The sequence below is a fragment of the Protopterus annectens genome, chromosome 13.part0 (genome assembly GCF_019279795.1).
Source record: "Protopterus annectens isolate FY-2018-M chromosome 13.part0, PAN1.0, whole genome shotgun sequence".
NCBI classification, from domain to species: domain Eukaryota; kingdom Metazoa; phylum Chordata; order Ceratodontiformes; family Protopteridae; genus Protopterus; species Protopterus annectens.
Genome location: NC_056747.1, coordinates 1350831513 through 1350975691, shown reverse-complemented (window position 1 = coordinate 1350975691; position 144179 = coordinate 1350831513). Strand labels below are relative to the sequence as shown.

At 43.5% G+C, this 144179-nt stretch overlaps 1 protein-coding gene and 1 non-coding gene across 2 annotated transcripts; both read right to left on the bottom strand.

The window, feature by feature from the left end:
• Nucleotides 1-72949: 72949 nt before the first annotated feature.
• On the bottom strand, nucleotides 72950-119247 carry RPL19 (ribosomal protein L19). The gene is made up of 6 exons (XM_044055379.1): nucleotides 119104-119247; nucleotides 105651-105757; nucleotides 81783-81905; nucleotides 81242-81362; nucleotides 78771-78881; nucleotides 72950-73134 (listed from the first exon to the last, which is right to left on the bottom strand). Exons 1-6 carry the CDS (start codon nucleotides 119106-119108, stop codon nucleotides 73011-73013), a joined length of 591 nt encoding a protein of 196 aa, XP_043911314.1. The 5' UTR covers nucleotides 119109-119247; the 3' UTR covers nucleotides 72950-73010.
• On the bottom strand, nucleotides 80897-81027 carry LOC122788492. The gene has a single exon (XR_006362693.1). It is a non-coding gene; the product is annotated as a small nucleolar RNA SNORA68 (small nucleolar RNA).
• Nucleotides 119248-144179: the final 24932 nt, after the last annotated feature.

Below are 144179 nucleotides of genomic sequence, written 5' to 3'. Positions count from 1 at the left end.
TTGCAAAAGCATGTGAGTGCGATATTTACAGTGAATTTAAAACTTACGGACATAAAATTTTAATTTAACTAAGAATGAACAAATTTTGGTGAACCAATTTAGAAATGATAATTCAGTTTGAATTATGAAGCCCGACAAAGGTGGGGGGTTGTTCTCTTCAACAGTAGGGATTATGTCAACCAACTTACTATGGCATTTTCTGATACTGATAAATATCAGGTTTCCTCAAAGAATGAGCTGTTTTTAGCACAAAGAAAGGAACAACTGCTCGTGGATGATTCCCTTTTTCAGAAAGTGATATCAGAGGAACTATATAATTTTTTTTAAAACAGAATGCCCTCTAATACCCAAAGGTTTTGAGATCCAAAAGTGCACAAATATATTCAGCAGCCCCCATTTAGAGTCATAATATCAGCATGTAACAGTTCGACCTACTCTTTATGCACTTTTGTGGACAGAATCTTGAAAGATTCAGTGGATTCTTTTGACCACCTGTTGAATGATTCTTGGGATGTTTTGCCTAAGATTAGTGAAAGGTGGTACACTGACAGCTGTATTTGACCACCTGTTAAATGATTCTTGGGACTTTTTGCCTAAGATTAGTGAAAGGTGGTACACTGACGGCTGTATTTCACCACCTGTTGAATGATTCTTGGGACTTTTTGCCTAAGATTAGTGAAAGGTGGTACACTGACAGCTGTATTTGACCACCTGTTAAATGATTCTTGGGACTTTTTGCCTAAGATTAGTGAAAGGTGGTACACTGACAGCTGTATTTGACCACCTGTTAAATGCTTCTTGGGACTTTTTGCCTAAGATTAGTGAAAGGTGGTACACTGACAGTTGTATTTGACCACCTGTTGAATGATTCTTGGGACTTTTTGCCTAAGATTAGTGAAAGGTGGTAAACTGACAGCTGTATTTGACCACCTGTTAAATGATTCTTGGGACTTTTTGCCTAAGATTAGTGAAAGGTGGTACACTGACAGCTGTATTTGACCACCTGTTGAATGATTCTTGGGACTTTTTGCCTAAGGTTAGTGAAAGGTGGTACACTGACAGCTGTATTTGACCACCTGTTAAATGATTCTTGGGACTTTTTGCCTAAGATTAGTGAAGGGTGGTACACTGACAGCTGTATTTGACCACCTGTTAAATGATTCTTGGGACTTTTTGCCTAAGATTAGTGAAAGGTAGTACACTGACAGCTGTATTTGACCACCTGTTAAATGATTCTTGGGACTTTTTGCCTAAGATTAGTGAAAGGTGGTACACTGACAGCTGTATTTGACCACCTGTTGAATGATTCTTGGGACTTTTTGCCTAAGATTAGTGAAAGGTGGTACACTTGACAGCTGTATTTGACCACCTGTTGAATGATTCTTGGGACTTTTTGCCTAAGATTAGTGAAAGGTGGTACACTGACAGCTGTATTTGACCACCTGTTGAATGATTCTTGGGACTTTTTGCCTAAGATTAGTGAAAGGTGGTACACTGACAGCTGTATTTGACCACCTGTTGAATGATTCTTGGGACTTTTTGCCTAAGATTAGTGAAAGGTGGTACACTTGACAGCTGTATTTGACCACCTGTTGAATGATTCTTGGGACTTTTTGCCTAAGATTAGTGAAAAGTGGTACACTGACAGCTGTATTTGACCACCTGTTGAATGATTCTTGGGACTTTTTGCCTAAGATTAGTGAAAGGTGGTACACTGACAGCTGTATTTGACCACCTGTTAAATGATTCTTGGGACTTTTTGCCTAAGATTAGTGAAAGGTGGTACACTGACAGCTGTATTTGACCACCTGTTGAATGATTCTTGGGACTTTTTGCCTAAGATTAGTGAAAGGTGGTACAATTGACAGCTGTATTTGACCACCTGTTGAATGATTCTTGGGACTTTTTGCCTAAGATTAGTGAAAGGTGGTACACTGACAGCTGTATTTGACCACCTGTTGAATGATTCTTGGGACTTTTTGCCTAAGATTAGTGAAAGGTGGTACACTGACAGCTGTATTTGACCACCTGTTGAATGATTCTTGGGACTTTTTGCCTAAGATTAGTGAAAGGTGGTACACTGACAGCTGTATTTGACCACCTGTTGAATGATTCTTGGGACGTTCTGCCTAAGATTAGTGAAAGGTGGTACACTGACAGCTGTATTTGACCACCTGTTAAATGATTCTTGGGACTTTTTGCCTAAGATTAGTGAAAGGTGGTACACTGACAGCTGTATTTGACCACCTGTTGAATGATTCTTGGGACTTTTTGCCTAAGATTAATGAAGGGTGGTACACTGACAGCTGTATTTGACCACCTGTTGAATGATTCTTGGGACTTTTTGCCTAAGATTAGTGAAAGGTGGTACACTGACAGCTGTATTTGACCACCTGTTAAATGATTCTTGGGACTTTTTGCCTAAGATTAGTGAAAGGTGGCACACTGACATCTGTATTTGACCACCTGTTGAATGATTCTTGGGACTTTTTGCCTAAGATTAGTGAAAGGTGGTACACTGACAGCTGTATTTGACCACCTGTTGAATGATTCTTGGGACGTTCTGCCTAAGATTAGTGAAAGGTGGTACACTGACAGCTGTATTTGACCACCTGTTAAATGATTCTTGGGACTTTTTGCCTAAGATTAGTGAAAGGTGGTACACTGACAGCTGTATTTGACCACCTGTTAAATGATTCTTGGGACTTTTTGCCTAAGATTAGTGAAAGGTGGTACACTGACAGCTGTATTTGACCACCTGTTAAATGATTCTTGGGACTTTTTGCCTAAGATTAGTGAAAGGTGGTACACTGACAGCTGTATTTGACCACCTGTTAAATGATTCTTGGGACTTTTTGCCTAAGATTAGTGAAAGGTGGTACACTGACAGCTGTTTTTGACCACCTGTTGAATGATTCTTGGGACTTTTTGCCTAAGATTAGTGAAAGGTGGTAAACTGACAGCTGTATTTGACCACCTGTTAAATGATTCTTGGGACTTTTTGCCTAAGATTAGTGAAAGGTGGTACACTGACAGCTGTATTTGACTACCTGTTGAATGATTCTTGGGACTTTTTGCCTAAGATTAGTGAAAGGTTGTACACTGACAGCTGTATTTGACCACCTGTTAAATGATTCTTGGGACTTTTTGCCTAAGATTAGTGAAAGGTGGTACACTGACAGCTGTATTTGACCACCTGTTAAATGATTCTTGGGACTTTTTGCCTAAGATTAGTGAAAGGTGGTAAACTGACAGCTGTATTTGACCACCTGTTAAATGATTCTTGGGACTTTTTGCCTAAGATTAGTGAAAGGTGGTACACTGACAGCTGTATTTGACCACCTGTTAAATGATTCTTGGGACTTTTTGCCTAAGATTAGTGAAAGGTGGTACACTGACAGCTGTATTTGACCACCTGTTGAATGATTCTTGGGACTTTTTGCCTAAGATTAGTGAAAGGTGGTACACTGACAGCTGTATTTGACCACCTGTTGAATGATTCTTGGGACTTTTTGCCTAAGATTAGTGAAAGGTGGCACACTGACAGCTGTATTTGACCACCTGTTAAATGATTCTTGGGACTTTTTGCCTAAGATTAGTGAAAGGTGGTACACTGACAGCTGTATTTGACCACCTGTTGAATGATTCTTGGGACTTTTTGCCTAAGATTAGTGAAAGGTGGTACACTGACAGCTGTATTTGACCACCTGTTGAATGATTCTTGGGACTTTTTGCCTAAGATTAGTGAAAGGTGGTACACTGACAGCTGTATTTGACCACCTGTTGAATGATTCTTGGGACTTTTTGCCTAAGATTAGTGAAAGGTGGTACACTGACTGCTGTATTTGACCACCAGCTGAATGATTCTTGGGACTTTTTGCCTAAGATTAGTGAAAGGTGGCACACTGACAGCTGTATTTGACCACCTGTTGAATGATTCTTGGGACTTTTTGCCTAAGATTAGTGAAAGGTGGTACACTGACAGCTGTATTTGACCACCTGTTAAATGATTCTTGGGACTTTTTGCCTAAGATTAGTGAAGGGTGGTACACTGACAGCTGTATTTGACCACCTGTTAAATGATTCTTGGGACTTTTTGCCTAAGATTAGTGAAAGGTGGTACACTGACAGCTGTATTTGACCACCTGTTGAATGATTCTTGGGACTTTATGCCTAAGATTAGTGAAAGGTGGTACACTGACAGCTGTATTTGACCACCTGTTAAATGATTCTTGGGACTTTTTGCCTAAGATTAGTGAAAGGTGGTACACTGACAGCTGTATTTGACCACCTGTTGAATGATTCTTGGGACTTTTTGCCTAAGATTAGTGAAAGGTGGTACACTGACAGCTGTATTTGACCACCTGTTAAATGATTCTTGGGACTTTTTGCCTAAGATTAGTGAAAGGTGGTACACTGACAGCTGTATTTGACCACCTGTTGAATGATTCTTGGGACTTTTTGCCTAAGATTAGTGAAAGGTGGTACACTGACAGCTGTATTTGACCACCTGTTGAATGATTCTTGGGACTTTTTGCCTAAGATTAGTGAAAGGTGGTACACTGACAGCTGTATTTGACCACCTGTTGAATGATTCTTGGGACTTTTTGCCTAAGATTAGTGAAAGGTGGTACACTTGACAGCTGTATTTGACCACCTGTTGAATGATTCTTGGGACTTTTTGCCTAAGATTAGTGAAAGGTGGTACACTGACAGCTGTATTTGACCACCTGTTGAATGATTCTTGGGACTTTTTGCCTAAGATTAGTGAAAGGTGGTACACTGACAGCTGTATTTGACCACCTGTTAAATGATTCTTGGGACTTTTTGCCTAAGATTAGTGAAAGGTGGTACACTGACAGCTGTATTTGACCACCTGTTGAATGATTCTTGGGACTTTTTGCCTAAGATTAGTGAAAGGTGGTACACTGACAGCTGTATTTGACCACCTGTTGAATGATTCTTGGGACTTTTTGCCTAAGATTCGTGAAAGGTGGTACACTGGCAGCTGTATTTGACCACCTGTTAAATGATTCTTGGGACTTTTTGCCTAAGATTAGTGAAAGGTGGTACACTGACAGCTGTATTTGACCACCTGTTAAATGATTCTTGGGACTTTTTGCCTAAGATTAGTGAAAGGTGGTACACTGACAGCTGCATTTGACCACCTGTTGAATGATTCTTGGGACTTTTTGCCTAAGATTCGTGAAAGGTGGTACACTGACAGCTGTATTTGACCACCTGTTGAATGATTCTTGGAACTTTTTGCCTAAGATTCGTGAAAGGTGGTACACTGACAGCTGTATTTGACCACCTGTTAAATGATTCTTGGGACTTTTTGCCTAAGATTAGTGAAAGGTGGTACACTGACAGCTGTATTTGACCACCTGTTGAATGATTCTTGGGACTTTTTGCCTAAGATTAGTGAAAGGTGGTACACTGACAGCTGTATTTGACCACCTGTTGAATGATTCTTGGGACTTTTTGCCTAAGATTAGTGAAAGGTGGTACACTGACTGATGTATTTTTTCCACCATCGATGAAGTGGATCTTTTCACCTCTATCCCCCACAACGAAGGGTTAGATCTATTTTTTAAGTTATCAGAGAATTAACTAGATTTAGTGATTCTATGATCAATTTCCTCATGGCAGTTATGGAGCACATTCTCACAAACAATCACTTTACATTCGAAGACGAATATTACAGGCAGGTTCAAGAAATGGCAATGGGGGCAACATGTGACCCCATTTATGCAAACATGGTCCTTTACTCCTGGGAAAAGAAGTATATTTTCACCAGTGTTTACAAACAACACTGGTTTACATATGGTCATTTTTTGTATGACATTTTCATTCTTTGGAAGGATGACCAGGTGGACCTTGAGAGGTTTTCAGAAAATATTAACCAATTTTGCACATATTTCAAATTTACATCTCAGCACTCTGGTGAATTTATTAACTATCTAGATGTGACTATTTCTAAGGACAGAATTACTAAAAAAATAAGTTATGTCTTACCATAACGCTCCACCTGCGTTGATGTTCATTCATTCCTTACTGATGGGTTATTGGTTCCGTCCTTGGAACTGAGCCAGCCTTATATCAAGCTCGCGTCAGACAAAAACTCTCCAGCCAAGATCCTACCCAGAATGCTCTGCTCCCTGTTACCTCAGATCGAGTTTGCAAGTTGATAAACAAAAGTAGAAGCCATCTCTGGTCATAACAGACCTACAATAAAGGAGTATATGAGATCAACCAGGAACCTCCGAAGGGTGATAGAGGGTGGGGAGTAATGAATGAATGAAGATCAACAACACAGATGGAACGTTATGGTATGACATAACTTCTTTATCTGATTTTGTTAATCTTCGTTCATTCCTTACTGATGGGACAGAGTCCCCAGCTACCATTGTCCCTGGGTGGCCCTCATGGAAGGACATTCCTGAGCACCATGGAGCCAAAAGAAACTCTACCTCTGGAGGCCAAATCCAATTTGTAATGAAGAATAAAAGTATGAGGTTTGGCCCAAGTCGCAGCTGAACAAATATCATTGAGGGAAGCCCTAGCATGGAAAGCTGCTGAAGTTGCCATAGACCTTGTAGAATGTGCTTTCACTCTGTGAGGCAAGGTGATGTTGTTCTTGTTGTAGATAAAGGTGATACAATTTCTCAACTGTGAAGCCAATGTAACTTCTGAGACAGGATGACCTAGGCTTGGTTCAGAAAGGGCCAGAAATAGTTGGTCTAATTTACGGGTAGATTTTGTTCTGTCCAGATAGAATCGTATTTGCCTATGAACATCCAGGGAGTGCAGGCAATACTCTCCCTTGTTAGAATGTTTAGGAAAAAAATACTGGAAGGTCAACAGACTGGTTGATACACTGCTCTGACACCACTTTTGGTAAAAAAGGAAGAATTAGTTCTTAGTGATACTCTAGCCTTATGGAAGATAAGGTAGGGACGTTTGATGCACAAGGCTTGAAGTTCTGATAAATGTATGGTCGATGTGATTGCAACCAGAAACAAAGTTTTCCAAGAGAGGCACTTTAAATCATATGAAGACGCAGGTTCAAAGGGGGGAGCTGTTAAGGCTTCTGGTTGATTGTACCCAGAAACAAAGTTTTCCAAGAGAGGCACTTTAAATCACGTGAAGACGCAGGTTCAAAGGGGGGAGCTGTTAAGGCTTGTAAGACCAAGGCCAAATCCCAAGGTTGTACTGGTTCTCTAAAGGGAGGTTTTAGGTGAAGAACCCCCTTCAAGAAAGTTTTACAGAATCTATGTGACATGAGTGAAGAATCCTGAAAACCAATGTGGAAATTTGAAATGGGAGCTAAATGAACACAAATAGTTTCCCAGAGTGGAAAAGATGTGATAAGTAATCCAGAACCACTGAAACTGGGGCTGACAAGGGGTCTAATTGTTTATTCACTGCACATAAAGAAAACCTTTTCCGTTTACTGAGATAGATTAGTCTGGTAGATGATTTATGAGATGTGATAAGAATATTGCGCACAGGGGATAAGAGGTTATCTTGCCTGGCAATCATTGGAAGTGGAGAAACCAAGCTGCCAGCTTCAGGGTTGTTAGATTGGAGTGAGTCAGACCCTGCGGATGGGAGATTAATGTTGGGGATGGACTGAGGATCCATGGTCGATCTAGCAGGTGAGGCCAGAAGAAGGGGGAACCAGACTTGTCGAGGCCAGTATGGAGCAATGAGGATCACTTTGCTTTTCAACTGCCATGCTTTCTTCAGAAAGTGGGAGATGAGGGGGAGAGAAGGATAAGCATAAAGTAGACCCGAGAATGAAGCGTGGACTACAGCATCTCTCAGGGACTGTCCCCAAGAGGGGATCAGGGCAAAATAGTTGCTGCACTTGTAGTTGCTTTGGGAGGCAAATAGGTTGCAGCAAGGCTGGCCCCAGCGGTTGAAAATTTTTGCCACTATCACAGGGTTGAGGGACCACTCGTGAGGTTGTAGAATGCACCTGCTCAACTTGTCCGCTATCATGTTGGAGCTTCCAGGAATGTGCATTGCAATTAGAAAGCGGTTGGAAGCTATCACCCATTGCCATATTCTCAAGGCCTCTTGGCATAACGGATAAGATCTAGTGCCCCCTTGCTTGTTGATGTACCAGACCACTGACATGTCTGGATCACAATAGTCCCTGATGGAAGGATAGAATGGAATGTTTGCAATGCTAGTAGCACTGCCCTCAGTTCCAGGACACTGATATGCAAAAGGGCCTCTGTCTCTGACCAGGTGCCTTGGACTGAGTTTCCCTGACATAGCCCCCCCACCCCATTAGGGAGGCATCCGTGGTCACTGTGGCTTTTGGTTGATGGGGGCTGAAGGGGTGAGATCATTGTTGGGAGTTTCGAGATGTCCACCAGAGCAAATCTTGCTTGCATCTCTGAGTTACACTTATCTGAAAAGACAAAGGGTGTTTTAGAGAGTACCACTGAGGAGCAACCATTGGAGAAGTCTCATGTGGAATCTGTCCAGAGGAACAATGGTGATCGAGGCTGCCATTGACCGCAAGAGTTGGAGTATGGACTGAACGGATAATTTGTGCTGACAGAGCAGTGGCTGAACCTGTTGTCTTCTGTGATCCGGAAGAGATGCTGTGCAAGTCCTCATGTCCAACAGTACCCTGATAAATTCTGAAGACTGTGCTGGGGTTGTGTTGGACTTCTCCCAGTTTATAGTAATTCCCAGATGTTGTGCTGTGAAGAGAGTGTAGTCCAGGACTTCTTCCAGTAGGTGCTTGGTGGGGGTGGTGAGGAGTCAGTCATCTAGACATGGAAATACCTGGAATCCTTGAAGTCGCAACTGAGCGATGACCACTGCCATGCATTTGGTGAACACTCTGGGGGCTGTAGAGAGACCGAAGAGCAGTGCTCGAAATTGGTAGTGACTGGCACCTATGTGGAAGCGGAGGTATCTTCTTGAGCACGTGTCCATTTTTATATGGTAATACACATCTTGAAGATCTACAGAGCACATCCAATCGTGCTCTTCCAGAAGAGGAAGGATAGACTGAACCGTGACCATCCGGAATTTCTCTGTTTTACAAATTTGTTTAATGTACTGAGATCCAGAATTGGTCTCCAGTCCCCTGTCTTTTTTGGCACCAAAAAGAACCTTGAGTAAAAACCGGATCCTATCTGGTCTGGGGGGACTGTTTGGATGACTCTTTTTTTTGTAGCAGCTTTCGGATTTTGTGTGCTGCTGCTTCCCTTTGACTGGGTGGAACATTGGGTAAGTCTCTGGATGAGGTTGGAGAGAGATGAAAGAGGATGCAATAGCCTCTGGATATTATCGATTGTATCCAAGAGTCAGTGGTTATACTTTGCCAGGCAGTGGGGTACAAGGAAAAACGACCCCCGACCGCTTCCAGAGGTGAGCAGTTGGGCAATGCTTCAGGAGTGCTGATACTGTTGGCCAGAGAATCTCTGGAACCCCAGTTTCACGGACCTCCTCTGCCCCAAAAGGGGCGTCTTCCATTGGAGTTTCCCCCTCTGCCTCTAGGGGAGAACCCGGCATGTGTGTCATGGAAAGGGCCCTGTGATTTCCTGTGCCACATCTTCTGCTACTCTGATTTCTGGAGTAGAATCTTTGAGGAGTGGAGTGTCTGACACCAATGGCAGATAGGGTCTTGCCATCTTGTTCGCACCTTGCCAGCATATCTTTAACTTTAGGGCCAAACAAAGAAGCGGCCTCGATGGGAGCATTCATAAAGGAAGTCTTAAAGGAGTCTGCAAAGTCACAAAAGCACATCCAGGCATGTCGTCCCGTGACTATATCTGCACCTGCTGCTCTAGCCACTTCTTCCATTGCGTGTGAAATAAGATGCTTGGAAGAACTGGATATGGATTCTAGGGTTGCTATCTGAGAAACTATGTTGTCACAGACCTCATCAGAAACAGGTCCTTCCAAAGTATCAGAGAGTTGGTTGATAAGATCCCTTTGGAACCTTGTAAAGTGTGCCAAATAGTTCAAGGACCTTACGGCGAAGGTCAATGAAGCAAATGCACACTTCCCGAGTCTATCGCCCGGGACTCCTTGTTGGGCGGATGGACAGTCTGGCTCTCTTCTGCCAAGTCTTTCTTGGTTGAAGCCGCCACCACCATGGCATCTACTGGAAGACCCGTTGACCAATGGAGATGTTCAGCTGGGGGAGATAAGATTTTGTCAGGGCTCTGCGGTATAGCTTCCAGGGTGTCAGGAGCCTTTCATGCACGGTGGACGATGAGCTGGACAAGCTCATTGGCTGGCGGGGTAACCCAGGAGATAGGGGGCCAGGCATGAAAGGCCTGCAGGAGTACGGATTCCTTTGAGGAAGGACTGGAGGACTTCCAGTCACACCTCTGTCTTAGGATCTCGAGGATGTCACCAAAGGACCCCTCATCAGTGGGTGACCGTGGGGACCTTTCCCCATCATCAAAGTCCGTATCTTCGGTCAAAGACTCCTCAGTGGAGTCCATGTGCTTCCTCTTGCACGAAACCTTGCAAAATACTTCCTCAGTGGGGAGTTTTGGGGAAGACTGCAAAGAGGGGGTCTCCTGAGGGGGAGAAATCTGAGGCCCTTGTGCCCGGTGATTGTGGCTTGTGACAGTTGCGGCACAAAGGGGGAGATGAATCTGACATGGGAGGTTTGTCAGCAGAGGCAAGCGCTTTCTCCATGGCCTGGAAGGCCAAACAGCCCAAAGAGGGATGGGAGCCTGGAACCAAGCACGACAACCTCAGAACAGGGGTCACACCCTGCTCCAATGAGCTGACCCCCCAGACCAGGAGTCTCAAAAAGGCTGTGGAGCATGAGGGAGGGAGGATTCCTGTAGGGTTCCATAGAAAAAATTGGCATGGAACCAAGAATGCCCTCACCCACAGCACAGCCACTAGCCTGAGAAGAGCCCGATGTCCAGTGCACCGAGGGCCACAAGGACGACTCCGGCTCCAATGTGAGGTCCACTATTGGGATTGGTGGGAGGGAAGCTGCTTTCGGGGTAAGGGGCTTTGATGCTTGTGTGGACGTCGAAGTAGGAGTGTACATTAGAGTCTGAGGAGAAATACATTCACCTGAAAGAGGGAACATAGCTTTAGACAGTTGAGAGAGACCCCTGGCCACAAGCAACTGGTCAACAAGCCGCAACACATCTTGTTCAGAGAGGCTCCTGGTCGACCTCATAGAGAAATCTGAAGGTGATTCTGGCCTTTCTAGAAAAGGGCTACATTGGCTACCAACGAATGGACCCAAAGAAGGAGAGTACTTGGTCCTTGCTAGTTCGAGGGGTGCAGAGCCCAGAACCGAGGGTGTCTGCACTGAGAATGGTATCGAGGTAGTCTGCGCCAACAAAGGCAGTGCCATAGAAGTCAAAGGTGTCTGCACCACAGAGGCAACTATCTGCACCAATGAGTACGGTGCCATCGAGGAAGGTGTCTGCACCAGTAATAATGACAGTGCCAAAAAGGACTGCACCGAAGAGCATGCTGGTGCCAAAGGTGTCTGCACTGTACAGGACAGTATTGTCAAACCCGGGCCGAAGGAGACTGTACCTGCAGAGATGGTGCCAGTAAAGGCTACGACAAAACTGTCGTAGCTGTAAGTGTCTGCACTGGGAACTCCAGAGCCAATGGTGCTAAAGATGTAGCTGGAGCAAGAATCAATGGGGCAATGCCGAGCCTGGAGCTGAAAGGGTCACAGGTGGCAGCACCAGACTAGAAATTATTACCTTCTTATGAGTCGACTCCCTGCGATCTCCAGAGGGAGATGAAGTGAGCAACCTTGAGGAGGAAAAACTCCTCTTACAGGGTTTAGCAGGAGGGGGTGAGCCCTCCGACCCAGAGATAGCCTCACAGAAAGAAGTTTTGAGGAGAACTTTCAGGATTAACTTATTTCTTTCATTGAGAGTCCTGGACGAAAAATTTCTACAAATCCCACACGGGGAATCCACTGTAAGGTTGGAGACATACAAGCAATAGACACATAAATCATGGCCATCAGAAAATGGTAACTTACGGCTGCAATCCTTACACTGTTTGAAACCAACACTACATTTCTTGTCCGACATAATGATGTGGAGAAGAACAACAGTACCAAAGAGTTAAGAAGGGTACCCAGAAGGGTAAGAAGAGAGAAAGGAAGGATTACCAACGATGGTACTGAAGAATTACCTCAAAGGTAAGAAAACGAGTAATAAAGGGAAACAAACTATAGGAAGAGACTTTTAAAGATACGATAGGGTAGGGGTATAGTAATAGCAACTGACTGAAAACTTTTAAAGTACTAACAATATAGAAACTTTCAAAAAAATTATTCACTTAGCTGAGAGAGAGAGTGGCTTGACACGGCTGTACAGTAACGTGGCAAACGAGATCTGGGGTAACAGGGAGCAGAGCATTCTGGATAGGATCTTGGCTCGAGAGTTTTTTGCTGATGCGAGCTTGATATAAGGCCGGCTCGGTTCTGAGGACGGAACCGATAACCCATCATTGAGGAATGAATGAAGATTAACAACATCAGATCTTTCCTTTCAAAAATACATAGGAAGGAAACCTTTTCCAATAGTTACCTCGACTTCCAAAGTTGTCACTTCCTACACACTAAGAGAAATATTTTTAAAGGCAGCTCGTGAGAGCTGCAAGAATGTGTTCCAATAGAGAGGCATTCTTGAGTGAAGTTGAAGGTATTACAATACAAACCACTGCTCTACAGTGGGGAGACAATTTCTAACAAACAAATAGGAAGGGTAGGATACAACATGAGCATGGTTATTCCATTCAGAGAAGGGGAAAGAACGCTTAAGGGCATTATTAAGAAAAATTGGAATATTTTTCAGGGCAATTTGGACATATTTAATGTCTTAGGACAAGCACCAAGTTTTGTATACAAATCAGGCAGGAACATTAAATATCTTATGGAGCACGTAATTTCACCAAGATCAATGACAGTTAAGGGTACCACTAAATGTGGTCGTCGTAATCAATGTCCCCTCATTCTTGATAGGGATGTGGTACATTTGAAAGGAAGTAGGCACAACGTTAGCCTACAAAGAGGTAATTGTAATACAAAAGGTGTTATTTACATTTCCATCTGTCAAACATGCAAAAATGTTTACGTTGGCAAAACAGAGATGAAATTTAGATCCAGAGTATACGAACACCTGTATGCCATAGCTAAAGGCAACACCAACAATGCCTTATATCGACACACTTACTTGCCAAGGGGGAAACAAAATTTAAATCTGGAATATTGAAAGTGATCTCGCACAGTACAAGGGTTGGTTGGTGGGAACTCCAAATTAATTTAAGAGAGTTTTATTGGATTACAAGACTTAATGTAGTTGTTGAACCAGAACTAAATTATTATGTATCCTTGTTACCAGTGTTAAAAGAGGAATGCCCTGGATTTTTAACCAATATTTCTTAATGTTCTAAATACACAATAATGTTCTTTTAAGGTTTTAAGATTGCGTTTCATATGTTTTCATGCATTTAATTGTAGAAATTTTAATGCCTTTTTTTCTAAGAAAGATTTTTATGTACGTCTGAGTTTAATGGATTTTATGGAGTTTTTTTAGATGTCCATTAAACATTTAAGTATTTAACTGCCGATTAATTGTATTTCATATATATAAAGGAGGTCACTTCATTGCTATAATTAGTTCTGAATAAGTTGTGTTATACATGGGATGAAAGTGCTTAACCTTTTTTAGAGGATAAAATTTGGCCTTAAGGAATAAAGATTTTGCAATGTGGAAGAATTGTGGGAGCTTATGGTGTTCTTGCCAATCAGGCACTATTTCTTTGGATTATGGGTTTTTCCTAGTGCTCTCAACAAACAGTGCTTTGTATATTCATTAATGTTTTTATACTGATGTAAAAGCTTTTTATAAAATGTATGATAACATGGCTTTTAAATGCGTTGAAAAGGGCTTTTGCAATGCTCACTAGAATACTTTAGTTTGGTGCTGGATTTGATGAGGAAAGAATGGATGCACTACTTGTAAGGGTTGATATGGTAATTAACAAGTTTAGTGTTTTAATTGGTTTAATTATTAGTGTATTTAAACATTGGAAAGTTGCAAGTTTAGTATCTGAAGAAGTTCACACAGTTTGAACGAAAGCACTAATCTTTCTCATTTTAATAAATGATTTTGGACTATTTACTGCACAGTGCCTTTCTGGTCATTTTGTGGTCTAACTATTTTGCATTGTCTTTTTTGGGTGCTTTAACAACAGACTAGGGCACAGGGGGCAGGAGGGAGCGAACACTGCAAAAGTGAAGTGAAGGACATATGGTTATATTACACAACCGTACTACGTACTTCCATATCACTGTTGAGAGTATTCATAACCTACGGGAGAGTATAAAAGCTCACAAGGAAGCCTGGGAGAAGGATGACATGGACGAGTCCTCCAGAAATACATGTACGACAGCCCTGGCACAGCCAACTCTGGCCATGGAAATAACATCCAACTTGTAATGGTTAGTGAAAGGATGAACAGAGGACCAAGTAGCAGCCTCAGAGATGGAACTGGCACCCAGCCCTTTGAACAAAGCACCAGAGGTGGCAACAGCCCTGGTGGAATGAGCCTTCATTGATGAGGAAAGACATTTTCCATGAAAACAGCCTTAGAAATACAGGAAGAGATGTTTTTCTTAGAAACAGCCAAACCCAACAACCTAGGATGAAAGCTCAGATTTGCAAATAGTGTTATCCAAATATCTGATCTGTCTATGCAAATCTAAGGTGTGAAGAACCTTCTCACTGGCAGACTACATAGAAGGAAAAAAGGAAGGGAAATGAATAGCCTAATTAATGGACAATTCACTGAACACCTTGGGCATAAAAGTTAGCAGACAAGCAGAAATTGCTGAAATGTGAACTGCATATGCTAACCCAGCATGGAACAGATCATGGTGAACCAGAGGAACTTCCACAGACAGAGGATCTTGACAGTGAAAGGCAAGAGACAGAAAATCCTTTCCATCTGGACATATACGACTTCCTGGTAGTGAGTTTCCTGGCCTCTTGTATGGCAGAAAGCAAGTCCTCAGAAAGAGGTGCCTAAAAGGGATCAAAACCCTATCACCACAGAGTAAGTTGGACTGTACAAGAGATCCCTTATTTTGAGACGATCCAACTAGTGAGGTAACCTGTAGTGACTGCCCATGGCCAAGTGAGAAAGGGGAGGGAACCGATGCTGTCTGGGCCAAATGGGAACCATTAGCAAGATTCTGGTAGAGTCCTTGATGGAAGCCATACAGAAACATCCCCTTCCAAGGAAAGAGATAGGGTGTTCACTTTCCAAGACACAGAACTTGGGATTCTGGAACAGAATAGTGGAAGTTGTATGGTCAGAGGGGAGGCAAAAAGATCTACCTGAGAAATACCACACCAGTGGACAATGTCCAGAAACATCTCTGTGAAGCATCCAGTCGTGAGCATGTGTACTGGACCTGCTCAAAGAGTCTACCACTACATTACAGTGACAGGGAATGTAAACTACCTGAAGTGTTACTTGATACTGGACAATCAAACAGCCAGTCTGCAAAGAAGCTAGTACCTTGTACCCCCTTGCTTGTTGACATACTGCATCACTGTGACGTCTGTGAAAACTAAGTGTTCCAGCATGAACAAGGGAATGAAAAACCTGAAGAGCTAGCACAGCCCTCAAACCCTTTATACTGATGAAGAGGCCAGAGACCTTAAGCATTGATGGAGCCAAAAGAAGCCACCCCCCCAATCCCTTGTCTAAGGCATGTGAATAGCTCTTGAGTTGGGAATGGAGACAAGAAAGGAAGTCCTAGGTTGAGAGAAAGTTGATGAATCCACCACTGAATGAGTCAGGGAAGAAAGGTACCATGAAGTTCAGAGGGTGGCAATGTTGGAGCTACACTGACTTTGGGTACCACTGAAACTTTCTCATGTGCAGCCTGGTCAGAGGGAGCACAGGAATAGTTGTCAGTGACATCATGACCCCATGTGCAAAATGGGAAAAGAAGTTGTGGATGGCTGGACTGACGCCAGAGGAAGAGACTGGAAAAAGGCAGTGAGATGCCAACACGGTGATGGTCTTAACAAGCCTGCAAGAGAAAAATATGATCAAGAAGGCGTCACAGAAGATTTCTGGAAGTTCATGGTGAACCTCAGACTAACTGTAAAATAGTAAGCTTGAGATCCTGAAGCAGTGTGTCAGGGGAAGAAGCCTGACTGAGCAGATCATCCAGACAGGGAAAGATCTAAACATCCCGCAAAAGGCAATGACAGGAGGGAAGCATTTGGTGAATACCCCTGCGGCAGCAAAGAGGCCAAAGGGCAAAGCACATGTCTGAAAATGCAAGGAAGAAAACAAAAATTTCCTGAAAAGGGGAATGCTGGGGATATGAAGGTAGGAATCCTTGAAAAACAGACCAAAGGCCTGGGGTAGAAGTGAGAAAGTCACATTCGAAAGGAAAGAATCTTGTAAAAAGTGCTGAGCTAAGAAAGGTCCAAAAATGGTCTCCAAGTGCCATCTTTTCTGGGAACCAAAAGCATTCTTGAATAAATCCTCCCTACTTGGGCAGGAGGCACAGCCTGGATGGTGCCCAGGACCAAGAGAGAATAAAGCACCTCTGGGAAGACAAAGTTGCTCCCAAGGAGGTGGAGGGATGCCCAAAAATGGAGGAAGGGATTCCTAAAGCATAAAATATTCCTGGCAGAAAACTGACAGAACCCAAGTGTTGTGATCTTTCCCAGTCTCTTATAAATTAAAGATGGAGGAATAAGGGGAACCTGGCTAAGGGAAAGGGTAAGCAAGCTGTCAAATAGAACCCAGGCTTATCCAGAAAAGCAGCTTTCTGGGAGGTAGGGTTGAGTAGACTAGAACCCCTTTTCTTCTCTTATGTGGAGGGTGAGACCACCTGCAAACAAAGAGGGATAATTCCTCTGAAACTTGGGAATAGAAAAAAAAATATATGTAACAACTCCTGCAATGCTTTACCCTTATCATGCAGACTTAAGTTCACCAGCAGCAAAAAGATTTTTATTACCCAAAGGAGCATAAAACAGTCTGGCCTCCATCTACATTCTTTGTTTGACATTAAGCCAAGAGGAACACCAACAAAATAAAACCACAGGCAACAACCCTGGGGAAGGCATCAGCAGCATTGTAGCTGCATTTGATGAGTGGTGAGCAACTTGAGGTACAGCCCAACAGGGAAAAGGGCAGAAGTTTTCCCCTCCGTCACAACGGTCAGAAACCACTTTGGAAACCAGAGAAAGGAGGGCCAAAACGTACTTGGTCATATGAATCTGGTAGTTGATGGCCCAAAAGGTTAAGTGGCAGCAGTAGAAACCTTTTTCCTCAGCATCTCCATGGCCCCAATAACCTTATTTGAAAAAAACAACTTGGAAGAGTAGCAGCAGATTGGAGGACTCATCAGAAGAGACAGAAAGTATAGTTGTGTACACTTACCATAAATGTAGATGCTCGAGTGTATTCACTGTTGCAGTCATTACATTTGGGTAATCTGCTGGCAGGTTGCCCTCAGTCGGCCTGAATATCAAATTCTTGGGTCCTGTGTCAGTTGCTGTCTCCTCTTCCATGAAGTCAGGTTGTCGGGGGTATAAAACATGCAGCCGACGCCATTTTCTTTCGTTTTTCTTGCCCCCAATGTCAGGTGCCCCCAAAAAGGTAGCAATATTCTAAATATATATATATATATATATATATATATATATATACACGGGTTCCTATGACTTCATCGAACGATGAAATCACCGACACTCACCTCTTCGACACCAATCCATCGCCGTCCATTTCATCGACAATTCCGGTAAGCGATCTTCCCCCTCACAGGACCCATGGTAGCGCTTTCAAGGTAAAGTACGTAAACCCTGATCGTTGTAACACAGGAAGAAGTGCTACCATGGGTCCTGTGAGGGGGAAGATCGCTTACCGGAATTGTCGATGATATGGACGTCGATGGATTGGTGTCGAGGAGGTGAGTGTCGGTGATTTCATCGTTCGATGAAGTCATAGGAACCCATATACACACATACATGCATCAATATAAACTTTACCTTCATCTACAAGCAAATACACCACATAGGTTGTAGAAGATAGAGAAGGAAAGATAGACTGTAGAATGACAGGGGGACGGCGGGAGGGTAATCTGGACTGCAACAGTGAATACACTCGAACATCTACATTTATGGTAAGTGTACACAACTGTACTATGTTCTTCATGTTTCACTGTTGCAATCATTACATTTGGGTAGAATCCCAAGGCTATGGTTGGGAGGCTGGAGCTAAACAGAATTAGGTGAGGCTATAAGGCCCTGCAGCACTGCAGTGGCAAAGCCTACCCTGTACTTAGAGAAGAGAGGCAAATGGTAATGCTTTGTAAAGGTGTGAACAGAACTCCAAGTAGCAGCCTCTAGAATGTCCTTGGTTGGTACTCCTCTGAGAAAGGCTGCTGAAGTAGCTGCAGCCCTGGTGGAGTGAGACCTAATGCCCTTGGGCACAGGTTTGCCATGGTGTAAGTAGCAGAAATGGATGCAATAGCTTATCCACTTTGAAATTGTTTGCTTTGAAATAACCTTTCCTTCTTATCCTGCAGCATATGACACTAGTAATTGCTCGTTTTTTCTTAGAGCCTTAGACCTGCTCAAGTAGAATCTTAGCTGTCTGTGTACGTCCAAGGAATGCAGAATTCTCTCCCCTTTGTTCTGCGAATTTGGATAAAAAGTTGGCAGATGAATTGCTTGGTTAAGAGCCACACTGGAAATGACCTTAGGCATAAGAGTAGGATTTGTCTTCAGAGACACCCTGTCTGGGTAAAATATGATAAAAGGCTCTACAGCCATGAGAGCCTGTAGCTCTGAAACTCTACTTGCTGAAGTAATTGCTAGTAGCAGAGCTGTCTTCCATGACAAGAACTTTATATCAGCGGTAGTAGCTGGTTCAAATGGAGGCAGGGTGAGCTTTTCCAACACATAATTGAGGTCCCATGCAGGTAATGGTGATGATCTAGGAGGCCTTAGGTTTTTGGCTCCTCTAAGATACTGCTTTAGTAAAGGATGAGAAAAGATTGGTGGCTCTGTATTGTAATGAGCCGAAATGGCAGAGGCATGGATTTGATTGATGAGAAAGATAGGCCATTGTCAAGCATCTCAGTTAAGTATTGTAATATCTGAGGAATATGCGGTTCTGCTGTATCAGTTCCTTGTGCTTGATTCCAAGCACAGAATCTCTTCCATTTGTCAGCATAAGATTTTCTAGTACTAGGCCTTCTAGCTTCCAAAATGACATCCATCACAGCTTTACTGAGAGGTGTCATCTGTATGATTACAGGATTAGCCATGCTGCCAGGTTCAGAGTCTGTAGTTGATTGTGCAGGATCTGATTGTTTTGCTGGGACAGTAGTTGTGGTTTTTGAGGCAAGGTCCAAGCTGGGTATTGAGACAAGTTCCTTAGGATTGGGTACCAGTATTGGCGGGGTCAGTCCGGGGCAATTAATATCATCTTTGGCTTCTCTTGTCTGACTTTTAGGAGGACCTTGGGTAGAACAGGCAGAGGAGGAAAGGCGTAAACTGATAGCTTTTTCCAACTGAAGGATAGGGCGTCCACTTTCCATGCTTGCCTGTGATAAGTCCTTGTGCAGAATCTTTTCAGTTGATAATTTTGAAGAGAGGCAAATAGGTCTATGTCTGGGCTCCCCCATTTCTCTGTTATCATGCTGAAGACTTGTGGATTTAGTTTCCGCTCGTGAGGATCCATAAGATTTCTGCTTAAATCATCTGCCAGAGTGTTTTGTTTTCCTGGCAGGAATTGAGCTTGAAGATTTATTTGGCAGGTCAAAGCTGTGTCCCACAGTGTCATGGCTAATCTGCAAAGGGGGTATGAGTGTGTGCCCCCTTGCTTGTTTATATACCACGACGGTGGTGTTGTCCTGGATGAAGTAAGTCCTTGAAGGCTGTTAGGGCATTTTGAACAGCTAGCATCTCTTTCTGGTTGATATGTAGATGCATTTGATTTGGTGCCCATATGCCTTGAATGCATCTTCCTGCCATGTGGGCCCCCCAGGCATAATCTGATGCATCTGTTAAGGTTTGGCTGGCAGGGGGTAGAGTGAAGGGCCATCCCATGTTTTTGTGACAGGCCTTTGCCCACCATAGAAACTCCTGTTGCAGGCAGGGGATGAGAGGAATCATTGTTTCCAGACTGTGTGAATGTTGACTCCATAAACGTTTTAGGTACCATTGAAGTGTCCTCATATGCATCTTGCATATGGAATTAGTAGGATGCAGGATGCCATGAAGCCCAGAGCCTATAGAATTTTCTTGCAGAAGATTGGGTTTTTGTTGCCATCAGGTTGAAGTAAGTAGTCAGTTGCCTTTGTTTGTCTGGCATGAGGTAAGCCATCTGGGCAGCTGTATTCAAGCTTGCACCCAGGAATGTTACATTTTGAGAAGGTACCAGTTATGATTTGTTTTCGTTTATTGTGTACCCTAGGCATGTTAGAAGCCTTTTCACAAACGCCAGGTGTCGTACAAAAGTGTCCTTGTTCTCTGCTTAAATGAGACAGTCATCCAAGTAAGGATATATTTGAATACGTCTTTGTCTGCAAAATGCAGTTACTGGTGCCAGGCACTTTCTAAAGGCCTTGGGTGCAGTAGATAAACCAAAGGGCAGTGCAGAGAATTGGTAATGCATTAAGCCAGCCTTGAATCTGAGGTATCTTCTGCACTACTGTCTTATTGGGACATGCAGGTATGCCTCTTTTAGTTCTAAAGTCTCCAGCCAAGCATTCTTGCCCAGCATGGGCAGAAGCTGTTGCAAGGTGAGCATTTTGAATTTTGGAATGTCCAGGTATGTGTTCAAAATAGATAAATCCGGTATTGGCCGCCAGGTCTTGTCCTTTCCGGGTACCAAGAACAGTCTTGAGTAAAAACCTTGTCCTTTTTCCTGTTTTGATACTGTCTGAATGGCCCCCATATCTATGAGGGACGTAACCTGTTTCTGTGCCTCTGACCATTGTTTTTTTGGCAGATCTGGCCAACCATTTGCCATTGGTAGAGTGTGGAAATGGAATCTGTATCCTTGTGATACTATGTTTAGTACCCGTTTGTCCTGGGTTATTAACTGCCAATTTTGAGCAAAAAGTGCTAATTTTCCCTCGATGGGTGCTGCCAAAAGATAAGTGCTTGGTGTAGGCAGAGGGAAGTCATTGGGATTGCTTTCTGTAGGTTTGCGCTTTATCTCCTCCAGATTTGGAGATGGATGCGCCCCATTGCTTTGACCTGTATGAGTCTTGAGCCTGGTACCTGGAACCCTTAGGGCATCTGGATTTGCCCCTTTGAGCTCTGTCTGACACAGGAAAGGACCAATTTTTTGTAGGCCAGTGTCTACTGAATCTAGGTGGATGCACTTGTAAGAAATCTTTAACAGTTTGCATAGACTTAGCTGTGTCTTCCATTTTATTTAAAACCTCTTCTGCCATACCAAACAGAGAATCATGCTGTAAAGGTGCGTCTAGCAATTTAGCTTTAACATGATCAGGCAAATTTTGTTCCTTTAACCAGGCATGCCTCCTAATCACAGATCCAGTAACTGCGGCCCTGCAGGAGGTCTCTAAAGAATCAAAACCACATTGCAAAGTGTGCTTTCCAACTTGTTCAGCTGCATGCAATAATTCCTGCAATTCCTTACTTTCTGCACATTCTGAAATCAACATCATTTTTTATTTCAGCAGTCCCATAACATGTTGTTGGTACTTAAGCATATGAAATTGACAGTTTAAGGCCCTGCTCGCCAAAGTTGCCGATGTATAAACCTTTTTTCCCCATCTGTCCAGTGCCCTTGAATCTCTGTCGGGGGGAGGGGTAGGGTTTTTTTGCTGTTGAGGCCTTAACTCCCTTTGGACCCTGTGAAATAGTTCCAGCATCAGCAGCAGGGTTTCTAAATAAAAATTTATGAGTCAGGGACCCTGTAATACCTGTCAGGCTTACTGGGAGCCAGAGGTAAGGAGTCAGGGGTCAGGCTTGACTCTGAAAACACATTATCCATAATGTCTAAAACAGGGGGAATGGCTAAAGGCTTGTGCTGAGGGAGAAGGAGGAAATCCCTGAGCCTCTTTTTTGATTCTGAGAAGTCTTGACTCTCCCAGTGAAAATGCTCCCTCAAAGTATGCAAGGTTTCTCCAAATGAAAAATCCTCAGGAGGAGATGCAGATGGAATAGACTCCTCAGCATCAGAATCCTCATAGGGAGGTAAAGATAATTCCTGATCAGAAGAGGAATCAGAAGAAATAAAAACCTGATCTGAAGATCCATAGTCAGTGTCTTGCCTAGGCCTCTTATCTGGAGGGGGATGGGTAGCCCTGATCAAGGTAATAAGGTCTTCAGCCATTTTGATCATCTGTTTTTTAGGCATAGAGGCCTGTGCACGTGGCTCAGACGTCTTTTTAGTTTTAGAAGGTGTCTTTGCCTTAGGTTTTGCAGCTTTCGTTGGTTTGATATAAAAATGTTGAGGTCTGAATACACCCTCAGAAGCCGGTGCCTGCTCAGCGGCTCCGGACCCAAACGAGGGAGATACATCCGTCGGTCCAATACCCTGAGTATCTTGTGGCATGCCGGACTCCGCATGGGTGTCGGTAGAGGCCTGCGACTCGAAGGTAGTGGGTATCAGGGGCTGCGAAAGTGCCTCACTGAGTACCGGCGAACCGGCGACTGGCTTAGGAGAAGCTTTGTCGTCAGTTTTGGATCTCGACTGCCTTCCTCTGTCCTTTTCTTTGCGTTTTTTATGTACTCCGGTAGTCGGATTGCTATCAGATGACATTTCTGGATAGTTAAATCTGTTTCCAAAATAATTAGATGCAAAAATATACCGATGCTTAATAGTGCGTTGATTAAATCTAGCACAAAACCAACAGCCAGGCACGTTGTGATCAGGGCCTAGGCAAGGAATACAGTATAAATGGAAATCCTTATGAGGAATTTGCTTCCCACAAGTAATACAATTATTAACTTTTTCTGACATCAGTAAAAAGTTTCCCCAATGGGGTACTGAGCTTTAGTGAAGACTTTGGTTCTGAAACTCAAACTCGAATATTTCAGTAGTCGGCCGACCGGCACTTGCGAAATGCTTCTGCTTTGGGCACCGCGTGGCAAGAAAGACTAAAGAAAATGCCGTCGGCTGCATGTTTTATACCCCTGACAACCTGACGTCATGGAAGAGAAGACAGCAATCAACGCAGGACCCAAGACTTTGGAATTCAGGCCAACTGAGGGTAACCTGCCAGCAGATTACCCAAATGTAATGACTGCAACAGTAAAACACGAAGAACATCATCATTTATAAAGAAATTCTACATTTGTCAATCAGGTTTCTTGGGAGCAGGGACTGAGAAACAGGGGCCACAAAATCTGCTGAAAGGTATCCAGGAGTAAAGTCAAAAAAGGGTAATAGCCAATGGCTTAGGAAACTTCATCTGGAGCAGCTCGCACCACCTTTTATAGAGACTTGAGAACAATCCCACTTAAATTCCATTATGCACGTAACAGTATTCCCCCCAAAGGGGAATCTGGACTAACAGAATCCTTGTCCTCTGAACCATAGTCCAAAGGGGAAGGGATACAAGAAGAGTGAGCCAGGTACTGTTCCCTATAATTCAGATCCTCGTCTGAAGAGTACAATTCCCTGGGTCTTTTAAGACAAGTGGAAGACCAGGCAGGGGCAGGTACACACACCCCCTCCCAGGAGGCTTTAATGTCATTAAAACATTAAATAACCCCAGTAAAATCCCACCATGCATGTTGGGGATCCTTAATTACAGGGAAAGTATGTTTTTTTCCTGTGGGACATCTGCTAAAAAGGAGCTGCACCTGTCTTACAGGGCAGTTTCTGACCCATCCCTGGTTGAAATGCTACACATTCGTAAATCACACTGCAAGTTATAAATACTGCCAACAGTGAGATGGACAAAATATTTAACCTTATTGCTGAAATTAAGGGGGGGGGGCAAGTGAATAAGTTGGTTCCAAGTCGCTCTACCTTTGGCAAGGAAGGGCAGAAATCAGTCCTAAGAATAACTCTATCCTTGTGAAAAAAATCAAAGGAGGTACAGAGGTTAAAGCCGACAGTTCTGAAACTCACCTAGCCAAAAGCAACAGCCACAAAGAAAGTGCTCTGCCAGGAACTTCAAGGGAATAGTGTCTGAAAAGTAAAAAGGAGGGCTTGTTAACATGCAGCATGAAAGGATGAATGGGATCCTGAATGGAATGACTCAATATACACCCCTCAAGAAAGCCTTGGAGATCTTCACAGCAGCTACTGGGATGCTCTCCACCAATGTGAAAATTCAAAACAAGCAGGCAGCTCAACTTTGAGAGTGGAACAGCTCAACCCAGACTGAAGGACAGCAAGGAAATTCAGAAGAGCATTGAGGGGTACTGAAAAAGGATTTAAACTCTTGGAAATGTTTTGCAATTTGGGCTTTGTCTAATTTACCAGTGGAAATCTTCTGTTAGAGGATTTCTGGAAGATGATAAAACACTGACACTGCCCCAGAACTTGGTACCCCCTAGTCATCGTGGGAACTGGAGAAAAGTACAGTTGTGTACACTTACCATACATGTAGATGTTCGAGTGTATTCACTGTTGCAGTCATTACATTTGGGTTATCTGCTTGCAGGTAGCCCTCAGTTGGCCTGATTAACAAAGTCTTGGGTCTTGCATCGGTTGCTGTCCCTTCTTCCATGACGTCAGGTCATCAGGGGTATAAAACATGCAGCCAACACCATTACATCAGTTTTTCTTGCCCCAGATGTCAGATGGCCCCCTAATGGGAAGCACTTAAATCTATAAATACAAGGATATACCTCCAACAGAAAAGCAAATACACCAAAAAGCTTTTAGAGCATAGTAAGTGAGAGTAGAGGTATAGCTAAAGGAAGAACAGGGGGCTGGAGGGAGGGTAACCAGGACTGCAACAGTGAACACACTCGAACATCTACATTTATGGCAAGCGTACACAACTGTACTATGTTCTTCATGTTTCACTGTTGCAGTCATTACATTTCGGTAGATTCCCAAAGATAAGGTTGGGAGGAGGAATTTAAATAGAATTAGGACCAGCTATAAGGCCCTGCAAGACTGCAGTGACAAAACCAGCCCTGGATTTAGAGAAAATTGGCAAATGACAATGCTTGGTGAATGTATAGAACTCCAGGTAGCAGCTTCTAAGATGTCCCTAGTAGGGACTCCCCTGAGAAAGGCTGTAGAGGTGGATGCAGCCCTGGTTGAATGGGGTCTGATGCCCTGTGGGATAGGTTTTCCATGGTGCTTATAGCAGAAATGAATGCAGTGGCCTATCCATTTTGAAATGGTTTGTTTTGAAATAGCTTTCCCCTCTGTCCCTGCAGCAAATGCCACCAGTAGTAGTTTAGATTTCCTTTGAGGTTTAGTCCTGTCCAAGTAGAATCTAAGCTGTCTGTGCACATCTAAAGAGTGCAGTATCCATTCCTCTTTGTTCTGTGGATTAGGAAAAAAGGTAGGCAAATGAACTGATTAAGAGTCACACTGGATACCACCTTGGGCATGAAGGAGGGATTGGTTCTGAGGGACACCCTGTCCGCATGAAAGATGATGAAAGGTTCAACTGCCATAAGAGCCTGTAATTCAGATACCCTTCTTGCAAAAATGATTTCCAAAAGGAAAGCTGTTTTCCAGGAAAGAAACTTTAAATCTGCAGTAGTAGCTGGCTCGAAGGGAGGAAGAGTGAGTTTCTCCAAGACAAAGTTAAGATCCCAGGTTGGAGTTGGAGCTCTCCTGGGTGGCCTTAGATTTTTGGCCCCTCTGAGGAATTGCTTGAGCAGTGGGCGAGAGAAAAGGAGAGGATCTGTGCTATAATGAGCTGAAATGGCTGAGGCATGAATTTTGATGGAGGAAAAAGACAAGCCCTTATGAAGCATCTCAGTTAAGTATTGTAGAATCTGAGGTAAATTGGGTACTGCTGCATTCATTCCTCGAGACTGGTTCCAAGCACAGAATCTTTTCCATTTTGCAGCATAAGATTTTCTAGTACTAGGCCTCCTTGCTTCGAAAATGATATCCATCACTGATTTACTGAGGGATGGTAAAAGAGAGATTAGGTAATTAGCCAGGCTGCTAGGTTCAGGGGTTGCAGCTGAGGGTGCAGAATCATGTTCTCCTGCTGAGACAACAGGGAAGGAGTCTGAGGCAGGTGCCATGGAGCCAAGTGTGACGCACTGTGCAAGAGTGGGTACCAGTGTTGGCGAGGCCAGTCTGGTGCAATTAAAATCATCCTTGGCTTGTCCTGTTTGATCTTTAGTAGTAACTTGGAGAGCAGAGGCACAGGAGGAAAGGCATAAACGGGCATGTTTTTCCAGCTGAAGGATAGAGCATCCACTTTCCAAGCTTGCTTGTGGGGAATCCTTGTGCAAAATTTGTCCAGTTGATGGATCTGGGGGGAGGCAAACAGGACTATATCTGGACTCCCTCATTTGCTTGTCAACCTGTTGAAAATCCTTGGTTCCAGTTTCCATTCGTGTGGGTCCATGAGGTTTCTGCTTAGTCTGTCTACCAGTGTATTTAGTTTTCCTGGCAGGAATTGAGCGTAGATTCACTTGGTAGCTCAAGGCTGTGTTCCACAATGCCATGGCTAGTCTGCAGAGGGGGGTAAGAATGTGTACCTCCCTGCTTGTTTATGTACCACATGACAATGGTGTTGTCTGTCTTTACCATTTGATTTATGTGCAGGTGCATTTGATTTGGGTTCCATTTGCCCTGAATGCACTTCCCTGCCAGGTGAGCCACCCATGTATAGTCTAATGCGTCTGTTATTAAGATATGTTTGTCAGGGGGTAATGTGAATGGTAGTCCCCTGTTTTGGTGGCAGGCCTCTGCCCACCAAAGGAACTCTAGGCATAGGCAAGGTATTATAGGAATCCTTGCTTCCAGATCCTGTGAATGTTGACAGCATAAGCTTTTGATACCATTGTACTTTCCTCATATGCAGCCTTGCATATGGAATTAGAAGAATGCATGAGGCCATGAACCCCAAGGCTTGCAGTATTTGCCTTGCAGATAGCTGGGTTTTTGTGGCCACTTATTTGAAGTTGTCAGATGTATCCATTTCTCTGGCATGAGGAAAGCCATCTGGGAAGTTGTATTCAAGCCTGCTCCCAGGAATATAATTTGTTGACAGGGTACCAAGTGGGATTTCCTTTTGTTTATGGTGAACCCCAGACAAGTCAGTACTCTTTGAACAAAGGTCAGATGATTGAAAAGAATTTCCTTGCTTTCTGCCTGAATTAGACAATCGTCCAGGTATGGGTATATATGAATATTTCTTTGCCTGCAAAATGCAATGACTGGAGCTAGGCATTTTGTGAATACCCTGGGTGCAGTAGAGAAGCCAAAGGACAGTGCAGAGAACTGATAGTGCATGTAGCCTGACAGTGTAGAGAACTGACAGTGCATGTAGCCTGCTTTGAAGCATAGGTATCTTCTGCAAGACTCCCTGATAAAAGAAGCATATCTGCACATCCCTAAGTCCAGTGTTGCCAACCATGCATCCTTGGCCTAGCATAGGAAGCAGCTGATGAAGAGTCAGCATTTAGAATTTTGGAATAACCAGAAATGTGTTTAGAATGGAAAGGTCCAGGATAAGACGCCATTTGTTGCCTTTTCTGGGTACCAGGAAAAGTCTCGAATAGAAAACTTGTCCCTTTTCCTCTTCTGGCACCAACTGAATAGCCCCCATGTTTAAGAGAGAGAGTACCTGATTTTGGGCCTCTGACCACTGATTTGGGGATAGATCTGGCCTGAGAAGACCTGGAAGGGGCTGGAAAGGACCAATGTTTAGAGGGCCAGTGCCTACTAAATCTAAGAGGCTGAATCTGCAAGAAATCTTTAACAGTTTGCATAGATTTAGCTTTATCTTTCATCTTTTTAAGAATTTCCTCAGCCTTGTTGCCAAACAGGCGGTCCTGATTTAAGGGAGCATCCAGCAATTTAGCTTTAACATGATCTGGCAAAGATTGCTCCTTAAGCCAAGCATGCCTTCTAAGCACAGACTCAGTAACAGCAGTCCTGCAAGAGGCCTCCAATGAATCAAATCCACATTGCAAAGTATGTTTTCCAAACTGTTCAGCAGAATGCCTTAAATCCTGTAATTATTTTCAGCACAGTCAGGCATTAACATAATTTTCTGTTTAAGCAATCCAATAACATGTTGTTGATATTTTAATATATGAAACTGGCAGTTTAAAGCCCTAATGGCCAAAGTTGCAGAAGTGTAAACTTTCTTACCCCATCTATCCAGCGCCCTGGAGTCTCTATCAGAGGGGGGCAGGATTTTTAGCAGTAGAAGCCTTAATGCCTTTGGGTCCCTGTGAAACAGTCTCTGGATCCGCAATAGGATTTTTAAAAAGGAAATTGTGAGAATCAGGAACCCTGTAATATCTGTCAGGTTTTCTGGGAGCAGGTGGCAAAGAATCAGGGGCCAAACCAGATTCTGAAAAGGCATCAACAACAATGTCTAGTACAGGAGGTAGAGCTAAAGGTCTATGCTGAGGCAGGAGTAAGAAATCCCTAAGCCTCTTTTTAGAATCATAAAAATCCTGGCTTTCCCAGTGGAAATGCTCCCTTAGAGTATGTACGGTTTCATCAAAAGAAAAGTCCTCTGGAGGAAGCAGAGGGAATAGAGTCCTCTGCATCAGAATCCTCATAAGTAGATAAGGGCAGATCATCAGAAGAATCAGAATCCTGTTCAGAAGATTCATAAACAACTTCAGACCTAGGTCTATTAGAAGGAAGTGGTTGGCTTCCCCTGATTAGAGTTATAATATCTTCAGCCATTCTTATCATTTGTTTTTTAGGCATAGAGGCCTGAGCATGCGGCCTGGGTTTTTTAGACATGGTTCAAGATTTTGGCTTAAATGAAGAAGAAGGTGTTGGTTTAAAATGCAAGTCCGTAGGCCTGAAACACCCTCAGAAGCCAGTGCCTGCACAGCAGCTCCGGACCCATCCAAGGTAGACACATCCGTAGGTTCCACAGTTGAAGCATCTTGCGGCATACCGGACTCTGAATGGGTCTCAGTAGAGGCCTGCGAGTCAGAAGAAGCAGGGATCAGGGGCTGCGAAAGCACCTCACTGAGTACCAGTGAACTGGCGACTGGCTTAGGAGAAGCATCATTGGCAGCTTTGGACCTTGGCGGTCTGTCTTTATCTTTGCGTTTTTTCAGAATCCTGGTTGTCCAAAGGCTAACTGACATTTCTGGATAATTAAACAGAGAACCGAAATATTTAGAAGCGAATATATACCGACGACGGATAATGCGCTGTTTAAATAAGGCACAAAACAGACAGCAAGGCACGTTGTGGTCAAGGCCTAGGCAAGGAATACAGTACGAATGAAAATCTTTGTGAGGTATTTGCTTTCCACAAGTAATGCAATTAACTTTTACTGACATTGGTAAGGAGCAAGAAAAAGTTTCCCCAATGGGGTACTTAGCTTAAGTCTTCAGTTTTGAAATTCAAACGGAAATTTCAGGAGTCGGCCAACCAGCACTTGCAAACTGCTTCTGCTTCAAGCACCGCACAGCAAGAAAGACTGATATAATGGCGTCGGCTGCCTGTTTTATACCCTTGATAACCTGACGTAATGGAAGAAGGAACAGCAACCGATGCAGGACCCAAGACTTTGTTAATCAGGCCAACTGAGAGCTACTGCAAAGCAGATAACCCAATGTAATGACTGCAACAGTGAAAAACGAAGAACATCCATGTGGTCAAGTTGAGACCAATCTGCTACTTCAGGATTCAGGGATACAAGTTTCTGCTTAAACTGTCCACCAAGATGCTGCACTTCCCTGGTATGTGGGGCTGAGATTACCCACTGCCTTTAACACCCTTGAGAGGTTATTCAGATAAAGGAAGACCTGAAAGCCCTCCAGCCTGAGTCAAGCTGCCACATCTGCCATGCATTTGCTGAACACCCAGGGGAGTGGCAAGACTAAAGGGCCGGATTCAAAACAGATGACTAGCTTCCATCTGAAGCAGAAATCTCCTGAACAGCATCACAATCTTTAGATGATGGGAAGCACAGTTGCACACATCCAGTTGTCCTCGCTCAGAGACAGAATGGACTGTACTATGACCATCCAGAATTGTCTTCTTGACAATTCAGTTTGATCAGATCCAAAAGTAGTCTCAGGTCCTTGTTCTCTGGCACAGAAAAAAAAATCTGAATAGATCCTGGATCCTCGGTCTGATGAGACCCGAAAATCTGGCAAACAGCTTCTGAATTTCAACTGCTGTCTCTCCTCACTTGATGTGGTGGCACATCTGGAGACATTATGCATTTCATGGCAAAAAAGCAAATGGAACTGTACAACCTCCTGGATACAGCAGAAAACACCCATGCAATCAAGGTAATGGCCTACCAAGCTTTTGGGTGGAGAGCCAAGAGACTCCAACTTTCTCTGGAATAGGACAGCTGGGAAAGTTTTCAGGTATCCTGAAAGTACCACAGAAAGTATAGTTTTGTACCTACCATAAATGTAGATGTTCGAGTGTTCACCCTGCTGCAGTCATCACACTTGGGTTATCCTGCCGTCAGGTGGTCCTGCAGGTGGCCTGAGTTCCGAAGTCTTGGTCCGGCGTCGGTTGCTGTTGCTTCTTCCCTGACAGTGTGCCAGGGGTATATAAGAGGCATCCAACGCCATTTTCTTCAGTTTTTCTTGCCCCAGATGTCAGGTGCCCCCAATAGGTAGGCAATAAATATATATATATATATATATATATATATATATATATATATATATATATATATATATAGCTATATAAAAAAATACATATAAAAATAAAACAATACCTTCAGGCACAAAGCAAATACACCACAGAGGTTGTATAGGACAGAGTGGTATAGATAAGTCCAGCTAGTTCAGAGGGGATGGAGGGAGGGTATCCTGGACTGCAGCAGGGTGAACACTCGAACATCTACATTTATGGTAGGTACAAAACTGTACTATGTTCATTGTGTTACCCTGCTGCAGTCATCACACTTGGGTTGAATCCCAAAGCTAAGGATGGGTGGTGGAGTTAAACAGGGTTAGAAGAAGCTAGTAGGCCCTGCAAAACTGCAGTGGCAAAACCAGCTCTAGTGTTAGAATATAGGTAAGTGATAGTGTTTGGTGAAGGTGTGCACTGAACTCCAAGTAGCAGCTTCCAGAATATCCTTGGTTGGCACTCCCCTGAGAAAGGCTGCTGATGTAGCTGTAGCCCTGGTGGAGTGGGACCTAATGTTAGCAGGTACCGGTTTCCCATGATGCGTGTAGCAGAAACGTATGCAATGTCCTATCCATTTTGAAATGGTCTGTTTTGAGATAGCTTTTCCTTGTGATCCTGCAGCATAGGCTACAAAGAGTTGGTCAGATTTTCCGAAAGCCTTAGTTTTATCCAAGTAGTAACGTAATTGCCTGTGAATGTCCAAAGAGTGCAGGAGTCTTTCTCCTTTGTTCTGGGGATTTGGGAAAAAGGTGGGCAAATGAATGGTTTGGTTTAGGGCCACACTGGATACCACCTTTGGCATAAAGGAAGGGTTAATTCGTAGAGAGAGTCTGTCTTAATGAAAAATGAGGAAAGGCTCCACTGCCATTAGTGCCTGTAGCTCTGAGACTCTTCTAGCTGAAGTTATTGCTAGTAGCAGGGCAGTTTTCCATGAAAGAAATTTTAAATCAGCTGAAAAAGCTGGTTTAAAGGGCGGCAGTGTAAGCTTTTCCAGAACAAAGTTGAGATCCCAAGTAGGTGTTGGTGGTCTCCTGGGCGGTCTTATGTTCTTAGCCCCTCTGAGGTATTGTCTTAGGAGTGGATGTGAAAATAAAGGAGGATCCATGTTGTAATGAGCTGAAATTGCTGAGGCGTGGATCTTAATAGATGAAAAGGAAAGTCCTTTGTGCAACATCTCAGTTAAATATTGTAGAATCTGAGGAATGTTTGGATCAAGGGGATTCTGGTCTTTAGCCTGGTTCCAGGCACAAAATCTTTTCCATTTGTCTGAATAGGTTTTCCTGGTGCTGGGCCTCCTGGCCTCCAGAATGACATCCATAACAGCTTTGGCTAGAGGTGTTGGCTGGTTGTTCAGGTAATTTGCCATGCAGCCAGGTTTAAAGTCTTGAGCTGGCTGTGTAGAATCTGATTGTCTCGCTGGGTGAGCAGGTGAGGAATTTGTGGTAAAATCCATGGTGGGCCATGTTCCTTAGAATTGGATACCAGTGCTTGTGTGGCCAGTCTGGTGCAATGGGTATCATTTGTGGCCTCTCTAATCTGACTATCAGCAATACCTTTGCTAGAAGAGGCAGTGGAGGAAAGGCATACACTGTTAATGTTTTCCAACTGAATGAGAGGGTGTCCACTTTCCAAGCTTGTGGATGGAATGTCCTTGTGCAAAATTTTTGAAGTTGGTAATTTTGGGGGTTGGCAAACAGATCTATGTCTGGGCGTCCCCATGTTTTGAGTTATCATTGCAAATACTTGTGGATCTAGTTTCCACTCGTGGGGATCCATGATGTTTCTTCTTAAGTCGTCTGCCAATGTGTTTTTCTTTCCTGGCAGGAATTGTGCTTGTAACTGAACCTGGTAAGACAGTGCTGTGTTCCACAAGGTCATTGCTTGCCTGCATAGGGGGTAGGAATGTGTGCCCCCTTGCTTATGTACCACATTACTGTGGTGTTGTCCGTCTTTATTATTAGTTCTCCTGGGTGTAAGAGGTCCTTGAAAGCTGTTAGGGCATTCTGTACTGCTAGCATTTCTTTTTGATTGATATGCAGATGCCTTTGATCTGTAGTCCATTTGCCCTGAATGCACTGTCCTGCCATGTGTGCTCCCCAGGCATAGTCCGATGCATCTGTTGTCATAGTTTGCCTGGCTGTGGGAAAGGTGAAAGGCTGACCCTTGTTGAGGTGACATGCCTGTGCCCACCATAGAAACTCCTGTTGAAGGCAGGGAATGAGTGGTATCATTGTTTCCAAGCTGTGGCTGCGCTGAGTCCATACGCTTTTCAGGTAGTATTGTAATTTCCTCATATGCAGTTTTGCAAATGGTACTAGTAGTATGCAAGATGCCATGAATCCCAAGGCCTGCAGAATTTTTCTTGCAGGTAGCTGGGTCTTTGTTGTCATTATTTTGAAGTATTGAGTCAGTTGTTGTTGCTTGTCTGGCGTGAGATAAGGCATCTGGGCCGTTGTATTCAAGCTGGCACCTAGGAATATTATGTTTTGTGAGGGCACTAGTTTTGATTTCTTTTCATTTACTGTGTACCCTAGGCAACTTAGAAGGTGTTTGACAAATGCCAGATGCTTTAAAAGAATGTCCTTGCTTTCTGCTTGAATAAGGCAGTCATCCAGGTATGGGTATATTTGAATTCCTCCTTGTCTGCAGTATGCAATTACTGGTGCCAGGCATTTTGTGAAGACCCTGGGCACAGTAGATAAGCCAAAGGGCAGTGCAGAGAATTGATAATGCGTTGAACCTGCAATGAAGCAGAGGTATCTTCTGCAATTTTGTCTGATAGGGACATGCAGGTATGCCTCCTTGAGGTCCAACGTTACTAGAAAAGCATTCTTGCCCAGCATGGGAAGAAGCTGCTGCAGTGTTAGCATCTTGAATTTTGGTACTTGTAGATAGGTGTTCAGAATTGAAAGATCCAGAATGGGTCTCCATGCTTTGTCTTTTCTTGGGACTAGAAAAAGTCTTGAGTAAAATCCTTGTCCTTGCTCCTGTGTAGGTACCTGTTGAATGGCTCTCATGTCCATAAGAGCTGTAATTTGCTTTTGTGCCTCTGCCCATTGATTTGGTGGCAAGTTTGGCATTCCTTTTATCCTTGGTAAGGTATGAAAGTGGAATCTGTATCCTTGAGAAACAATGCTTAGGACCCATTTGTCTTTTGTGATGATGTGCCAGTTGTCTGCAAAAAATGCTAATTTTCCTCCCAAGGGAGCTGCCAGGAGAGATTTGCTTGGTAGTTTGAGGGTTGAGTCATTGTGTTTGTCTTCTGTTAGCTTGGGGCCTGTCTTCTCCTCCTTTCTGGGTAGCAGTACCCCATTGGCGAGGTTTGTAAGGGCCTTGTGACTGACCTCTGCCCCTTGGGCATTTGTATTTGCCCCTCTGTGATCTGTCAGAAGCTGGAAAGGACCAGTTTTTTGTTGGCCAATTTCTGCTGAAACGAGGGGGTTGTACCTGTAAAAAATCCTTGACCGTCTGCATAGACTTTGCCTTATCCTCCATTTTCTTTAAAACCTCTTCTGCTTTGACACCAAATAATACATCCTGCTGTAAAGGTGCATCCAATAATTTTGCTTTAACATGGTCAGTGAGGGTTTGTTCTTTTAACCAAGCATATCTATGTATGACAGACCCAGTAACAGCTGCTCTACAGGAAGCGTCCAATGAATCAAATCCACATTGTAAAGTATGTTTGCCCACCTGTTCAGCTGCATGCAACAGACCCTGCATTTCCTTGAATTCAGACTGTTCTGAATGTGCACTCATTTTTTGTTTTAATTGAGACATTAGGAATTGTTGATATTTCAACATGTGAAACTGACAATTTAATGCTCTCATAGCCAGAGTAGCCGAGGTGTATATCTTCTTTCCCCATCTATCTAGGGCTTTGGAATCCCTTTCAGAGGGCACAGGATTTTTAGCCATAGAAGCTTTAGCCCCTTTGGGACCCTGGGAAATTGCTTCTGGGTCAGCCACAGGGCTTTTATAAAGGAATTTGTGTGAGTCAGGTACTCTGTAGTATCTGTCTGGTTTGGCTGGGGCAGGAGGTAGAGAGTCTGGATTTATACTAGACTCCAAGTAAACATCATCCATAATGTCTAAAACTGGAGGGATAGCAAGTGGTCTGTGCTGGGGTAGTAAAAGGAACTCTCTGAGCCTTTTCTTAGAATCAGAGTAGTCCTGGCCTTCCCAGTGGAAATGTTCCCTCATGGTATGTAAAGTTTCCCCAAAGGAGTAGTCTTCAGGGGGAGATGCTGAGGGAATAGAGTCTTCAGCATCAGAGTCTTCATAAGGGGGAAAAGTGTAATGCTGTTCCTCAGAAGAATCTGAGGAAATTGAAACCTGGTCAGAGGAAGCATAATCCTCCTCTTGTCTTGGTCTTTTATCTGGAGGGGGATGGGAACCCCTGATTAGGATAATCAAATCTTCAGCCATCTTAAGCATCTGTTTCTTAGGCATGGGGCCTTGAACTGTAGACTGGTGTACAGTCATTTTTGGTTTTAATGGAGTTTTAAGCTTAGCATAAGATTTAATGGTGAGTGTAGTTGGTCTGAAGACACCTTCTGCAACCGAAGGTGTTTCTACTGCACCGGGATCTCCTTCTGCTCCGGTGTCAGAAGGGCCTAATGAAGATGGCTTCAATGGCCTAGTACACTCCGCTTGAGAATCCGCAGCTGTCTGGGGTTCCAATTCTGTGGTCGTCAGGGTTGCGTAGGCACCTCACTGAAAACCGGAGAACCGGCGACAGGCCCAGCAGAGGCCTTGGAATCTGGCTTGTTCCTAGGCTGCCTGTGCTTTTCCTTGCGGTATGCATGCCGGTCATCGGCTGCTCCGACGGCATGATATAATTAAATTTCCTACCAAAGTAATGTCGTGCGAAGTCAAAACAGCGTTTGTTTATTAAACCTAGCACAAAACCGACAACCTGTGACGTCGTGGTCTGGGCCTAGGCAAGGAATACAATAAGAATGGAAGTCCTTATGAGGTATTTGCTTCCCACAAGAAATGCAATTGTTAACTTTTTCTGACATCGGACTAAGGCAAGAAAAGGTTCCCCAACGGGGTACTTAGCTTTATTGAAGACTTCGGACTGAAATTTGATTCGAAAATCTCAGGTGTCGGCCGACCGGCACTTGCGAACTGCTTCTGCTTCGGGCACCGTGCGGCAAGAAAGACTGAAGAAAATGGCGTCAGATGCCTCTTATATACCCCTGGCGCACTGACGTCAGGGAAGAAGCGACAGCAACCGATGCCGGACCAAACCTTTGGAACTCAGGCCGACTGCGGGACCGCCTGACGGCAGGATAACCCAAGTGTGATGACTGCTGCAGGATAACACGATGAATATGCCCTGGTTCTGCACACTCCCCAGTCGTGGATGTAGGCAGTTGTGCCCTACCTGCCACAAGGTGCACTTCTCAGAAGGGTCCTTTAAAAACTGCTGTAATTTGTGGAAAGACGCCTAACCCACCGACTGCGGGACCGCCTGACGGCAGGATAACCCAAGTGTGATGACTGCAGCAGGGTAACACGATGAACATGCCCTGGTTCTGCACACTCCCCAGTCGTGGATGGAGGCAGTTGTGCCCTACCTGCCACAAGGTGCACGTCTCAGAAGGGTCCTTTAAATACTGCTGTAATTTGTGGAAAGACGCCCCCCCCCCCCCACACACACACACGCACGCACACTTCTTGTTCCTGGAGACCACCACTGACAGGTGACAAAGCACACCAACTAATGTGTTTCCATCCTGCTTGCTCCTAGGTAGCCTGTCCTTGACCAGATGAATCAAAAAGGGCATTGACAACGGACACCTTAAAGTAGTCCTCAAAGTTACAGAACAGCATCCAGGCATGCCATTAGATGCACTGAAAAACAGATGCAGAGAACACTAGCAAAAGACTACAAGGTGGACAGTGCAGCTCAATTCTTCATCGCTGGGGCCTGCCTGCTGCATCTTTACCTTCAGCACTTCAGACCAGGTCACTCTGAAGTCTTGGCAAATGAGCCAAATGATTTAACTGATTCCCTCCAATGGAGGTCTGGAAAGTTTGTACTAACTTCCAGTGTGTGGAGCCTAAGCTTTGACTGAATCAAAGGTCTTAACATTTCAGAGACTATTTTCATACAGTTGAAATGCATGTAAATGGCAAACTCTTCAACACAAACTATTTTGACAGTGGTAGTATTCTTTAGTTTTTAAGGTCTTAAACTGGATTAAGCATCACGGTTAGTTTTAAGCTTGTAATATTTTACAAACTTAAAATATCGGAGCAACTACTGAAGTTGCACACAATCAGCAGCATTTTGTTCACATAGCCGAGGGTTTCCATAAGAGCCGAAGCAATTCTGTCTGCGCCACTTGGTCGCTAAGATGCTTAGAAAACTTTATATTAACAATTAATCCCCCTTTACCTGCACTAGAGATAAAATATGAATACAGTTGTTTGCCATTGCATAAGCTTACGATGAGATCTTTTAAAGCTTTGAATGGAGCAAGATTTTGGAATTAATGAAAGTATGAACAAATAAAATTGATGTAATTGACAAAACACTTGAAAGAGAGATGGGCCTGCACCAAAGGTCTTAAAAACTGAGGATATCTGAGAGGGAGCTTTGGCAGTCCAACCCTGTGCTGATGAAGTTTCATAGCAACAGGAGCTCTTGCAGGACTTCAAGTGCCACTTCTTCCAGGAGCTCTTCCTGGGAGTCTAGAGGGTCAAAAGGCACTGCATGGAAGATGACCTGAAAGCATGGACTGGCTGGAGCATACTACTGCACATCTGGGTGCACACAGATGGGGAAGATTACCAGCCATTGCTGACCACCGTCATGCAGAAAATACTTTCCACAGTAAATGGAGATGCTGGCTGCCCAGAGCCGACATGTTGGGATCAAAGGACTTGGAGAAACCAGACTCCTGGGATGAGTCAGCCTCCCAAATCAGACCACAGCTAAAGTGCTGAAGCCTCAACAGGAAAGGAATGCTCAATATGGAGTCTCAATCCAAACCTCCGAATCACAGCTGAAGTAAACCTGGGTGATGGCAAGGCAACAGGATCAACAAACCCCAGAGCCAAAGGACGAGAAACTCAGCCAATCACTCAAGTCCTAGAACAGAGGAAACAGGAAGGGGCCCTAGATGAATCTGGCCCTGCAAAAAGTGCATCAGCTGCTCCACATCTGAAGGTCAAAAACTCCCCACTAAGTGGGCTGACCAAGCTGAAAAAGTCAAACTAAGGCTTTGAAATCTTTCTGCCAGCACTACAATCCTATTAAATCCAGACTGCAGTCATGGATATGAGGTGAAAAAGATTTGGGCACATTCCCTTAAGGTAACCGGTCCTACCTGATCCAACCATCCCTATAGCAAAGGTATTAGACACACACAAAACCAGGAACAGACTTTCTGAAGCTGGCACCACAGGGGTGCAGCTCTGATAACCAAACAGAGCCTGGCACCAATGCAGCTGAAGGTCTGTGGATCGTTTAATCAGGCTAATCAGAGGAGCAGGAGTCACTTAGAACTGTCCTTACCAATTCCTTTCATTACCAGGCTTCTTCAAAGTAGGGAATAAGCCCTTCTTTGTCATGCTCATTCAGCACCTGGATACCAAACAGCCCAACACTGCACTGCCAAACCATGGCAGTAGAGACACTAATTGTGGGAATCTTGAGAAGGCAACTTGCGACCACACAAACCTCTTATCCATAATAAGAGCAGACAAGGCCAATAAGGAAACAAAAGCAGGAAAAAGGCACACCAAAACACCCAAATCTAGTAACCTTGCAGTCAAAAAGCAACAAAGCCGAAGAACCTGACAAAGGTTACCACAGACTACTCAAAAAAGCCAAGTTAACCCCAAAAATGCACCAACACCTACAAACGTTCCAGAAAGTTGACCAAAAAATTGACTAACCTATCGCTAAAACAAAGGAAACGAGCAAAGGAGCAGCTCTCAATTTCGGTCCTCAGTGGCAGTTAAGATTGGAGGCAGAAAGTGGAGCAAGATATTATGGGTAGGGGTGTACATTTACAGTTTTTTTGGAAAAGCCAGCATCCTACAGATTGAAGCTGGGTGAAATGGATTTTAAATGTTGCGCAATTTTATTCAATGACATCGAGTTAACTTTTTTTACACTAAAGAAACCGTAACAATGTTGACAAACACAAAGTAGATAAACATTTGCTGTTCGCTATATATTGTTGAGTTTCATAATCTAGTACTATGCTAGCTACCCTTACAGGCAGTTATAAACTTAGCCAATATATTTTTGTGCTCAAATTAACATTGATTTGATTACCCATCCCTAGTTGATATTACCCCCAATAAAAATAACTATCATACCATAGATAATTTGAAGGGACTTTCTTGAATGAGAAAGCATTTTAGGAGCCCTCTGTCCACTAGTAGCACTCAAAGTAGCTCATAGTTTGGAAAAAAAGGTGCATTCTACATGCTGGCAGGATATGGTAAGCACCCATAGTAGAAAGAGCTGTGGAATGTGTAGACTGAGTAATGAGAACATTATGAAAACATTTGATCTACTAAAACTGTGTTGGAATGACAAAGCAAAGAAAAGCAGTGAAGGAAAACTAGGGCAAAGTGTATATACATCGAACAGTATAATATTGAGCCCAACCTCATTAATGGTAGATTATGCATGACTGATGAATGCACCATCTAAAAAGATTTGTAGGAAAAAAGCAGTCATTGTGGGCTTTACATGGTTAAAGGAGGTTTGCAAAATTATGAAAAGTACAGTTGTATACACTTACCATAAATGTAGATGTTAGAGTGTATTCACTGCTGCAGTCATTACATTTGGGTAATCTGCTGGCAGGTTCCCCTTAGTCGGCCTGATTAACAAAGTCTTGGGTCCTGCATCGGTTGCTGTCCCTTCTTCCATGACATCAGGTCATCAGGGGTATAAAACATGCAGCAGACGCCATTGAATCAGTTTTTCTTGCCCCAGATGTCAGGTGCCCCCCAAATGGGGAGCAAAAAAAAAAAAAAAAAATATATATATATATATATAAAATTAAAAACACAAAAATATACCTCCAAACAAAAGCAAATACACCAAAAAGGCTTTTAAGCAGAGTAAGTAGAGGTATAATAAGAGAAAAACAGGGGGCTGGTGGGAGGGTAACCAGGACTGCAACAGTGAATACACTTGAACATCTACATGGTAAGTGTACACAACTTTGTTATGTTCTTCGTATTTCACTGTTGCAGTCATTACATTTGGGTAGCTTCCCAAAGCTATGGTTGGGAGGATAGATTTATACAGCATTAGGACCAGCTATAAGGCCCTGAAAACAGCAGTGGCAAAGCTAGCTCTGGATTTAGAGAAAATTGGTAAGTATTAATGCTTGGTGAAAGTATAAACTGAACTCCAGGTAGCAGCTTCTAGAATATCCCTGGTAGGAGCACCTCTGAGAAAGGCTGAAGTAGATGCAGCCCTGGTGGAATGAGATCTGATCCCCTAGGGAATAGGTTTTCCATGGTGCTTATAACAGAAATGAATACAATGACATCCATTTAGAAATGGTTTGCTTTGAAATAGCCTTCCCCTCTGCCCCTGCAGCAAATGCTATCAGCATTGTTCAGATTTTCTTCGAGATTTAGACCTGTCCAAGTAGAATCTAAGCTGTGTACACCCAATGAATGCAGAATGTGCTCCCCCTTGTTCTGTGGATTGGGAAAGAAAGTTGGCAAATGAATGGACTGATTTAAGAGCCACACTGGATACCACCTTGGGCATGAATGATGGATTGGTCCTGAGTGACACCCTGTCTACGTGAAAGATGATGACAGGCTCCACTGCCATAAGGGCCTGCAATTCAGATATCCTTCTAGCTGAAGTGATTGATAAAAGGAAAGCTGTTTTCCAGGAAAGAAATTTTAAGTCTGCAGTAGCAGCTGGCTCGAAAGGAGGTACAGTGAGTTTCTCCAATACAAAGTTGAGGTCCCAGGCAGGGGTTGGAGCTCTCCTGGGTGGTCTCAAGTTTTTGAACCCTCTGAGAAGAGGATGAGAGAAGGGGGGGGGGTTCTGTGTTGTAATGAGCTGAAATGGCTGAGGCATGGATTATTATGGAAGAAAAAGACAGGCCCTTGTGGAGCATCTCAGTTAAGTATTGCAAAATCTGAGGTAAATTGGGCACTGCTGTGCTCATCCCTTGAGAGTGATTGCAGGCACAGAATCTTTTCCATTTGTCAGCATAAGATTTTCTAGTACTTGGTCTTCTCGCCTCCAAAATGACATCCATCACAGTTTGCTGAGGGATGCTAAGGGTGAATTTAAGTGATTAGCCAAGCTGCAAGATTCAATGTTTGGAGTTGAGGGTGTTGAATTTGGTTCTCCTGCTGAGACAGTAAGGAAGGTGTCTGAGAGCAGGTGCCACGGAGAAATGTGTGACACACTGTGCAGGAGTGGGTACCAGTGTTGACGAGGCCAGTGTGGAGCAATCAAAATCATTTTTGGTTTGTCCTGTTTGACTTTTAGTAGAACTTTGGAGAGCAGAGGCAGAGGGGGAAAGGCATAGACTGAAAGGTTTTTCTAGCTGAAGAACAGAGCATCCACTTTCCAGGCTTTTTTGTGATGAGTTCTTGTGCATAATTTGTCCAACTGGTAGTTCTGGGCTGAGGCAAAAAGATCTATGTCTGGGCTCCCCCGTGTATGTGTCAACATGTTGAAAATCTGTGGTTCCAGTTTCCATTCATGTGGGTCCATGAGATTTCTGCTTAGTTCGTCTGCCAGAACATTCAGCTTTCCTGGCAGGAATTGAGCTTGTAGTTGTACTTGGTATCCCAAGGCCATGGCAAGTCTGCAGAGGGGGTAGGAATGTGTACTCCTTTGCTTGTTTATGTACCACATAAATGTGGTGTTGTCCGTCTTTATCAGTAATTGTCCTGGATGAAGGCAGTCCTTAAAGGCTGTCAGAGCATTCTGTACAACTAGCATTTCTTTTTGATTGATATGAAGGTGCATTTGATTTGGGCTCCATTTGCCCTGAATGCACTTCCCTGCCAGATGAGCCCCCCTCCCCCCCATGCATAGTCTGATGAGTCTGCAGTTAGGGCTTGGGTGGCAGGGGGTGACGTGAATGGCAGTCCCTTGTTTTGGTGGCAGGCCTCTGCCCACCATAGGAACTTTAGGAGCAGGTAAGGTATGATAGGAATCATTGTTTCCAGGCTGTGACAATGTTAACTCCATGAACTTAAGTACCACTGAAGTTTCCTCATATGCAGTCTTGCATATGGAATTAGAAGAATGCAGGAGGCCATGAACTCCAAAGCTTGCAGTATTTGCCTTGCATATAGGCTTTTTGTGGCAACCTGTTTGAAGTCACCAAATGAATGTTTTTCTGGTGTAAGGAAAGCCATCTGGGCAGTTGTATTCAAGCTTGCACCCAGGAATGTAATTTGAGAGGGTACCAGTTCACAGGTAGGTACTAGGCTATTGGCCCTAGGGCCTATACAAGCCTAGCCAAAAAGGTACCCTGGGCTTTCGTCACCCAGGAAAATGATTTTCCTGTGCCCCTGTCAGGCAGAACCACAGAAGTGATCCCCGGGGTGAATTTCCTAATACCCATCCAATCATCAATATTTTTCTTGAAGAGTGCTAATGAGGAGCTCTGTTTGACATAGATAGGTAGTCTGTTTCAGAGTATGGGAAGTCTCTGGGACAGGAATCTATACCTCCAGCATGTTCTGTTTATTGTGGTGACAAGGTTTAGGTCCCTAGAGCATGTAGCTCGGAGGGATTGGGATTGCTTTAAGTGGAGCATGTCCAACAGCTCTGGGTTTGACATAGCTTTGTATGTTAGGCAGAGATCACCTCTGAGAAGGCAATATGCGACAGTACAGCTGGAGTTTTTTGAGATGGTATGCATAACGCATCTGTTTGAGGTCAGTAATCCCCTGTGAGGTATTTTTGCGGCCTTTCCAGTTGTTGTAGATGTCTTGTGAGGTACATACCAAAAGGGGCGTTGTACGCTGTAATGGGTCTAATGAGTGATGAGTAGAGGGGAACAATGGCCTCTTTTTCTGGATGAGAAACCTTTTGTGATGAGGTGTGCGACATAGAAGGATTTCCTGACCACTGCGGCGATGTGATTATCAAAGGAGAGACTACTGTCCACCTGTGTCCCAAGGTCTCATCACACTTTTGGTGTTAAGTAACTACAGCCTATGTGGTAGTTCATGGGTACAGACTTTTTACCAAAGGGGATGACAATGCACTTTTTGGCATTGAGCTTGAGACCATGTCTTTGACACCAGGCATCTGTCTCAGTGAGGCCCTTTTGCAGGATTGTCCACATCGTTAGGAGTTTTGATTATGGCTCCTAGTTTGCAGTCATCTGCGAATTTAGTTAGCCAAAGACCTTCTGTTAGCCTGTACTTCAGAGAAGTAGATACCAAACAGGAGTACCCAGGACTGAATCCTGTGGTACTCCACTTGTCACTGGTCTGAAGTCTTATTTGGAATCTGCTACTTTCACAGTGTGGGTTCTGTCAGCAAACCAGTTGGCAACCCATCTTGTGACATAGGGATTTATACCTAGTTTAGTGAGTTTATCTATACTTCCAGAGTGGGGGGATGGTGTCTAACACCTTGGCGAGATCTAGATAGGCTGTGTGAACCACCTTACCCAAATCTATGGCTTTGGTGACTACTTCAAAGAAGTCTATCAGGTTTAGGAGACATGATCTGCCTTTTACAAACCCAAACTGTGTGGGGTCCAGAGTTTGGAGATCTCCAATGTCTTTGTTTATGAGTTCCATGATACGTTCCATGGCCTGGCAGACGAGGCTCGTCAGGCTAATGGGGCGGTAGTTTGCGGGGTCTGTTGTGGCCCCCCCCTTTGTGGAGTGGGAAAACTGTCACGGTGTACCATTCAATGGGCACAAAGCCTGAGGTGAGGCTATGACTGAACATGGTACTTAGGTGGGGTGCCAGTTCATTCTGTAGTTCATGTAGAAGGCAGCCTGGGATGTTGTCAGGTCCCATGGATGTTGTGTTCTTGGCTTTGGAGAGTGAGGTTTTTACCTGTGCAGCCGTGATTACAGGAACTTTGCATTCTTCCGGTATAAAGATGGGCCCTTTAAGGGGTGAGAGGGGGGTAAAGTAAGCACTGAACCTATCTGCCAGGATGTTGGCAATATCAGTTGGTTCTGTATATTTAGTGTCATTTGTGCTGTAACTCGCAGCAGATCTGAGTGTTACCATTGAGATTCTTGACATAGCTATAGAATGCTTTGTGGTTGTCTTTAGAATCAGTGGCAATTTTGTTGTCATAACTAGCTTGAGGATTTTATGAGGGATCTCAGCTTCTTACTGAGGCTTGACCAGGGAGCTCCTCCAATCGTGGGATTTTACTCTTTTTTGCAACAGTTTCTTTTTTCTGTTGTAGAGTTTGTTTACAACAGACCACCAGATTGGCTTCCTTTTTTGGGGGATAGCATGATCCATGCACTTGTTTAAGTGCTTATAAAGTGCATTTGTGTAGGATTCAGCAGTCGTACTTCTATTGTCCATCTGCATGGGTGTCGTGAAGTTTGCCACTTCTGTCTTAAGAAGCGCAAAGTTGGCTTTGGAGAATTTTTTTACGGTTGTTTTCCTAATGGGGGTGGGAGCGGGATGTGGATGTCTAGGGTGATTAGCTTGTGGTCGGATCTGACCAACAAGGAACTGACCTCTGGTGTGGAACACCAGTCACCCATGTTGGTGATGACCAGGTCTAGTGGGGGTGTGGACAAGTTGATCCAAGGCATTGGAATTGATTTCCAGAAAACGTTGAGCAAGAGAGTTGGTACATGAGTAGTTTTCCCAGTTAATGGTAGGGTAGTTGAAATCACCCATTATTAGAGTGTTGGGTTGTACCTTAATATTTTCCAGTGTATCAAGAAAAGAGGAGTGGGAATCCTGGGGCATGGTGGGGGGTCTGTAGCAAGCTACAATCTGGATTGCGGTTTTTCCCAGTTAGTTGAACTTGGATAATCTTGGATGAATTATGCTGAGCAACTAGCTTGGAGGTGTGGATATCCTTAATGAATATGGACACACCTCCTTTACTGTTTCAGTCCGGGTTTGGTGGCTGAAAGGTGTGGTATGAATTATAGCCTGGTAATGCAGGGGTGCTCTCTGGAGCTTTAAACCAGGTCTCTGTCACTGCATAGATGTCAATGTTCTCCATTTTAAGGAGTGCCTCGAGTGAGTGCATTTTGAGGTTTAAGCTTCTAGCATTGAGTAGCATTACCCTCAGATTTTGCTTGCTTGTACCTGTTACAGTGGTGAATTTGTCATTTGAACCTTGCCTAAAGAAGGCACTATAGGGGTGGCAAGAGCCTTTGCCAGTATCCGGAATCCCAAGGGCGACAGGTGCAGGCCATCTCTGGCAAAGCAGCATGGTCTGATCATGTCATCCCAGGCAGATACTGGATTCCCTTAGAATGACACCAGAAGCTTAGCCAATTGTTAAAGTCAATCATTTTGTCCTTGTACTGTGGTGTCATTCTGGGTGATAGCAGGATGCTACTCAAGGCTAAGGTCATACCGGCCTGGGCTACAAGATTGGAGAGCTCCTCCATGTCTCTTCAAGTAGTCCATGGAGGTACACATCTCAGATCATTCACACCAACATGGACAATGACAGTCATATTTGTACTTGTTGTGGAGTGACCTGAGTGCGTGCGTTGTGTGCTGTATCCTGGCACCTGACAGGCAGCTGACAGTAACTTTTTCCTTGTTTAGCCTGGTGAGTGGAACATCAGTGTGCCTGACTATAGAGTCACCTATGACCAGTGTGTTAGGTACGTTATGCCTTATGGGCTGTAGTTGAGTGGTACACTGAGTATGTGGGCTACGTGTCATTTGGGTTGTGTTGGGGGGGTGGTTGCTTGCATTGCTGCTTTGGAGGTCTCTGTTTGGGCAGATTTGTGCTGAGAGCCTCCGCGAATGTAGGCGTGTGTTTTGTGCTTCTGTGCGTGTGCTTTGGTGGTGTAGGTTTTGAGGGACTATGCGATGAGTGTGGTGCGGTGCAAGTGTTTACCTTCTCCTCAAGTGTCTAGGCCAGTCTTTGGTGAAGAGAGCTTTGCTTCCAGTTTGGCTATACAAGTGCATCTCTCACAGGTCGTCGTGTTGGGTGGTAGGAGGAGAGGGTTGTCTGTGTACATGAGGCAATTGCTGCATTGTCCCAAGATGCCCAGATTCATCAGGTAGACCAGAGAAAACACCGGGAGCTGACCTTTAGACATGCCTGAATAGGTGCTTATTTATTAAGTACTAAAAACTGTTTTCCTCTAGACAAGTGAGGAAAGTTGAGTGCTGTAGTAATTTGTAAGTTAGTGCTTACAATGAGTTCTAAACAAGTGCTGAGCTCAAAGAAACAGATGAGTGCTAAAACTAAAAAGTTGGCTAGTTGCAAGGGTAATTTTGAAGAACAGACTTTATGGCACCAGGAATAGTTTAACCCCAGTTAAGTGTGTGTGTGTGGGGGGCTTAGGAGCTCACAAACAGTCCTGGACACAGCAAATCCGTAACTGGACAAGACCTGCCACAGGAAAGTTGTGATTTCTTTTCATTTATGGTGTACCCTAGACAAGCTATAACTCTTTACAAAACACCAGCTGTTTTCGAAGAATGGCCTGGTTTTCTGCCTGAATTAGACAATCGTCCAGGTATGGATATATTTGAATAATTTCTTTGCCTGCAAAATGCAATTACTGGAGCCAGGCACTTTGTGAACTCCCTGGGCGCAGTAGACAAGCCGAAGGGCAGTGCAGAGAACTGAATGCATGCAGCCTGCTTTGAAGTGTAGGTACCTTCTGCAAGATTCCCTGATTGGGATATGCAGTAAGCCTGTTAAATCTAGAGTTGCCAACCAGGCATCCTGCCTAGCATAGGAAGTAACTGGTGAAGAGTCAGCATCTTGAATTCTGGAATGTCCAGAAAGGTGTTTAGAGTTAACAGGTCCAGAATTTGATGCCATGACTTGTCTTTTCTGGGTACCAGGAAGTCTGGAATAGAAACCTTGCCTCTTTCTCTTCTGGTACTAGTTGAATAGCCTCCATGTTTAGGAGGGAAAATAGTTGTTTCTGAGCCTCTGCCCACTGATTTGGGGGCAGGTCTGGCCACCCGTTTGGGGTTGGCAGCATGTGGAAATGAAATCTGTATCCCTGGGACACTATTTAACACCCATTTGTCCTGGGTTACAAGTTGCCAGTTTCTGGAATGAAGAACCAGTTTTCCCCCCTAAGGGGCGGCTAAGAGGCAAGTGCTTGGTAATTGTGAAGGGAAGTCATTGAGACCGCTTACCATAGGGTGGTGCCTTGTTTCCAGATTTGGAAGTGGAAGCACCCCATTGCTTAGTTCGGAAAGTCCCTTGTGACTGAAACCTGGTGCTTTTGGAATGTCTGGGTTGGCTGGAGTGGCTCTGGAAGGAGCTGGAAAGGACCAGTTCTTAGTAGGCCAGTGCCTACTAAATCTAGGAGGTTGTACTTGTAATAAATCTTTCAGTTTGCATAGATTTAGCTTCATCTTCCATCTTTTTTAAACTTCTTCAGCCTTATTGCCAAACAGGCGGTCCCTGCTGTAAAGGAGCATCCAAAAGTTTTGCTTTAACAGGATCAGGCAGAGATTGCTCCTTAAGCCCAGCATGCCTTCTAAGAGCAGACCCAGTAACAGCAGCCCAGCAAGAGGACTCTAAAGAATCAAAACCACACTGCAAAGTATGTTTGCCAACTTGTTCAGCTGAATGCAATAAATCCTGTAAATCTTTATTCTCCACAGTCAGAAATTAACAAATTTCTGTTTAAGCAGTCCCATGATATGCCTTTGATATTTTAGCATATGGAATTGACAGTTTAAAGCCCCGATTGCTAAAATTGCAGAAGTATAAACCTTTTTACCCCATCTATCCAGCGTCCTGGACTCTATCAGATGGGGTACGATTTTTAGCAGTAGAAGCCTTAATGCCGTTGGAGCCCTGAGAAATGGTTTCAGAGTCTGCAACAGGATTTTTGTAAAGGAATTTGTGGGAATCAGGAACCCTGTAGTACCTGTCTGGTTTGCTAGGGGCTGGTGACAAGGAATCGGGGGCCATCCTAGAGTCCGAAAACACATCAATGTCTAGTACAGGAGGTATAAGCAAAGGCCTATACTAAGGAAGAAGGAAATCCCCAAGACTCTTTGGATTCAGAGAAATCCTGACTTTCCCAGTGGAAATGCTCCCTTAAGGTATGTAAAGTTTCCCCAAAAGAGAAATCCTCAGGTGGAGAAGCAGAGGGAATGAAATCCTCTGCATCAGTCTCCTCATAAGTAGGTACAGACAAATCCAGATCATTAGAAGATTCAGAAGAAACAGTCCTGTTCAGAAGATTCATAGAAAAGTTTAATCCTAGGCCTCTTGGAGGGGGGAGGGGTTGACTACCCCTGATTAGAGTAATTAAATTTTCAGCCATTTTGACAATCTGTTTTTTAGGCTTAGGGGCCCTGAACATGTGGCCTGGGGCGTCAGTTTTTTTAGACATACATCAAGATTTAGGACTTAGTATTGAAGTTGGAGTCAGTTTTATATGCAAGTCTGTAGGCCTGAATACACCCTCAGAAGCCAGTGCCTGCTCAGCAGCACCAGACCCATCCATGGTAGAGACATCCAGGGGTGCCATATGTGAAGCATCTCACGGCATACCAGACTCCGAATGGGTCTCAGTAGAGGCCTGCGAATCAGTAGCAGGGGCTGCGAAGGCACCTCACCAAGTACCAGCAAACTGGCGATTGGCTTAAGAGAAGCGTCGTCGGCAGGTTTGGACCTCGATGGCCTTTTTCTTTGTTTTTTCGGTATTTCGGTAGTCGGATGGATAACCGTAGTCATTTCTGGATAATTAAACAGAGCTGAAATATTTAGAAGCAAAAATGTACTGACGGATAGTGCGCCGATTAAAGCACAAAACCGACAGCAAGGTATGTCGTGGTCAGGGCCTAGGCAAGGAATACAGTACAAATGAAAATCGTTGAGGCATTTTCTTCACACAAGTAATGCAATTAAACTTTTCCTGACATCGGTAAGTAGCAAAAAAAAGTTTTCCCAAACGGGGTAATTGGCTTTTAGTCGAAGAGTGATCTGAAACTAACGAAAATTTCAGAATGGCTCTTGCGAACTGCTTCGGGCACTGTGCGGCAAGAAAAACTGATTTAATGGCATCAGCTGCATGTTTTATACCCCTGACATCATGGAAGAAGGGTCAGCAACAGACGCAGGTACCAAGACTTTGTTAATCAGGCCGACTGAGGGCAACCTGCCAGCAGATTACCCAAATGTAATGACTGCAACAGTGAAACACGAAGAACACGTTACATAACATTAATGCAAAAATACCGAGTCATGCCTGGGTAAGCATTACAACCTATGGGTACTAATCATCAGCATAACATTGTGATGTGAAAACTACACTAAACTGTGTGCCTGGTAGACATATGGCAATAGGGTGTAAAAAGTCACTCAGTTTGACATTTAATGTGCACAGTTCTGCAGATTAATATTGTTTTAGAACACTGGGAAAAATGACTATTCACACAGATTATGCAAACAGCATCGGTGTGCCACCTACTCTCTTTCAATGTTAAGAGCCCTCAGACAAAATTCACTCACTGACCTACTGGTTCTGTTCTGCAACCAATCTGGCAAGTAAAACCATTCATCTGAAATAAATTCAGTTCCGCAGGAAAGGCTTTTGATTAACACTTTCACATGTTGCACTTTAACTTAAATTGATATACTGTGAATCATATGAGATACGCGCGAACAGAAGAATTGGGCGAAATCCTCTCAGGAAACAAGTGTTTTCAGGAAGCCTTCTACTGCTCAGGTCTGAAACAAGCCATGTACCCATCACAAGTGGCAACCCAGCCAACATCTCTCACTGGAAGCAATTGGGCAACACCAATTCCATGGGAAATACTTGGGTAACAGCTTTCTGGAAAGCTAAAAGAAAATCCAATGCCACTTACCTACTCAGGGAATTCCAGTAGATGTGAATAGCCTATAACCCTCAATGCCCTATCCTCATATTGCAGTATTCACATGTGGGATGCTCCGCCTCAGGCAACACGAGCATCTGACTCAAAGCTTAAGCCTGGTTGCAGTCTGGTGCATGGGACATCACACGTGGGGCCATAAATGTGATATCCACATACAGAGACCTCAGAACTTCTCTTCCACAAAAGAATGGCAGCTTGCTCATTCCACTTCCCATTATGGAAGATTAAGTACCCATTGGGGAATCTTTTTGCTAGAGTTCAAGTTGCGGTTTGTCTTTTAATAACTTTTAGTTATGTACTTACCATAACTTTAGATGTTTGGGATCCATCTCGCCTACATTCTGTACTGATGGGACAGCGTCCCTAGCACCTGATTCCTGGGTGGCTCACTGGAAAACACTCCTGAGAACTGTGGAACCGAAGGAAGCTCCCCCCCGAGATGCCACGTCCAATTTGTAATGAGAAATGAAGGTGTGAGAAGACCATGTAGCCGCAGCACAAATGTCACTAATGGCAAGCTTAGAATGAAAAGCTGCCGAAGTAGCCATAGCCCTGGTAGAATGAGCTTTCACAGTAGATGTAAGCTCTTTATTAGAAACGAAGTAAGTATGACTGATACAGTCTCTGATCCACTTGGCAATAGTGACTTTCGTGACGGCTTTGCCCAATTTATTGTCCGAAAAGGACACAAACAACTGATCTGTTTTGTGTGTTTGGTGCGTCCTATCCAAATAGAAGCGCAATTGTCTATGAACATCTAAGGTGTGAAAGATGTACTCCGCTCTGAGTACTTTGGGAAGAAAACTGGAAGTTCCAATGACTGTTGCAGACAAAAACTAGAACAGACCCTGGGAACAAAGGATGGATTGGGTCTGAGGGATACTCTATCCTTGTGAAAAACCAGGTATGGTGGTTTGACACATAGGGCTTGAAGTTCCGAAACTCTTCTGGCTGATGTAATTGCAACTAAGAAAGCAGTCTTCCAAGAAAGAAATTTCAAGTCACAAGTTGCTGCCGGTTCGAAGGGGGAAGAGGTCAAAGTACCTAGCACAACATTAAGGTCCCACGGTGGAGCGGGATGAGCTATCGGGGGCCGAAGCAGCCCAGCACCTTTCATGAAGGCTTTACACAACTTGTTGCTCATCAAAGGTGGTTCTATGCTCTCATGAAAATTGGAAATAGCAGCCAATTGAACCTTAACGGTAGAAACCGAAGAACCTTGATTGAACAGAGAAGCTAAAAACTTCAGAACTTCTGATACCGGGACAGTTATGGGATCTAATCCCCGGAGTTGGGCCCAAATAGCAAATCTCTTCCATTTGCTGTTATACATTTTCTTAGTAGAATTCTTGTGGGCCGAGGACAAGATATGTATGACTTCCGGATCCAAAGCATGGTTCCTGACTAAGGTCGGAAGAGGAGGAGCCAAGCTGTTAGCTTCAATGAGTGGAGGGACTGGTGATGCAGTCCCGACTGATGGGTCAAGAGGTCTGGAACTTGGTCCAAGAACCATGGACCATCCAGTGCATATTTCCGAAGAAAGGGAAACCAGACTTGACGAGGCCAGTATGTGGCAATTAAAATCATCTTGCTCTCCAAGCGAATCGCCTTCTGGATCACCTTAGGAAGAAGGGGAACCGGTGGAAAGGCGTATAGCAGGCCGGTGGGCCAAGCTTGGACTAGGGCGTCCTTGGAAATCTCCCCCGGAACTGGGGTGAGAGAAGAACTGTTGGCATTTCGTATTGAAGGGGGTTGCGAATAGGTCGCAACAAGGAGTTCCCCATCTTCTGAAAATCTGAGTTGCCACTCTGCCGTTCAGAGACCACTCGTGAGGGGAGAGAACAGTTCTGCTCAGTCTGTCGGCTATCACATTGGATCTCCCTGGAATGTGTGTTGCTACCAGAGAACGTTTGGTTGCAATCGCCCAATCCCATACCTTCATGGCCTCTCTGCAAAGGGGGTAGGATCTGGTCCCTCCCTGCTTGTTCAGGTACCAGACTACTGACATGTTGTCGGACTGAATGGCAATCATGCCCTGGGGGAGGTAACTGTGTAGTGCTTGCAGTGATAGAAGCACCGCCCTCATTTCCAGTATGTTGATGTGGAGGAGACTCTCGTCTGAGTGCCACTTGCCTTGGACTGACCTGCCCAGGTAATGTCCCCCCCACCCCGTCTGGGAGGCATCCGTAGTCAATGTGGCCACTGGAGGTTGTGGAACGAAGGGTCGCCCCTGATCCAGATTGGAGGAAAGAAGCCACCAATGAAGGTCCTGTTTGCACGTCTCTGTGATCAAAATGAGGTGACTGAGAGGGAGATCCTGATAAGACCACTGGACTGACAGGAGCCACTGGAGAATCCTCATATGTAACCTTGCCAAGGGGACTAGGAGAACGGTGGCAGACATGGAACCTAATAGTTGTAGGCCCATCCTGGCTGGTGCTCGGCGTTTGAGGAGCAAGGCTCGAACTTGAGACTGCAATGTTTGTATCCTTTCTGTAGGAAGATAGACCCCGCATTTGCTTTGAGTCTCTCTCTACTCAGATAAACCGTATGCGCTGAGATGGCAGCAACACAGACTTTGCCCAACTGAAGGTGATTCCTAGGGAGTCACCTAGAGATATAGCGGCTGCCAGGTTTTGCAAGAGTAGACGCCTGGAGGTGGCAGTTAGGAGCCAGTCGTCTAGGTATGGAAACACCTGGAATCCTAGACTTCTCAGGTGAGCAGTCACCACCGCCAAACATTTGGTGAACACCCCTGGGGGCTGTGGTGAGACCAAAGAGCAGTGCACGGAACTGGAAATGACCGTCTCCCAGGCTGAAGCGCAAGTGTCTCCTGGACGCCTGATCTATCAGGATGTGATAATAGGCGTCCTTGAGATCTATGGAGCACATCCAAACACCCTTCTCCAGCAGCGGGAGAATGGATTGTAAAGTGACCATCCGGAACTTGGACTTCTTGATAGATCGGTTTAGTTTGCTGAGATCCAAGATGGGCCTCAAGTCCCCGGTCTTTTTTGGCACCAAAAAGAATCTTGAGTAAGTCCCTAATCCGGTCTGGCCTTCGGGGACCGGTTGGATGACTCCTTTTTGAAGCAGCTTTGAGATTTCGATGGCTGCGAGATCCCGTTGACTGGGTGGTGGGTCCGGGATTTTCCGGGATGGTGGGGGGGGGGTTTGAGAAAAGGGAATGGAGTAACCTCCGGCGAGGATTCGGAGCACCCATCGGGGTCCTGAGTGATACCCTCCCAGGCCTTTAGGTGCTTCGAAAAATGACCCCCGACTGGCTCGGGAGCTGCACAGTCGGGCAATCCTTCAGGGATGCTGGAAGGTTGAAGAGCCACGAAAGGACTCTCGGTCTCCAGTGTTGCAGGGGCCTCCGCCGTCTCTGGGACGACATCTTCCTGAAAAATTTCCTCCTCCTCTGCCTCTAGAAGGGGGATCTCCCTGCTGTGAGGAGTAAGCCTTTTGAGATTTACGGAACCACATTTTCCCCCCTCTTCTAGCCTTGGGATAAGGCCTGAAGGGAGTGGAAAACAGTGCCCCTATGGCAGTCAAGGTCTTACCTTCCTGTTCACAGCGGGTCAAGGTGTCCTTTACCTTGGGTCCAAACAGAGAGGACCCATCGAAGGGAGCGTCGGCAAAGGAAGACTTGAAGGCTTCCGCAAAGTGACACAGCCGGAGCCAGGCTTGTCTCTGTAGAGCAACACCTGTTCCCGCCGCTCTACTCGCCCCCTCGGCTGCATACGAAATGAGCCTCATGGACGAGTTCGATAACGATAAGGTAGCCAGCTGAGAGCTAACCGTCTGGGCCAACTGCTCAGGTATGTTACCAGAGAGGGTATCTGAAAGTTCCTTGACCAGATCCCTCTGAAGTCTGGTGAAGTGCGTCAGATAATTCAGAGACATTAAAGTAAAGGCTGCTGAAGTAAGGGTGCGCTTCCCGTACCGATCCATGCTCCTGGACTCTTTATTAGGAGGATGGATGTAGACGCCTCTGCCACATCTTGTTGGGTAGCAGATGCCACCACCAGGGCATCTAGAGCCACACCTTTGGAGAGAAATTCCTTTTCGGGGGGGGCTGAAAGAAATTTATTGGGGCGAGCTGGCACCGGTTCCACAGAATCCGGGTGCTCCCACACCCTTCGAGATCTCAAATCTAAAAGCTCATCGAAGGGCGGAGACACCCAGGAGGCGGAGGGCTGAGCCCCGAAGGCCTTGAGGAATACAGACTCCTCAGCAGAAGGGGGTTTGGACTGCCAGTCGCCTCGTTGCTTCAGGATTTCTAAGATGTCCGCAAAGGAGACATCATCTGAGGACGACTTGGGGGACCCCTCCACATCATCGAGGTCTGTGTCCGAAGTGAGAGACTCGTCAGGGGAGTCTACGTGCTTCCTCTTGCACTGTCTCTTCCTTGGAGGTTCCTCCGAAGGTGCCTCGGAAGGACCTCCAGGAAGGGGGGAACTCCCGATGGGGGTGACCTTAGGCCCCAGGGCTCCACTATCTTGAGACAGGGGGACAACAAAGGAGGCAGTCTCCGTGCCAAGGGAAGGTGCCAGAGAGGCGGTGGAGGTAGCCAAAGAAGATTTGGCCAAAGCACTCCTCATGGCCCTGAAGGCCGGACCCCCAGAGTCCTGGGATGGTCCGACCCCCGAGGCCACAACAGTAGACGGCACTCCCGCAGCCGACGCACCGAGAGGGAGGCTTGGAACCGAAAACATCGGTTCCGAAGCATCACCCCCGGGGCCGACCGAGGAGGTCCGAGTACCGAACTCCGATCCGAAGGTCAGGGTTAGAGTAAGGGTCGGAGCAGACCCGAAACCCTCCATCGGCTCCACCAGCACCAGCTCCAACGGTGCCGAGGCTGTTGGAGGAGGAACTACAATAACAGGGTGGGCAATCGGCTCCGGAGCCGAAACCAACTTTTGAAAGACAGGAGACTGAAACAGCCTTTGAAGTACCCTAGCGATGTCCGAATCAGACATCCTCGAAGACAGAGAAGAGATCGAACGAGTTAGAGTCGACTTCTCCACCGGTTCCAAAGGACTGGGGGACCGGCTCCGAATCGTCTTGATAAATACCGGCTCCGAATCGTCTTGATAAATATCGGTGCCGAGGGAGACTCCACAACCAATGCAATTTCCCTCGGAGCCGAAGAAGACTTCGGTGCCGAAGGGGAAGAGTCTGAGCGGGTGACTCTCATCGGCTCCGAAGGCAGAGGAGCCGATGAAGGTGACCCGCCTCTCGAAGCTCTAGCCGTCGGCTCCGAAGCCAGGGGAGTCGAGGCTGGAGGCATCAAGGCAGACCGTTCCGCCCTCAGCTCCGAAGTCCGTGGAGCCGATGGAGAAGCCTGCCGAGATTTCTTTGTGGCCGGTTCAGACGGGCTGGTCGGAGCCGACGATTTCTTTTTCTTCGAAGGTGAAGAGGAAGAAGATAAAGCCTCCTCAAAAGAAGGTGTAATAAGCCCTTTTAAAATTAATTTGTTTTTCCTCTCTTGGAGGACTCGGGAGGAAAAAGCGTGACAAACGCTGCATGACTCCTGGAGATGTTTAGGGCCTAAACAATATACACACGAGTGATAGTCTGTTATTGACATTTTATAGCTGCATTTAGTGCATTTCTTGAACCCAGATGGTCTGTGCTCTTTCGACATACTGACAGCCAAACACTACCACAAAAAAGAAACTTTTTCCAAAAATATTTTTGAAGAAAATAAGTACGCAAGGACAAGACCCCTAGTATAAACGGGATACTTGACCAACTGACACTACAAGACTCGCACTAAATTCACTCACGCGCGAGGGCAAGGCCCCTCTAACTTAAACGGGATCCTTCCCTCAAAACAAAGACAAATTCACCACAAAAATACTCTAATAACCAGTCACACAACAATGATAGCTGTTAAAACAGCTTTTGGGTAGATTAATCAAAAATTTGACAGAAATTTTAGAAGAAATAACTTAGCTCAGCCAAGTCCGAGACCACGTCTTTGCTGTAAAGCGGCAAACGAGATCTGAGGAAGCAGTGGTGGTGCATCCTGGGATATAGGATAGCTCAGCCAATAAGAGACTTTGTTCTATAGTATAGCGTGCAGAGTCAGAGCAGAGGATCGGCTCCGAACCCATCAGTACAGAATGTAGGCGAGATAGGATCACATAACATCTAATGTTATCTAGTAAAGGGAAATGCAAATGCTGTCGGCAAATTCCACACAGATACTCACGAACTCTGCTTAGGCCCATCCCACGAGACTTGTGCTGCCATCTGGCAGTCCTTAAACTGTTTGCTGAAAACTACAAAAGTACCTGGCCCTTGGTATGGATCCTGAACTGGCCATAGAGGTGAAGCCGCATAAAAAGACCAAGGTTTAAAGGCCTGCTGCTGCTCTGCCTCAGACATCCTGCCAGCTACTGGTCCACAGGCTGAGGGATGTCCAGAAGAACTGGCAACTTTGGCAGGTACCATGTTGGAAGCCTACCTAGAATCTCCAGTTGGCATGTTCATGGAGGTTTTTGAGATTGCCTCCCCTGATGCCGAGGGAGAACTGGGCTTGCCCAGATGGCTATGTTCATAGGATGATACTAGCCTATCTGCCCTAGGGTATTTATAAGCCTAGAGTATGTTTGGCTTTCGCCACTCTCTTAGATTAGTTGACTGTGCCTCTGTATAGTAGGTCACAGAAGGTAGCCCTTTTAAGGTTTGTTTACTGTACCTCTGTCAAGCAGCGACAGAGAAGAGCTCCCAGGGGCAAACTTACGATCTCCCATCCATTCGTCAAGATTTCTCTTGAAGAGGGTCAGTGAGGGGCTCTGCCTGACATGGATTGGGATTTTGTTAAAGGGGAGCCTCTGGGATATGAATCTGTCCCTCCAGCATGTCCTATTTATTTCTGTGCTGAGGTTCAGGTCCCTGGAGCATGTAGCTCTAAGGGATTTAGATTTCCTGAGGTGAAGCATGTCCATTAATTCTGGGTTGGACATGGCTTTATACGCAAGACACAGATTGCCTCTGAGTAGGCGGCACGCAACTGAGTAGATCTGGAGTTTCTTTAGCTGAACTGCAGTTTGAGCCCCTTGATCCTCTTGGTGAGATACTTTTGGGGTCTTTCCAGTTGCTGAAGGTGCCATGTAAGGTACATCCCAAACTGGGCATTGTACTCAAATTATGGGCCTAAGCGATGAGTAGAGGGGCACAATGACCTCTCTTGATCTAGATGTGAATCCTTTCATAAGGTGGGCTATATAGGTCTTTCTAACCACTTTGACAACATGATTGTCAAAGGAGAGATTGCTATCTACTTGGGTCCCCAAGTCCCTACTTCCATACTTAATGGATTACCACCCATGTGGTAATTTGAGGGCACTGTTTTTTCCAAAGGGGATGACTATGCACTTTTTGGCATTTAGCTTTAGGCCATGGCTCTGGCACCAGTTATCAGTCTCGGAGACCCTTTTGGAGGAGGCTTGTCAGTCGGAGAGTCGATTATAGCACACAGTTTGCAGTCATCTGCAAACTTGGTCAGCCATAGTCCACCCGTGTTAGCCTGTACCTCAGAGAAATATATACCGAACAAGAGAGGTCTTAGGACTGAGCCTTGTGGGACACCACTTGTAACTGGTTTAGTCTCACATGGCACCTGCTATTCTGACCATGTGGATTCTATCCCTGAGCCAGTTTGCAACCCATCTTGTGACATAAGGGTTGATATTTAAGCTGGTGAGCTTATTTATGATGCCCAAGTGGCAAAGACCTTTGCGAGGTCCAGGTAGGCTGTGTGGACTACCTTCCCCTCATCTATGGCTTTGGTAACTGTTTCAAAGTAGTCAGGTTCAAGAGGCAAGATCGGCCCTTAACGAAGCCGAATTGGGTAGGATCCAGTGTCTGCAGGTTCCCAATGCATGTATGATTTCCATGATGATACATTCCATAGCTTTGCAGACCAGGCTAGTCAGGCTTACAGGGCGATAGTTTCCGGGGTCTGTTGTGGCACCACCTTTGTGGAGTGGGACCACTGTTGCTGTACGCTATTCCTTGGAAACATATCCTGTAGTAAGGCTGAGATTGAACAGTGACTTTGAGGGTTTAGTTCTTCTTGGAGCTCGTGTAAGACGCAGTCCGGGACACCGTCTGGTCCCATTGATGCTGTGTTTTTAGCTTTAGAGCAGCTCTCACCTGTGCATCTGTGATCTCAAGAAGGCTACACTTTGATGGGAGAGACATTTGCTCTTTGGGGGGGGGGGGGGCTTGCACTGAACCTTTCTGCCAGGCTGTTGGCAATGTCTGTGGGTTCAGTGAATTTGTCATTTTGCACTAACTCAGAGCATATCTGGGAGTTGCCTCCCAGGTTTCTGACATAACTAAAGAAGGCCTTGTGATTATCTTTAGTGTCTTGTGCAATTTTTCTTTCAAAGCTAGCCTTAGAAGACTTTGAGGGATCGTAGTTTTTTGCTAGTACTGATCAGTGATGCCTTCCTTTTTGGGATTTTGCTGTCATGTAGTAGCTTTCTCCTTCTGTTGTACAGCTTATTTATGGCCAGGGTCCACCAGACAGGTCTCCTGCCTTTGGAGGAGTGAGTCTTGGTTTTATTTGGGATAGCATGCTCCATGCATTCCTGTAGGTGTCCATAGAATGCTTTTGTAAAGGATTCTGCATTTTGGGCCGTATTGTCCACTGGCCCGGGGGCAATGAAGGATTCCACCTCGGTTTTGAGAAGTGTGGTTTGCTTTTGAGAAGTTCTTCACAGTGGTTTCCTTGGCTAGGGGTGGGGATGGAATATGGATGTCCAGTGAGATTTATGGTCTGATCTTACCAATGAGGAGTATACCTCTGGTGTGGAACAGACCCCATGTTGGTGATGACCAGATCCAGTACGTCTTCACCTCTTGTGGGGGTGGTGACCAGTTGTTCCATAGCATTTGAGTTTACAAATTCTAGGAACTGTTGGGCTAGGGTGTTTGGGCTTGAGTTTTCCCAACTGATGTTTGGGTAGCTGAAGTCACCCAATATAACAGTTTGGAGAGACCTTCATATTCTCCAGTGTCCTCCGGAAAGCAGAATGAGGTTCCTATGTTTGGGAGGGTGGTCTGTAGCAGGCTACAAACTGAAAGGCAGTTTTGCTCTCTGTTGCATGGTCTCCAAAGCTTCGTGCAGTGCCATTAGCCTGGAGGTGTGGGCATCTTTGATAAATATGGATACTCCCCCTTTTGTGGTTCGGTCCAAGTTTTGGGGCTGGAAAGCATAGTATGAAGTATAGCCTGGTAGTGCTGGGGTGCTCTCGGGAGCCTTGAACCAGGTATTTGTTACTGCACAGATATATTCTCCATACTGAGGAGAGTCTCGAGTGCGTGCATCTTGAGGTTTAGACTTCTGGCGTTGAGCAGTATTACCCTTAGTTTTAAGCAGTATTACCCTTAGTTTTTTTTTTTTCTGTGTGTTGTCTATGGGGGTGGGTTTGTCTTTTGAGCCTTGCCTAAAAAAGGCACTATGGGGGAGGCAAGAGCCTTAGCCAGTATTCGAAAACGCAGGGGTGACAGGTGCAAGCCATCCCTAGTGAAGCAACATGGCTTGTCGAGCATGTCATCCCAGGCTGACAGACACTGGATCCCCTTTGAATGACACCAATACTTTAGCCAATTGTTAATATTGATCATTCTCTATACTGTGGCATCATTCTTGGTGAGAGTAAGATGCTACTTAAGGTCAGGGTCATACCGGCCTGGGCTACATGATCAAAGAGATCCTGTGTCTATTTTCATGTTGTCCAGGGAGGCAAGTCTGTCATTCACACCAGCATGGACAATGACTGAGTCATACTTGCACTTGCTTTGGAGTGACCAGAGTGCTTGTGTTATGTGGTGGATCCTGGCACCAGACAGGCAGCTTAGTCACCTTCTTGTTCAGCCTGGTGAGTGGGACATCAGTGTGTCTGACAATAGAGTCACCTATTACAAGTGTATTAGGTGTGTTGTTGAGCCCTAAGGGCTGTGACTGTGTGGCACACTGATTTTGTGAGCTATGTGCTACGTAGCTGTTTCGTGGTAGGTGTTGCTTGGATGTCTGCTTTGGAGGTCTCTACTGCTTAGGCAGATTTTTATTTAGAGCCTCCGAGTATGTTTTTGTGCGTTTGTGTGTTTGGTTTGCTGATGCGATAGGTCTATGCGAGACTGGATTTGTGGTGTGTGTGGTTACCTTCGCCTCTTGACAGGCTGTGCCAGTACTGGGTTGAGAGCTTAGCCTCCAGTTTGGCTACATAGTTGCACCTCGCATATATTTGAGCTTGTTGGGAGGAGAGGGTGGTCTGTATACATAAGGCAGTTGTAACATTGCCTCAAGATTCCCAGATTCACCAACTGGACTGGAGAGTAAACTCGAAACTGACCTTTGGACATGCCTGAATAATATAGGGAACTACTTATTGACTGATCAGAAAGAACCAATAGGGAGCAAGTGCTTTGAAGGAGTACAAGAGGATGTAGTGCTTCAGTTTGTTTACCTAGGAGATTACTTATACGAGCAAGTGCAGGGCTTTAGAATGAGAATAGAGTGCTTAATTTGAGATTTAGAGCAGTTCTAAGGGGAAAAAGTGAAGAGTAGACTTTGTGGAGCCAGGAATAGTTTGAGCTCGTTGAAGCGACACTGCTCTGTGCGCAAGACCGTGCTAAGAGGGTTGCAGGGTTGAGCGAGATCAAAGAGTTTAGAATTGACCCAAAATGGCCAATAAAACTACAGCTTCTAGGCTGTAACCAGTCCTACAGGCAGGCTGTTCAGTGTTAACCACCGCCACTGGTGAACACAGACTTCCCTTTAGTCCAAGCAAGCACTGGCCTCCAAGAAACTTAAACCGTTCAGAACAGCAAAGCTAACTGAACTTTCTTAAATTTCAGGAAGTGGGGAAAAAAAGCAAGATTTTTTGTTTTGTTGGTAGCAGAGATACACAAGTAGCAAAATAATTACAAAAGTGCAATAAATGACCCCACACTTGAGTGCTAGGCCAAAGTCAGGTAAAATGCAGTTTTTAAGAGAAAAAAAAACTATTTGAAATTAAGTGCAACACAGGAAATGCAGTAAACAGGCTCTAGATGTGTTCTAAATACAATACAGATATAAACTTTAGCAAGCTGGAAAATGCCAAAAAGTAGGCGGCAAAGCAGTAATTAACAAAAAGGCAGAAGAAAATACTTATCTCAAAAGTGGCTCCTTTCTCCTCTTGGCATTTTCTCCCCTTGGTAGGTGCTTCAGCAACAACTAACAAGACTGGAACAGAGCACCTCAACCCCAGGCCTGACAATAGGCTAAGACCTCTCAAACTATTCAAGATGACACACTCAAGAGAAGGGGGGGGGGGAGCATATTTGTCTGCACCGGTGAGGCAAGCCAGACTGGCAAATGTTTTCCAGTGCCTGGTTCAGGCCTTTATGGCCCCGAGGCCTATGGCTTCACATACTCCTGCTCTGCCTACCGTTGATCCCAGGCCCACCTCTGCCAGTTCCATTCCTCTTCAAGAAGAATACTTCCTCAGTCACACATATACCCTCTCAGCTGGCCTTCCTCCTGAATACTGCTCTCCAGATTAAAACTCCTTGGAAGGAAACAAAAGATAATCACCTTTGGGGGGACCATCTCCAAAATGAGAGTATGTCCAGTGGGACTCCACCCAAATAAGAGGTACAAAGATACTTTGAGCTTCTCCAGATGAGACCCTCTCTGCTATTCTCCTGTAATTCCAGCTTACCTGGATGCCTTTGCTTCTGCGTTCAGGACCCCTGAATCCCAACCACCGGACTCAAAAGGTCATATTCTGTAAAGACCCTGATTACAATTACCTCAAGCCACACGACAGACCCAGCTGCCATTTTAGTGGCACCAGACAAGCAATCCAGGCAGATCCCTTCCTCTTCCCTGCTGCCATCTGATAAGGACAATAAGGTGAACAGACTGGTAAAAAAGATCTACACATACTCTACCTTGGCCTTTAGGGCAATTACTTTAGCAGCACAGGTAGACAGGCATTCCATAAACTACAGATACAATGCTGAAGCCTCAGCCAGATTATCTGCCTCAGGTTTCATGCAGGTACTCCTGGCTCAGACTTCAACCCCCACCCTGATGACTTCCTGGATGCTCCACTGGACAACTTCCTCTTTGGCAAACAATCTGAACTATTCAAAAACATCTACTGGTATTCCCAGTTCCAAAATTCTACAGGAACTATCCTGCAAAAAGTACAGTTTTGTACCTACCATAAATGTAGATGTTCGAGGATCCACATTGCTGCAGTCCTAACCATTGGGTAGTCCGCTGTCCAGTCGGCCCGAATACCAAAGTATATGGCTGATGTCGGTCAAGGCGCATTAGACTGACGTCAGGACGTCAGGGTACTAATGCGCATGACCGACGTCATATCCTCAGTCTTTTCTTGCCCCAGATGTCAGAAGGCCCTAAAAAGACAAGGCCCAAACCAAAACACCAACAAAAACCCTGCACCAAACATATATACAATATATACAAATGCACAAGAATATAGCCTAACCCACACCACAACCCCTAAACACAGAGGGGAAGGAGGGAGGGTAAATTGGACTGCAGCAATGTGGATCCTCGAACATCTACATTTATGGTAGGTACAAAACTGTACTATGTTCTTCATTCCACATTGCTGCAGTCCTAACCATTGGGTAGAATCCCAAAGCAGAGGTAAGGGAGGCTGGCAAATCATAAGGAAGCAGGAGCTGTCAACATGCCTTGCAAAATAGCTGTGGCAAAACCAGCCCTAGATTTAGAGTAGAGAGGAAGGTGGTAATGCTTAGAGAAAGTATGCACTGAACTCCAAGTAGCTGCCTCCAAAATATCCTTAGTTGCGACCCCCCTGAGAAATGCTGTTGAAGTGGCAGTAGCCCTTGTGGAATGAGGCCTAATCCCAGCTGGAATCTCCTTGCCATGATGGGAATAACAAAATGAAATGCAAAACCCAATCCACTTAGAAATAGTTTGCTTAGACACAGGCTTGCCCTGAGAAGTCAAGGCAAAAGAAACAAACAACTGCTGAGACTGCCTGAAATCCTTAGTCCTGCTTAAATAATAACGTAACTGCCTATGTACATCTAAAGTGTGCAAAATCTTTTCTCCCTTGTTTTGGGGATCTGCATAGAAAGTAGGCAAATGAATAGTTTGGTTTAAAGCCACACTAGAAACCACCTTAGGCATAAAGGAAGGATTAGTGCGTAATGATACTCTATCCTTATGGAAAATCAAAAAGGGCTCTACTGCCATAAGGGCCTGCAACTCAGAAACCCTTCTTGCAGAAGTAATGGCCAACAAAAAAGCAGTCTTCCATGACAAGTATTTTAACTCAGCAGTAGCCGCAGGCTCAAAAGGTTGTAGAGTAAGTTTTTCCAACACAAAATTGAGATCCCAAGCAGGAGTAGGAGCTCTACGTGGGGGTCTTATATTCTTTGCCCCTCTAAGAAACTGCTTAAACAAAGGATGCGAAAACAATGGTGGGTCACAATCATAGTGAGCTGAAATTGCTGCAGCATGAATTTTAATGGAAGAGAAGGACAAACCTTTGTCCAATAACTCAGTAAGATATTGAAGAGCCACACTCAAATTAGGCTCAGAAATCTCCAAATTCTTTGCTGCACTCCAAAATAAAAATCTCTTCCATTTTTCTGCGTACACTTTCCTTGTACTAGGTCTTCTGGCTTCCATAATCACATTTAAAACTTGTTGAGGAAGTTGAGACCTGCTGTGTTTCAAAACAGAATATGCCAGGCTGTTAGATGAAGAGATTGAAGCTTGACATTGAGCAGGTGACCGTCCCTCTGAGATAACAGGTGTGGAATCAAAGGTAAAGGCCATGGAGGCTTCCTTACCAGACTCCTTAGAAGTGGGTACCAGTGTTGCCGAGGCCAATCTGGAGCTATTAGAATCATCCTTGGCTTGTCTTGTCTGATCTTTAGGAGCACCTTTGGGAGAAGAGGCAGAGGTGGAAAGGCATACACATGAAGATTTTTCCAACTGAAAGAAAGAGCGTCCACTTTCCAAGCTGTGTGATGAAACCCCTTTGTGCAAAACTTTGGCAGCTGGTGGTTTAGTGGAGAAGCGAACAGATCTATGTCTGGAGTTCCCCATGACACACTCAATTTCTGAAATACATGAAGATCCAGTTTCCACTCGTGGGGATCCATGATTTGCCTGCTTAACACATCTGCTAAGGAGTTCTGTGCTCCCGGCAGAAACCTTGCCTGAAGAGTTAGTTGCAAGCCGAGTGCAGTCTCCCATAAAATCATTGTTTGCCTGCATAGAGGATAAGAATGTGTTCCCCCTTGTTTGTTGATGTACCACATGACAGTTGTGTTGTCTGTTAGAATCAACACCTGCCCAGGAAGAAGTAACTCCTTGAAAGCCATTAATGCAAACTGGACTGCTAACATCTCCTTCATGTTGATATGTAGATGCTGTAGTCTGGCAGGCCACTTGTCTTGTATCCACTTTCCATTTAGATGAGCTCCCCAAGCAATGTCCGAGGCATCTGTCGTTAAAATCTGACTCGCCTCTGGCCGGGTCACAGAGAGTCCCTTGTTTAGGTGACATTCCTGAGCCCACCACAAAAATTCTTTTTGAATGCAAGGTATTATTTGAATGACAGTGTCCAAATCCTGGCAGTGCTGTGTCCACACATTTTGAGATACCATTGCAGCTTCCTCATATGCAGTTTGGCATTGGGAAGCACCAGAATACAAGATGCCATGAACCCTAAGGCTTGAAGGACTGTCCTTGCAGTCAGCCCGGACTGAAGAGATAGTTGATGGAAGTAATTGAAAAGATTCTTTTGTTTGTCCGGGGTTAAAAGGCCATCTGGGCTGCTGTATTCAGTCTCACACCCAGAAAGCACATGTCTTGAGAGGGTACTAGACTGGACTTTATTTCGTTCACAGAATACCCTAGGCATCTTAGCACTGCTATGACATATTCCAGATGCTGTAGAAGGTCTTCCTTTTCTTGAGCCAGAATCAGGCAGTCGTCCAAGTAAGGATAGATTTGAATTCCTTTCAGCCTGAAGTAAGCTATCACTGGAGCCAGAACCTTTGTGAATACTCTGGGCGCAGTAGATAAGCCAAAGGGCAATGCAGAGAACTGATAATGAGAATTTCCAGCTCGAAAACGCAGATACTTCCTGCAACTTAGTCTTATAGGCACATGAAGGTAAGCTTCCTTGAGATCTAAAGTTACCATCCAATGATCTTTGCCCAGCAGAGGTAAAAGCTGTTGTAACGTCATCTTGAACTTGGGAATGTCCAGATAAGTGTTGAGGATAGATAAATCCAAAATTGGTCTCCACGTGTTCCCCTTCTTTGGAACTAGGAACAGGCGAGAATAAAATCCTAGGCCCCTTTCTGGTACAGGGACTGGCTGAATAGCCCCTATTCGGAGTAACAAAGAAATTTGCTTGTGAGCCTTTCCTTTGTGGAGGGGGAACGTCTGGCATGCCTTTGAAAGGGGGCAATGTATGGAAATAAAACCTGTAACCGTGGTGAATGATATCCAACACCCATCTGTCCTGAGTGATTAAATCCCAATTTTCTTTGAAAAGAGACAGTCTTCCTCCCAAAGGAGCTGCCAGACGAGAATCTACTGGCAGCTGAAAAGGCAGGTCATTGGGTCTGTTTACGAAAGGACTGACCCCTGCCCTCACCAGAAGTCTGAGCAGGTGAACCCCCTGTTCTAGGCCTAAAAGAACCTTGAGCTCTGCCCCTACCACGTCTAGACCTACCCCTAGACTGGGAATCATAAGCAGGATATGTCCATCCCTTAGTAGGCCAATTTCTACTAAACTTGGTGGCTGCACCTGCAAAAATCTTTAACAGTTTGCATAGACTTAGCTTTGTCCTCCATTTTCTTTAAAACTGCTTCCACAGGCGAACCAAATAACACATCAGACTGTAAAGGAGCATCCAAAATCCTAGTCTTAACATGCTCTGCTAAATTCTGATCCTCAACCAGGCATGCCTGCGAAGAACAGAACTAGTGGCAGCCACCCTCGAGGAGGCCTGCACAGCATCAAAACCACATTGCAAAGAATGCTTACCCACTTGTTCAGACACATGAACTAAATCCAGCAACTCTTTACACTCTATACATTCCGCCAAAGCATCCACCTTAGATTTCAATTGTGAAAGGAGATAATTTTGATATTTTAGCATGTGAAACTGACAATTCAACGCTCTCATGGCTAAAGTGGAAGAAGTATACACTTTCTTTCCCCACCTATCCAAAGCCCTTGCCTCTTTATCAGTGGGAACAGGATTTTTAACAACAGAGGCCTTAACACCCTTAGGCCCCTGAGAAACAGTTGCCGGGTCTGCCCTAGGTCTCTTAAACAGATACTTATGAGCTTCAGGCACCCTATAGTACCTATCAGGCTTAACAGGGCAGGAGGCAAAGAATCAGGGTTCAGGAAGCCTCTGCAAAACATCTTCCACCACATTCAACACAGGAGGTATAGCTAAGGGCCTATGCTGGGGTAAAATAAGAATTCCCTAAGCCTTTTCCTGGAATCAGAGTAATCTTGGCCTTCCCATTTAAAGTGCTCCCTCATGGAATGCAGAGTCTCTGAAAATGAGAAATCCTCAGGAGGAGAAGCTGTAGGAGTGGAATCATCCACATCAGAATCAGAATAAGGAGGATACTCCTGCAAGTCTTCCACAGAAGACTCAGAAGCCTCTGAACACTGTTCAAAACTCTCAAACTCAGGTTCCACCCTAGGCCTCTTATCAGGAGGGGGCATAGAGCCTCTAATCATAGTAATTAAATCTTCTGCCATTTTAAGCATATGTTTCTTAGGCACAGAACCTGAAGTGCTAGGAGAAGCCCCCACTGAAGCTGCACTGGGCCTACCTCTCAAAGAAGTTTTGGAAACAGTAGGAGAAGCTCTAACTACCTTGGGAAGAGAGGGAAGAACAGTTACCTGAGAAGCCCCCTCAGCCTGGCCTACCTCCTGAGAGGGCACATCCTGTAACAGTAAAGTCTCTGCCTGAGACTCCAAAGAAACTCCTGGCAAAACCTCTGGCTCCACTGAGCCTTCTAAAGAACCGACGTCCGGGACTGCCGGTTCATCAACCCTAGGCTTTGCTGTTTTGTCCTTGCGCTTTTTGGACGAAGCGGGCGTCGGAGCATCCGACAGCATTTTGTAATTACAACGCTTCCCAAACACTAACCTGGCACAGTCTAACCTTCTCTTAATAGTGCGTTTGTTAAATCTAGCACAAGAGCGGCAACCAACAACGTCGTGCTCAGGCCCTAAACAAGGTATACACAAAGTATGGTAATCCCTATGAGGTATCTGCTTCCCACAAGAAATACAGTTATTCACTTTTTCTGACATCCGGTTAAATACTGAGGCAAGAAAAAACCAAAATGTTCCCCAACGGGGTACTTAGCCAACTTTGATTCGGTCTGAAACTCCGACTTGAAATATTTCAGAACGCCAACCTGCACTCGCAAAACTGCTTCTGCATCGGACCATGCGGCAAAAAAGACTGAGGATATGACGTGGGTCATGCGCATTAGTACCCTGACGTCCTGACGTCAGTCTAATGCGCCTTGACCGACGTCAGCCATATACTTTGGTATTCGGGCCGACTGGACAGCGGACTACCCAATGGTTAGGACTGCAGCAATGTGGAATGAAGAACATCCTAGCTTTGTAAAGAGGGCACCTGCTCCTTCCACTTCAAGGCAGAGGAAAGGGGCTAGGAAACCCTTGTCCCCCCTAGGACAACTCCCTCCCAAAATCAACCCCCAGGCAGCCCTTTCCAGACAAGTCAAATAATGTGCGACTGCCTAAATTCCCCCCACCTCACCCTGTCCACCCACCTCTGTCTTCCCCTATGGCAATACATCACTCCAGACCACTGGGTCTCGATAATGGAAAAAGGGTACTTTATAACCTGGCAGGAAAAGCAGTTTCCAAAAAGGAAACCCCTACCAAAAAAAAAAGTCATCCGATACCTATTTCTGGACCTACTCCTGTTAAGCCCTTTACTGCATCTACCCTCCTTCTGCATGCTATCCCTACAAACCCTTCTTTCACCCCACACCTTCATAGGGTCATGGCCACTTTAGACCTGAAGGAGGCTCATCTCTATATCCATTAACCCAGACCTCAGGAGAGGTCTAGGTTTTGCTGTGCTATCCTTGTACATTGAATTTACTGCCTTGCCATTTGTTTTGTCTACAGCACAGTTTTCACAAAGTGCCTAGTCCAACAGGAGCCTTCTGCAGAACAAGGCATTTGAGTCTACCCTTACATAAACAACCTACTCATCCAAGCAGAACAGGTGAGCATTCTTCAGGTACATCTGCAATACACACTCTCCTTCAAAAGTCTGGCGCATAACTAAGTCCTCAATCACCTCATCCCAAGACAGATCTTGGGCTGCAGAATAAAGACAGATTTGATGGAGTCACCCACATCTCAGCCAGAGAATTTCTTCACCTTCTAGGCTTAATGGCAGCTACTCTTCCAATGTTGGCCCTTACCAGGTTGCACAAGGAAGTTCCAATGGTACTTGAAATGTCTGGTCCCAGCACAATTACCCCCTGGACTTTTCAAATACCCTTCCTGACTTGCTTAAAAAAATAAGGTTGGGGTGGTGGATCCAACAAATAAGCTAGAATCCAGGTCTAGTCCAATTCATGTACACAGATCCCTCCGATCTGGGATAGGGGGCCACCATGGACAGACTCCAGGTAGAAGTTCAATGGGAGCCCTCCGTCCCGAAAAAAAATATGTCAATATGAGGAAAATGACTGCTCTTAGCCCTGAAGACCACCTTCCCACTACTACAACCTGGTCCCCTTCAAGTCTACACTGGCACCACAGTGACAGGTTACACCAACAAGTGGGGGGACCAGAGCCCATTTACTCTGCAGGCTGGCAATACAAGCATGGGAACTGGCCACTCACTACAATGTAATATCGCAGACCGTATACACCCCAAAGGACAACCATCAGGCAGATACCATAAGCAAATCTTGGGTCTCCAAATCACGAACGGATGTTGCACAGGGATGTCTTCTTAGACATTGCCCACTAATGGGGCACTCCACAGATGGATCTGTTTGCCGTCCCTCAAAACAGACTGCTATGGATATTTTGCTCCAGGTTTCACTCACCACTATAATAGAAAGTGATGCCTTTTCAATTTCATTGAAGGGGCTGTTCCTATATGCCCCCCATCCAGAAGGTCCAGCTGAAAATTTAGTCGGCGTCTTCAAAGGCAACAAAACCCCTTCCAGGTTTATGTAACTCTAGTTACAGCCTACTTGAGAGCCATTTCAGCCTGCTTACCTATGGATCTACCCCATTAGCCAGACTGGAGGTGAAGCTCTCTCAAAGGGGTTTCTCCACATCAGACCAAGGAAAACCATCCCTCCTCCTTGGGCATGGACTTTGCACTAAACAACTTACCACTGCCCCCTTTGAGCCTGTAGTTTCTGCCACTTTAAAGATGTGCACTTGGAAGACTGTCTTGCTGGCAAGCCCTTACTTCACCTACAAGAAGGTGAGCTGCAAGTACTCATGGTTACTCCACCTTCTACTATTTTCCACAGGGATAAGGTTTCCCTTTGTACTAAACCCCTCCATGCCCAAAGTGATCAATGAAATGTCCCTTCAATTGAATCCATCTTCACCACCACCTTCTTCTACGTCACAGAAGGGGAGAGTACTTCATTGTCTGGATGTTCACAGGCAACTGAGGTTTTATCTGGATAAGACTAAGGACATTAGAAAGTCCAACTTTTTGTACCTTTTCACCCCAGGACCCTAGAAAAATCTGTATCTAAACAGACCATCTTCTAGACGTGTAAAACTATAGCCCTGTGTTCCATGGTAAGAGCTACTACACACAGTCCAAGCCCATTCCACCACAGCAGTGACTTCTTTTGGGGAGTTTCTCAAAGGCAAGGATACAGTCACTATCCTAGAGGCAGCCACATGGTCCTCTGTACACAGCTTCACCAAGCACTATAAATCCGATAACATCTCTAGAGCCAAGGCTGGATTTGCAAGAGCCACCCCCTCCATGGATTCCTGACAGCTTCTTCCTCCACCCCTCTCTACATGAGCTGTGGTACTCTCCCACATATGAGAATACTACATGAGAACAGGGCACACCACTTGTGTAAACTCTTACCATAACCAAAGATGTCCTCTATGTTGCAGTACTCCCTCCCTCCTATCCCCCAAGAGGATCTAAATCCCTGTCTGGAGTTCTGAGGTCTGTGCGTGTGGCAATCACATTTATGGCCCACTGCTTATGGCTCCCCGTGTGATGTCCCACACACCAGACAGCAACCAGGCTTAACTCAATTCACTCCAATTGAGGTCAGGAAGTTTGCACTGTAACTTTAAATGGGTGGAGCCCAAGCCTTTTGACAATCAGATTTAGGTCCTCACATTTCAAACAAATGTTCATATTTCTGGAACCATATGGACTATGAAAAGTATAAATGGCAAACTCTTCAGCACAAACTTTTTATAGTGGCAGTATTCTAGTATTCCTTGGGTTCTGGGTCTTAAACTGAATTTTACAACTCACAATAAACAGTATATATTGCATTTGTAATATTTCGTAAACTTACAATAGCTCAGCAACCACTCAATTTACACAGACAATTTTATTCATCTAGCTGAATTTTCATACGAGGCTAAGGAATTACTTGGTTGAGATATTTAGAAAAATGTGAAAATGATCTATATAAATTAATATAAAACAGTTAATACTGATTTACCTGCACTAGACAAGGTCAAATATTAATGGTTAAGTTTGCCATTGTGTAAGCTTCAAGATGAAATCTTAAAACCTAGTACATAGCACGGTTTTGGAATTACTGATGCAAATATGAACAAGTAATGTTTGACGCCTAGAGGCATCAATAGGAGTCAACTGCAGATGCACCTGGAGGAGTCACTCCGATATGAGTTGAGCTTTGGTAGATGAGCCGGCCGTTTACCCAACTGCCTAGAGCTGCAAGCCAGAAGGAATACAAAATGTAAAACTTTTTTGTTCAGCCGAAGTGATTCTTGTGTATAACCACACTGAATACACAGATATAGCATTAGGCTACAGCAAACAAAAGCACTGTGATGCTTCAAAATCGCAGCTTGGCCAGGACAAGGTGACTTGCTAATGACAGGTGCGATGGCTACGAGCCAATTATACATCTGGGAATTGGTCTGCTCTTTCTGCCTTCACTACAGGATTAGTAAACCTAAAAAAATGGTCTTTGGGAAAAGTTTCCATTTGGGTGAGGAGCCACACAATACCACTCAGTGACAGCAACCAGCTTCATGTGGTTCTCAGATATCGCCTTACTTTCCTATCAACTTGGCAAGCAATACAATATTCCCTGGTAGTTCAGCACTGCAAGTTAAAAGCAAAAAAATAAATAAAAAATCCAAGGCAAATCGTGATCCTGCAAATACTGCCACTTTACAGAAATGGAACCATGTCAATTTGTAGGAAATGTTGATCTAGTCCAGGACCTCACCTCTTACTCCAAATCAATTCTATAACATGCCACTGGCTACATTGAGGCAATAAAAAGACTGAAGCAGACGCTATACAAAGTCCAAAAACCATAACAGATCAAATTATTCAAATACACAGGAAACCCCTTAACCCTCAACTAATCAAAGTACCTTTATATCCATCCAACTTACAAGCCTTCCAAATGCTTGGCCTAGGGGATCTATACCTCCTCTGCATCAACAGAACAGTTTGGAAGGACAGGTAAAACTGAAAATACTGCTGCTCTGGAACAAACTCCCCATCCAAATAAAACAAAGTTCATCCCTGCACATATGATACACAAATCAACCATGGGATGGGGTTAAGGTATACCTCTAACCAAATGGGATATGTTAATATGAGCACGCAAAGGAAATGGCGAAGCTTATGATGGTCTACAAGAGCAACTACTCTAGTTCCTACCCATGAACCCAGGACCGTTTCAGCCCCCCCCCCCAATCCCTCTCATACTTTATAGCACACTCTCAAAAAGGTACAGCAGAGGCTGGTTTAAGGTTGTAGAACTCCCAGGACTTCAGTGGCAAGGATTTTTTTTGTTCTGATTCAGCCCTTTACACCTCAGGTTTGTTTTTATGAGCATGCTCAACCTCTGAAAGGGGGGGGGGGGGGAGTGCCTGAAGGAAGTTTCAAAAGTGCTAGCCACATTCCATCTCAAATTGCATGAGCCATTCATTAGTTTAATCTGTGCATTTTATCCTTATGAAAAGTAGCCTTTTAAGCATTTTGACCAGACTGCTGGTACTCCAGAAAGCACGTAATGCAAGGCTTTTAAAACAGTTTTTTTAGTCTTTCATTTCATAATTTATTCTGTGCATATTGTGAATCCTGTATGACACTGCTTCCACCTGTAGAAAGCATAGTCAAGAAAACAGTAAATGGAAACCATCTCTCATGTTTTACTGTATTCTGAGTTTTGAAAACTAGCTTGGTGTAGCAACTTTGACCTGCTACTAAATTCCATAGAAAGCAAGCGTGACAGAAGGTTTGAGCATTAGACACTTTCCTTTTTCAACTGTCTGAAATCTGCTGACTTGACAAATTAACGAGCATGCTGATTGTACACCTGTAGAAGCATGAGTGATGCAAAATTTAAGTTACTATACACTGATGTCCCTTTTCCCCGGCACAGCTTTATTTTAAATATGAGCCAGGAGTTTGGGGCTATAGCTCCACAATCTAATAATGCAAGTCAGAGGAACACATCCAAAATTTTGTTTATTCTGGGAGCTGAATCAAAAACTGTGGATTTATAGGATATTTAAATCCAAAGGACACTGTGGTTGGAAGGAGTGATGTGTCAAAATGGGTGCGACCCGTCAGCTCAACTCTGACCCTAATTTTAAAACAGTGGGATTGTCCCTTTAAGTTACTGTAGTTCAACTCTCTTAATTGATGTGCACAAAAAATGAACTGCTAATCAAACTGAAAACATTCTAACCATATACCAATGAAAACTTTGTAATCTCAAGTTCCACACAATGGGTCAAGGGGCAGCAATAACTTGCACAGAAATTAATTATATTAAAGGACTTTATTACGTTCTCTGAACTATATACAGGAACATTTAAACAGTTCATTTCTTGGTTTCTTCCTCCTTGGAAAGAGTTTTAATGATCTCCTCTTTCTTTGCTTGCAGACGTTCCTCACGTCGCTTTCTGGCTTCCTTGGTCTTAGATCTACGAGCCTCGGCCTGGTCACTAGGAAAAAAAAAAATTTCCGTTAATGCAATCACCCAGTCACACCCTTTGCCACAGGCCCCTCCACCTCATCACACCCTTCTCTGCTACATGCCAAGCTCCCTAATTTTAGTTGGAAACCATTGGTGTTTAGAACCTGACTGATGCATCCAAATGGCTGCACCATAAATTCAGTGCATTACAAATTCAGAAATTAAAAACAAGGAAGCAAAGCAAAATGTGTTCCATAATCTAGCAAAAATATTAGAGGAATAAACCAGGGCTCATGCAAACCACCCCCTGTAAAGCAAATTGCACTTAAGACCGGAAAAAGTCATTACAGAAAACTTAGTACCCAAGTGCATGATTTAAGTGGTCTAACTTTATGCCTAGAAAAAGGATATTTTCAAAATATTTAACATGTAAAACTGCAATCGCACAAGTAGGCCAATGGAGAACTGGCAGTAATTCCTATATTTGGTCACTGTCCTGATGCCACAGGATGGTTCCAGTTGGATTATGGTAACCAGTATTCTGGTAATCAAGATGATGGGGCTTGAAGGGCAGCTCTGTGCAGTTCTTATGGGGGTGGGGTTGCATGGTTTCCTAAATAGCTGTAACCCCTGGAGAAGAGACCAGGCTCTAATTCAGAGGTGTGGTGGATCAAAGGCAAACAAGCCAAAGTAAAGGTTGTAATGACTTAAGTCTCATCAAGCCTCTAAATGATGGAAAAAAAAAAGGCACCAAACTTGGAGCCCACCTCCCCCAGCTAGTAACAAGACTAAAAAAGGCAGAATGTGAGCTGTTGAGGGGCACTAAAAAATGTGGGGGGGGGGGACTGATTAAATACAAGATGGAAATGCATAACAAGACAGTTTGAGAAACAAGTCACCCAAACTGTGCAGGTAATAGAAACTGGTCAAACCTGGTCAGAATGCTTTTATATACGCACCTGTAAGGGCAAAGAGGGAGGAACTGCATTAACATTCAGTCTACTACACAAGCCCCACAAACCAGATGGTACATTTTCAGTATGAAGACCAAAGAACCAGATTCTTAGTGAGCGACACTGAAAGGAAGTCTACGTGAACTAGCAACTAAAGAGAATATGTATAGGCTGGAGCCCCATAATGCCACTTACGGGGCCACTACCAATTAAGACTGATTGAGACTACTACTCTTATATGAGCAGCAAATAAATCAAAGCTTTCAAACCAGTGAGTAGTAGGCCACAAGTGCCCCGCTCCACAGGTCATGCAGAATACAACAGTTGGCGCAGAGTTACAGCTGAACGGTTCCTGTCTCACAGGGTTTAATTCCCTCAGCCATAACTTGCCTACTGTGCAAGCGTAAGCCAGTCAAGACATTGCTCCTATGCAACTAATTAGTATTTTATAGGGCAGTGTGTGAGCTGAGGGGGTGGTGCTTCAATAAGCAGTAAGCACGAGGTCGGGCAGCAACACTGGATACATGCTAGGACTGGAATGGAATTTTCCCCAAGAAATCTTAATCACTGTTGCAACAGGCAATCATACATGTATACAGGAAAATAAAACCACACTGAGTTTACAAACATTGCACATCACCTGTAATTAATGCTGTCAAACATTACACAGGTCATTCAAATCTTGCCTTTGCAAACACTGCTCCTCCGCTGCATGCGCTGTTCCCACAATTCTCATTATTCATATGGAATTTGCTCCTACCCCTTTCTAAAGATCCCAATTCCATTTTTACCTGCTACTACATTCAGTACTAGTAAAGTTGGTTTAGATTTCCATTTTCTAGTAGTGCTTTTTTGGCAGGCAATTACACTCAGCAAGGGCTTAGGTTTAGGCAATTCCAATTCTGTATCAACTCAAATAATTTCCTTAAACCAATTTTCTCAAAGTATATGAAAAAGCAGTCAGTCTCCAATTACCTCTTCCCCATCACACCAAAACTTCTTCTTTGGGTATAAAATACCCACGTAAAACACTTCCACGCAAAGTCTTCTAGACTTTCTTGCATATTTGGGAGACATACACATCCTGCCATTGTTTCTTTGTGAACTGCTTCTCCAATCTACACATCCTGCCATAGTTTGTGAATTGCTTCTCCAATCTTCCCAATCCTAACCTCTGATTTATAGTTATGCAATATTTTGTATGCTCTTAACAGCAGATTCTGTTCTAGAGTCCACTAAACTCTACCAGTGCTGGTCTTTTGCTTAGGATCTCCCTATTTCTCTCACTGCCTACACTCCAACATCAATCCTTCACAGGGAAGGCAATCTACACTGCAGTCCAAAAATTCCTGGCCTCTTCCCACTCCAATTACCTTCCCCCTTTAATTTCCTCCCAAATACCTTGGCTCTCACCAGTTCTCCAATTCCAGCCTCCTCTTGCCTGTTCTCTATAACACATTGCACTCTAGTCTCCATTGGCAGACTATTCCTGTGTTGGCGTAATTCTTAAATACTTTCTGCTACTTTATGAATACAATATTCTCCTTATGGATCTGCATCCAAAATTCCAGTCTCTCCTTGGTTTTAAGCCCCCCCCCCCCCCAAGAGTTTCATCCTTTTCCACTTACAAGTTCCTGCTTGTGCTATTATAGGAGCTTTAAAATGTGTACTCTACTCTTGCTGTCTTCCCCTCCCACAAAATCCTTCAGCTCTTTACGGCTACCCAGAACCTCTCCTCTGGTTGAATATGCCTGACCAGTTCTAAGTTTCCAAAACGGAAGGGACTAAACATAAACGGCTTGTATCGTGGAATCCATGCAAAAACAATTGAAAGCTCTATATTACCTTTTTAGTCTTTCCCACATATCCTTAGCTGCCACATCAGAATAATCTTTAGACTCCAAGTACTTCACTATCACATCCCCATAAAATATGAACACTGAACCAATGTGTGGTACAATTTACAGCTATTGCTATTGTTTTAGCTCAAGTTAATTGCGTCTTGAAAAAGATTTGAAACTGCCTCAATGTTACATTCCTGGTTTTTATCAGGTATAAAATAACCACAAATACAGCCAGATTTCCTTGACTACCCATATCCTTTACTACCTCATGAAGAGGATGTAGTATCAAACATTTCACAGAATATGTACATTTAACTGAAAGTATGGTTCCATCAGGCCTAGCCCAGTTTTTGCATTTCTGGGAATATGTAAACCCACTCAACTTACTGAGCGGACATATTCCATGCCAAATATTTTCATAAATTTCTTCAAGAATCTACCCTTCCTTTTTACATTTTCCCTTCTGGGCCCCCCAGACACATCTTCACTGCTGCAAATCAAATTCCAGTCCCCACCTACTAGTAATATTCACTGTTGAGGATTTTCTCCCAGAATTTTAAGCATTACAGCAGTTGTAGGTGGAATCAAATACATGCCAGTGTAATCCTCCTCGCTTGCCAGTGTCTTAGTACTACAAACCTACCACCACCACCTTTATCCTCCATCAATACTGGAGCTCCCCTTGCTTGCTTCCTCTTAAAGAAAATTATCCATGCTAAGATGCAAAGTATAGCCTGTGCTACTAAGTAGTGTCTCGTTTTGTCCACTGGTCTCCCAGAATGGGATAGCACATCTATGCTTTCAGAAATCATCATCTCGCCACTGAAAGAAAAAAGTAATTTGCTTTAAGTGGTGCAGCGGTAGTGTCTCCTCACAGCAAGAAGTTCTCCAGTTTGATTCTCGGCTGGGGTGCCTTGTGTGGAGTCGGCATGTCCTCTCTGCGTTCGTGCGTTTCCTCCGGGTGCTCTGGTTTTCTCCTACATTACAAAGATATGCACCTGGAGCATTTCGCCCCGGGCCTCCGCTGAAAATCGGCTTCATTCCAAGTCAGACTTCCCCAGTTAACAAATGTTAAATACTTGGATCAAGCCAAGGGCCCTAATCCAGTCATTCCTATGCCAGAATGACAAAGCACATCAACGACCAAAACTTTTCTTGTTCAGTTTTAAGGAATGTAGTCACTGCTATGTATTAAAAAGAAATGGAAAAAAAAAAAAAAACACCCAGGGCTCATTTAGCTCAGGCACTGTAGATAGTTTAAAAGTACAACAAAATTAAACTTGCTCCTCTCTTCACCTCTAAGGATTCTGCCAAGCCTGATGAAGTAGGGCAAATGCTTTAGAGTCCCCTAGTTCAATATTTCCAGGACTTCTGCCATGTTTCACAAACTTTGTTAAATCTCATGTGTCTTACTTCTAAGTTACTGGTTTTACTCCTGTTGATCTTCCATCTCCTAAATCCAGACAGCTTCCTTTCCAACGTACTCTCGGTTCTTTTAATCAATCAATCTGCTTTTTTTTGTCTCAAGCATTTTTCAGCAGAAACTTTGGGAAAGTTTTCACTGGCAGAGACTCGGTGGTCTTTATCAGACGACCAAGAAGAATGTTTCACAGCTCACTTTGATGCAGAACATGTTGAGAAGGATACAAAAGCTTTGTCCATCAATATAATCTTGTTCTCTGGTAATTTCCAGTCTTGTTATTTGAGTGGATGTACTCGTGTTTTGTTTTTTAATCAGATCAGAGTAAATCTCCCCTTGGTTAATGGAAGTCATGTCTGGAGCTTGCATTGCTTTTTGCTGAACAGCTGCAGAATTCAGTCAGTATTTTATTCTCACCTTTTGTGACTATTTCAAGTTCTGTCTTTTTTGCTGGCATCCAGGCAATGCCTTTTACTAGCCCAAACTCAAAACTGAGTTTAGTGGCTGAAATTAAATGGTTACTCAATGTACAGCTATCTGGAAGTGCCACCCAGGACTGCAGAAACAAAGCAGTTCATTCAAATATGCTCAACTGGTCAAATTAGTTAACCCAGGTCTTGTATCTGCACAGCTTAAGTTAAGCCCCCCCCCCCCCCAGGTCTTGTATCTGCACAGCTTAAGCCCCCTCCCCAATATACAGTTACAGTCATGTGGACTACTGCACATATAATGTGAAGCATTACAGAAAGTAATGTCTGGTGGACTACATAAGGAAAGCAAACTTGACTAGAGAAATTTTGGGGGATGTGCCCAATTAACTACAATGAGACACGTCATGTCTGCTAATCCAAAAGGGGCAGTGGGGTCCAAGAATGAGCCACCACAGCCATGCTCACTGTCAAAGCCATTCAAGAGAAGCAGAAAGGAGAAATGTTTGCTAATGTGTAGGAAGTGCTGTCCTAGTGTATTACCTGACCTGGTAGGGCATGTGCAATAAGAGGTTCCTCTTCCCATTTTTAAAGATACTCTGGCTCTTGTAGCCACACATGCCTTAACAGGTGAAGGATATCCCCAAATGTGCAAAACGGGACACTGCAAACCACAGCTCAATTTGCACCAAGTAAAATTCCACAATTCAGACTACAGCTGGCACTACAGGGAAGGCCACTAGCCACACTTCAGATGTGACATCTCTGGCACTTCAACACAACAGAAAAGGAAAGGCAAATGACTAAACTCAGTTTGGTGTGATGTGATCATTGCATTCAGCTAAGACTAGCACTACAGCCCAAGACAAGAGACTCAGCTGCCCATCTTAGTGTTGCAATTCACCACCTTCCATAGCCATGAATTTGCTCCCACTGCCATAGCCATGAATTTGCTCCCACTGCAGCTAGCCAAAGGCATACATGCAGAATTCAAATTTGTGACAATATAAAACACTTACGCTAGAAGCTTCTTGCGGGCTTTGTCTGCCTTTAGTTTGTGGATGTGTTCCATCAAGATACGTTTATTTTTGAAGACGTTACCTTTCACTTTAAGATACAGACTGTGGTACCTGAAAGACAAAGTTCTTAGTATTTAAGCAGTTACAAAATAACACTATGCCAGACAATAAGTTGAGCAGTGCTGAAAAACGAGAAACAGGAAACATATCTAAAGACTACAAATTACAATGGTGGCTGGCAACTGCCAACAGTAGAATTTAGGGTTTACCAACGTACTACTGATCACAAACTTGCAGGCAAAACCCACATGAAAAATTGACAAAAAAATAATTATTAACAGTAGTCACAGAAAGTAGGTCTGTTTCAACCAATTGTTTATATAACTAAACAGTCAATAAGCAACAGGTGAGAACACAGGCTCAAAGCAATGCAGCAAGAGTTAGGTTGCATCCAGCACTTTGAGCTAAGGAGTCAAATTGAGCTAAGGAGTCAAATTAGTACCTGCAAACTATATAAATCCAATGTGTTAATGCTCCCGACTGCAAAAAGCCCACCTGGTTAGAAACCTGTGTTCACAGCAAAATTTTAAGGATAAAAAGGTGGACAGCAGACACAGGTACAACCTTCCATAAGATACTAAACATTTCAGTCAACAGTACAACCTTCCATAAGACACCAAAAGGGGAACTAAACATCGAAAAAACGGCACAGAAACTAAATAGCATGAAAGATCAGGAAAGACGGAAAAAAATGGATTGATACAAGATGACAGGAGTAAAGAAAAATCTAAACTACAAGTTAGATATACTTACAAACTTTACAGCATGTGCTAGTAATAGCAGGCTACAGATGGTGAAAAGTAGCCAAGCACAGGGAGAAGACAGAATAATGACACCTCGGCATGAACTTACAAGTCTGCATCTGTTCTTGCCATACTTGAAATGACAGGGTGAATAAAGACTGGAGATGCACATTTGTTAAACCCATCTTCGACAAGAGAATAGGACAAGCGCAGTCTCACCACAAATTTTATATGTGCAACTGGAAATGTAGAGACTCCAAAATCAGCAACCTTTATATTAAGCAGTATAATTACCTGCAACATACAACAGCCATGAAAAAAAGATTGTGCTGTGAAGTAATGCACACACCAGTCTCTGATGGGTTATACACAACTCACTGAACAGTAACTTTAGGCTTTACCTCCCATACCTATCAAAGTGTTTGATCCTAGGCAAGCACAGACTGCCCAAGCCAGTTTGTTGCTCAGTACAGCAACATCTCCGGGACACCCTTTACACGTTGGTGGAATGAGACCTAGGACAGAATGTCCTAAGAGGACTAAAAGGGATTCTACCTCTTCCTGCTGTAAGTAGGCATGAAGATAAAATGACCTTCCTGGCCACGCACAGGTTAGAACTCTATTCCTCTAGTGCCCTCACCCTGTTGTACTACCCCAGCCTGGATCCCAGTGAGCTGTGAGAAGCACAAGACACTTTATAATGGGATTAGGCAAAGCAGCTTACCCTAACAAAGGAGTAAGGGGGGGAGACCAGGTAACTTTAGCCCCTACTCCAAAGCCTTAGTATGGTCTTTGTCCTTTAAATACAGGCTGTAAGCGAACTGTTTTACTCTCAATGCCGAGGCCCAAGTCAAGCGCCAGGTGCTTATATGGGCACATGGGTGGGAAAATGTACAAACTGTTCTTAATTTTTACATGGGATTTGGGTGATCACACCAGATGGCTACACCTGCCTCATCATTTTATACCCCACCAAAACAGACTAAGTTCAGTTACAACATTGTCAAGTTCTTTAAACAAAACTTCAGCCACCCAACAAAATATCCAGCCATAAATTATACATCTGACAATGTCATTAACATGAACACTAGGGGGCAAACTGCACCATATGCTTCATGTCTTCACTCATTCAGCACAGGAATTGCCTTCAAAAACAGCCATAAATTGGAATTTCACCCAACCATAAAAAAAATCTACTTCCTTTTCCTTATCTCACCACACTGGTGTGGACATGCTGTATTTTAGTAGGATACACTTATACCATTATCCTAACCTCAAACTATAAACTAAGTCACAAATCAAGACACTGGTAGAAGTAAAACTTTCTGTAGAACGCTTGAGTTCACTTTCAAAAGCACAACAGCTTTTGAAAGGCGACAAGGTCCTTATAATATCAGCACACAAGGCAAGAGCATTATACAACAAAATAATGACCTTTGGGTTATGTGTGCATTTTAACCCATTTGCAGCAACATATCCTTTCACATTCGAACCTGCGCCCACTTCCTGTATCAAACTACTCAAACTATGCTCTACTTCTGCTGGCCTTCCAAGTGAGCAGTCAACAGCATTCACCTATCCTGTCAAGACCGATAAAGGTCAAACTCAGGAAACCCCCTCCCCTTTGCTGTGAAGCCTATTTAAAACGGACAAGTGCCAAAGTCTTACATGTGACGGTCAATCTTCTTGGACTCCCTGTATCTGCGGAGCAGACGCCTCAGGATTCGCATCCTCCTCATCCAGGCCAGCTTTTCAGGCATTCGAGCATTGGCAGTACCCTTTCTCTTACCTGCAGAGAAGAACACATTGAAGGCGTGCCGACTGCATGCAGAAGTGTCAGAAAACATCACCATACCATGCAAGTTAATCTGTGATTTGCATTATTGGCAAAGAGACTACATACAGAATATACAGATGCACATCCATTAGGCTTACTTTTACAAAGGGCTACCCTTTTCTTTTTAAGGCACTGAAAATGTGATATCCTAAGTATCCAATACCAGCATTAGAGAAACCACTGAGCAGTTTGCTACTTGGGGTGAGTTATCCCAGCTGCTAAGGACAATTTGTCCTTCCACTAAACCGCTCCAGACCAAAATAAACTCCCAACACGTATTTACAAAGCCTGAAGATGTGCCTGGGCAAGTGATGTACAACTCAACATTAATAAAATCCTCAGGATTAATTTTGCATATTATGCAACACTTACCTATGCCCATGTGCCTGCCCTTTCTGCGAGCCAATGTGTTCTTCCTGCAGCGTGCACGCGAGTGCACAGTCACGGGTTTACGTATTATGAGACCATCTTTGATAAGTTTTCTGATCTGCTGACCTGGAAAGAGTAAATTGAAGGTACATTATTAGAACACACACACCAATACACAACTCTATAACAGAGTTCTTCTAAATAAAAGAAGAAACCCACCACCACTTGATCAGTTCACACAACTGCAAACACCCAGTTTATTTGGGAACCCAAATCCTGGTACTGGATTTTCAATGGACAAATTCCACTCCATGAACTCAACTTGTCTTGACTTTTCCCCACTGCTGTATGACTGGAGCGAGAATACTAATGTCCTACCCCCCACTGCAAACCACCAATTCTGTTAAATTTTTTCAGAAGACACTTGATTCCACCCCACCCCCATTGTGCCTGCAAATTATGCACTGTGAACACCATTACCTCTTAAATAAGATTTCCCAACTGCCTCAACACAAGTTGCTGTGCGAGACCAAAGACATGTACCTCACCTGCATATAACAAATACCTGGCTTACCAAATAACTTATTTGCCCCATGCCACTCGTGTTAACACCCAAAAATCGTATTATTCGATGTTAAAGGCAACAGTCCTGTGACCATCACGCCCTGTTACCACCCTAAACTCTCCCCAATTCAAGAAGAGGGCTATGCCACTTGTGCCTGGGATGAATGAATACCGAATCACCCAGTTTTTTCTATAGGAGTCTGTTCAAGAAATAAGTAGTAAACGAGGTGGCGAGAACCTGCTAAAGCATATTTAGGAAAGGGAGTGGTCCCAGGTCTCTGGTAGGAGTGAAGGACGGTCCTTTGACGGCACAGGACATTACGATTCTCTGCTCTGGAAACCCCGGGGTCTTTCCAACAATTTGGAAGTACTGATGAGGCATACCCTCAAACATGGCACTGTATTGGGATAAGTGCTGAAGACAAAGGCACCTCTTCACCTGGACATTCCCTTTGTGATCAAAGTGCACTGACTACGATTTCCGGACAATTACCATGTGGTGGTCAAAGCAAAGAATTTACTTTATTCTGAAGTGGGGGCACTCAACTTCACACATGTGGGTGGGATGGTTTGTCATCCAATTTGCAACTGGGGTATTTTAGCATTTAATTGGAGCCCATTTTCAAATTAATGGGAAGTTTGTACTGCAGGGCGTCCACGTCAGACTCAGTGCCTTAGGTCTGTTTCAGTGAAAATGTTCTGGCTTACCATAAAGTTCCATCCGAGTTGTAGATCTTTACTCATTCTTTACAGATAGGACCTCTGTTCTGTCCTCTGAACAGAATCGGCCGTTTCCCAGCTTGTGCAAGACAAACTCAGCTAAGAACCTACCCACAACGCCCCTCTCCTAGATACTCCAGATAGAGTTTGCCCACCCTAGGCAAAGATGTAGGAATGGAAAAAAGGAGGCGGCTCTGTCTGATCAGATACCCTAACCAGGAGTACCTGAAATCCACCAGGAGTCCAGGCAGGGGGAAAGGAGGGCAGGAAGTAAAGAATATCTACAACTCAGATGGAAGTTATGGCAAGACGCAACTGAAGTTGTAAATTTTATTCATAGAGTCCCCAGATACTTAGAGTCCTGGGTGGCCCTAAGGAAAGATTCCAGAGCACCATAGAACCAAAAGATGCTAGTCCCCCTGGAGGCCAAACCCAATTTGTAATGAGATATGAAGGTATGAGGTCTTGCCCACGTGGCTGCTGCGCAGATACCATCCATAGAGGCTTGGAATGAAAAGCTAGAAGTAGCCTTAGATCTGGTAGAATGAGCCTTTATACTAAAAAGTAAGGGCAGCTTATTCTATTGGTACATAAAGGTAATGCTGTTTCTAAGCCAAGAGGTGGTGGCCACTTTTGAAAACAGGTTTACCCAATCTGGGTCCTGCAAAGGCCGCAAACAATTGGGCTGTTTTCCTGAAAGATTTAGTCCTGTGCAAACAACGAAGCTGCCTGTGCACACCAAGGGGTGTGAAAAAGGTACTCTCCTCTATTAGAATGCCTTGGGAAGAAAACCGGCAGGTCAATAGATGGAAAAACCAGAAAGGACTTTAGGCAAAAAGGAAAGGTCAGTACGAAGGGACACCCTGTCCATGTGGAAGATCAAGTAAGGACTCTACACTCATGGCCTGCAGCTCAGATGCTCTTTCTCGCTGAGGTCAGTGCTACTACAAGTATGGTTTTCAAAGACAAAAAATTCACATGAATCAAAAGGCGCAAAGCGCCTGTAAGAGATCGAAGCACCATAGTCAAGTCCCAGGGATCTAACGGAGGCTTGACTGCAGGTTTTAAACATGCAATACTCCTCAAAAAAGTCATGCATACGCATGTGGCAATCCAAAAACTTTCCAGACCATGAAAATTGCTAAATGTAGTGTGACCGTTGAAGCTGAGGCTCCTGCATGCAGGAGAGTAGTCCGGTATTGCAGAATCTTTTGAATAGGCATAGAGAAAGGGTCTACCGTTCTGATCTTTGGCCCAAATAGAAAACCTAGTCCATTTACTAGAATGTTTCTAGTGAAGGTTTGTGTGAGGCCAGAAGAATTTCACAAACAGTAGATGGGATATCAGGTAGTCTGGCAATCACTGGAAGTGGAGGAACCAGGCTGCGAGACTGTACAAGTTTGGGTGGATCAATCCCAGAGGATGGGATAACGGGTCCTGGAAATGATCCGGGATCCATGAGCAGTGGATCAGAAGAGGCCATAGAAAAGGGAACCAGACTTGACATGGCCAGTAGGGAGCAATGAGATCACTTTGCTTTTCAACCGCTGAGCTTTCTGGAGAAATTTTGGGATGAGGGGAAACGGGGGGGGGGGGGGATACAGAAGACCTGTGGGCCAATTGAGTGTAAGAGTGTCCCTCAGATTCCCCCCCCCCCCCCGAGGGGAATAGAGGTAAAGTAGCTCCTGCATTTGTAATTCAGGGGGGAAGCAAACAGGTCACTGGCAAGGATTGCCCCTATGCTGGGAGATCAGAGCGGTTACATGATTGAGGGACCAGTCGTGAGGCATCAGGATGTTCCTGCTCAGATTGTCCGCAATAAGGTTGGAGCTCCCAAGAATGTGCGTTGCATAAGAAAGTGATTGGAAGCCATTGCCCAGGGCCAAATCCTCATGGCTTACCAACACAGGGGGCAAGATCTGGTTCAGCCTTACTTGTTGATATAACAGACAACTGACACGTTGTCTATCTGAATTGCAATGGCCCTGAAGGCAGGGATATATGGAATGCTTGCAACGCTAAGAGAACTGCCCTCAGTTCCAGGACAGATTCTCATGTACAGTCTTGCCAGTGGTACCAAAGTGATGGCAGCTGCCATGGATCCCAAGAGTTGCAGTACAAGATGTGCTGGTATAAACGTGCGAGGCAGAAGGACTTGACTTTGGTGTCTTAATTTTCAAAAGCCTGTGAGGGGGTAGAGAAGCTTGGCAGGACATTGTGAAGACTGCTCAAATAAACTCGTGGCTTTGTTGGAAACATCTGAGATTTGTCTTTGTTGACTAATCCCCAAGCAGAGAGCAGGATCTTAAGAAAGGCTGCTAACTAGGAGGATTGCTGGTCGGAGCACTAAGGAGCCAGGTTGTCTAAATAGGGAAACACCTGGAATCCTTGTAATTGAAGATGAGCATCACAACTGCCATACATTTGAACACTCTGGGGGGCTGTTGAGGCCGAATGGCAGTGCCCTGAACTGGTAGTGATTGGCTCCCAGTCGGAAGCGGAGAAACGTGATCCATGTTTGTATAGTAGCACGCATCCTGTAGGGAACACATCCAATTCTCTCCCAAAGAAAGGAAGAATGGACTGTACTGTGACCATCCAGAATTTATAAGTTTGATAAATTTGTTGAGTAGGCAGAGATCCAGGATTGGTCTCCAGTCCCCTGTCTTTGGCACTAAAAAGAACCTAGAGTAAAACCCGAATCCTGCCTGTTCTGGTGGGACTGACTGGATTACCCTTTTTCTTAGCAGTTTAAGGCTGCTAATCCCCTCTGATTGGGTGGTACATCGGGGATTGGTTTGACTTGTCTGGGAGTTACGAAGGGTATTTAGTAGCCTCTGGATATTCTCTGCACCCAAACAAACATCGGTAGTAATAAGATGCCAGGCTAGTAGATTCAGAGAAACTACCCCCGACTGCTTCCAGAGGAAAGCAATCGGACAGCTGCTCAGGAGCGCTGATAGGGTCTGCCAGAGAAAATCTATGGCTCACTCGTTACGTGGACCCCATCTACCACAAAAAGGAAGTATTTCATATGAGTAACCCCCTCTGCCCCAGGGGGATTGCTCACCACGAGCGTCACTAAAGGAACCTTGGGATTTCTAGAACCGTATCTTCCCCCCTTCTGGTTCCTGGAGTAGGGTCTCTGGGGGTTGGAAAAATGTATGCCCACAGCAGACAAGGTCTTTCCATCTTTCTCACTACGTGCAAGTGTGTCATGTACCTTGGGACCAAAAAGTGCAGATTCATCACACAATCGCATCCAAGCATTACATCTCATAAGACCAGATGCGGCCGCTAAGGCTGCCCCTGCGGCAGTGTGAGAAACGCACAGAGGAGTTTGAGATGGATTCAAGGGTAGCTAGCTGTGAGGCGAAATTGTTCTACACCTCATCAGGCAGTACCCCCAACAAAGAAAGCCATTTCAGAAATTAAGTCTCTTTGGAGGAGAGTAAAGTGCGTCAGATAATTCAACAACCGAATGGCGAAGGTCGCTGAAGCATAGGTCTGTTTCCCAGTCTGTCCATGATCTGGGATTCCCTATTTAGAGGATGAACAGTGGAACTATCTGCCAATTCCCTCTTGGTGGCCGCTGCCACAACCATAGAGTCAACTGTCACCTGCTTGGACCAGTGGGTGTAGATAAAACTTTTGCCCGGCCTCCGGGGGGACAGGTTCTACATTGTCCAGGGCCTTCCAGGCACACTGCACAATTAGTTTAACTAGATCTGCTGGTGGGGTCACCCAGGAAGTTAATGGCCAGGTACGGAAAGCCTGCCGAAACAAGATTCCTCAGAAGGGTTAGAGGACTTCCATTCCCCCAGCTGTTTGAGGATTTTGAAAATCATCTCCGAATGAGACGTCATCTGGAGTACACATTTTAAAATGTTTACTCTTACGTTCTGCTAGTGTCAGATTAGAAAAACCAATACAAATGTCACAATCAACTTTCAAATGATCCACGCCGAAACAGTAGACACAAGACATTAGGCATCTTACGCCCACACTTGTCACACTGTTTAAAACCCAATTTAAATGTGTCTGACATGGTAAAAGAAAAACTATTCTGTAGAATTAGTAAAAGAAGCCTGTCAAATACAGGAGAAAGGGACAGACAGAAAAGATAAAATTTTAAAATTACCAAAAAAAAAAAAGGGGGGGGGGGTTTAGGTAACAGGCCTAAGTTATAGGAGACAGTGAAAGAAAATTGGCTAACATTTTTGAAATTCAGATGAAAAAACTCAAATTACTACTTGACTTAGAGAGATGGCTAAAACAAGTCTGACCAGGAACGCAGCAAACGAGATCTAGAGTATCTAGGAGAGGGGCATTTTGAGTAGGTTCTTAGAGAGTTTTTGGCTTGCACAAGCTGGGAAACGGTAGTTTCGGTTCAGAGGACGGAACGGAGATCCTATCTGTAAAAATTATGAATAAAAAGGATTTACAACTTCAGGATGTACAAAATAGGAGGTCCCAGCTCCATCATCTACAGGACATAATGTTCTGATGCTGCCCCTATTACCTACACCTTAGATTCTTAGTAAATTTGCTACCCATTGCATCACTAAGGACTTTACCACTGAGGAGATTTATAAGAGGAAAAGCATATCTCCTTTGTGTTCCCTGCAACTGAATCAATTCTTAGACTTCAAAAAGGTGTGTGCATGTGTCCTGTTCCTGCCAAGCTTGTCTGGAGTATGTAACAGATGTTATGAAACCTAAGAGCCCCCAAGCTATCAAGTTTCAGGACATTACTGGTAAAACTCACAGATCAGCGATCACTGCTTCACACACCAGGTCTGGGGCACTTATGGCGACTAAGGGGGGGTGGAAGGGAGAATGGAATATTAGGATCAGAAACTATCTGGTCTGCCCACTAACCACCTTCACAAATTCCAGAACTTGGATCTGAAGGAAAATGGTGTAGACAGTAGACAGATCTGGGGTACCACTATTTTCCTCAAAAGCATATAGTTTGTCCAGGGAAAGCATTGAGAATCATGCACCCCAGAATCATGAACACTTGGGAACTTAAACGCATCTACAGAAAGGTTCTTCCTAGGGCGTAGTCCAAACGAAGAAAAAAATTATTCTGTGGGTGCTGTGTGTGGTCTTCTGAAAGCTGGTGGGTGGGACCTTCTGTCTGCTGTAATACACAAACTCAGGTCACTGGACCACAAGTACACAGTCATACTGACAAGTGACCTGAGACCTACATCCCTAGAATACATTGAGACATCATGAAACACTGAATGTGTCCCAGGTTGATATATACATTGCCCCCCCCCCCCCATCCCTAGACTACATGGAGACATCATGAAACAGTGTCCTGGGCTGATGTATACACTACCCCCCCCCCCCAACTGATTATGCCACGGAGGGAATGTCTACTGCAGCAGTGATCATTCGAAAGTCTACTGTTGTGGACACAGCTGTACCACGTTTTATATTCATCATACTTCTCACAGTAAGACGCTGTCCAGTTAGATTCTCAGCTAGAGCGTCTTCTACGTGGAGACATGAGTGAATGGGTGCACCTTCGTTGAAGGTTGCGTGTCAGGGCTGGCAACTCGGCACGTAAAAATCAACTGCCAATCATTAGCGGACCGGCGTTCTGCTGTGGTGACCCCTAACCGGGAAAAGCCGAAAGACACATACATACTTCTCACTGAAAAACACTAGCACACTCTGGAAAGAGAGGAAGAACCCCCCCCCCCCCCCGAAGTAGTTTTCTGGTTGACAAAAAAAAAAAAAAAAAAGGGCCAATAGTTGGGCAGAACCAGCCTGCCCAGGGATAAACAGCATCTGTCCAAACAGGAAAGTCTTCCTTATTCCCTCTCCCAGGACCAAAGAGCTGCTCTCCCCTGGCCACAAGAGAGACCTTAAGCCACAAAGGATTTGGCCAAGCCCTGGTCCATACTGGCTACAGGTAGTAAACCACAGGATTTGAAGAAAAATGAATGCTGTGGCTAAAACTGGCTCCTCAGACCGCTCACCCACTTACAGTGGAGGCAAACTTGTAGCCTACTTTGGTGGGAAAGGTGCTTACGTTTATGCAGCAGGATGACAAAATGCGGGACAAGAAGCTTAGTCAACCTGAAAACACTGCCTCTTTCACGGGGAAAAGCAACACAAGCCAGTAAAATTTAAAGTCTTTACAAGTCAAATTTTCCACAGTCCAAAAGTGTAAATTTCTTCAGAAAAAAAATTGGAAAGTGTTCTCAGCTTTGAAAGCAAAGTCACCTCCCACCCCAAAAGGGAATTTCTCAAGAGCACTCTTAGCAGCAGTAAATCTCTTAAGGGCTTGGCACCCAAGTTGGTCTTTTAGGTCAGCTCAGCTTGACTGACAGTTTGGGCACATGGAAGATGCCCTGAAGCTTTGCCAAGCACATCAAAAGTTGGACAGATTCCAACAAACCTTATGCCCCAGCTGGAACCTGACAAAGCAAACAGCATGGCCCGTACCTGCTGGCCTACAAAGACCAACAGAAACCATGCACCACAAACACAGATTGACGTTACCAGTGTGAGCTGCACACAGATCTAAAAAACGGCTAGCGCTTGGAAAATGAGAGTTAGTAACTTCCATATAATGGTGTCTATAAAAAAGTTAAATCAAAGTGCAGAATACTGAAACAGTTACCCAGGCTAAGGAGGGAAACCCCTTGCCTGGGAAGAGCCACCTTGGACAGGCTAAACATTTTTAAATGCAACAGCAAACCTTAGAATCCACCACTAGGTTCTGAAGTCAGCTGTTCATGGGAGTACAGATTCTGCCTGGTTGTTAACTGATGTTCACCACATCCAGATCACAATAATTTTGAGTTGCAAATGACACGTAATAGACCACCTGCATGACAAATGCCCAAGCAGAATGCAGTTAGACTCAAGAGGTGTGTACAGACCACTACAAATCAATCTGAACAAGACCTGCACATCACCAAATGTGATGTCGCCAGGAGGTAAGGGAGCTGGCATAATGGTTATCCACACTCGGAGGGGAGTGTGCTTTACACATCATCTCCTGCCACTGGATGCGTCGTATGAGGGGAGTGTGCTTTACACATCCTTATCTCCTGCCACTGGATGTGTCGTCTGAGGGGAGTGTGCTTTACACATCCTTATCTCCTGCCACTGGATGTGAAGTAGTCCAGCAGGCTAGCAGCATGCCTACATCCTGGCCAAGTCAAGAAGCCAAAGGTCCCACATGAGCCATGGCCAGCTCTCTCTATACTGAGCAGCTCATGAAAGAACCACCAGTGCTCCAGACCCACAACGGGTTGCCAAACTAAGCAAAAGGGATAACTGGATGGCCCCAAACTCCAGTGGTAGAGATAGCTTGCCCCAGTCATTCCTGCAGCCACAAAATGTCCACTCAAGTTCAGGCCCAACATACCCTTCATACAGAAAGGCTGACCCAGAGGTGTTAACGTCAAATGTTAGTGGTTCTTTTAATACTGGGGCTATACCACCGACACTGATGGAGCCATCAATGAAGATGGTAATACTACTCAATGCTAAAATGCTAGTAGTAGTCAATCTCAAAATGCACTCCCTTGAAGCACTCGTTAAAATTGAGAACACTTTGTGCCAGGACGGACTTGGTTCAAGAATCCAGAGAGCACTTACCAGGCTATAACTCATACCACACTTTTTAGCCATTTAACCTGGACCGGAACACCAAAGACTGAGGTGTGTCCATATTAAGGATATCCACACCTCCAGACTAGTTGCTCAGCATAATGCATCAGAGGTTATCCAAGTGCAACTATGGGCAAAACTGCAATCCAAACTGTAGCTTGCAAAAGATCCCCCACCATGCCCCAGGATTCCCACTCCTTTTCTTGATGTACTGGAAAATATTAGGGTTCAACCAAACATCCTAATAATGGGCGACTTCAACTACCCCACCATTAACTGGGAATGTACCAACTTATGGAATTCATAAATTCAAATGCCCTGGATCAACTTATCCACACCCTCCACCAGGGCAAACAATATCCTAGACAGTACAGTTGTGTACCTACCATAAATGTAGATGTTGGAGTGTATTCACTGTTGCAGTCATTACACTTGGGTTATCCTGCTGGCAGTCTACCCGCAGTCGGCCTGAATTCCAAAGTCCTGGTCTGGTGTCAGTTGCTGTCGCCTCTTCCCTGACGTCAGTGCGTCAGGGGTATAAAAGATGCAGCCCACGCCATTTTCTTCAGTTTCTTGCCCCAGATGTCAGGTGCCCCCAAAAGGGTAGACTAAAAAAACATTGCTTATAAAAAGCATGCACTAAAACAATACCTTCATCTACAAGCAAATACACCACATAGGTTGTATAGAATAGAGAAGTACAGATAAGTCCCAGCAAAGAAAGGGGGATGGTGGGTGGGTAAACCTGGACTGCAACAGTGAATACACCAACACCTACATTTATGGTAGATACACAACTGTACTATGTTAGTGTTTCACTGTTGCAGTCATTACACTTGGGTTGAATACCAACGCTGAGGTTGGGCGGCTGGGTCTAAATAGAATTACGATTGGCTATAAGGCCCTGCAGAAAGAGGCAAGTAGTAGCGCTTAGTAAGTGTGCACTGAAGTCCAAGTTACCCTCCAAAATATCCTTGGTTGGTACTCCTCTGAGGAAGGCTGCTGAGGTGGCTGCTGTCCTGGTAGAATGAGGTCTAATGCCCTTAGGCACTGATTTGCCATGTTACGAATAGCAGTGTCCTATCCATTTTGAAATAGGATGCTTTAAGATGGCCTTTCCTTGTGATCCTGCAGCATATGCCACTAAAAGTTGCGCAGTCTTTCTGAAAGCCTTAGTTTTGCCCAAGTAGAAGCGTAGCTGTGTATGTCCAAGGAATGCAGAAGTCTCTCCCCTTTATTCTGTTGGTTTACGTAAAAAGTAGGCAAATGAATGGTTTGGTTAAGAGCCACACTGGACACTACCTTAGGCATAAAGGTTGGGTATGTCCTTAGAGAAACCCTGTCTGGAAGACAAAGGTTCCACAGCCATTAAATGCCTGTAACAGAGACTCCATTCTGCTCCTAGCAATAACTTCAGTAAGAAGTTTTCCATAAGAATTTAATCTCAGCTGTATTGGCTGGCTCAAAAAGAGGCAGTGAGTTTCCAAGACAAAATTGAGGTCCCATGCAGGTATTGGTGCTCTCCTTGGAGGTCTTAAGTTTTGGCCCCCCTGAGGTACTGCCTAAGCAATGAATGGGAAAAAATAGGTGGGTCCGTATTGTAATGAGCTAATATGGCAGAGGCATAAATCTTAACTGATGAGAAGAATAGGCCTTTGTTCAGCATCTCAGTTAGATATTGTAAAAGCTGAGGAATATTTGGAACAAGCGTGTCAATTCCTTGTGCCTGGTTCCAAGCACAGAATCTTCCACTTTTCTGCATAAGATTTTCTGGTGCTGGGCCTCCTGGCCTCCAAAACAACACCCATAACCACTTTAGAACACTATCTGCCATGCAGCTAGATTTAGGGTTCTGAGTTGGCTGTGCAGGATCGGATAGTTTTGTTGGGTCAGTAAATGAGGAATTTGAGGCAAATGTCCAAGCTGGGCCTTCAGACAAGCTCCTTAGGATTGGGTACCAGTATAAGTGTGGCCAATCCAGAGCAATCAACATCATGTGGCTTCTCGTCTGACCTTTAGAAGTACCTTCGGGAGGAGCACAGTGGAGAAAAGGCATATACTCTAAGGTTGTGCCAGCTGAATGACAAAGCATCCACTTTCCATGCTTGTGATAAGTCCTTGTGCAGAATCTCTGAAGTTGGCAGTTGTAAGGGGAGGCAAAAAGATGTCTGGGCATCCCCATTTCCTTATGTTGAAGATTTGTGGATCTAGTTTCCACTCATGAGGATCCATGAGGCTTCTGCTTAGTTTGTCTGCCAGAGCATTTGTTTTTCCTGGCAGGAATTTGCTTGCAGGTGTAATTGGCAAGTCAATGCGGTGTTCCACAAAATCATGGCTTGTCTGCAGAGGGAGTAGGAATGTGTGCCCCCCTGCTTATGTACCACACGACTGTGGTGTCCATCTTTATCAGCAGATGTCCTGGATGAAGTAGGTCCTTGAAGGCTGTAAGGGCATTTTGTACAGCTAGCATCTCTGATTGATGTGAAGATGCCTTTGGTTTGCGGGCCATGTGCCCTGAATACATTTTCCTGCCATGTGGGCCCCCCAGGCATAATCTGATGCATCTGTTGGTGTTTGTCTGGCTATGGGTAAAGTGAATGGCTGTCCCTTGTTGTGGTGACAGGCCTGTGCCCACCATCGAACTCCCGCTGCAGGCAGGGAATGAGTAAAATTAAGGATTCCAGGCTGTGGCAATGTTGTGTCCAAACACTTTTTAGATACCACTATAGCTTCCCCATATGCAGTCTTGCATATGGAATTAGAATGCCAGATGCCATGCAGCCCAGAGCCTGCAGAATTTTTCTTGCAGATAACTGGGTCTTTGTTGCCATGCTTTTGAAGTAAGAAGTCAGTTGCCTTTGTCTGGCATGAGATAAGCCATCTGGGCAGTTGTACTTAAGCTTGCACCCAGGAGAGAGGGTACTAGTTTTGATTTTTCCTTTACTGAGTACCCTAGGCAAATTAGTAATCTTTCTACAAACGCCAGATGCTTTAGTAGAATGTCTCCGCTTGAATAAGGCAGTCATCCAAGTAGGAATATATTTGAATTCCTCTGTCTGCAAAACGCAATTACTGGTGCCAGGCATTTTGTGAAGACCCTGGGCGCAGTAGATAAGCCAAAGGGGAGTGTGAAGAATTGGTAGTGCATTGAGCCAGCTATGAATCTGAGGTATCTTCTGCAAGATTGCCTGACTGGGACATGCAGGTATGCCTCTGAGGGAGTGCGGAGAATCGGTAGTGCATTGAGCCAGCTATGAATCGGAGGCATCTTCTGCAAGATTGCCTGACTGGGACATGCAGGTATGCCTGAGGTCCAAAGTTACAAGCAAAGCCTTCTTGCCCAGCATGGGCAGAAGCTGCTGCAGAGAGAACATTTTGAATTTCAGACCGTCCAGAAAAGTATTTAGAATAGACAGGTCCAGAAATGGTCTCCATGCTTTGTCCTTTCTTGGTACTAAGAAGTCTTTAGTAAAATCCTTGTCCCTGCTCTTGTTGTGGCACTGGCTGAATAGCCCTCATGAAACTTGTTTTTGTGCCTCTGCCCATTGCGTGGCAGGTCTGAAATCCCTTTTGCCTTTGAAGGGTGTGAAAGTGGAACCTGTAGCCCTGAGACCACATTTAAGACCCATTTGTCCTGGGTGATCACGTGCCAATTTTTGTGAAAAAATGCTAGCTTCCCCCTAAGGGTGCTGCCAAAAGATAAATGCTTGGCATTGGCAGAGGGAAGTCATTGGGACTGTTTCCTAAACGGCTGTGATTTGTCTTCTCTGCTTTTGGAGGTAGAAGCACCCCATTGTTTGGGCCTGTATGAGCCCTAGGGCTGTCTGCCTCTGCGGCCTGACACTGGAAAGGACCAATTCTTAGGCCAGTTTCTGCCAAATCTGGGTGGCTGGACCTATAAGAAACCCTCAACTGTCTGCAGAGATTTAGCTTTATCCTCAATTTTCTTCAACACCTCTTCTGCCTCAACAACAAAGTATCATGCTGTAATGGAGCATCCAATAATTTTGCTTTAAAATGATCAGGCAGAGTCTGTTCCTTTAACCAAGCATGCCTTCTAATGACAGAACCTGTTACAGCGGCCCTGCAAAAGGCCTCCAGTGAATCATAACCACATTGCAAAGTATGCTTTCCCACTTATTCAGCTGCATGCAATAAATCCTGCATTTCCTTGTTCTCGAACATTCAGAATGTCAACATTTTCTGTTTAAGCAGAGACATTAAGTACTGCTGACATTTAAGCACATTTAAAGCCCTTACAGCCAATGTAGCAGAAGTGTAAACTTTTTTCCCTCATCTGTCGAGTGCCCTTGAATCTCTGAGGGGACAGGGTTTTTTGCAGTAGTGGCCTTGACCCCTTTGGGACCCTGCGAAATAGTTTCTGGGTCAGCAGCAGTGTTTTTATAACAGAAATTTATGAGAATCTGGAACCCTGTAGTATCTGTCTGGCTTTACAGGTGCAGGAGGTGGAGAGTCGGGAGACAGACTGGACTCTGAAAAATTCATCTAGAACAGGTGGAATAGCAAGAGGTCTGTGCTGAGGTAGTAAGTGTCTCGTGAGCCTTTTTTAGAATCAGAGTAATCTTGGCTCTCCCAGTGGAAATACTCCCACATGGTATGGGGGTTTCCCCAAAGGAGTAATCCTCAGGAGGAGAAGCTGAAGGAATAGATTTCTTCAGCATCAAAATCCTCATAGGGAGGAATAGAGTATCCTTGTTCTGACTAGGATAGAGAGGAAATGGAAACCTGATCGGGGAATCCTATTCAGTGTCTTGCCTAGGCCTCTTATCAGGAGGGGGATGGGAACCCCTGATCAATGTAATTAGGTCTTTGGCCATTTTGAGCATCTGTTTCTTAGGCATGAAGTCTGTCCTGGAGAATGCTGTACTTGTTTCCTTGTCTTTAAAGCTGTTTTAGTAGACAGTCTTGGATGCTGAAGTTGGCTTGATATAAAGCTGTGTAGGTCTGAAAACACCCTCAGAAGCAGATGCCTGCTCAGCGGCTCTGGACACATCGGAGGAATTAGTTTCCAAAGACCCAATACCTTGAGTATCCAGAAGCCTAGTTGTCTCCACGTGGGAGTCTGAGGCGGACTAGGGCTCTGAGATGGGTGCCAGGGGCTGCGAAAGTGGCTCACTGAGAAGGCGACTGGCCTAGAGAGAGGCTTTGTTGGTTTTGGACCTCGGATGCCTGTCCTTTTCCTTGTGCTTTTTATGAACTGTTCGGCTGTTCTGACGGCATTATATAGTTAAACCTTCGGACAAAGTAATGAAAAGCAAAATCGTACAGATGCTTAATAGTGCGTTGGTTAAATCTAGCACAAAACCGACTAGCAACATCATGATCAGGGCCTAGGCAAGGAATACAGTAAGAATGAAAACCCTTGAGGTATTTGCTGCCCACAAGAAATACAATTGTTAACTTTTTCTGACACTGGTCTGGAGCAAGAAAAAAAAAGTTTCCCCCAACGGGGTACTTAGCTTTATAGAAGACTTCGGATTTGAAATTCAATTTCGAAAATCTCAGGAGTCGGCCGACCGGCACTTGAACTGCTTTTGCTTAGGGCACCGCGCGGCAAAAAAGACTGTAGAAAATGGCACCGGCTGCATCTTTTATACCCCTGGCGCACCGACGTCAGGGAAGAGGTGACTGCAACAGACGCCGGACGTCAGGGAAGAAGGTGACAGCAACAGATGCCAGACCAGGACTTTGGAATTCAGGCCGACTGCAGGTAGCATGCCAGCAGGATAACCTAAGTGTAATGACTGCAACAGTGAAACACGAACATCTAGTCATTACCAACATGAGTGACCGGTGTTCCACACCGGAAGTGGACTCCCTGTCAGATCAAACCACAAGCTAATCACCTTAGATATCCACACACACACAACCACACAACCACACACACACACAACCACACACACACACACACACACACACACACACACACAACCACACACACACACACACACACACACACACACACACACACACACACACACACACACACACACACACACACACACACAACCACACACACACACACACAACCACACACACACACACACACACAACCACACACACACACACACACACACACACACACACACACACACACACACACACACACACAACCACACACACACACACACACACACACACACACACACAACCACACACACACACACACACACACACACACACACACACACACAACCACACACACACACACACACACACACACACACACACACACACAACCACACACACACACACACAACCACACACACACACACACACAACCACACACACACACACACACACACACACACACACACACACACACACACACAACCACACACACACACACACAACCACACACAACCACACACACACAACCACACACACCACACACACACAACCACACACACAACCACACACACACACACACACACACACACACACACACACACACAACCACACACACACACACACACACAACCACACACACACACACACACACACACACACACACACACACACACACACACACACACACACACACACACACACACACACACACACACACACACACAACCACACACACACACAACCACACACACACACACACACACACACACACAACCACACACAACACAACCACACACACACACCACACACAACCACACACACACACAACACACACACACACAACCACACACACACACACACAACCACACACACACACAACCACACACACACACAACCACACACACACACAACCACACACACACACAACCACACACACACACAACCACACACACACACACACACACACACACACACAACCACACACACACACACAACCACACACACACACACACACACACACACACACACACAACCACACACACACACAACCACACACACACACAACCACACACACACACACAACCACACACACACACACAACCACACACACACACACAACCACACACACACACACAACCACACACACACACAACCACACACACACACACACACACACACACACACACACACACACACACACACACAACCACACACACACAACCACACACACACAACCACACACACACAACCACACACACGAATGCAGAGTCCCTTTAATGACAACTACGCAGATAAAAGCTGCACCCTCTAAAGTTCTGGGACCTCTCCTGTTTGATATCTTAAGTACAGGCCAACACAGAAGGCCTTTGGCTAACAAAGTACGCAGATGACTGCAAACTAGGAGCCATAGTAGAGTCCCCAAATGATGTGGACATCCTACAGGAGGTCACAGACAGATGCCTGGTGTCAGAGCCATGGCATCAAGCTCAATACCAATAATGGTCATCCTCTTTGGTAAAAACTCTGTACCCATGAACTACCACGTAGGTGGCAGTCTACTTAATGCTGAATGTGTGATGCGACCCAGGTGGACAGTAGTCTCATTTGAATCCCACAGTAGTCAGGAAATCCTTCTACTTGGCACACCTCATCACAAAAGGGTTCTCTCGTCCAGGAAAAAAAAATTGTTCCCCTCTACTCGACACTCAGACCCATTAGAGTACAATGCACCTTTTGGAATGTACCTCAAGACATCTGCAGCAGCTGAAAGGTCACAGAAGTACCTCACAAAGAGGATTACTGGCCACAAACAGATGCCCTACACTGACCGCCTCAACAAACTCACGTTTTACTCCGTAGCATACCACCTACTCAGAGGTGATCTCTGCCTAACATATAAAGCTATGTCAAACCCACAGCTGTTGGACATGCTACACCTAAAGAAATCCCAATCCCTCAGAGCTACATTCTCTAGGGACCTAAACCTAGTCACCACAATAAACGGGACATGCTGGCAGGACAGACTCCTGCTCCAGAGACTTCCCATACTCTGGAACAAGCTACCCATCTATGTCAAGCAAAGTTAATCAGCACTCTTCAAAAAAATTGATGAGTGGAAAAACCTCAGCTTTGGCCGGCAAAGAACTTGCTGTATTCAACTGGACGTATAAGAGAATTTAAATACCTTTATCTGCACCTTTTTCCCCCAAAAAATACAGTATTTAAATTGAACTGTGTTGCAGGAATATTAACTGAACTGGAAGTTTTGACTCTGCTCTTCAGTTAGTCCCACCCACCCTGTTTTTGTTTTGGTGTTAATCTTAGTGGCCTTGAAACTGCCCGGCCCTCTTGTAAATTTGTTTGGCTACTCCTCCTGGGCCCATCTCATTTGCTCACTCAACTTGAGTGCAGTGAATCATATTCTGATTTCAGGCACTCCCTACTGTGTACAAAGAGAGCATCTGGTAAACAGAAAAAAAAATAAGCTTGTTTCCTGCCTTTCCTGTTAAGTGGTATAGACCATTTGTAGGCTTCTGAGCCCCCAAGCCCTTGTGTTGGAGGGAAGCCTTCTAGCTTAGTTTTTTTCCTTATAACTAGCCAGTTTTCTAGTTTCAGCACTCAAATCTGTTTTTGATCTCAGCACTTGTTCAGAAAAAAAAAAAGTGTTTTCATCTGCTTTTACTGTACTTGTGTTTCTACCTACTTTATTTTTGTATCCTCTTAAAAGTACTCAATTGTATTTATTACTGCTTGGTGTAACTCATTCTAAGCCTTTTGGTTTAAACACTTGGGCTTCGGACCAGTTTTGCACTGAGAGGGTTTGTAGTCTGCACTGTAGTAGCAGAACAGGTAGCTTACATCCTTCTAGGTTGGGAACTGCTGACTGAGGGCTCAGTTATTCTAAAAAGAATATTAATTCTGGTTTAAGCACTTGGGCTTTCAGGCCAGTTATTTTACATTAAGAGGGTTTGTGGTCTGCACTCTTGTGGGAGGAGAGGCTGGACTCTGCCCTTCTGAGCTGGGAATTTCTGGTTAAAGGCTTATAGTGCATGCATATCTGAAATGCTTCTTACTGAAGTTGGTGCGCTTTGTTTGCTGTGGCATAGACTGGATTCGGGCCTGCAGGATCTAGCTTTGTGTAACTTCAGCACTAATCCAGGCATTCTCTAAAGTATTCAATTGTATTTATTACTGCTTGGTAGTAACTTGATTAAAGTGTAGCTATCATTCTAAGTCTTTTGGATTAAGCACTTGGGCTTCAGACCAGTTTTACATTAGGAAGGTTTGTGGCATGCACTGTGGTGGCAGGACAGGTAGCTTTCATCCTTCTAAGTTGGGAACTGCTGATTGAGAGCCCAGTGTCTGTTATTCTTAAAGTGTATTAGTTCTGGGTTTAAGCACTTGGGCTTCAGGCCAGTTATTTTACATTAAGAAGGTTCATGGTCTGCACTCTTGTGGGAGAAGAGGCTGGACTCTGCCCTTCTGAGCTGGGAATTTCTAGTTAATTGAACTGTATCTTACTAAAATTGGTACACCTTGTTTGCTATAGCATAGACTTGATCCAGGCCTGCTGAATCTAGCTTTGTTTATATGCTTGTTGTTTGTTTGCTTGTTATTTCCCTGGAACGCCAATTCCAACTAATACGCGGCTTCTCAGCGCTTGTGATCACTAGTGATATCTGCATTGCTTACTGTACTTATTTCCTGGTTTCACTTGAAAGTTACTGTTTGTCGTTTTTGCATTTAAGTTACCTGTAACACATTGCACTTAAGTTACCTGGCACTTGCTCACTAAAGCAATTATACAAGTCAGCACTAAAAATTAAAAGCAGTACATCCTCACTCCCCACTGGCCCTTGTTTTCAATTAAGGAATTCCCAATATTATTCTAGCATGTCCAAAGGTCAGTTGTCAATCTCCTCTCCGGTCCAGCTGGTGAATCTGGGAATCTTGAGGCAATGTTACAACTGCCTCATGTACACAGACAACCCTCTCCTCCTCCCAACAATGAGAGATGCAACCATATAGCCAAACTGGAGGCCAAGCTCTCTCAACTCAGTACTGGCATAACCAGTCAGGAGGAGGAGGAGGAAACTACACACTCTACAATTCCAGTCTCACATAGACATACCATGACAGCAAACCAAACACATCACACAAAAACACTCTGAGGCTCTAAAAGATCTGCCTAAGCAGCAGAGACCTCCAAAGCAGACACCCAAGCAACCGGTACCCCAAAACAAAACACGTGCAACACATCTCACAAAGCCAGTGTGCCGAACAGTCACAGCCCTCAAGACTAAACACACCTGATACACTTGTAATGGGTGACTATCGTCAGGCACACTGACGTCCCGCTCACCAGGCTGAACAAGGAGGGGGTCACGGTGAGCAGCCTGTCGGGCGCTAGGATCCGCCACATAACAAGCACTCAGGTCACTCCAAGGCAAGTACAAGTATGACCGTCATTGTCCATGCTGGTGTGAATGACCAGAGACGTACCTCCCTGGACTACATGAAAAGAGACAAAGGAGCTCTGAGCATGTAGCCCAGGCCGGTATGACCCTGACCTTTAGTAGCATTTTACCCTCACCAAGAATGATGCCACAATATGAAGACAAGATGATCAATTCCAACAATTGGCTTAAGTACTGGTGTCATTCAAAGGGGATCCAATGCCTGTCAGCTTGGGATGATATGCTAGACAAGCCATGATGCTTCGCTAGGGACGGCTTGCACCTGTCACCCCTGAGCTTTCGGATATTGGCAAAGGCTCTTGCTACCCCCATAGTGCCTTTTTTAGACAAGGCTCAAAAGACAAACCCACCTCCATAGGTATCACAAGGGGTAATGCTACTCAACGCCAGAAGTCTAAACCTAAAGATGCACGCACTCTAAACTCTCCTTAGCATGGAGAACATAGATATCTGTGCAGTAACAGAAACCTGGTTCAGGGCTCCCAAGAGCACCCCAGCACTACCAGGTTATACCTCATACCATGCTTTTCGGCCCCAAAACTTGGACCGAACCACAAAAGGAGAGGGAGTATCGATAAGATACCCACACCTCCAGGTTGGTGGCAAAGCACGAAGCATCAGAGACTATCCATGTGCAACTAACAGTGGTTAAAACTGCCTTCCAGTTTATAGCCTGCTACAGACCACCCTCCCAAACCCAGGAACCCCACTTGGCCTTCCTGAGAACACTGGAAAATATGAAGGTCTCTCCAAACACCATTATATTGGGTGACTTCAACTACCCAAACAGACAGGGAGCATTACTCTAGCTCCAACACCCTAGCCCAAAGGTTCCTAGAATTTATAAACTCAAATGCTATGGAACAACTTGTTACCACTCCCACAAGAGGGGAAAACATACTGGACCCGATCACCAACATGGGGACTATGCTCCAGACCAGAAGTGTATCCCTCACTTGTTAAGATCAGACCATAAACTAATCTCACTGGATATTCACATCCCGACCCCACCCCTGCCCAGAAAACCACAGTGAAAAACTTCTCTAAAGCAAATTTCACACTCCTCAAAACCGAGGTGGAATCCTTCAAAGCCCCCGGGCCTGTGGAAAATACGGCCCAGACCGCAGAATCATTTATAAACGCATTCTATGAACACCTTCAGGAATGCATGGATCATGCGACCCCAAATAAAACCAAGACCCAATCCTCCAAAGGCAGATGTCCTGTCTGGTGGACCCCAGCCATAAACTATACAATAGAAGGAGAAAGCTACTAAATGAGAGCAAAACCCCAAAAAGGGAAGGCATCACTGATCAGTATTAGCAAAAACTACGGGCACTCATAAAATTTTCTAAGGCCAGCTTCGAGAGAAAAATTGCACAGGACACCAAGGATAATCACAAGGCTTTCTTTAGTTATGTTAGGAACCTGGGTGGCAATTCCCAGATATGCTCAGAATTATTCCAAAACGACAAAAAATACACTGAACCCACAGACATCTCCAACATCCTAGCTGACAGGTTCGGTGCAACCCCCCCCCACCAAAAGGGCAAATATCTATCCCAGCAGAGTGCTGCCCCCGACATCTCAGATGCTCAGGTAAGAGCCGCCCTCTCCAAAGCAAACCACACAGCATCAACAGGACCAGACGGTGTCCCGGGCTGCGTCCTACATGAACTCCAAGAAGAGCTAAACCCAAACATAAAACTACTGTTCAATCTCAGCCTTACTACAAGACATGTGCCGAGTGGCGTACAGCAACAGTGGTTCCTCTCCATAAAGGTGGTGCCTCAACGGATCCTGGAAACTATCGCCCCATAAGCCTGACTAGCTTGGTCTGCAAAGCTATGGAAAGGATCATGGACCTCATAAATAAAGATATTGGGGACCTACAGACACTGGATCCTACCCAGTTCGGCTTTAAGGGCAGATCCTGCCTCTTAAACCTGGTTGATTTCTTTGAAACAGTCACCAAGGCCACTGACGAGGGGAAGGTGGTCCACACAGCCTACCTGGACCTCGCAAAAGCCTTCGATACAATACCCCCACTCGGGCATAAGCTCACCAGCTTAAATATAAACCCCCATGTCACTAGATGGATAGCAAACTGGCTCAAGGACAGAACCCACATGGTTAGAATTGCTGGAGCCATGTCAGACTCCAAACCAGTTACAAGTGGTGTCCCACAAAGCTCAGTCCTGGGACCTCTCTTGTTCGGTATATATTTCTCGGAGATGCAGGCCAACACGGAAGGACTGCGGTTGACCAAGTTCGCAGATGACTGCAAACTGGGCGCCATAATAGACTCTCCAGCCGACAAGCATCCTCCAAAAGGGCCTCATAGAAACAGACAACTGGTGCCAGAGCCATGGCCTCAAGCTAAAATGCCAAGTTTATAGTCATCCCCTTTGGCAAAAACAAAGTGCCCACAAATTACCACATAGGTGGTAATCCATTAAGTACAGAACCACGTGGCCAAAGTGGTTAGAAAAACATTTTATATAGCCCACCTAATCATGAAGGGATGCACATCTAGATCAGGGGAGGTCATCGTGCCTCTTTACTCATCCCTCATCAGGCCCATAGAGTACAATTCCCCTTTTGGGATGTACCTTACCAGACACCTGCAGCAACTGGGGTCCTCACAAGGGGATCAAAGGGCTCAAACAGATGCCATATGCTGCCCGGTTATAGAAACTCCAGCTCTACTCAGTGGCATACCGCCTGTTCAGAGGCGATCTGTGCCAGACTTATAAAGCCATATCCAACCCGGAATTAATGGATATACTGCACCTCAGAAAATCCAAATCCCATCGAGCTACGCACTCGAGACTTGAACCTCAGCACTGAAATAAATAGGACATGCTGGAGGGACAGATTCATAACCCAGAGGCTCCCTTCACTCTGGAATAAAATCCCAGTCCAGGTTAGGCAGAGTCCCTCATTGACTCTCTTCAAGAGGAAGAGAGATGAGTGGATGGGAGAGTCCCTCATTGACTCTCTTCAAGAGGAATCTTGATGAGTGGATGGGAGATCGTAGGTTTACCCCAGGTATCACTTCTGTGTCACTGTTAACAGAGGCACAGTATACTAACCTCGAAAAAGGGCATAGCAAAATAAATTTAAAATGGGTGGTGAAAGTCAAACACATTCTGGCTAGGCTTATAAATGCCCTAGGGCAGACAGCCTAGTATGAACCTATGAACCTAAATAAACCCCGGGATCACTTACTGTGGCTCTGCTCGACAGGGGCACAGGAAAATAACTTTCTTGGGTGGTGTAAGCCAGGGAACCTTGTTGGCTAGGCTTACTTAGGCCCTTGGGCCAATAGCCCAATACCTACTTATGAACCTAAGTGTGCGCAATTACTCAAAATCAGGGTTGACTGGATAAAAATAAAACCATTGTGAAAATGTGTCCTGAAAAAGCATGCTGTTGACTTTAGCAACTTAGATTTGTTGAAAGGCATACTCAAGTCAGCACAGATAAAAGCTGCTAGACAGAAAATAGACAGAAAAAAGTGTCGGTGAAATTTCAGCCAAGTGGAACTGAAATAGTATTTAAATGCCATCAAATCATGAAGGATCCATCTGCAGCTATACCTTCAATTGCTGTGCTACAGAAAAGAGGACACCAACCTCCTGTTTTATTTCACCTGCTCTCAAAATTACTACAACTGGTTACTTGTAGCAATACCATCAGCTACCTATAGTTTCCTTACCATTTCGTCAATGCTCCAACCACAATAGAGGAGCAAGAGACAGCCACCTAGGACCAAACTACAAACTGCTACACATCTCATCTTTCTTTGCTGCATCTTCTTCAAACACTCTGCATTCTCTGCATTTGCATACACTGTTGAGATGCATGTTGGCACTCTCAGCTAACATCCACACCAGTGATTTATTGGTACTTGGGGCAGCCAAGCCTTTACCACAACACCAGGGTTTATCATGCAATTAACCATTTACATATACAATGCCTGGTCTCAGACCTTTTAAACTTCACACCACCCCTCAAGTGGGAAACCCGAGAACTTGCCCATACCAAACACAGAAGATCCAATGAAAACGAACTCAAAGAAAAGGGTTCACAGTGGAGTAACTGCTTCAGATGCTCCAGTGAAGTCATGAACTCAGCTGCCAGGCTGAGAGAGACCTGCTGGTCATCCCTTCATGTACATGCCACTGATCACTTAACCGCCACAACAAAACCGTCAGGTAACTGCCACCAGACTCCCTCCACTCCAGAAACCCTGATAATCACCAGCAAGGAGAACTGGTGACCTAAACCTGTAGGGAGTCAGGACAACCAATAACTGCCTAATTAGGCTTATGACTGGGGTGATGGGTGCTTGCTTACGGGACTGAAAGGTTAAAGATATCCTAAGGAGAATAAAATGTATACACCTGTGCAACAAAATTAAGGTTTTGCTGTGGTTGAACATGTGCTACTTGAAATGCCACTATAGCCATCAATTTGCCATTCCTCAAATAGCTTTAACAATGGCTTGAAAAACTTGACAAAACTTCATAAATGCATTCAAAAAAATTTTAGTTGCATGGCAAGATGCCAAATAACTTTTTAGAACACTTACGAGAATTGGCGTTTGCTATTTCATTGGTTTCGTTTGGATCAAGCCACACTTTCTTCCTGCCACAACGCAGGACACTCGAGGCAAGCCTCTTCTGAAGCCTTAACATACTGCAAAAGAAAAACACACATACATAAATAGCAAAACTACCCATCACAACACACACTAATAAAACTTTACATTTTCACTCCAAATTCTTGCACGAATATTGGACAATGTTTAATGCTGTATTTACTTAGATTTAAAGGTAGTTACTATTTTGCATGAATATTGAACAATGCTGTCTTTTAATGCTGTAGTTACTTAGATTCATAGGTAGTTACTATTGATTTGGTCAAGATCAATGTAGGCAAAAGGTTGAGAAGCAGTTTAACAGCTCATATCAACATGTGTCGCCAGACAAGCTGTCATTGGGTAGGAGGGGTTTAAAATGAAAAGTGTACTGTACAAGAACTAAACATGCTAGTTTCCAAATCAGACCCATGGAACACCATACACAAGTCCAGTCTGACAACCAAACACATTGGAACCAACTGCACATCAAGCTTAATGAAACATTTTCACTTCATGAACTACTTACAGCCAGCTCTAATGATGTAGTGAAACATCTGACTAGGACAAGAATCCCAAGTTCTACTAGCATCTCAGCCACCTGCTGGAGATACAGCAGTGGGAACAAATGAAGAGACGAGTCTGCATTCAAGAGGCCAGGGCAGAATGCAGCAGCAGTCCAGCACATTCCTCCTATGGAAGGCATGCGAGGTGGCTTACCTTCCACTAGCAGGCATTCCACTCCTTCCATAAAATTTTGCCAGTATGTAAAGGAGAGGCAACACTGCACCATGGACAGTGAGAACTAGAATGCTGCACAAGGGGAATTTTGACTTCAGTCACCCATGAAAGCTGAACTGCAAAAAAAAAAAAAAAAAACCCACATTACTGTAGATTACACGACATCACCTGTTCTACACACCATACCTTGCAAAAATACACACGCCCCCTGCATTAAAGTCAAACAATCCAATAAATTCCATTTCTAACTCAATTTTGTCAGCACTACAAACAATGGTAGTGAAACCATCTCTACTTCAGCCCCACAACGCTCAGAAAACAGAGAACATTTTCTATTCTGACACAAGTTGGTAAACAAGATACAGAATCTGTCACCAATTTACTGCACCCTCTCCCACACCAGCCCCTCCCCAACTCTATGTCAAACAGTAACCCAATAAGCAAACTAACATTTTTCCATCACTCAGGGCAGCATGGAGTACTTTTTAAAGCAAGCCTGACAGCTTCTCTGCTCCCGAAGCACATCAGAGTTTAATGTTGGCAATGAAACAGGCTTCAGTTGAGCCAACAGCTGTCAGGCGTACTAATATCATCTGTACTATACTGTAACAGTAAATCACTTTTCAGTAATAGACATTTGGAAGAATGTCCCTAGTGATCCAGTCAACCCCCTGCTCAAAATGGCATGCAGTCAGGCAATTTCACAAATTTATCTCAGTTTTGGCACACATTTGTTCTCAGGTAAAGCTTATTTTACCTTGAAAGGAAAGTTGGGCATCAGTGCAGCTGTTAACACCCACAGCAACAGATTCTTGAACAGGGTCTGCACACACTCCAAGTTCTGAACCACACATCCGGTTTAATCCAAATACTGTTTGGTCAAGTATCCAAGATAAAAGAACACTGTTGTATAACCACAAAAACCCGATCAAGAGATAAAACTGGTGATGGTACGCATATTACACAAGTCCCTCTAATTTACGGGTCAACAACAAAAAAAAAAAAAAAAAAAAAAATGTAAATAAATTTAAACATTATCCAAATGGAGAGTTTACACTTTTCTGGACCAAAACAGCTAATCACAACTTCCAAACTCAGGCATGCATGCTGGCCCAAAGCTAATGATGCTCCCATCTTGCAGACCTCCCAAAACTTGCTTCTTATCCATACATAGTTGCCTCGTGGGTTTGGCGTCTTTTCAGGCTTGTTGGTGAAGCACCCATCAAGAGGAGAAAATGCTGAGAGAAGGGAGCCACTTTTGAGATTAAGTATTTTTCCTCTGTTTATTTGCTAAGTTATTCTGCATAGCTGCCTAGGTTGAGCATTTTCTGGCTTGTTAAACTTGATTTCTGCATTAGTAACTGTATTTAGAGCACAACCAAAAGCTGTTTACTGAATTTCCTGTTTGCACTTAATTTTAAAATAGTTTTTTTTCTCAAAACTTGCATATTTTCTGTCTTTGACCTAGCACGCGTGTGGGGTCATTTACTGCACTGTTATAACTTGATATTACTTGTGAACCTCTGAAAAAACAAAAACAAACAAAAAAAAAATCTTGCTTTCCCCCCCACTTTTCTGAGATTTAAAAAAGTTCAGTTACAGGCTTGCTGTTCCTGAACTGTTTGTAAGTTTCTGTGAGGCCATTTTTGCTTGGGCTAAAGGAAAGTCTCTCTGTTGATCAGTGGCAGTGAAAACATTGAGCAGCTCCCCTGCCCGCCGTGGGAGTGGTTACTGACTTGAAACTGTAGTTTTATTGGCTGTATTGGGTCAATTCCTGGCTCTTTCCAGCTCCTGCTATCAAGCACGCCTTAGCGCGAAGTTGCCACTAGAGCAGCACCGGTTTAACAAGGTTAAACTTTTTCTGGCTCCATAAAGTCTGTTCTTCATTTTTTTCCCTTAGAACTGCTCTACTAGTAATCTAAACAGTATATCCCTCAACTAAAAAGCGCAGCACTTGTTCCTATTTTTTTTTTTTTTTGAGAAAAAAAAAAAAAAAAAGCTCAGCACGTATCTTTTCAGGCTTAGCACTTCTGTATTATACAAAGTCCCTCACTAGCGAACCCCCCCCCCCCAGGAGTACCCACTTCCTTACCAAGTCCTCTCTCATTCAGTTACACTCCAAACTTCTTAATTTCTCTAGCATGTCGAAGGGCCAGATGCTGGCGTCCTCTCCTGTCCAGGTGGTGAATCTGGGAATATTGAGGCAAATGTTACAATTGCCTCGTGTACACAGACAACCCTCTCCTCCTCCCACAACACAAATACTTGCGAGAGATGCAGCTATTTAGCCAAACTGGAGGCTGAGCTCTCTCAACTCAGGACTGGCAAGACCAGACAGGAGGAGAAGGCAACTACACACACCACAAAACCAGTCTCACATAAAGCTATCACAACAATGAATCAAACACAAACACGCAAAAAGACATACTCGGAGGCTCTGAACAAAAATTTACCCAAACAGCAGAGGCCTCCAAAGCATACACCCAAGCAACCGCCACCTCATGACACACCACAGGCAACACATAAAACACAAAATCAGTGTGCAAAGCAGTCACAGCCCTTAAGGCCAAATACAACACCAAACATACTTGTCGTAGGCGACTCCATAGTCAGACACTGACGTCCCACTCACCAGGCTGAACAAGGAGAGGGTCACAGTAAGCTGCCTATCGGGCGCAAGAATCCGCCACAACGCAAGCACTCTGGTCACTCCACAGCAAGTACAAATATGACAGTCGTTGTCCATGCTGGTGTGAACGACCTGAGATGTACCTCCCTGGACTACATGGAGACAGAGGAGCTCTCCGATTATGTAGCCCAGGCAGGTATGACCCTGAGCAGCATCCCTTCCTTCACCAAGAATGATGCCACAACATAGACACAAGATGATCAGCTTTAACAATTGGCTTAATTTCTGGTGTCATTCAAAGGGGATCCAGTGTCTGTCTGCCTGGGATGACATGCTTGACAAGTCACGCTGCTTCGCAAGGGACGGCTTGCACCTGTCACCCCTGGGATTCCGGATATTGGCTAAGGCTCTTGCCACCCGCCATAGTGCCTTTTTTAGGCAAGGCTCAAATTCTAAGCCTACCACCCTAGAAAACAAAAATGGGAAGAAACTAAGGGTAATGCTGCTCAATGCCAGAAGTCTAAATCTCAAAATGCACGCACTCGAGACTCTCAGTATGGAGAACATCGATGTCTGTGCTGTGACAGAAACCTGGTTCAAGGCTCCTGAGAGCACCCCGGCACTATCAGGTTTTACCTCATATCATGCGTTCCGGCCCCAAAACCTGGACCACACCACAAAAGGAGGGGGTGTATCCATATTCATCAAGGATACCCACACCTCCAGGTTGGTGGCAACGCACGAAGCATCGGAAACCATCCAGGTGCAATTAACCATAGGGAAAACTGCTGTACAATTTGTAGCATGCTACAGGCCACCCTCTCAAACTCAGGAACCCCACACAGCCTTCCTGAAGACACTGGAGGGTATTATCTCCAAACACCATTATATTGGGTGACTTCAACTACCCGAATATAGACTGGGAACATTACTCAAGCCCAAACTTTCTAGCCCAAAGGTTCCTGGAGTTCATAAATTCAAATGCCATGGAACAACTAGTCACCATTCCCACAAGAGGAGAAAATATACTAGATCTCATCATCACAAACATGGGGACAAAATGCTCCACACCGGAAGTATATCCCTCATTGGTGAGATCAGATCATAAACTAATCTCACTGGATATCCACATCCCGCCCCCACCCCAAACAAAAAAGACCACAGTGAAAACTTCTCTAAAGCAAACTTCACACTACTCAAGACTGGTGTGGTATCCTTCAAGGCCCCCGAGCCAGTGGAAACCAGAACCCAAGCTGCGGAAGCCCTTACAAATGCCTTCTACGAACACCTCCAGGACTGCATGGATCAGGCAATCCCCAATAAAACCAAGACTTTCCACCAAGGGCAAACGTCCAGTCTGGTGGACCCCAGCCATAAACAAACTTTACAATAAGATGAGAAAGCTGTTACATGATAGAGCAAAATCCATAAGAGAGGACACATTTGATTATTTAGTAAAAAAATACGAGCACTCATAAAATCATCCAAGGCCAACTTTGAGAGAAAAATTGCCATAGATACAAAAGAATCATAAGGCCTTCTTCAGCTATGTTAGAAACCTGGGTGGAAACTCCCAGATATGCTCAGAATTAATCCAAAATGATACAAAAATCACTGAACCCACAGACATTGCCAACATACTGGCAGACCGGTGCAGTGCAAACTTCACCCCCCTCTCCCCCCCAAAAGGAGAGATAACTATCCCAGCGGAGTGCAGCCTCCCAGACATCTCCAATGCGCAGGTGAAAGCTGCTCTCTCAAGCAGAAAACACAGCATCAATGGGACCGGATGGTGTCCCCGGCTGTGTGCTACACGAACTCAATGGAGGAACTAAACCCTCACATAAGGCAGCTGTTTAATCTTAGCCTTACCACAGGATACGTGCCCAAGGAGTGGCGTACGGCAACTGTGGTCCCACTCCACAAAGGCAGTGCCTCTACGGACCCTGGTAATTACCGCCCCATAAGCTTAACAAGCCTGGTCTGCAAAGCTATGGAGAGGATCATAATGGAACTCAAAGACATAGGGGACTTGCAGACATTGGACCCGACCCAGTTTGGCTTTGTCAAGGGCAGATCATGCCTTTTGAACTTGGTCGACTTCTTCGAAACAGTCACCAAGGCCATTGATGAGGGAAAGGCAGTCCATACAGCCTACCTTGACCTTGCAAAAGCTTTCGACACAATGCCCCACTCTGGTATTAGAGAGAAACTTACCAGCTTAAATGTAAATCCATATGTCACAAGATGGGTTGCAAACTGGCTAAAGGACAGAACCCACAGGGTGGGAGTAGCTGGCGCCATGTCAGACTCCAAGCCGGTCACAAGTGGTGTCCCACAGGGCTCAGTCCTTGGCCCCCTGTTCGGCATCTACTTCTCAGAAGTACAGGCTAACATAGGAGGACTATGGCTGACAGTTTGCAGATGACTGCAAACTGGGAGCCATAGTGGAAAGTACATCGGACACAGATATCCTTCAGAGGGGTCTCACGGAAACTGATAGCTGGTGCCGGAGCCATGGCCTGAAGTTAAATGCCAAAAAATGTATAGTCATACCCTTCGGGAAAAACAAGGCAACCCCAAGCTACCATATAGGTGGCAATCCACTAAGCACAGAAGAGGTGGTCAGGGACCTGGGGACCCAGGTTGACAGTGGCCTTTCTTTTGACGCTCACATTGCTAAAGTGGTTAGAAAAACCTTCTACATTGCCCACCTGATCATGAAGGGATTCACATCCAGATCAAGTGAGGTCATTGTTCCCCTGCACTCTTCACTTATCAGACCCTTCACTTATCAGACCAATGATAGAGTACAATGCCCCATTTGGGATGTATCTCACCCGACACCTGCAGCAATTGGAGAGACCCCAAAAGTTCCTCACCAAAAGGATAAAGGGACTCCAAAATCTGTCATATGCTGCCAGAGTGAAGAAACTCCAGCTCTATTCAGTCACATACAGTCTGCTCAGAGGTTACCTGTGCCTGACATACAAGGCCATGTCCAACCCGGAATTAATGGACATGCTCCACCTCAAAAAATCCAAATCTACCAGATCCACTAGAGCAAGCGACTTAAACCTTAGCACGGATATAAATAGGACATGCTGGAGGGATATATTTGTCACCCAGAGACTCCCTATGTTGTGGAATAAAATCCCAGTCCATGTGAGGCAGAGCACCTCGCTGGCTCTGTTCAAGGGAAATCTTGACCGGTGGATGGGAGATCCTAGGTTTACCCCGGGAATCATCTCTGTCACTGCTGGACAGAGGCACAACAAACTAATGGGCACAGTATTTTTTAACATAAGGGATGGCGTAAGCCACAAAAACTCTGGGCTAGGCTTATAAATGCCTTAGGGCAGATCGCCTAGTCTAGTATAAACCTAAAAAAAAAAAAAAGTACCAAACTATCCCATATCACAATTACATAGTATTCCCTGAACCACTTGCAGCCAAAATGAAAATATTTTGCCCACTGGTACAGCCTTAAACCACTCCCTAAAAAATAAAGGTCCATTACGCTTAATCCATGCTAGTAACAAGACCTGCCACTACAGCAGTGGTTCAGATTATGGGATCTTCAACAATCTGGGACACAATGTCCTCAGCATGTCCTACATCATGTTACTAGTGGATTTGGCTGTTATACTGCACACAGAAGGCATACCTCCCTTGACATGGTCAACTTTTCACAAAGTCGAAATTCATATGGCCGAGACCATATGATAGACTTTGAAAAGCAGACCACTGGGAACAGCCATCTCCGTACAGTGCAGAATCCTCTTCCGCACTGTAGCGCCATCTTGGAGTTGGTATATTTAGGTTAGGGGGTGGAGTCCCACACAGGGGTGCAGGGACCCTAGGTAAATGTTCATTTGTGTTTACTTACATGTTCAGCTTTTCAAAAGTCGATCATATGGTCTCGGCTATATGAATTTCGACTGTGAAAAGTCGACCTTGTAAAGTAAAGCAGAGCCACCCTAAAGACAACTCAGCTGAGAGCAACAGCTTTCCCTCCATTAGTCAGGCCAGTAACCTAATAAAAAGGACCTCATCTGCACTCCTCTACATTAGAACCTAAAAAGCTGCAAAAGTAAAGCAGAGCCACCCTAAAGACAACTCAGCTGAGAGCAACAGCTTTCCCTCCATTAGTCAGGCCAGTAACCTAATAAAAAGGACCTCATCTGCACTCCTCTACATTAGAACCTAAAAAGCCCATGACCCAGACAAGAGAGCAAGGCTATGAAACTTGTCTTATAACTTACTCAGTGTAGTACACTGCCTGGGCAGAGTCATTTGGCAGTCAGCTAGCTGCCATCACTTGTGAGCAAAGCCCCAAAGCAGTCCACTTGAAGTGGCATTCCAGGCAATCCATCCATTCGCCTTCTCCCAGTAAAAAATATAAGATCCATTCTTGCATCCACACACTGCTGCCCCCCCCCCCCCCACACATAAAGTCATCTTCTCTTTCCTCACTTTCAGAGGATAGCAAGAGAGCTCCACTAAAACTCTCAACTGCAAGTGCTTTTCGATTGGACATCCCATTTACTACTAAAATTCACATTTTTTATCCTTTAATTCTCTACAGGATTACATTTTTTATCCTTTAATTCTCTACAGGATTTCCCACCTTCTGTGATTACTCCATGCTTGTAAATTTCTTCACATTGGCTGTGCCTAGATTGTCAATCGTGATCAGGGTAGTACCCCTATTACCATGACTTGATTTCAGTATGCAGTTGTCACAGACCAAGGTACGACTCAAATCCTAATTTATTGAAATGCACAGAATATCAAGTCATCTGTACTGCTTCTAGCCTGCAACTAGGAAAAAAATCTACACCACCCATTTTGAAAAACTACTGCTTTAACAGAACGGCTATGTCATACTTTATAACCAATATCATATGCAACATGAACCAATGCAATATTCACAGCTGGTGAATTTACAAAACATGACCACAGCCATTTGAAGCAGTTAACCATGCCCTTCTCTGGTTTAAACTAACATCTAAACTCTGGATGTGAGGTAAACTGGTTTAAGAGCACCTTCCACAGTGGTGCACGGCACCGCTTAGAATTTTACCCAAACACTGAAGACAACCACACAACGCTAACAAGACCATTAACCTACAATGCAAAATATTTATTTTATTTAACATTTGTTGACTGGGAAAGTCCGACTAGGTTCCACAGATCCATGCAAACTCCACACAGAAGGCACCCCAGCAGAGAATCGAACCAGAGAACCTCTTGCTGTGAGGCGACAGCATTAACCGCTGCACCAATGCGCCGCCCAGCAGTCAACTTTTTAAAAGAGTGGGCTGAAAAAGAACAACCTTGTCACAAACATACACAGTATTGTAGGTTTGTTAGGGGTGGCAAAGAGCACAAGATCCACATACAAGGTTACTCATAAGCTCAGTAAGAACACCCAGGTTTAGTACTCAATCTGACATCTACAGAGACTTGTGTGAATATTTACGAATTAAAAGCAACTACAGGCACCCAACAGTTACATCTGACAAAACTGAAAGCAACCCTCCCCTCGCTGCTCTACATTCTGCTACAAACATTACTCAAAACAGAAGTAAACAATGTTACTGTTTTCCTAACTAACTCAATTCACGGAATTCAAGAAAATTCAAATAGCTTCTTATTACCACAACAGGGCAGACCTCTTGCATAATCAGAGCTAATGGAGAGCAAAATTACTGCACCTACATATGCAAAGGCATTCGACACCATGCCACATTCCAGCAGCACAGATGCATATAGGCAGATTTAGCTGGGAGTAATAGACCACAAAATAGCTTACAAACATAAAGGTGGGTGTAACACTTCAATAAACCTGTCATGATCTGACATTTCTTAGAGAAGTCAGAGCTTAAATGTTTGTTGCCATAAACTCCATAAAGGACACCAGCACTCTGCAAGAGGACTTGTCCCAAACACAGCAAGTACTGAAAGCACACATGAAAACCAAATACCAAAAAATGTGCACCAAATACCAAGAAATGTGTAATGCACAACTATCTCGGGTAAGCACGACTCCCTTTGCAACTACCACAACACCCCCCCCAAAAAAAGATTTAGCCCATAGTTGAGAGACCTAGAAACATATATCCACAATTAATCTTTTGACCACATATTTTCACCACTGCAAGGAAGTTTTTACCCCCCACAGGTTACACAGAAATGCATGAATTCCAGATGCAAGGACCCAAACATTCCACTGTATTGGGCACTATTAGGCCAGAGTGGCTGCTTCACTCAATGTACCGCTTTTTTTTTTTTTGTTAACCAGGTAGGACCAATGGACAGTCCCTTCTCAGGTGCAACCCAGAAGCAATGACAGGTCAGGTTACATGCTCAAGGTCACAGTAGGCAAATGAGGACTGACAGTATAAAATCCCGTACCACAGAACTAGTTGCAACCTTACATCTGCCTAGCAGCTGGTGCAAAGGTTGCCAACCAAGACAGTCAGGAGTCAAACCTAGTCTTCTGTAGACATGCATCACAGAATATCAATTATGTGGAACAGTTTTCCTATTCAGAAGCGAAGAATGCATGTGCGCCCCATTTGATTACACAACCCACCCCAACATATACCTGTGCAGCCTGATTCATGTTAATATAAGCACCAATAATTCCCACGGTAATGTAAGACCAGGTTTCACAAGATCACACTTGGAACAGCCTTCTGGCCATGAACCCAAATATAGATATTGGTGCTTATTTGACTAGTCTGTCCACCACTGAAAAACTTGATAAGAGTACCCCCTCAGAAATAACTGCAACAGGGTATACTACTAAAAAGACATTTTCGTTTAGCGATAGTTTTCTTCACAGAAGGAATTTCCATACAACAAATGTGCAATCCTTAAGATACTTAGAAGTGTACGCTTTAAAAATGGTCAATTTAACTTGTAGCTGCTCCCCAACATTTCACTTGCAGTGATGCACACAGCAAGTCAAAGCTGCTTTTAAAAACATTTGTAGCGGTTGCTTAAAATAGTCAATGTAAACCCTCTTCCATTTTTTCCTTAAACAGATTTGTCACCGAATACAAAAAAAAAAAAAAAGTTGTTCAAGGGAAAGGACACTTTCCAAAAGTCTACATTAGTCTTGGAGCTTGCAACCCTAATCATAAAATAAGAGAATAGACACTTTCCAGATGTCTACCATCTTTAATCCACTAAACCCTTCGTTTATCAAAAGGCCAAATACAAAACTTTAGACTGCAATTTACCATTTCTGAACTTGTGTGATAACATACTTCAGAGTCTTGAACTTAACTGGATTTCTGCTGTAAGACTGTCTCTTCCAATACAGTCTTTACTCAGCTACTGAAGCCAAGCTTCTGGCATTACATCCAACTACAAAAACGTCTTCGCAAAACAGGATAACAGATGAAAGCTCTGTGCTTTAACCCTCCCCAATGATTACCAGGATAAAATATTCCCACTCAACCCTGCAACAGACAAAGTAATCACAGAATGGTCCGATGTCATGTTATGCCACACTAACAATTTTATAGTCACAGAAATCCTAATTTACAATCTTAAAGTTAAACACGTTTCTTATCTATAAATTTCTATTTCCATATCCGTAAAAAGTGTACAATTTTGATTTTTTTTTTTTACTCAATCACGGTGCTTAATAATGCTGATACATACTGTTCCTTAAGCTTCAGTCCAGTCAAACAGATGGGGTTTTCCTCTGCAATACCCACTTCCAAATTATCCAATGGTATCCCCACATACTTCCACTACAGATTAAGGTAAAGCAGCTCAAATGTGTTTCCAACTGCCAGACGGCATTTCAATTCTAATGGTTTTTGCAGTACAGCTCTTCCGAGACTGTGTATGAAAAACTCAGCATCACAACTTTTACTGTCAGTGTTGCTGTGTGTACAGCCCATCACCATAATAACTTCTACTGTATACAGCAACTGCTTTAGTCATTTTGTGGAGCCTTTCTCCTTGCCCTCTTATCAAGGTACAAAAATGCAATACTTTTTAAAGCCACACAAAGTTACTGTAAAAGTCAACTAAAATGTAATCACTATAAAAGTCAAAATATCTGCTACAAATTAGGTTAGCTGATTTTTAACAGCCATGTCATACAACTTAACTGCTCCTGGGTTTCATCAAGCATAAACAATACCCAGCCAATATCGAACAAAAACCTACCCCATTAACCATGTCTGTAATTAGAACACCACAAGAATAAGCAACACTGAAAGATCGAAACATTTAAGACACCTGACCCACTACAGTGCTTAACAGTAACAACTGCTAGTCTGTTCTGAACTGAATAGGTTTAAATACCCGTGTATACAGAGCTGCACTAAGTCAGTGTATACAGAGCACTAAGTCAGTTTAACTACATATACAAATAAGCATAACTGCTTAACTGCATAAACAATACCTAACCAATATTGGTTTAAGCATAGTTGCATAAACACCCAAATAAATATTGAACAAAAACCTACCCCATTAACCACTGGCTGCATTACGAAGACAAAAACAAGCAACAAAGACTGAAAATCAGAAACATGTAAAACACCTGAACCACTACAGTGCCAATAGTAACTGCTACACAGTCTGTTCTGCACCGACTAGGTTTAGATACGCAATGACTTAGTGCAGTTGTGTCTACACGGGTATGTAGACATACAAGTGAGCACACAACACTCCACAGACAAATATGCGTTACCACTAGTCATTTAGGAAACCGGTAGTCACCCATATAACATTGCATTGACCGAATCATACAGCGTCTACTCAATTATAAAAGTGACCACCTACACTACTAGATGGATGTTGTGAGACTGCAGATTAGAGTTCATGGTGTCACAGACTGAAGTCCAGCGATAAATACAAATATAAGCTACCAACAAGCAGAATCATGCGGTAAAGGGTTTGACTCCCCTAAGCCTTAATTTGCCTATTGGGACATTCCTTGGCAAGTCAAATAGCGGTATGGAGACAACTGTGAAATATCCTGCTCTGCACCCCCAGTATTTAAGAACATTAGAAAGCAGATCTACAATACATATCACTAAAAACACATGAACTTCCGACACGCACACACACCTTCTCATTCCAATTGATACATCGATTTAGCGGCGATGTTTTGTAACGATACCCCTAGTACTACACCACGATTTGACAAACCAAAGGAAATTACAGACAAGACATTCCCTTCCCTGTACCCATGAGCTTCCATTTTTTACGCAACCAAATCGAGTGTCACCCCTCAAATCCAATGTGCACAGATATCAGTATGTGGATAGGTATATGCCTCAACTCTCACACATAGCTAATTGCATCCATTAAAACACTACGATTAAAGTACTGAAACTCCTCTAAGGACCCAAAAACTACAGACGCTGTGAATACAAAGTAAACTAGAGCAATGCATACTTGACAGCAACACGCAGACAGCCAATTAGCAAATGAGAATCAGGCAAAGCAGTTACAAACAAACGTACGACTCATTCTACTGATTACAACCCTGTAAAAAACTGGACCAGAGAAATGCCTTTCAGTTTTTAAACTTATCAAGTTAAACATAACTGAAATAATGACAGCCCACTCCACAAAAATAGGAGTAATGCACACGAGCAGCTCAGTTATTCAAGACAGGTAGAGTCACAATATTAAGAGGAAAAACCCATCAAGACACCAATAAACACGGGGGATAATTTAAGTGCATAACTACTGGAAAGTACAGTACGCTATAAATACTACACTGCAATCCACTTTATCAAGACCCGTTTCCCAACACGATATCCACTTTAACAAAAAAAAAAATCCCACGTACAGCCATTCGCTTAAGGGCCCCACTACACCACAGACCTGAAGGCCGAAAATAGCACTGTATAAAAAACATCAACAAAGCCTTTCCCCCCTAGCTAGAACTATATCCCAAAACAGTCAGGCGAGTAAATAGAACAAATATTGTAAATTAAAAGACTCAACACAACAACTTAATTATACTCCAATAAGTCAGGTAACCACGTTTACCTCATGGCGGCGGCTCCGCGTATGAAAAGAAAGGAAACAGTACGCCTGGGAACGTACCATTATGCTATTAAGGCGAAACCATTTCACCAGACCACCGCCTAAGTCTCAAAAAAGGCAGTATCCTCTAAATCCAAACATTTCGAGTAAAATACGTGTAGAATAAAACTGAGTTTTCTATATTACGAAAAAGAACGCATGCAGTTAACAATAAAAGAAAGATTGTTTGTTAACCCCCTTCACTCTTAATGGTACCGTCTCCGCATACATAGTATATGATGGCGATACTAAAGAGAATGTAGAAATCTAAAAAATATCAAGGATTGCGGTTTAAAAATGATAATCTGTAATAGAATACACGATTCTCTGGGGTCTGTTTATCAGCTTAGAAGCATGACACAAAGAAGATTAACGCAAAGAAAATGTGAATTTAGCAGACCCCCATTCGTGATATTAGAGTGGTCCAGACCAACTAACTTCCGTTGTGCAGCGACAACATGTAGGGACATGTTCAGGAACCTAAATCACGTGTGTTTGTTTGCAAATGGGGTTTTCCATAAAGTGATGCAAGTCTATAGAAATCAGTAAAAACATTACAAATATTTTTTTCTCGGGAAAGGTAGGCTGTTCTTCCTTTTGGTAGGACTAATATGTCCAATATTAGGGAAAACTTCCAAGAGCAGTAAAATTTGACGATAATGGAGAAAACTGGACTGCATGTTTGTATACCGTGTTAAACAGTTTGATAGCAGCTCGCTGTTGCTGCAGAAAACTAAACGTCAACACAAACTAGAACACTACCCCCACTGGCGTTTCTGCCCGGAAATAGGCATAGCGAAAGTGATTAGCATAGGAAGGGTGTCTGACGTGGCATGTCAATCTTGCATGATTGACAAGTCATGCAGATTTGCAAGTCTCTTCGTGAATATTCAATGCGTGGTCGTACTGTGCCGTTTTCTGAAAGTGTTTCATAGTTTAGTATTAGGCTATCTGCCCTGGGGCATTTGTAAGCCTAGCCATAGTGATGTGGCTTTCGCCACCCCATGAAATGGTACAAAAAAAAATGCACAGATTTAGAATACTGTGCCTCTGACTAGTAGTGACACAGTGAAGGTCCCCTTATATAATAGAAGTAGTTTACTGTGCCCCTGTCTAGTAGTGACACAGATGTGACCCCTGGGGTAAACTTACGATCTCCCATCCACTCATCAAGATTTCTCTTGAAGAGAGTCAGTGAGGGGCTCTGCCTAACATGAACTGGGATCTTGTTCCAGAGCATAGGACGCCTCTGGGTTATGAATCTATCCCTCCAGCATGTCCTATACATACTTGTGCCGAGGTTTAAGCCTTTAGCTCTCATGGTTCTGATGGATTTGGATTTTTTGAGGTGGAGCATGTCCATCAGTTCCTGATTGGACATGCCCTTGTACGTCAGGCAGAGACCACCTCTGAGCAGGCGGAATGCTACTGAATAGAGCTGGAATTTCTTTAGTCTGTCAGAATAAGACATATATTGGAGACCCTTGATCCTCTTGGTGAGGTACTTTTGTGGTCTCTCCAGCTGTTGCAAATGCCAGGTGAGGTACATACCAAATGGGGCATTGTACTGAATCATGGGTCTGATGAGGGAGGAGTATAGGGGTACAATGACATCCTTGGATCTTGATGTGAATCCCTTCATGATAAGGTGTGCAAGGTAGAATGTTTTTCTAACCACTTTGGCAACGTGGGTGTCAAATGAGAGGTTGCTGTCGACTTGGGTCCCTAGGTCTCTGATTACTTTTTCCATACTCAGTGGGTTGCTGTCTATGTGATAATTTGTGGGTACTTTGTTTTTCCCAAAGGGGATGACTATACATTTTTTGGCATTTAGTTTAAGGCCATGACTCTGGCACCAGTTGTCCATTTCTGTGAGGCCTTTTTGTAGGATGTATGCGTCTGCTGGTGTATCGACTATGGCGCCTAGTTTGCAGTCATCTGCGAACTTTGTTAGCCACAACCCTCCCATGTTTGCTTTAACATCTGAGAAATAAATGCCGAACAAGAGGGGTCCCAGGACAGATCCCTGTGGGACACCACTTGTGACTGGCTTTGAGTTTGACATTGCTCCAGCAATTTTAACTTTATGGGTTCTGTCCTTTAGCCAGTTTGCAACCCATCTAGTGACATAAGGGTTTACGTTTAAGCTGTTGAGCTTATCTATGATGCCTGAGTGGGGTATTGTGTCGAAGGCCTTAGCCAAGTCCAGGTAGGCTGTATGGACTGCTTTGCCCTCATCAATGGCTCTAGTGACTGTTTTGAAAAAGTCAACAAGGTTCAAAAGGCAGGATCTGCCCTTTACAAAGCCAAACTGGGTGGGGTCAAGTGTCTGTAGGTCCCCAATGTCTCTGTTTATGAGTTCCATAATGATTTTTTCCATAGCTTTGCAGACCAGGCTGGTTAAGCTTATGGGGCGGTAGTTCCCAGGGTCTGTAGAGGTACCCCCTTTGTGGAGTGGGACCACTATTGCTGTACGCCAGTGTTCAGGTACATATCCTGTAGTAAGGCTAAGGTTAAATAGCATTTTTATGTGCGGGTTTAGCTCCTCTTGGAGTTCACGTAGCAAGCAACCAGGGATACCATAAGGTCCCATTGATGCTCTGTTTTTAGCTTTGTTGAGGGCGGCTTTCACTTGGACATCTGAGATGACAGGGAGATTACTTTCAGCTGGGATAAGTATTTCTTCTTTTGGGGGTGGGGGTGAGGGAGGGGAGAAATTTGCACTGAACCTGTCAGCTAGAATGTTGGCAATATCTATGTTGAACATATATGTTCATTCAAGCGGAGTCATTATTCTGTTTATTGTCCTTTTAAAAAATATTTATCCTTTCATTTCTTTTTAATCGCACTTCATAGCCATCCCAAACTCAGTATTATACAGAGTGCGCAGTAATATAATAATATATAACTCTGTTCGCAGTGTTATGAGTAGCAGATTCACTACGGTTAAGTCAAGTGATTTTGCCGGTTAATATATGTATTTAATATGCTTATTTTATAAGCTTACTGTCTGAATAACCACCTAAAGTTACCTGGATATATCAGCCTGAGAACTCTCTGGAGGAAAAATCAGCACTACCGATCTGAAATGTACAGGTTAACATATAGTGGTAAAGTAAAAAAAAACATGACCAGGGATGTCATGCTACACAGATCTGAAATGTACAGGTTGACATATAGTGGTAAAGTAAAAAATAACGTAACCAGGGATGTGGTGCTGCACCGAGCTGAAATGTACAGGTTAACATATAGTGGTAAAGTAAAAAAATAACATAACCAGGGATGATATAGTGGTAAAGTAAAAAAATAACATAACCAGGGATGTGGTGCTGCACAAAGCTGAAATGTACAGGTTGACATATAGTGGTAAAGTAAAAAATAACATAACGAGGGATATGGTGCTGCACAGAGCAGAAATGTACAGGTTGCCATATAGTGGTAAAGTAAAACATAACATAAGCAGGGATGTCATGCTGCACAGAGCTAAAATGTACATGTTAACATATAGTGGTAAAGTAAAAAATAACATAACCAGGGATGTGATGTTGCACAGAGCTGAAATGTACAGGTTGACATATAGTGGTAAATTAAAAAAATATATATCATAACCAGGGATGTTGTGCTGCACAGAGCTGAAATGTACAGGTTGACATATAGTGGTAAAGTAAAAAAAAATATAGCATAACCAGGGATGCGGTGCTGCACAGAGCTGAAATGTACAGGTTGTCATATAGTGGTATCGTATAAAATAACATAACCAGGGATGTCATGCTGCACAGAGCTGAAATGTACAGGTTGACATATAGTGGTAAAGTAAAAATAACATAACCAGGGATGTGGTGCTGCACAAAGCTGAAATGTACAGGTTGACATATAGTGGTAAATTAAAAAAAATATATCATAACCAGGGATGTTGTGCTGCACAGAGCTGAAATGTACAGGTTGACATATAGTGGTAAAGTAAAAAAAAATATAGCATAACCAGGGATGCGGTGCTGCACAGAGCTGAAATGTACAGGTTGTCATATAGTGGTATCGTATAAAATAACATAACCAGGGATGTCATGCTGCACAGAGCTGAAATGTACAGGTTGACATATAGTGGTAAAGTAAAAATAACATAACCAGGGATGTGGTGCTGCACAGAGCTGAAATGTACAGGTTGACATATAGTGGTAAAGTAAAAAAATAACATGACCAGGGATGTTGTGCTGCACAGAGCTGAAATGTACAGGTTAACATATTGTGGTAAAGTAAAAAAATAACACAACCAGGGATGTGGTGCTGCACAGAGCTGAAATGTATAGGTTGTCATATAATGGTAACGTATAAAATAACATAACCAGGGATGTCATGCTGCACAGAGCTGAAATGTACAGGCTGACATATAGTGGTAAAGTAAAAAATAACATAACCAGGGATCTGGCGCTGCACAGAGCTGAAATGTACGGGTGGTCATATAGTGGTAACGTATAAAATAACATAACCAGGGATGTCATGCTGCACAGAGCTGAAATGTACAGGCTGACATATAGTGGTAACGTATAAAATAACATAACCAGGGATGTGGTGCTGCACAGAGCTGAAATGTACGGGTTGTCATATAGTGGTAAAGTAAAACATAACATAACCAGGGATCTGGTGCTGCACAGAGCTAAAATGTACAGGTTGTCACATAGTGGTAACGTATAAAATAACATAACCATGGATGTGGTGCTGCACAGAGCTGAAATGTACGGGTTGTCCTATAGTGGTAAAGTAAAACATAACATAACCAGGGATCTGGTGCTGCACAGAGCTGAAATGTACAGGTTGTCATATAGTGGTAACGTATAAAATAACATAACCAGGGATGTCATGCTGCACAGAGCTGAAATGTACAGGATAACTTATAGTGGTAAAGTAAAAAATAACATAACCAGGGATGTGGTTCTGCACAGAGCTAAAATTTACAGGTTGTCATATAGTGGTAAAATAAAAAAACAACATAACCAGGGATTTCATGCTGCACAGAGCTGAAATGCACAGGTTGTCATGTAGTGGTGACGTAAAAAATAACATAACCAGGGATGTGGTGCTGCACAGAACTGAAATGTACAGGCTGACACATAGTGGTAAAGTAAAAAATAGAATAACCAGGGATGGGGTGCTGCACAGAGCTGAAATGTACAAGTTGACGTATAGTGGTAAAGTAAGAAAAAATAGCATAACCAAGGATGTGGTGCTGTACAGAGCTGAAATGTACAGGTTGCCATATAGTGGTAAAATAAAAACCAACATAACCAGGGATGTGGTGCTGCGCAGAGCTGAAATGTACAAGTTGACATATACTGGTAAAGTAAAAAAAAATAGCATAACCAGGGATGTGGTGCTGCACAGATCTGAAATGTACAGGTTGACATATAATGGTAAAGTAAAAAAAAAACATAACCAGGGATGTGGCACTGCACAGAGCTGAACTGTACAGGTTGTCATATAATGGTAACGTATAAAATAACATAACCAGGGATGTCATGCTGCACAGAGCTGAAATGTACAGGTTGACATATAGTGGTAAAGTAAAAAATAACATAACCAGGGATGTGGTGCTGCACAGAGCTAAAATGTACAGGTTGACATATAGTGGTAAAGTAAAAAAATAAAATAACCAGGGATGTGGTGCTGCACAGAGCTGAAATGTACAGGTTGCCGTATAGTGGTAAAGTAAAAAATAATGTAACCAGCATTGTGGTGCTGCACAGAGCTGAAATGTACAGGTTGACAAGTAGTTGAAAAGTAAAAAATAACATAACCAGGGATATGGTGCTGCACAGTGCTGAAATGTACATGTTGACATATAGTAGTAAAGTAAAAAATAACATAACCAGGGATGTGGTGCTGCACTGAGCTGAAATCTACAGGTTGCCATATAGTGGTAAAGTAAAAAAATAACATAATCAGGGATGTGGGTTTGCACAGAGCTGAAATGTACAGGTTGTCATATAGTGGTAACGTAAAGAATAGCATAACCATGGATGTCATGCTGCACAGCGCTGAAATGTACAGGTTGCCATATAGTGGTAAAGTAAAAAATAAGGTAACCAGGGATGTGGTGCTGCACAGAGATGAAATGTACACATTGCCATATAGTGGTAAAGTAAAAAATAACATAACTAGGGATGTGGTGCTGCACACAGCTGAAATGTACAGGTTGCCATATAGTGGTAAAGTAAAAAATATAATCAGGGATGTGGTGCTGCACAGAGCTGAAATGTACAGGTTAACATATAGTCATAAAGTAAAAAATAGAATAACCAGGGATGTGGTGCTGCACTGAGCTGAAATGTACAGGTTGTCATATAGTGGTAACGAAAAAAATAGCATAACCAGGGATGTCATGCTGCACATATCTGAAATGTACAGGTTGCGATATAGTGGTAAAATAAAAAAACAACATAACCAGGGATGTGGTGCTGCACAGAGCTGAAATGTACAGGTTGGCATATAGTGGTAAAGTAAAAAATAGCATAACCAGGGATGTGGTGATGCACAGAGCTGAAATGTACAGGTTGCCATATAGTGGTAAAGTAAAAAAATAACATGTTGTGTATTTTGTGTCTACCTTCTATATATTAACAGAATATATTAAGGAACATGTGACATGTAGTTGGAATTTATTAAAAAGGGAAGTGGATTATTTGTTTGATAAAAATATCAGTTTCTCATATAAAAGGGGTAGAAATATCCAAGATTTTTTGGCGCATAGCCGGTTTAAAATGGCAAATATGTTGATGTATACACAAGTTGTTCAACAGGGAACTAAAAGATGTGGCAAATGCACCATTTGTAGGTTTATTGTAAAACAATTTGATAAGATTAATGGTATTCCTTTTATCGTTAGGGGAACTTACAACTGCAATTCAGTAGCAGTAGTTTATGGAATTGAATGTCCATGCAAAAAGTTTTATGTCGGAGAGACTAAAAGAACATTAGCCTGTAGAATTAAAGAGCATGTCAGAGACATTATAAATAATAAGGAAACTAGTCCCTTGGCTGCTCATTTTCATAGTCATCATGAAGGAAGAAATGAGGGCCTTAGGGTTACAGTGTTGGACAGCATTGAAAATATAAAATACTTGAATGATAAATGTATAAAACAAATATTAAGGAAAAAAGAATTGTATTTTATATTAAAATTCAACACACTTAAACCAAATGGATTGAATTATGACTATTCACGGAAAAGTTTACTTTAATGGTTGTAATTTAAAAAAAAAAAAGTTAAGTTTTTTATACTTTTATATTTTTTAACTGATTTTTTGACTTAATTGAATAATTGATTGTATCTGACTTGGGAGGGGTTTGAATTACTATATAAAGAGATCTGAATGTCAGTATAAGGAATCTTTTACTCTGTAAAGGCTATTTTGAAAAGGTGCTAGAGATAAGAAGACCAGCTCTTGCAGATTTTGTCATTGTAAATTTTTGTCTTTCAAGTGGATTAAATTCTTCAAGGGTTGCTGCGGAGTCCTTTTTCTGTGGTATAAGAAAAAAAATAACATAACCAGGGATGTGGTGCTGCACAGAGCTGAACTGTACAGGTTGTCATATAATGGTAACGTATAAAATAACGTAACCAGGGATGTCAAGCTGCACAGAGCTGAAATGTACAGGCTGACATATAGTGGTAAAGTAAAAAATAACATAACCAGGGATGTGGTGCTGCACAGAGCTGAAATGTACAGGTTGACATATAGTGGTAAAGTAAAAAAATAACATAACCAGGGATGTGGTGCTGCACAGAGGTGAAATGTACAGGTTGCCATATAGTGGTAAAGTAAAAAAATAACATAACCAGGGATGTGGTGCTGCACGGAGCTGAAATGTACAGGTTAACATATAGTGGTAAAGTAAAAAAATAACATAACCAGGGATGTCATGCTGCACAGAGCTGAAATGTACAGGATGATATATAGTGGTAAAGTAAAAAATAACATAACCAGGGATGTGGTGCTGCACAGAGCTGAAATGTACAGGTTGCCATATAGTGGTGAAGTAAAAAAATAACATAACCAGGGATGTGGTGCTGCACAGAGCTGAAATGTACAGGTTAACATATAGTGGTGAAGTAAAAAAATAACATAACCTGGGATATCATGCTGCACAGAGCTGAAATGTACAGGTTGATATATAGTGGTAAAGAAAAAATAACATAACCAGGGATGTGGTGCTGCACAGAGCTGAAATGTACAGGTTGATATATAGTGGTAAAGTAAACAATAACATAACCAGGGATGTGGTGCTGCACCGAGCTGAAATGTACAGGCTGACACATAGTGGTAAAGTAAAAAATAACATAACCAGGGATGTGGTGCTGCACATAGCTGAAATATACAGGTTAACATATAGTGGTAAAATAAAAAATAACATAACCTGGGATGTGGTGCTGCACAGAGCTGAAATGTACAGGTTGCCATATAGTGGTAAAGAAAAAATAACATAACCAGGGATGTGGTGCTGCACAGAGCTGAAATGTACAGGGTGACATATAGTGGTAAAGTAAAAAACAACATAACCAGGGATGTCATGCTGCACAGAGCTGAAATGTACAGGTTGCCATATAGTGGTAAAGAAAAAAATAACATAACCAGGGATGTGGTGCTGCATAGAGCTGAAATGTACAGGGTGACATATAGTGGTAAAGTAAAAAACAACATAACCAGGGATGTCATGCTGCACAGAGCTGAAATGTACAGGTTGCCATATAGTAGTAAAGTAAAAAAATAACATAACCAGGGATGTCATACTGCACAGAGCTGAAATGTACAGGTTGACATATAGTGGTAAATTAAAAAAAATACATAACCAGGGATGTGGTGTTGCACAAAGCTGAAATGTACAGGCTGACACAGTGGTAAAGTAAAAATAACATAACCAGGGATGTGGTGCTGCACAGAGCTGAAATGTACAGGTTGTCATATAGTGGTAACGTATAAAATAACATAACCAGGGATGTGGTGCTGCACAGAGCTGAGATGTACAGGTTGCCATATAGTGGTAAAGTAAAAAAATAACATAACCAGGGATGTGGTGCTGCACAGAGCTGAAATGTACAGGTTGCCATATAGTGGTAACGTAAAAAATAACATAACCAGGGATGTCATGCTGCACAGAGCTGAAATGTACAGGTTGACATATAGTAGTAAATTAAAAATAATAACATAACCAGGGATGTGGTGTTGCACAAAGCTGAAATGTACAGGCTGACACATAGTGGTAAAGTAAAAATAACATAACCAGGGATGTGGTGCTGCACAGAGCTGAAATGTACAGGTTGACATATAGTGGTAAAGTAAAAATAACATAACCAGGGATGTGGTGCTGCACAGAGCTGAAATGTACAGGTTGCCATATAGTGGTAAAGTAAAACATAACATAAGCAGGGATGTCATGCTGCACAGAGCTGAAATGTACAGGTTGCCATATAGTGGTAAAATAAAAAACAACATAACCAGGGATGTGGAGGTGCACAGAGCTGAAATGTACAGGTTGTCATATAGTGGTAAAGTAAAAAATAACATAACCAGGGATGTGGTGCTGCACAGAGCTGAAATGTACAGGTTGACATATAGTGGTAAAGTAAAAAAATAACATAACCAGGGATGTGGTGCTGCACAGAGCTGAAATGTACAGGTTGACATATAGTGGTAAAGTAAAAAATAACATAACCAGGGATGTGGTGCTGCACAGAGCTGAAATGTACAGGTTGCCATATAGTGGTAAAGTAAAACATAACATAAGCAAGGATGTCATGCTGCATAGAGCTGAAATGTACAGGTTGCCATATAGTGGTAAAGTAAAAAATAACATAACCAGGGATGTGGTGCTGCACAGAGCTGAAATGTACAAGTTGACATATAGTGGTAAAGTAAAAAAAATGTCATAACCATTGATGTGGTGCTGCACAGAGCTGAAATGTACAGATTAACATATAGTGGTAAAGTAAAAAAATAACATAACCAGGGATGTGGTGCTGCACAGAGCTGAAATGTACAGGTTAACATATAGTGCGAAAGTAAAACATAACATAAGCAGGGATGTCATGCTGCACAGAGCTGAAATGTACAGGTTGCCATATAGTGGTAAATTAAAAAACAACATAACCAGGGATGTGGTGCTGCACAGAGCTGAAATGTACAGGTTGCCATATAGTGGTAAATTAAAAATAACATAACCAGGGATGTGGAGGTGCACAGAGCTGAAATGTACAGGTTGTCATATAGTGGTAAAGTAAAAAAATAACATAACCAGGGATGTGGTGCTGCACAGAGCTGAAATGTACAGGTTGACATATAGTGCGAAAGTAAAAAATAACATTACCAGGGATGTGGTGCTGCGTAGAGCTGAAATGTACAGGTTGCCATATAGTGGTAAAGTAAAAAATAACATAACCAGGGATGTGGTGCTGCACAGAGCTGAAATGTACAGGTTGCCATATAGTGGTAAAGTAAAAAATAACATAACCAGGGATGTCATGCTGCACAGAGCTGAAATGTACAGGTTAACATATAGTGGTAAAGGAAAAAATAACATAACCAGGGATGTGGTGCTGGGCAGAGCTGAAATGTACAGGTTGCCATATAGTGGTAACGTAAAAAAGAAACAACATAACCAGGGATGTGGTGCTGCACCGAGCTGAAATGTACAGATTAACATATAGTGGTAAAGTATGAAATAACATAACCAGGGATGTCATGCTGCACAGAGCTGAAATGTACAGGTTGCCATATAGTGGTAAAGTAAAAAATAACATAACCAAGGATGTGGTGCTGCACAGAGCTGAAATGTACAGATTGCCATATAGTGGTAAAGTAAAACATAACATAACCAGGGATGTGGTTCTGCACAGAGCTGAAATGTACAGGTTGCCATATAGTGGTAAAGTAAAAAATAACATAACCAGGGATGTGTTGCTGCACAGAGCTAAAATGTACAGGTTGACATATAGTGGTAAAGTAAAAAATAACATAACCAGGGATGTGGTGCTGCACAGAGCTGAAATGTACAGGTTGACATATAGTGGTAAAGTAAAAAATAACATAACCAGGGATGTGGTGCTGCACAGAGCTGAAATGTACAGGTTGACATATAGTGGTAAAGTAAAAATAACATAACCAGGGATGTGGTGCTGCACAAAGCTGAAATGTACAGGTTGATATATAGTGGTAAAGTAAAAATAACATAACCAGGGATGTGGTGCTGCACAGAGCTGAAATGTACAGGTTGACATATAGTGGTAAAGTAAAAATAACATAACCAGGGATGTGGTGCTGCACAGAGCTGAAATGTACAGGTTGACATATAGTGGTAAAGTAAAAAATAACATAACCAGGGATGTGGTGCTGCACAGAGCTGAAATGTACAGGTTGACATATAGTGGTAAAGTAAAAAATAACATAACCAGGGATGTGGTGCTGCACAGAGCTGAAATGTACAGGTTGACATATAGTGGTAAAGTAAAAATAACATAACCAGGGATGTGGTGCTGCACAGAGCTGAAATGTACAGGTTGACATATAGTGGTAAAGTAAAAATAACATAACCAGGGATGTGGTGCTGCACAGAGCTGAAATGTACATGTTGACATATAGTGGTAAAGTAAAAATAACATATCCAGGGATGTGGTGCTGCACAGAGCTGAAATGTACAGGTTGACATATAGTGGTAAAGTAAAAAATAACATAACCAGGGATGTGGTGCTGCACAGAGCTGAAATGTACAGGTTGACATATAGTGGTAAAGTAAAAAATAACATAACCAGGGATGTGGTGCTGCACAGAGCTGAAATGTACAGGTTGCCATATAGTGGTAAAGTAAAAAATAACATAACCAGGGATGTGGTGCTGCACCGAGCTGAAATGTACAGGCTGACACATAGTGGTAAAGTAAAAAATAACATAACCAGGGATGTGGTGCTGCACAGAGCTGAAATGTACAGGTTGACATATAGTGGTAAAGTAAAAAATAACATAACCAGGGATGTGGTGCTGCACAGAGCTGAAATGTACAGGTTGACAAATAGTGGTAAAATAAAAAAAATAACATAACCAGGGATGTGGTGTTGCACAAAGCTGAAATGTACAGGTTGACATATAGTGGTAAAGTAAAAAATAACATAACCAGGGATGTGGTGCTGCACAGAGCTGAAATGTACAGGTTGCCATATAGTGGTAAAGTAAAACATAACATAAGCAGGGATGTCATGCTGCACAGAGCTAAAATGTACAGGTTGACATATAGTGGTAAAGTAAAAAAATAGCATAACCAGGGATGTGGTGCTGCACAGAGCTGAAATGTACAGGTTGACATATAGTGGTAAAGTAAAAAATAACATAACCAGGGATGTGGTGCTGCACAAAGCTGAAATGTACAGGTTGATATATAGTGGTAAAATAAAAATAACATAACCAGGGATGTGGTGCTGCACAGAGCTGAAATGTACAGGTTGACATATAGTGGTAAAGTAAAAAATAACATAACCAGGGATGTGGTGCTGCACAGAGCTGAAATGTACAGGTTGACATATAGTGGTAAAGTAAAAAATAACATAACCAGGGATGTGGTGCTGCACAGAGCTGAAATGTACAGGTTGACATATAGTGGCAAAGTAAAACATAACATAACCAGGGATGTCATGCTGCACAGAGCTGAAATGTACAGGTTGCCATATAGTGGTAAAATAAAAAACAACATAACCAGGGATGTGGAGGTGCACAGAGCTGAAATGTACAGGTTGTCATATAGTGGTAAAGTAAAAAATAACATAACCAGGGATGTGGTGCTGCACAGAGCTGAAATGTACAGGTTGACATATAGTGGTGAAGTAAAAGAATAACATAACCAGGGATGTGGTGCTGCACAGAGGTGAAATGTACAGGTTGACATATAGTGGTAAAGTAAAAAAATAACATAATCAGGGATGTGGTGCTGCACAGAGCTGAAATGTACAGGTTGATATATAGTGGTAAAGTAAAAATAACATAACCAGGGATGTGGTGCTGCACAGAGCTGAAATGTACAGGTTGACATATAGTGGTAAAGTAAAAATAACATAACCAGGGATGTGGTGTTGCACAGAGCTGAAATGTACAGGTTGACATATAGTGGTAAAGTAAAAAATAACATAACCAGGGATGTGGTGCTGCACAGAGCTGAAATGTACAGATTGACATATAGTGGTAAATTAAAAATAACATAACCAGGGATGTGGTGCTGCACAGAGCTGAAATGTACAGGTTGACATATAGTGGTAAAGTAAAAAATAACATAACCAGGGATGTGGTGTTGCACAGAGCTGAAATGTACAGGTTGACATATAGTGGTAAAGTAAAAAATAACATAACCAGGGATGTCATGCTGCACAGAGCTGAAATGTACAGGTTGACATATAGTGGTAAAGTAAAAAATAACATAACCAGGGATGTGGTGCTGCACAGAGCTGAAATGTACAGGTTGACATATAGTGGTAAAGTAAAAAATAACATAACCAGGGATGTCATGCTGCACAGAGCTGAAATGTACAGGTTGACATATAGTGGTAAAGTAAAAAATAACATAACCAGGGATGTGGTGCTGCACAGAGCTGAAATGTACAGGTTGACATATAGTGGTAAATTAAAAAATAACATAACCAGGGATGTGGTGCTGCACAAAGCTGAAATGTACAGGTTGATATATAGTGGTAAAATAAAAATAACATAACCAGGGATGTGGTGCTGCACAGAGCTGAAATGTACAGGTTGACATATAGTGGTAAAGGAAAAATAACATAACCAGGGATGTGGTGCTGCACAGAGCTGAAATGTACAGGTTGATATATAGTGGTAAAGTAAAAATAACATAACCAGGGATGTGGTGCTGCACAGAGCTGAAATGTACAGGTTGACATATAGTGGTAAAGTAAAAATAACATAACCAGAGATGGGGTGCTGCACAGAGCTGAAATGTACAGGTTGACATATAGTGGCAAAGTAAAAAATAACATAACCAGGGATGTGGTGCTGCACAGAGCTGAAATGTACAGGATGATATATAGTGGTAAAGTAAAAAATAACATAACCAGGGATGTGGTGCTGCACATAGCTGAAATATACAGGTTAACATATAGTGGTAAAGTAAAAAATAACATAACCAGGGATGTGGTGCTGCACAGAGCTGAAATGTACAGGCTGACACATAGTGGTAAAGTAAAAAATAACATAACCAGGGATGTGGTGCTGCACAGAGCTGAAATGTACAGGTTGACATATAGTGGTAAAATAAAAAATAACATAACCAGGGATGTGGTGCTGCACAGAGCTGAAATGTACAGGTTGACATATAGTGGTAAAGTAAAAATAACATAACCAGGGATGTGGTGCTGCACAGAGCTGAAATGTACAGGTTGACATATAGTGGTAAAGTAAAAAATAACATAACCAGGGATGTGGTGCTGCACAGAGCTGAAATGTACAGGTTGTCATATAGTGGTAAAGTAAAAAATAACATAACCAGAGATGTGGTGCTGCACAGAGCTGAAATGTACAGGTTGACATATAGTGGCAAAGTAAAAAATAACACAACTAGGGATGTGGTGCTGCACAGAGCTGAAATGTACAGGTTGACATATAGTGGTAAAGTAAAAAACAACATAACCAGGGATGTCATGCTGCACAGAGCTGAAATGTACAGGTTGTCATGTAGTGGTAACGTATAAAATAACATATCCAGGGATGTGGTGCTGCACAGAGCTGAAATGTACAGGTTGTCATGTAGTGGTAACGTATAAAATAACATATCCAGGGATGTGGTGCTGCACAGAGCTGAAATGTACAGGCTGACATATAGTGGTAAAAATAACATAACCAGGGATGTGGTGCTGCACAGAGCTGAAATGTACAGGTTGACATATAGTGGTAAAGTAAAAAAATAACATAACCAGGGATGTGGTGCTGCACAGAGCTGAAATGTACAGGTTGTCATATAGTGGTTAAGTAAAAAAAATAACATAACCAGGGATGTGGTGCTGCACAGAGCTGAAATGTACAGGTTGACATATAGTGGCAAAGTAAAAAATAACACAACTAGGGATGTGGTGCTGCACAGAGCTGAAATGTACAGGTTGACATATAGTGGTAAAGTAAAAAACAACATAACCAGGGATGTCATGCTGCACAGAGCTGAAATGTACAGGTTGTCATGTAGTGGTAATGTATAAAATAACATATCCAGGGATGTGGTGCTGCACAGAGCTGAAATGTACAGGCTGACATATAGTGGTAAAGTAAAAAATAACATAACCAGGGATGTGGTGCTGCACAGAGCTGAAATGTACAGGTTGTCATGTAGTGGTAACGTATAAAATAACATATCCAGGGATGTGGTGCTGCACAGAGCTGAAATGTACAGGCTGACATATAGTGGTAAAGTAAAAATAACATAACCAGGGATGTGGTGCTGCACGGAGCTGAAATGTACATGTTGACATATAGTGGTAAAGTAAAAAATAACACAACTAGGGATGTGGTGCTGCACAGAGCTGAAATGTACAGGTTGACATATAGTGGCAAAGTAAAAAATAACACAAATAGGGATGTGGTGCTGCACAGAGCTGAAATGTACAGGTTGACATATAGTGGTAAAGTAAAAAATAACATAAGCAGGGATGTCATGCTGCACAGAGCTAAAATGTACAGGTTGACATATAGTGGTAAAGTAAAAAATAACATAACCAGGGATGTGGTGCTGCACAGAGCTGAAATGTACAGGTTGACATATAGTGGTAAAAATAACATAACCAGGGATGTGGTGCTGCACAAAGCTGAAATGTACAGGTTGATATATAGTGGTAAAGTAAAAATAACATAACCAGGGATGTGGTGCTGCACAGAGCTGAAATGTACAGGTTGACATATAGTGGTAAAGTAAAAAATAACATAACGATTGATGTGGTGCTGCACAGAGCTGAAATGTACAGGTTGCCATATAGTGGTAAAGTAAAACATAACATAAGCAGGGATGTGGAGGTGCACAGAGCTGAAATGTACAGGTTGTCATATAGTGGTAAAGTAAAAAATAACATAACCAGGGATGTGGTGCTGCACAGAGCTGAAATGTACAGGTTGACATATAGTGGTAAATTAAAAAAATAACATAACCAAGAATGTGGTGCTGCACAAAGCTGAAATGTACAGGTTGATATATAGTGGTAAAATAAAAATAACATAACCAGGGATGTGGTGCTGCACAGAGCTGAAATGTACAGGTTGACATATAGTGGTAAAGGAAAAAATAACATAACCAAGGATGTGGTGCTGCACAGAGCTGAAATGTACAGGTTGCCATATAGTGGTAAAGTAAAACATAACATAAGCAGGGATGTCATGCTGCACAGAGCTGAAATGTACAGGTTGCCATATAGTGGTAAAATAAAAAAAAACATAACCAGGGATGTGGTGCTGCACAAAGCTGAAATGTACAGGTTGCGATATAGTGGTAAAATAAAAAAAACAACATAACCAGGGATGTGGTGCTGCACAGAGCTGAAATGTACAGGTTGACATATAGTGGTAAAGTAAAAAATAACATAACCAGGGATGTGGTGCTGCACAGAGCTGAAATGTACAGGTTGACATATAGTGGTAAAGTAAAAAATAACATAACGATTGATGTGGTGCTGCACAGAGCTGAAATGTACAGGTTGCCATATAGTGGTAAAGTAAAAATAACATAACCAGGGATGTCCTGCTGCACAGAGCTGAAATGTACAGGTTAACATATAGTGGTAACGTATAAAATAACATAACCAGGGATGTCATGCTGCACAGAGCTGAAATGTACAGGTTGCCATATAGTGGTAAAGTAAAAAATAACATAACCAGGGATGTGTTGCTGCACAGAGCTGAAATGTACAGGTTGACATGTAGTGGTAAAGTAAAAAAAACAACATAACCAGGGATGTGGTGCTGCACAGAGCTGAAATGTACAGGTTGACATATAGTGGTAAAGTAAAAAAATAACATAACCAGGGATGTGGTGCTGCACAGAGCTGAAATGTACAGGTTGACAAATAGTGGTAAAATAAAAATAACATAACCAGGGATGTGGTGTTGCACAAAGCTAAAATGTACAGGTTGGCATATAGTGGTAAAGTAAAAAATAACATAACCAGGGATGTCATGCTGCACAGAGCTGAAATGTACAGGTTGACATATAGTGGTAAAGTAAAAAATAACATAACCAGGGATGTGGTGCTGCACAGAGCTAAAATGTACAGGTTGACATATAGTGGTAAAGTAAAAAATAACATAACCAGGGATGTGGTGCTGCACAGAGCTGAAATGTACAGGTTGACATATAGTGGTAAAGTAAAAATAACATAACCAGGGATGTGGTGCTGCACAGGGCTGAAATGTACAGGTTGACATATAGTGGTAAAGTAAAAATAACATAACCAGGGATGTGGTGCTGCACAGAGCTGAAATGTACAGGTTGACATATAGTGGTAAAGTAAAAAATAACGTAACGATTGATGTGGTGCTGCACAGAGCTGAAATGTACAGGTTGACATATAGTGGTAAAGTAAAAAATAACATAACCAGGGATGTGGTGCTGCACAGAGCTGAAATGTACAGGTTGACATATAGTGGTAAAGTAAAAAAATAACATAACCAGGGATGTGGTGCTGCACAGAGCTGAAATTTACAGGTTGCCATATAGTGGTAAAGTACAAAAATAACATAGCCAGGGATCTGGTGCTGCACAGAGCTGAAATGTACAGGTTGTCATGTAGTGGTAATGTATAAAATAACATATCCAGGGATGTGGTGCTGCACAGAGCTGAAATGTACAGGCTGACATATAGTGGTAAAAATAACATAACCAGGGATGTGGTGCTGCACAGAGCTGAAATGTACAGGTTGACATATAGTGGTAAAGTAAACAATTACATAACCAGGGATGTGGTGCTGTACCGAGCTGAAATGTACAGGCTGACACATAGTGGTAAAGTAAAAAATAACATAACCAGGGATGTGGTGCTGCACAGAGCTGAAATTTACAGGTTGCCATATAGTGGTAAAGTACAAAAATAACATAACCAGGGATGTGGTGCTGCACAGAGCTGAAATGTACAGGTTGATATATAGTGGTAAAGTAAAACATAACATAAGCAGGGATGTCATGCTGCACAGAGCTAAAATGTACAGGTTGACATATAGTGGTAAAGTAAAAAATAACATAACCAGGGATGTGGTGCTGCACAGAGCTGAAATGTACAGGTTGACATATAGTGGTAAAGTAAAAAATAACATAACCAGGGATGTGGTGCTGCACAGAGCTGAAATGTACAGATTGACATATAGTGGTAAATTAAAAAAATAACATAACCAAGAATGTGGTGCTGCACAAAGCTGAAATGTACAGGTTGATATATAGTGGTAAAGTAAAAATAACATAACCAGGGATGTGGTGCTGCACAGAGCTGAAATGTACAGGTTGACATATAGTGGTAAAGTAAAAAATAACATAACCAGGGATGTGGTGCTGCACAGAGCTGAAATGTACAGGTTGACATATAGTGGTAAAGTAAAAAATAACATATCCAGGGATGTGGTGCTGCACAGAGCTGAAATGTACAGGCTGACATATAGTCGTAAAGTAAAAATAACATAAGCAGGGATGTCATGCTGCACAGAGCTAAAATGTACAGGTTGACATATAGTGGTAAAGTAAAAAATAACATAACCAGGGATGTGGTGCTGCACAGAGCTGAAATGTACAGGTTGACATATAGTGGTAAAGTAAAAAATAACATAACCAGGGATGTGGTGCTGCACAGAGCTGAAATGTACAGGTTGACATATAGTGGTAAATTAAAAAAATAACATAACCAAGAATGTGGTGCTGCACAAAGCTGAAATGTACAGGTTGATATATAGTGGTAAAATAAAAATAACATAACCAGGGATGTGGTGCTGCACAGAGCTGAAATGTACAGGTTGACATATAGTGGTAAAGTAAAAAATAACATAACGATTGATGTGGTGCTGCACAGAGCTGAAATGTACAGGTTGCCATATAGTGGTAAAGTAAAACATAACATAAGCAGGGATGTCATGCTGCACAGAGCTGAAATGTACAGGTTGACATATAGTGGTAAAGTAAAAAATAACATAACCAGGGATGTGGTGCTGCACAGAGCTGAAATGTACAAGTTGACATATAGTGGTAAAGTAAAACATAACATAAGCAGGGATGTCATGCTGCACAGAGCTAAAATGTACAGGTTGACATATAGTGGTAAAGTAAAAAATAACATAACCAGGGATGTGGTGCTGCACAGAGCTGAAATGTACAGGTTGATATATAGTGGTAAAATAAAAATAACATAACCAGGGATGTGGTGCTGCACAGAGCTGAAATGTACAGGTTGACAAATAGTGGTAAAATAAAAATAACATAACCAGGGATGTGGTGCTGCACAGAGCTGAAATGTACAGGTTGACATATAGTGGTAAAGTAAAAAATGACATAACCAGGGATGTGGTGCTGTACAGAGCTGAAATGTACAGGTTGCCATATAGTGGTAAAGTAAAAAATAACATAACCAGGGATGTCATGCTGCACAGAGCTGAAATGTACAGGTTGACATATAGTGGTAAAGTAAAAAAAATAACATAACCAGGGATGTGGTGTTGCACAAAGCTGAAATGTACAGGTTGCCATATAGTGGTAAAGTAAAAAATAACATAACCAGGGATGTGGTGTTGCACAAAGCTGAAATGTACAGGCTGACACATAGTGGTAAAGAAAAAATAACATAACCAGGGATGTGGTGCTGCACAGAGCTGAAATGTACAGGTTGACATATAGTGGCAAAGTAAAAAATAACATAACCAGGGATGTGGTGCTGCACAGAGCTGAAATGTACAGGTTGACATATAGTGGCAAAGTAAAACATAACATAACCAGGGATGTCATGCTGCACAGAGCTGAAATGTACAAGTTGCCATATAGTGGTAAAATAAAAAACAACATAACCAGGGATGTGGAGGTGCACAGAGCTGAAATGTACAGGTTGTCATATAGTGGTAAAGTAAAAAATAACATAACCAGGGATGTGGTGCTGCACAGAGCTGAAATGTACAGGTTGACATATAGTGGTAAAGTAAAAGAATAACATAACCAGGGATGTGGTGCTGCACAGAGCTGAAATGTACAGGTTGACATATAGTGGTAAAGTAAAAGAATAACATAACCAGGGATGTGGTGCTGCACAGAGGTGAAATGTACAGGTTGACATATAGTGGTAAAGTAAAAAAATAACATAACCAGGGATGTCATGCTGCACATAGCTGAAATGTACAGTTTGACATATAGTGGTAAAGTAAACAAATAACATAACCAGGGATGTGGTTCTGCACAGAGCTGAAATATACAGGTTGACATATATTGGCAAAGTAAAAAATAACATAACCAGGGATGTGGTGCTGCACAGAGCTGAAATGTACAGGTTGCCATATAGTGGTAAAGTAAAAAATAACATAACCAGGGATGTGTTGCTGCACAGAGCTGAAATGTACAGGTTGACATATAGTGGTAAAGTAAAAATAACATAACCAGGGATGTGGTGCTGCACAGAGCTGAAATGTACAGGTTGACATATAGTGGTAAAGTAAAAAAATAACATAACCAGGGATGTGGTGCTGCACAGAGCTGAAATGTACAGGTTGTCATATAGTGGTTAAGTAAAAAAAATAACATAACCAGGGATGTGGTGCTGCACAGAGCTGAAATGTACAGGTTGACATATAGTGGCAAAGTAAAAATAACATAACCAGGGATGTGGTGCTGCACAGAGCTGAAATGTACAGGTTGATATATAGTGGTAAAGTAAAAATAACATAACCAGGGATGTGGTGCTGCACAGAGCTGAAATGTACAGGTCGATATATAGTGGTAAAATAAAAATAACATAACCAGGGATGTGGTGCTGCACAGAGCTGAAATGTACAGGTTGACATATAGTGGTAAAGTAAAAAAATAACATAACCAAGAATGTGGTGCTGCACAAAGCTGAAATGTACAGGTCGATATATAGTGGTAAAATAAAAATAACATAACCAGGGATGTCGTGCTGCACAGAGCTGAAATGTACAGGTTGACATATAGTGGTAAAGGAAAAAATAACATAACCAGGGATGTGGTGCTGCACAGAGGTGAAATGTACAGGTTGACATATAGTGGTAAAGTAAAAATAACATAACCAGGGATGTGGTGCTGCACAGAGCTGAAATGTACAGGTTGACATGTAGTGGTAAAGTAAAAATAACATAAGCAGGGATGTCATGCTGCACAGAGCTAAAATGTACAGGTTGACATATAGTGGTAAAGTAAAAAATAACATAACCAGGGATGTGGTGCTGCACAGAGCTGAAATGTACAGGTTGTCATATAGTGGTAACGTATAAAATAACATAACCAGGGATGTGGTGCTGCACAGAGCTGAAATGTACAGGTTGACATATAGTGGTAAAGTAAAAATAACATAACCAGGGATGTGGTGCTGCACAGAGCTGAAATGTACAGGTTGACATATAGTGGTAAATTAAAAAAATAACATAACCAAGAATGTGGTGCTGCACAAAGCTGAAATGTACAGGTTGCGAAATAGTGGTAAAGTAAAAAATAACATAACCATGGATGTGGTGCGGCACAGAGCTGAAATGTACAGGTTGCCATATAGTGGTAAAGTAAAAAACAACATAACCAGGGATGTGGTGCTGCACAGAGCTGAAATGTACAGGTTGACATATAGTGGTAAAGTAAAAATAACATAACCAGGGATGTGGTGCTGCACAGAGCTGAAATGTACAGGTTGATATATAGTGGTAAAATAAAAATAACATAACCATGGATGTGGTGCTGCACAGAGCTGAAATGTACAGGTTGACATATAGTGGTAAAGTAAAAAATAACATAACCAGGGATGTGGTGCTGCACAGAGCTGAAATGTACAGGTTGACATATAGTGGTAAAGTAAAAAATAACATAACGATTGATGTGGTGCTGCACAGAGCTGAAATGTACAGGTTGCAATATAGTGGTAAAATAAAAAACAACATAACCAGGGATGTGGAGGTGCATAGAGCTGAAATGTACAGGGTGACATATAGTGGTAAAGTAAAAAAACATAACCAGGGATGTGGAGGTGCACAGAGCTGAAATGCACAGGTTGTCATATAGTGGTAAAGTAAAAAATAACATAACCAGGGATGTGGTGCTGCACAGAGCTGAAATGTAAAAGTTGACATATAGTGGTAAAGTAAAAATAACATAACCAGGGATGTGGTGCTGCACAGAGCTGAAATGTACAGGTTGACATATAGTGGTAAAGTAAAAATAACATAACCAGGGATGTGGTGCTGCACAGAGCTGAAATGTACAGGTTGACATATAGTGGTAAAGTAAAAAATAACATAACCAGGGATGTGGTGCTGCACAGAGCTGAAATGTACAGGCTGACATATAGTGGTAAAGTAAAAAATAACATAACCAGGGATGTGGTGCTGCACAGAGCTGAAATGTACAGCTTGACATATAGTGGTAAAGTAAAAATAACATAAACAAGGATGTGGTGCTGCACAGAGCTGAAATGTACAGGTTGCCATATAGTGGTAAAGTAAAAAAATAACATAACCAAGGATGTGGTGCTGCACAGAGCTGAAATGTACAGGTTGCCATATAGTGGTAAAGTAAAACATAACATAAGCAGGGATGTGGTGCTGCACAGAGCTGAAATGTACAGGTTGACATATAGTGGTAAAGTAAAAAATAACATAACCAGGGATGTGGTGCTGCACAGAGCTGAAATGTACAGGTTGACATATAGTGGTAAATTAAAAAAATAACATAACCAGGGATGTGGTGCTGCACAGAGCTGAAATGTACAGGTTGACATATAGTGGTAAAGTAAAAAATAACATAACCATGGATGTGGTGCTGCACAGAGCTGAAATGTACAGGTTGACATATAGTGGTAAAGTAAAAAAATAACATAACCAGGGATGTGGTGCTGCACAGAGCTGAAATGTACAGGTTGACATATAGTGGTAAAGTAAAACATAACATAAGCAGGGATGTGGTGTTGCACAGAGCTGAAATGTACAGGTTGACATATAGTGGTAACGTATAAAATAACATAACCAGGGATGTCATGCTGCACAGAGCTGAAATGTACAGGTTGACATATAGTGGTAAAGTAAAAATAACATAACCAGGGATGTGTTGCTGCACAGAGCTGAAATGTACAGGTTGACATATAGTGGTAAAGTAAAAAAATAACATAACCAGGGATGTGGTGCTGCACAGAGCTGAAATGTACAGGTTGACATATAGTGGTAAAGTAAAAATAACATAACCAGGGATGTGGTGCTGCACAGAGCTGAAATGTACAGGTTGACATATAGTGGCAAAGTAAAACATAACATAACCAGGGATGTCATGCTGCACAGAGCTGAAATGTACAGGCTGACATATAGTGGTAAAGTAAAAATAACATAACCAGGGATGTGGTGCTGCACAGAGCTGAAATGTACAGGTTGACATATAGTGGTAAAGTAAAAATAACATAACCAGGGATGTGGTGCTGCACAGAGCTGAAATGTACAGGTTGACATATAGTGGTAAAGTAAAAATAACATAACCAGGGATGTGGTGTTGCACAGAGCTGAAATGTACAGGTTGACATATAGTGGTAAAGTAAAAATAACATAACCAGGGATGTGGTGCTGCACAGAGCTGAAATGTACAGGTTGACATATAGTGGTAAAGTAAAAAACAACATAACCAGGGATGTGGTGCTGCACAGAGCTGAAATGTACAGGTTGACATATAGTGGTAAAGTAAAAAATAACATAACCAGGGGTGTGGTGCTGCACAGAGCTGAAATGTACAGCTTGACATATAGTGGTAAAGTAAACAATAACATAACCAGGGATGTGGTGCTGCACAGAGCTGAAATGTACAGGTTGACATATAGTGGTAAAGTAAAAATAACATAACCAGGGATGTGGTGCTGCACAGAGCTGAAATGTACAGGTTGACATATAGTGGTAAAGTAAAAAAATAACATAACCAGGGATGTGGTGCTGCACAGAGGTGAAATGTACAGGTTGACATATAGTGGTAAAGTAAAACATAACATAACCAGGGATGTGATGCTGTACATAGCTGAAATGTACAGGCTGACACATAGTGGTAAAGTAAAAAATAACATAACCAGGGATGTGGTGCTGCACAGAGCTGAAATGTACAGGTTGACATATAGTGGTAAAATAAAAAAATAACATAACCTGGGATGTTGTGCTGCACAGAGCTGAAATGTACAGGTTGACATATAGTGGTAAAGTAAAAAATAACATAACCAGGGATGTGGTGCTGCACAGAGCTGAAATGTACAGGTTGCCATATAGTGGTAAAGTAAAAAATAACATAACCAGGGCTGTGTTGCTGCACAGAGCTAAAATGTACAGGTTGACATATAGTGGTAAAGTAAAAAATAACATAACCAGGGATGTGGTGCTGCACAGAGCTGAAATGTACAGGTTGACATATAGTGGTAAATTAAAAAAATAACATAACCAGGGATGTGGTGCTGCACAGAGCTGAAATGTACAGGTTGACATATAGTGGTAAAATAAAAATAACATAACCAGGGATGTGGTGCTGCACAGAGCTGAAATGTACAGGTTGACATATAGTGGTAAAGTAAAAAATAACATAACCAGAGATGTGGTGCTGCACAGAGCTGAAATGTACAGGTTGACATATAGTGGCAAAGTAAAAAATAACACAACTAGGGATGTGGTGCTGCACAGAGCTGAAATGTACAGGTTGACATATAGTGGTAAAGTAAAAAACAACATAACGATTGATGTGGTGCTGCACAGAGCTGAAATGTACAGGTTGCCATATAGTGGTAACGTATAAAATAACATATCCAGGGATGTGGTGCTGCACAG

Excerpts from the sequence above, each read along its gene's own strand:
- RPL19 (XM_044055379.1), bottom strand. Across the intron at positions 81,906-105,650 it reads AATAGCAAACGCCAATTCTC|GTCAGCAGATCAGAAAACTT; the intron begins GTAAGTGTTCTA and ends TACTCTTTCCAG. Across the intron at positions 78,882-81,241 it reads AAGAAGATTGACCGTCACAT|GTACCACAGTCTGTATCTTA; the intron begins GTAAGACTTTGG and ends TTTGTCTTTCAG.